At 40.4% G+C, this 141,207-nt stretch overlaps 9 protein-coding genes across 11 annotated transcripts; 7 read left to right on the forward strand and 2 right to left on the reverse strand.

Annotated features, from left to right (window-relative positions):
* Positions 1-3,741: 3,741 nt before the first annotated feature.
* Positions 3,742-7,723, reverse strand: grpr (gastrin-releasing peptide receptor). The gene is made up of 4 exons (XM_080885521.1): positions 7,147-7,723; positions 5,807-6,158; positions 5,380-5,493; positions 3,742-4,670 (listed from the first exon to the last, which is right to left on the reverse strand). Exons 1-4 carry the CDS (start codon positions 7,515-7,517, stop codon positions 4,401-4,403), a joined length of 1,107 nt encoding a protein of 368 aa, XP_080741647.1. The 5' UTR covers positions 7,518-7,723; the 3' UTR covers positions 3,742-4,400.
* A 9,383-nt stretch (positions 7,724-17,106) lies between these two features.
* Positions 17,107-21,598, forward strand: LOC308397976 (cell surface A33 antigen-like). Its single transcript, XM_080884309.1, has 7 exons — positions 17,107-17,295; positions 17,880-18,034; positions 18,146-18,365; positions 18,689-18,853; positions 19,462-19,578; positions 19,695-19,821; positions 20,228-21,598. Exons 1-7 carry the CDS (start codon positions 17,256-17,258, stop codon positions 20,691-20,693), a joined length of 1,290 nt encoding a protein of 429 aa, XP_080740435.1. The 5' UTR covers positions 17,107-17,255; the 3' UTR covers positions 20,694-21,598.
* A 4,525-nt stretch (positions 21,599-26,123) lies between these two features.
* LOC308398765 (cell surface A33 antigen-like) lies at positions 26,124-28,202 on the forward strand (the record flags this gene model as incomplete). The annotated part of the gene is made up of 5 exons (XM_080885546.1): positions 26,124-26,163; positions 26,599-26,771; positions 26,887-27,106; positions 27,305-27,471; positions 28,041-28,202. 5 exons carry the CDS (start codon positions 26,124-26,126, stop codon positions 28,200-28,202), a joined length of 762 nt encoding a protein of 253 aa, XP_080741672.1.
* A 12,090-nt stretch (positions 28,203-40,292) lies between these two features.
* Positions 40,293-56,677, forward strand: LOC308398119 (cell surface A33 antigen-like). The gene is given in 12 exon segments (XM_080884558.1): positions 40,293-40,401; positions 40,596-40,749; positions 42,535-43,455; positions 45,739-45,812; positions 51,767-51,856; positions 52,477-52,649; positions 52,756-52,896; positions 52,898-52,976; positions 54,882-54,900; positions 54,902-55,044; positions 55,300-55,416; positions 55,520-56,677. Coding segments are annotated over 8 exon segments (837 nt in total). The 5' UTR covers positions 40,293-40,401; positions 40,596-40,749; positions 42,535-43,455; positions 45,739-45,812; positions 51,767-51,816; the 3' UTR covers positions 55,645-56,677.
* Positions 56,678-62,235: 5,558 nt separating this feature from the next.
* Positions 62,236-82,801, forward strand: LOC308399008 (uncharacterized protein). Of its 3 annotated transcripts, XM_080885926.1 has the most exons (10): positions 62,236-62,388; positions 65,633-66,019; positions 68,966-69,085; positions 73,555-73,611; positions 75,535-75,681; positions 75,796-75,963; positions 76,192-76,320; positions 76,678-77,023; positions 77,101-77,824; positions 79,197-82,800. In XM_080885926.1, the coding sequence occupies exons 1-10, from the start codon at positions 62,343-62,345 to the stop codon at positions 79,230-79,232; spliced, it is 2,160 nt and encodes a 719-aa protein (XP_080742052.1). In that variant the 5' UTR covers positions 62,236-62,342; the 3' UTR covers positions 79,233-82,800. The 3 variants fall into 3 exon arrangements, with proteins under 3 accessions (XP_080742052.1, XP_080742054.1, XP_080742053.1); XM_080885928.1 differs by lacking the exon at positions 76,192-76,320 and having other exon boundaries at positions 79,197-82,801; XM_080885927.1 differs by lacking the exon at positions 73,555-73,611.
* Positions 82,802-83,108: 307 nt separating this feature from the next.
* On the forward strand, positions 83,109-87,801 carry LOC308398656 (coiled-coil domain-containing protein 42 homolog). Its single transcript, XM_080885401.1, has 7 exons — positions 83,109-83,666; positions 83,773-83,878; positions 85,389-85,481; positions 85,559-85,750; positions 86,119-86,340; positions 86,443-86,601; positions 86,697-87,801. Exons 1-7 carry the CDS (start codon positions 83,629-83,631, stop codon positions 86,814-86,816), a joined length of 930 nt encoding a protein of 309 aa, XP_080741527.1. The 5' UTR covers positions 83,109-83,628; the 3' UTR covers positions 86,817-87,801.
* A 798-nt stretch (positions 87,802-88,599) lies between these two features.
* On the forward strand, positions 88,600-95,036 carry ildr1a (immunoglobulin-like domain containing receptor 1a). The gene is made up of 9 exons (XM_080885854.1): positions 88,600-88,863; positions 89,490-89,660; positions 90,124-90,273; positions 90,639-90,758; positions 90,910-91,056; positions 91,394-91,516; positions 91,630-91,811; positions 92,723-93,349; positions 93,494-95,036. Exons 1-9 carry the CDS (start codon positions 88,818-88,820, stop codon positions 93,530-93,532), a joined length of 1,605 nt encoding a protein of 534 aa, XP_080741980.1. The 5' UTR covers positions 88,600-88,817; the 3' UTR covers positions 93,533-95,036.
* A 1,806-nt stretch (positions 95,037-96,842) lies between these two features.
* tmem39a (transmembrane protein 39A) lies at positions 96,843-114,379 on the forward strand. The gene is made up of 9 exons (XM_080884850.1): positions 96,843-97,303; positions 102,540-102,753; positions 104,515-104,737; positions 104,973-105,056; positions 105,185-105,339; positions 105,997-106,354; positions 106,457-106,644; positions 106,743-106,863; positions 111,390-114,379. Exons 2-9 carry the CDS (start codon positions 102,641-102,643, stop codon positions 111,627-111,629), a joined length of 1,482 nt encoding a protein of 493 aa, XP_080740976.1. The 5' UTR covers positions 96,843-97,303; positions 102,540-102,640; the 3' UTR covers positions 111,630-114,379.
* An 81-nt stretch (positions 114,380-114,460) lies between these two features.
* On the reverse strand, positions 114,461-117,356 carry LOC308398632 (serine protease 23-like). The gene is made up of 2 exons (XM_080885383.1): positions 117,161-117,356; positions 114,461-116,445 (listed from the first exon to the last, which is right to left on the reverse strand). The coding sequence occupies exons 1-2, from the start codon at positions 117,187-117,189 to the stop codon at positions 115,251-115,253; spliced, it is 1,224 nt and encodes a 407-aa protein (XP_080741509.1). The 5' UTR covers positions 117,190-117,356; the 3' UTR covers positions 114,461-115,250.
* Positions 117,357-141,207: the final 23,851 nt, after the last annotated feature.

Consider the following 141,207-nt stretch of genomic DNA (forward strand, 5'->3'; position numbering starts at 1 on the left):
TAGGGATGTCAGTTTATTCAATCTCTTATCTTACCTGAAGCTCAAGGTGTTCAGCCATATATAAGACTCACATCACCGGCCAAAAGAAGGGATTGGTGCTACATCATTGACTCCCTGAGGTGAACAAAGTGAAAATGACTAAATAAAGCGCTGTTGTTTAAAAGATTCAAGATTCAAGATATGGTGCATTAAGTGGAAATAATCTGTAATTTTGTTACAGTGTAGCACATTGTTGAACAGAGAAAGGTTTTTGCTTCTGCATGAATGATCTTTCTTTCAGAGAGTCGGAGCTTCACAGTATTTCTTCATTTCTTTAACCTTTTCATTAATTTACTGGGTCCGATACAGTACAGAGGTGAGCAGTAGACATTGTGATATTTTAAAAGTTAAGTCACATTTTAAAGATTGGTTACTGGATTTGTGTCACTGATCAATCAGTCAACTATCAGGTAAAAATGTACATGGAATTTGAAAATGTGTCACTCTTTTGTTACAGGAGGACTAAAGGAGTGAGTTCATCAGACACAGTTCATGTTAAAGGATACTGACATCAAGTCAGACAAAAAGGAAACATGATGACATTTGACAGTTTTCACATGTCAAATGCTTGTCTTCTAACACTTAACTATAACAAGGTGGCCAGCCACATAGATCGATACAGATTTCAGTAAACGGATGTCACACCTACACAAACGCAGACCTTGAAGCTGAGTGAAAAGTGTGACGAGTTCAGGAGAACTCAAAGTGTTCTTCAGGCTCTGTTCATAAATCGACACTCTTAAAACAAAAGAAGAAGAGGAAGATGGAAAAATGAAAAGAAAAAATATAAGTTAGCTTGAGAATGAGTTGTCACTAGATCACAGTAGTAGTGCGCAAACACTACATCAGACCTGTTACCACTGATACTGTGATGAGACTTCAGTAAAGAGTAGATGAATAAGCAGATGCATCTCTCCTTTGTCTTTTCCTATTTCTTAAGGACATGACTTTCAGATACTGTTCATCTGCTGCAGATAGTTTTTCAGGCCTTACCATTCTTCTTTTCCCCTCCATTTGCCTATTTCCTTAAAGTTTTTATGAACATGCTGCAAGCTATGATGGGATATGCCAAGTCTTCAGATAATAGCACTTTGATGCCTTTTTATGCTTGAATAATTCATAGGTCGGTGTTAAGTGGCTTAAGAAACAAACAACAAAACCTTCGGTCATATACAAGGACGAGAATTAAAATGAGTGAAAAATCAGCCAAAACTTCGAAAGACTTTCCGAAAGCCTAGAGAACGATTGCTCGAGATCATTTTTTAAAAAGCTGCAAGAAAGTGTGACTCTTTGAAAGCAAAATATAAGGCAATGAGACATACTTTTTGCACAGGCATGTATGAGGAGGACAGACGTGACCGTGCAGATGACGAAAAGAGCATTCAGAGGTGGTTAATTTGCCAAAATAAACTTTTCACTAAACTATTATAAACTGTTTATTAAAGCATGTCTCGATGTGGTCAGCATCTTGGGAGAGCCATGCACACTAAAACACCAAGATTCATATTTTCAGGCTTGAAAAAACCATGTGAAAATTTAACTGCAGTTAGATTTTTTTTAAGCTTGTAAACCCAGTTTTTCTACATTCAGTGAGAACAGGAGTGAGAGCCAGTGGTTGAATTACAGTTAAAATTTGTACCAAGTTAATTGAATTGCATTACTTAAACTTAACCAGAGTGCAGCGGTAACTAAAAAATGAACAGAAATCATTTGATGGTGAAGAAAACCCCTTGTAAGACTGCACAGCTCATTAAGATGCAGGCTGTTCTGCAGGATTTAGATGTACATTTCCAGATGAACAATCAACAGAAACAAAGCTAACAGAGTAAAAACCGCAGGGAAAAAAACAGGAACAGGAACAGCTCATGGCCCAGACCATGCCTCCTTATCTGCCAAACATGGTGGTCTATTTACACTTTGGACACATTGTATACAGCTGCAAATGGAACAGACACGCTGGAATTTATTGATAATTTCACTGCTTACAGAAGCAGCAAGTCAAACAGCAACAGAGGAACAGGAGGAGATGCTGGGAAGACATCTCACCATTTGGCAGAACATTTAACATACAACAAATAACCCGAGAGCTTTTTAGGGGAGCCTCCAGATCGTAAATGAAAGTGTGTGTGCGGATTTGGTCTGTATCTGACTTTATTTAACTGTTAAAGTTAATAACCTATTTACATTTGAGACTCTTCATCGAATGAGCCTGTCTGTACAGATGACATGTTAAGTAGGGGGTTAAGACCATGCAGGACAGAAATTTGGCAAAGTGCTCAAACCACAACTAAACAAACACTACCCAAACTGAATTATGCACACAAGTATTACAACTACAGGCAACATCTTCTCCCACTGTGAAACACCAAATTAGGACATTGGGATGTGACATGCTGATGGTAAATCTAGTTATGTGACAGTACAGAATAATCATGGCCAGTGAGCATGCTGGCGTAGAAAATATGTAGCATATACAGGGTCAACAGGACTAAGGGCTCTGGTTTTGAATGAGTTTTATCCTGTTGTAAGAGAAAAGTGATCAATACATGATAGTCTGACAAATTATATGACGTTTTCGAAATTTAACTTGCCCAAGAAATGCATTTAAATGCAAAATTACATAACAAAAATATCGCTGTGGCTTGTGCTGCCAAATACCACAGGTGTGGATTTACATTCACTGTTTACTACTCACGATGCCAACTGAGGCAGTTAATATTTAAAATACATTTCTGAGGGTGAGCATCACAGCTGTATTTGGTTTTGGTCAAAGTTTTACATATAAATCAGTGGGGCTGCATACGGATTACATAGGATAAGCTTATTTTTAAAAACAAAATAATAGCAAATGCATACAATACTGTTGAATGTGTCAACGTTTCAATAGCTGTTTTCCCGTTTGTGGTACAGTGGTTAAAACATGTACGGTAGCTAACACACAAAAGATCCCTGGTTCAAACCAGGAGGAGACGCAAACAACCTCGGGGAGTCACAAGCTAGTATACTTCTACTACCAGACTCAAGCCTGGATAAATGGTCTGCTTCATTCCCTTTGGGAATTAAAGCTTGAGATATTTCTCAAGAAGCAGAACATTTATCCAGGCTTGAGGTTTTTCTCACCTTCTTGTTTCCTTTGGGAAATAAGGCAGAAGACAAAAGTACCAGATATATCCAATTACACAGTGCTGGTGTTGTTTCTAATTCATCATATTAATTAAAATGATTGGCCAACTAATCAGTCATGTTGCTGATGACACAGCAACATGAAACAAGGGAAATAAGAGAGAGAGGAAAAAACTCTTTTGTTCCTCTCCTCTATATAAAAAAGCAAGTCCACTAAGTCTGTAGGAAATGAAAAGGTCACATTTTCACTAGGGACCGTTTCTTTGTCATTAAAAGAACAGGACACTGTTGAATTATTAGTTCAAGATTTGCTTTTGTTGAATTCTGGTGTCTTTAAGCTAAATTTGCCCACGTATTCTCCTTTTCAGTTTTTCATTTCCACTGTCACCAAGTGTTTGCTCACAGGAGCTAAACTGATTGTTGGGGTTTTCCTTCTAGTATTGCAGGGTCGTTACCCAGCAATGCAAACCGCTTTGAGATGTTGTACTGTTGTGAATTGGCCCTGTAAAATTAAAAATGAGTTGCACTGAATAACTGTTCGCTTCCTATAACAGTTATAGAAAACATTAATATATTGTGTAAATTTCTTATTTAAGGAAAATGATTATCCTACGGTGGCCCTGAGAGGCCAAACGGACTGCAACTTACGAAAACACCAGCAATAAGAAAAACGCTGCAAAAGCACACAAAACACAACGGAAATAGGAAAAAACAGATTTCCAAAAGCACAAGGGAAGTGTTTCTGGGGAGACAATAACCCAACAGACCAGTTGCAGGAACCAAAATATGCTAAGAATTGCACTGGGAGACACTTAAAAGAAGTGAAGGATTTATCAGTTTTGTGAGGAAAGAAAATATGAGAGGTAAGGGTGTTAGCCTAACTATTAGCCTAAAAATCCGTCATCAGTATTATATGAATCATGATAAAACACACCTACCATGTTTTGGGTTCCTGCAACTGGTCCGTCGGTTTATTGTCTCCCCAGAAACACTTTCCTTGTGTTTTTTTCTATTTCTGTTGTGTTTTTTGTGACAGTTAACAGTTAACAAAGACAAATATTACACACCGCAAAAGATTCAAGGACATCAACAAAAGATTGATTGAATTGACTGTGTAGATGTGTAATGTTTTTCGAGAAGACATCACTCTTTGGGCTTATTGTATCATGTGGAGAACTGAAACCACAAGAAAACCACACAAACATATGCTACATGCATGATGCAGTTCACTTTCACGCTCACACACAGTCCTCCTGTCCGAGCTGCCTACCATTAATGACAGTCATAGAGTGATTTGAGCTGCGGACAGAAGTCACACGTGTACTGTAATGTATCGGGCTCTGTGAGTGTTTGATGATGATGCGACAGCAACAGCACAGGTGCTGGTTGAACTGCTTCTTGAAGGACTTGCTCAGCAGATAGAGGGCAAAGGGGTTCAGGCAGGAGTTGGTGAAGGCCAGGATACGAGCTACAACGCTGCAGACGAAATGAAGCAACGAGGTGTCCACCTGGCAGGCGAGAAAGAGATTAAAAGATTAGATTTGAGGTATCTAAAAATATTTTTTAAAAAACCTAAATTCATCTGACTTGACTCTTTTTAAAAAGATCTACTTTATGTGAGCCAACAGGAACAGATTTCTCATACACTCCAAAACAACAATTTCTATTTAAATAGCATATTTTAAATCAAAAAGCGCTGACGGCATTTTCAGATCAGGGATGGAACCAAAATTAATAAATCAATGGATATATCAGATAACTTTGTGCAGAATAGATTTTTTTTAAAGTTGAGATATGTTCCACTTACAATACACAAAAAGACAGAAACAAATAAACTGATTTGCACTGTTACAACTCATCCACCTAACACACAGTGTGTTAGATGGATGAGTTGTAACAGTGCAAATACTGCAATAGCTACACTCGTTTTGCACGATAGATAGATAGATAGATAGATAGATAGATAGATAGATAGATAGATAGATAGATAGATAGATAGATAGATAGATAGATAGATAGATAGATAGATAGATAGATAGATAGATAGATAGATAGATAGATAGATAGATAGATAGATAGATAGATATTTCTTACTTCTTGTATTGTCTATTTTTGTTACTGTTTGTACTGGAGCACTGTAACCAACAATATTTCTCCTAGGGATCAATAAAGTATTCTGATTCTGATAAAAAAATAATAATAATAATATTTGCCTACCTGGGAGTAGTGATAGGAGCGGTATAAGTATATAACGTGACTGGGTAGCCAGCATAGTGCAAACAGACCAACAAACACCAGCACTGTCTTGGCCAAGCGTTTTCTTGATTCAATCTGCTGTTCACATACAAAAAACAAAATGTTTAGATTAATTCAGATTTTGAGGACCATAACAAACATTTACAGGGGAAATATATGGTACATTTTAAAAGACTACAAACATGGTGGAAATACATTTTTTTCCAGTATGGAGAATTATTCCCCTAATTTTTTGTTTTGACTGTTTTTGTTTCCTTGGTAGCATAATAAAGACAAGAGACAAGCAACGATCATTTTTAAGTTGACAGTAAATTTCTAGTGGGGATTCATGTCATAAGAATAACCTAAACTGATCTATAGCTTGCCAAGTAACAAATTTAACACTAGCCTGTCGTCTTGCATGCACATTTCCCTCCACTGGCAGGTTGCAGGTGCTCCTCATCAGGCTCTGAGCCATGAAACTGTAGTACACAGATATGACCAGCAGTGGTATTATGTAGAAAATGAGGAAAGAGGCCATGGAGTGAATCTGAGGGTGCAGTTCAACTCCATGGGGATAAGGAGCACAGGTAACAAAACTTTCATTAGTGGAGGTGATGTTGAAGGTGTGGAGGTCAGAGAACACAGCCTCAGGTATTGCCAGGATCAGGGACAAGACCCAGATAAGCAATGCTTGCAGGACAATGCTGGTAGTGGAGGTTGATGTTTGAACATCCAAGGGTCTTACAATGGCCCTGTACCTAAAAGACACAGACAGAGGTAAATTAAACACACACACATGCATGCGCAGTTAGACAAGGAGACAAAGAGACCTTGTGTGTTCTGTAGAGGCATGCAAGGCAGTCAGTGCTTTCTAAGTGAAATCTAAAAGTAGACATTAATTAAACCTACCACATCCTTGCATCTAAAACAGGGTTTTGTCCCATAAAGGATCTCCCATTGCCTGTTTCCATCAAAGTACGTTTCACGTTATTTCCATCTTATTGACCAGTGTTCCTTAATAGTGACTGACTCAGACCAGTTTGGAATCTACAGCTTCTGTTGTTTTCAAAGGTGTGTTCCTGTCCCATTAACAGTCTGGAGCTGGGAAAACTCAGAGGTCAGCAGCTTTTTGTGAACAAACTTTCTATGTAAAATCCTTTAACATTGTTTATTTAGAGAGGAGTGGAGAAAAGAGGTCTAGGAAATGTGCAGCAAAATGAATTGATTGTCCTCGCATACTTACATTCAAACATGTAAACAATCGTGTTTCTTGTCAAAGATATGTTTAAGGTATTTTTTTCCTCTATCAGGTTTAGGATTGCATTATAGGCTATTCAGATAACAAACTCTTGAAGCACAGGATGCACAGGAACATTATAGGTGCAGCATTTATGTTTTTCACCAAAAGCCAAAACTTAGAACATCTTTTAATTGCTTTACGAAGCTGTACCAGTGACTGTTATATATAATAGCAATAGTTTCCTAATTCTAACTAATACATTTATAACAAATAATTATGATTGTGTAGCTATTGATTGCATTTATAGCCTTACACGTGGCAACAGACCAGAGCAGAAGCTCTGTCATGCGTAATTTTCCGAGGATCGATACACAGGTAAATATCTACTTAGACATTAAGTTTTTACGTCCTGTGGTTTCAATAGAAGACATACAGTCGTTTAACTTCTTTATGGATGCTGCTTTAAGTTATCCTAGTTATGATGAGTTACACTGGTAAAAACCTACCTGTCAGCGGACAGGGCTGTGAGAGTGAACACAGAAACCCCAACCGAGGTGAGCTGGATGAAGGGGATGACTTTACAGCCCAGTCTGCCGAACAGCCACTCCTCTGACAGGTAGCGGCTGGCATCCACCGGAGCGCAGGTCACCAGCAGTAAAACATCCCCGAGCGCAAGACTCGACATGAAGAGATTCGGCACATTTCGGACGGATTTGGCAGAGTAAAACGTCTTGATGAGTGTGATGTTGCCGATTAGCCCCAACACAATGATTACACCGTAAACAGAAGCGATGGCTACACCGGTGTACAACATCGTCTGCGCCGGGGTTGGAGGAGAAATGAGGCTGCGCGACGCGTTTGTATGCTGATGCTCCATCTCCCCCACCGTCAAGCCAACGGACTGTTCCAGAGATAATTTGGGATAAATGTTTAAACTCTGAGATATGACAACACGTCCTTTCAGGGTTTCCAAAAAATAAAACAACTGGAGAAGTTATAGTGATATTTTGATGACGTGTGCAGGTCTCAAGCGGCCACCCGGTGCGCTTAGCGGAACTCAAAGTGCACCAATAAAGAGCAATCAATAAGTGTGTCAGTGGTATTTGATTTTAGAGAGAAAGCCTGAAAATGAAACACACAAAAGAAGCAAAAAAAAAAAAAAAAATCTATTATTTCACAGTTACATTTTTCTCTAAAGGTGGATCAAACTAGAAAGACGTTTTATAATTGTATAACTTTAAGTATCACTAAAATAGTCTTGTCTATGTATTTACTTTATGAAGCACGGAGGGTATGTACTGTAGAAAACATGTAAACAAAGGTCATATTAAGTCTGTTTTTACACTATAGATAGATAGATAGATAGATAGATAGATAGATAGATAGATAGATAGATAGATAGATAGATAGATAGATAGATAGAAAATGTTTTTGTATGTTTGTCACACTAAAATGATCTTCAATTACATTTTGATATTAACAAAGAAAACACAAGTAGACACAAAATTGGTGTTGTTCCCAGACCATCATGAAAATGTTGTTCCAGGTTCAACGTTGCAAGTGACCAATCACATTGTTGTGACGTTATTCCTTTGCCATTCGTGCATTTATGAAATTCCAATGTTGCAAGGACAATATCAATTCTGCTTACTGTTTATTAAAGGGTTACGGTTAGGGTTAGGGTCAGGGTCCGTTGATCGGCGGACAGAGGCGGTTTCACGCAGTTTAAGTACAGTTTTTTGTTTTACGCCGGTTTTCCCCGAAGTCGCAAAAGTATGACGTCACAACATTCTGATTGGTCACTTGCAATGTTGATCCTGGAACAACATTTAGTATGATGATCTGGGAACAACACCAACAGGAGGATATCAGATCAACCAAAATGCTATCCCACCCACACCCCACCTCCTCCCTTATTACGACATGAATTAACTTTTGTGTATCACATCTTTGGAAAGCTGAGTTTAATTTCTTTAGCCACACCCAGGCCTGATAACTGCCACACCTGTTCAAACAAGAAAACATTAAATAGGACCTGCCTGGAAAGTAGAGTTGACCAAAAGATCCTCAAAAGCCAGACACTTGTCAGGAACAAGTGAGAAACAAAGTAACTCAGATCTTTCCCTCTTGAAAAGGTTATAAAGCCATTTCTAAAGCTGGGACTCCAGCGAACCACAGTGAGGGCCATTATCCACACATGGAGAAAACCTGGAACAGCGGTGGACCTTCCCATGACTGGATGGCCAACCAAAATTGCTCCATCAACTACTCATCCAAGAGGTTTTTGACCTCAAGCTGAAGCGCACTTGGGTTCTGCAGAGGGACAATGATCCCAAACACACCAGCAAGGCCACCTCTGAATAGCTTAAGAAAAACAAAATGAAGATGTTGGAGTGGCCTAGCTAAAGTCCTGCACTGAATCAGATTAAGATGCTTTAGCACCGCCTTAAAAAGGTGGCTCATGCTTGAAAACCCTCCAATGTGGCTGAATTACAACAATTCTATAAAGATGAGTGGGCCAAAATTCCTCCACAGCACTATAAAACACTGCCAGAACACTGCCAGATATTGCAAACACTTGATTGCAGGTCTTGCTGCCAAAGGTGGCTCAACCATTTATTAGGTTTATGGGGAAATCATTTTTTCACACAGGGATATTTAGGTTTGGATTTTTTTTCTCCCTAAACATTTTCATTTAGAAACTGCATATTGTGTTTACTTGTGTTATCTTTGTCTAATATTTACATGTTTCTTGATAATCAGAAACATTTAAGTGTGACAAATATAGAAAAAAGGAAATCAGGAAGTGGGCAAACACATTTTCCCACCACTGTGTGCATATAGATCGGGAGAGAGGGAGAAATGTCATACAGCCAAACTGTTTGACAGGCATAAAAATGTATTTTGGTACCAACAAAAGATCGGCTGAAAAATCTGACAACTTGACATGGTGTGCAGTCTGTGCTTAAAAAGAATGAAGAAACTGGACAAGTGGAGGAGAAAGGTGGCAGGTCTAAAAAAAGAAAATCCAGCATCGAGCTGCATCAGGCTGTTCAGTTGATTCATCCACTGTTCACGGAAGCCTCATCAGAAATCTCTCAGTCATCCAGGTCATGGTAATCTAAGGAGCTTGGAAATCAGAACCTTAAGGGAGGGACTGAAAATCAGTTGAATCATATGCATACATACATAGAAATAAGGCAAAAATAGAGTTTGTACAGTTCTAACAAGCTTGAAAGTCAATGTATGGTATGACCACCTCTATCCTTCAGTGTAGCCTGAACTCTATTAGGCAGGCTTTCTTCTACTTCTGATGCCGTGTGCTCACAGATTAGCTGCTTGGGTGATTTTTCCTGATCTCCTGGAGGCCTTAAATCTGACAATTACCCAGCAGGTTTCTGTAGAAAGTGATGTCTCAATGGACTCTCAGCTGCCACAACATAATGGAACTTCACGGGCATCAGAGAGAAAAACCAAAGCACACACTCAAGTAGAAAAAATGGTCTGTGAGAGACTGATTACTGCTGATCCACTGAAACATTTATTCAACACCGATTTCACAGAACAATAACAAAGAACCCAGCCAGCATCCGATGTGTCACTGATAAAGAACATATCTAATCTATTCCCTGTGTGTGTGTGTGTGTGTGTGTGTGTGTGTGTGTGTGTGTGTGTGTGTGTGTGTGTGTGTGTGTGTGTGTGTGTGTGTGTGTGTGTGTGTGTGTGTGTGTGTGTGGAGAAGTCTAAGTTAATATGGTTCAACTGTAATAGCAAATGATGGTAGTGAGGTCTTAAGCCATTATGTGAAGGCGAGATAAAGTCAAGAGAACAAGGACAAAGGGGGATTAGAACCTGGAGAGAAAACCTGGAGCTGAAAGGATGATCTGGTCCAAATTTGAAAGCACAGAAACATTTACACTTCACAACAGAAAACACATTTATGCAACCCAAAACTGTTTGATTACTTTTCACTCTTAATAAAAATGACTCTGACCTTGTAAAATCATTAATCATTTCACGAGGAAAAGGTTACACAAAGCCTTAAATGTCATGTAAATGTCAAGCAAGCAATATTGTGATGCTCTTACAGAGATTCACTGTGTGTAATTTTACAGTGGAGGTAGACAGCTCAATAACCTTTTACCACAGCTCCCTGCCAGTTATGTGATACAGCATGAAACGCTGTGCTGAACTTTATGAAACTGCACATAATTCTGCAGGATTTACAGAAATTCGGTCTACAGGTTTCACAAGAGTCATGGGAAATCTAACTGACGGACAAAAACCTTTAATCCCACAACAGTGTGTATAGTATCTGTAAAGTATTTACTTTTTTCTTTCTTTTTTTTTTCCTTACAATTCTTTATTTACTGGGGAAAGTGTGGGATTCATCAAGTCTGTGACTATATATGTGATGGCACATATAGATACTGATGCTTTATATGGAAGATACTCTTAATTTATGAGATTCATCCATTTCAAGAGGGCACTATATAAAAATTAAACATTTGGTTTACCATGCGTATGCTAATATGTCAAAATTTATCATTTTCTTGTTGTTTTCATATAAGGGCTAACTGAAAACATTGAAAATCAGTCACAATTACAGAAATTAACTTATATCTTCTCTGTTTGATCTCCTACTGAACACATGTAGTCATTTGCTGAGTTTATTTTAAAAAGATTTTTCATTTACTAGTTTTTAAGTGTTGCCAATTTGCGGCTCCACCTTATTATGTATATCTTGATATTATTGTGCCACCTAATGGACGTCTGAATTAATAACAGTCACTAGAAACGCAAAGAGAGGAGGTTCTTCAAATGCTGTGCTTTTAGCCTACATTATATGGGACTATTAATGTAGCAAAACTATTTGCGCTTGTGTTTTTCAAACTGCATGCGTGTATCGTGATCTATGATGGATCACAATACACAGATACAGGGAGTGCAGAATTATTAGGCAAGTTGTATTTCTGAGGAATAATTTTATTATTGAACAATAACCATGTTCTCAATGAACCCAAAAAACTCATTAATATCAAAGCTGAATGTTTTTGGAAGTAGTTTTTAGTTTTAGCTATTTTAGGGGGATATCTGTGTGTGCAGGTGACTATTACTGTGCACAATTATTAGGCAACTTAACAAAAAACAAATATATACCCATTTCAATTATTTATTTTTCCCAGTGAAACCAATATAACATCTCCACATTCACAAATATACATTTCTGACATTCAAAAACAAAACAAAAACAAATCAGCGACCAATATAGCCACCTTTCTTTGCAAGGACACTCAAAAGCCTGCCATCCATGGATTCTGTCAGTGTTTTGATCTGTTCACCATCAACATTGCGTGCAGCAGCAACCACAGCCTCCCAGACACTGTTCAGAGAGGTGTACTGTTTTCCCTCCTTGTAAATCTCACATTTGATGATGGACCACAGGTTCTCAATGGGGTTCAGATCAGGTGAACAAGGAGGCCATGTCATTAGTTTTTCTTCTTTTATACCCTTTCTTGCCAGCCACGCTGTGGAGTACTTGGACGCGTGTGATGGAGCATTGTCCTGCATGAAAATCATGTTTTTCTTGAAGGATGCAGACTTCTTCCTGTACCACTGCTTGAAGAAGGTGTCTTCCAGAAACTGGCAGTAGGACTGGGAGTTGAGTTTGACTCCATCCTCAACCCGAAAAGGCCCCACAAGCTCATCTTTGATGATACCAGCCCAAACCAGTACTCCACCTCCACCTTGCTGGCGTCTGAGTCGGACTGGAGCTCTCTGCCCTTTACCGATCCAGCCACGGGCCCATCCATCTGGCCCATCAAGACTCACTCTCATTTCATCAGTCCATAAAACCTTAGAAAAACCAGTCTTGAGATATTTCTTGGCCCAGTCTTGACGTTTCAGCTTGTGTGTCTTGTTCAGTGGTGGTCGTCTTTCAGCCTTTCTTACCTTGGCCATGTCTCTGAGTATTGCACACCTTGTGCTTTTGGGCACTCCAGTGATGTTGCAGCTCTGAAATATGGCCAAACTGGTGGCAAGTGGCATCTTGGCAGCTGCACGCTTGACTTTTCTCAGTTCATGGGCAGTTATTTTGCGCCTTGGTTTTTCCACACGCTTCTTGCGACCCTGTTGACTATTTTGAATGAAACGATTGATTGTTCGATGATCGCGCTTCAGAAGCTTTGCAATTTTGAGACTGCTGCATCCCTCTGCAAGATATCTCACTATTTTTGACTTTTCTGAGCCTGTCAAGTCCTTCTTTTGACCCATTTTGCCAAAGGAAAGGAAGTTGCCTAATAATTATGCACACCTGATATAGGGTGTTGATGTCATTAGACCACACCCCTTCTCATTACAGAGATGCACATCACCTAATATGCTTAATTGGTAGTAGGCTTTCGAGCCTATACAGCTTGGAGTAAGACAACATGCATGAAGAGGATGATGTGGACAAAATACTCATTTGCCTAATAATTCTGCACTCCCTGTATAATCGGGCCATCTGGAAACTCCAGATGGAGTTTTTTTTTTTCCTTTCAGATTACACTATCTCTGATGTTATTGTTTTTCTGGTGCTACTTGGTCAGCATGGTGGTGTGGTGGTTGTAGCAGATTGGTGACCTCTTGCTGGGATAGGCTCCAGCTCCTCCATGACCCTGATAAGGGTAAGTGGAATAGAATGGAAGGATTTTTATGTTAAAAGTAATCAACATGTTTTCTTTAGCCTTTTTGCAAAAGGCAAATGTATACCATTCAGACAAAAGACCTTTGTTGATTTGAGAAGGAATAACCCTTGTGGGATATTAGTCATCACATTTAATTTCAGTCAGAAGGTGGGTGGCGTGAATGCATATATTGTGCAATGTTACAATGCCACCATTAATAAAGCTATTAAATCTTACAATTAGCATCAGGTATTATACTGCATAGTGGCTGTGTGGGTGATTACCTTTGTCACTTCAGACTGTGGTCTAAAGTCTTTTAAATCTGCAGAACATTTCAGCCAGTTATTTTAAACTATACTGCCCTCTTGCAAAGTCCAAATGGTCAGTTCTGTGGCATTCAAGGAGACGAGGGATTGAAGATGTTTTTTTAAGCCCTTCAGTCTCAGATGCCGTCTGATGGTTACAGGGCTGCAGTCGGCACCAGTAATGGACTTAATTTGGGTCGAGGATCGTGCAGTGTCTTGACAGACAGCCAACTGGATCCTCTCGCTCAGTGCTGGTGAAATATTTTTGGGTCTTCCACCTGACTTTTTTGTTCCATAACTTTTAGCATCATTTAAGAAATTCCAAATTACTGTTTATGTCTTTCAACAACCTGACCATATTCAAAACGGGAATGCTTTTTGCATTTGCCATCAGAACATCATGGCAGTGTGGCTACCTGACAGAAAATGTCAATGAACCCTCATTTTTGCACACGTTTAGCCTTTTAAATGCATGTGGTCCTAAACCTTTGATCAGCTGTAAAATGGCCTGTTTCAGTTTAAGCATTGTTTTTGATGAATTGCATTCTCAAAAAAATGTTTTGTCTCACTCCCATTTCTTGTTGTTGCATGTTGAAGCTCTACTTGGAAACTTGTTAAGATCCCACCATGCAAAATATGATTTTCTGCCATTTTTCAAATGGCCTTAAACTTTTGATCGGGATTGTATATGAGATCTTGTGCACTTATGTACTAACCAGATGATTTTCCCTGTGGCCTCAAATCTGCCAGTTGCCCAGCAGGTTCCTGCAGAACGCGATGAACTCTCAGCTGCCACACCATAATGGAACCTTACATGCATCAGGGAGAAAAAAGAGCCAATAGATGCAAGCAGTCAGGCAGAAAGTTTAACTGTGAGAGACCAATTATGGTTGATCCACAGAAACATTTATACTACACAGATTTCACAGGTACAAACACAGAAAGAAAAATCAACCAAAACCCTAGCAAGGTGTCACGGATAAAGAACATATCTAATCCAATTCATGTTGCTCTGAAGAACTGCCAGGTAATTTAATATGCTGTAGAGAGGTCTGAAGCCATTATGTGGAGGTGAGATAATAAAGTCAAGAAAACAAGAAAAGGGGCATTAGTAGGAAAAGATGGGGGCATGGACTACCACCGGTGAGGCTCGGGGGTGTGAAATTTATGGTTTTCAGGGTTTTTATCGGGTGTTATCGTTATTTTTTTTTTTTTAATAGTTTTTATCGTTAACTCTGTTTTTGTTATATTTATCCGTACAGGGTTAGAGCAGAGGACACAGAGGTCACCAACTTCTTGCAGAGTCAGTTACTACAGCTCTCCAAACTTTATGTGGCCTTCAGCTCAAGAACAGTGCACAGAGCACTCCTAGGAAAAGCTTTCAATGGCCAAGCAGCTCGTCACAGCCTTACATCAATGCCTTGCACCAGTGCACAAAGCAAGGTCCATAAAGCCATGGATAAGTGCACAGAGTCCTGATAGAACCCCCTTTTGAGATGAATTAGAGCAGAAACTGCTAGTCAGGCCTTCCAGTCTGGAAAACTTAACTGAAAGACAACCACATGGGTGACTTAACAAAACCTCTAAACCAAGAACACCGACTGTACCCGGATTCCGTTTTTCATGTTCAGAACCACCCAGTGAGTGACAGCACATAAAGAAGCTGATGCAGGTACACTCATGACATGCGCACAGTCTTTTTGAAAGTTAAAAATATACGTTATTATGCTCAGCAGCGTGAGAAAAATGTTTATCTGTTTTAATGTGCTGGGACATAACTGTTGTTGCTCCCTAACAAAGTCAAAAAAGGCACTCCTCACCGAGAGGAAGTGGCAACAGTGCCCTTGTTGTACCACATGCAGATGATAACCATGAAAGTATTCTCACACGATGTGTTACACATACACATACACTTTTATTTTCTCTACTTCCTTGGTTTTGTTTCAGTTTTACGATTGGGTTTTAGGTAGCCTTCTGTTTGAATCAGTTTAGATTTTATTAGCTGTGCCAACTTTCTTTGCAGTGTTGCTGACTGACGCTTGTTTTTTTTTTTTTTTTTTAATTTACCAACTGGTAATTGCAGTTTTAATTTTTTGGGACAGGATGGTTGGGTAGCAAAAACAACATCAAGGGTAAGTGAAAGGTAGGAAGTCAGCGAGTAGCAGGGAAGGGATAAAAATATGCCATGACCTTTTTTAAATACGACTTAGAAAATATCAGAAGTTATGTTACTGTGAGAAAAATAACATCAAATCAAAATGCTCAAATCTAATTCCCTAATACAGACAGAGCCAGACCAACTATACTGGGAGACTATGACTGGTTATGCACTTAGAAACTCAAACAACCACCTGACAGACCTGAAGGAGAGCGTGGAAAAACACTGTATCCTTACACTGTGATAGAGGAAGTCAGCTGACATGACACAGTCGGTATCAGACTCATGCCTACAAAATATCAGATGACAATGGTGGTGTCATGTCTTTATTTGATTACAGTGCTTACTTACAAGTTTTGGAGACGCACAATTATTTTTATCAGTTTTTATTCAGCTGTAAAGCTACAACTGATGACATTTAGTCAACACAGGAAATCGTCAGCAATATTTTAATTGTGCAGGTTGCACAGTAAAAAGGGATGTGGCTAGGGTTTAGTTCTTGCACGTGTTGCCTTCTGGTAATGGAGTTGGTAACTGAGTTATAGTCATGAAGAACTAAATGCTAAAATCTTAATAATGAAGGCAAACAGGCCACCATTGATGCCCATGCAGCACAGATAACACACTGGCTTCCATCTTTGGGTCAGCCCCATTTTTTCTTTTTGTTCAATTTAGCCATATTTATACATTAAATCATTTGTAAAGGATTATTGGACACAAACACGGAAATTAAGGGTGAGTCCCACACAACCCCAAATATACACAGTCCTATTAATTATTATTTCGAAATCAGCCATTTTAAGAGGACAGCACACTTGGTTTTAGTTTCAGCGTTGCGCCTTTGCGTGTGATGCCTTTGGGCGATAACCCCTGTCAAACCAGTTTGACGGGGAAACAAACAACCGCACCGCCTACTCAGACTGTCGAGTGTTCGTCGTGCTTTTTTTTTTTTTTTTTAACGCCCTTCGTTTTTCTCACTCTTACAAACTAAAACCAAATGTTCCAAAAAAAAAAAAAAAAAGACAAACAACAAGAAATAATAAAATAAAGGAGATACTTAAAAAGTGAAAGAGTGATTATTTTCATATTTTGTTCTCTCAACAAGACAAACTAAAGATTTCGAGGTCCAACTGTAAAAATTGGGCATGTAATATTTTAGAATTAGGCCTGTGGTGGAAATAAACTTGTTGTCAAATCCTGAGAAGCCGAATCTAAATAATGGAGTATCCCTGAAAAGGCAGGTATGCTGGAGCAAACTACAAGCTAAAACACGTCAGGTGGGCGGAACAAAAATGTCACCTGAACCTCCAAAGGTGACGTGATTGGCAGGGAGCGCTATCAGTCAACCGGAGGCAGCGAGCGCAACATTGTTCGCAGACTGTCGGGTTTCGATGCAAATGTTGTTTTCTCATTTTTCTTATAAAGGAAATAAGTAGATACTGAAGAGTCAGTGGGTTTTAGTTTGAAGCAAGTAAGTGTTTGCCATGGAGAAGAAGAACTTTTCCTTGACGCTTCTGTGTCTGAGTGAGTATCTTTTTAAATAAACGCTTCTTTTTCTGCGCCTCATCTAGCTGCCACACCTGTTTGCGCACCGTCAGGATCGCCGTCTAAAAAGGGAGCAGGCCCGAGAAGCCTGATTAGAAGGCATTCTTATTTTTAAATGGCTTTTAAAGTACCATATTCCAGTGTAAGCAAATGAAGTAGTAATAAAAGTCATGAAAACAATTATTTAATGGCAGGCTTTTTGAAAAGTAAGAACCGATTGTTTTTCGCCGTTTATCTTTTGTGCACGGAACTTGTTCCAAAATTGAGCTGACACTCAGTGGATGGCTGTAACAGACGTTTGTTTGTTTGTTTGTTTGTTTGTTTTTTAAATATAATCAAATAATGATCATAAGTTCCTTTTTCAAGCTTGGTTTATTTAGTAGGTGGGTGTGGGGGTGGAGCAGTGTTACTGGTCAACTTTGATTTTCTGCTGCTGAACCATTATTAGCGAAGAATCCATGAAGACAAATGATTCAATATCAGAATGTTGTGTTTTTATACATACAGGATAGCTGAGAGTGCTTTATATTGATCTGTCTGATTTGTTTGTATGTCCATCACAGTGCTGTCAGGTGTCGGTGCCGTTACTGTTACCATCCCCCAAAGTCAGTATGAGTATGCCAGAGGGGACAACATCACACTGCCCTGCTCCTTTATAACGACAGCTTCGATAACCTCCCAGACACAAGTCATCATCACTTGGTCTTCTTTGACTCAGGTTGGCATCTACCTATCTTTATGACTCTCTCTAAATAAATATTAAAATCCTGAGATGCAAACATGTCCTTGTGAGTTTTATTATTCCACTAATCATGTCATTTTCTAACAGGCCGTGATCGCCACCTACTATCACAGCGCTATCCCAACTACTGACATAGACACTGACTATGAAGGTCGGTTGTCCCTGGATGTAGATGTCACTCAGGGAAAGGCTAACCTGAAGCTTTCCTCCATCTCACTAGCTGACAATAAAAATTTTGAGTGTCGTGTGCAGATCCCAGGTGACAAGAAGGGCAAACAAACTGCCATCACAAACTTGGTGGTTCTAGGTAATATGTCAGCTGTCGTTTCTTCCTTTATACATTATACGATGTTACACTCTGATGTTTAACCTTTATATGTTCTGATATGTTGGTTATTCCTAATGCAATGAATTATCGAAAAGAGTGTCTGTGCATGTTTCAACACTTACTGTATCCTGTATATGCATATTTTGAAAGGTCATAATGATTGTGGGCTTGCTCCTGCTGTTCAGAGATATCACTGTTAATGGCTGAATCCATCTGCTATACGTCAGCCCTGTTCGGGATGTGGCTTGCCTTGTATTCCATTACTAAAGTAATCGCACTAAATTTATATTTGTCTTCTTTAGTGGCTCCCTCTACACCTGTTTGTAAGCAACAGGGAACAGCACAGTACGGCCAAGATATCACATTAACCTGTGCATCTGCAGAAGGATCTCCAACGCCCACTTATAGCTGGAAACGTTTTAATGTGCAGAATCAGTCTGTTCCTCAAGACTCTAGAACCACTGACAGTAAGTGATATTCTGATTCTTTCAAATCTGTCCCATATCAGAACATAAAGTTTTACTAATCTTTACTTGCAAGAACAAATGTGGACATGATCAGAGAGACGCTACGCTTGGTGTACAAGTGAGCTTAACTTTTGCTACACAGCCACTGTTTGGTATTTAATATTGACGCATATTAAACATGATGAAAGTGAGCAGGAGGTGTAACATGAATGACATTCTAAAGATGAAAAACCACAGGAGATTCAGAATTGTCTCAACAATGGCTGGTATTTAGTCTCTGCTGCAGTTTGGTCTCACTAATGAGGTGACACTTAAATATTTGTAAAAATATTAAATTCAGCTCTGCTTTAGTTTGCTAAAAATAGTTTTATTAGTGAATCAATGCTGAGTGTCTATTTTATTTTAAAAAAAAAAAATTTAAGGAGAAGTGGCAGAGACACAGAGGCCAAGAATGATATCAGTCAGATGTACGGTTTCATTCTTCTCTATCGCATCCTGTATTTATCTATTTACTCGGCATACTTACTTTACTCAGCATACTGTTCAGAATGGCCAAAGATAGAGGTCATATATTTTTCAGTATATGTGACTAATTCTTTGTGTTTCAGAGGACGGCATCCTGTCTCTGTATAATATCTCCAAAGATACATCAGGATACTACGTCTGCACCTCACAGAACAAGATCCGTTCTGCTACTTGCAACCTCTCCCTCTCGGTCATGCCACGTAAGAGAAACATTTTTTTTTTTTTTCTTTCAATAAATAAATCTTTACTGAAAATTATTTTGATGCAAACCTCTGTATTGTTCCTGCACTTAACCTGTCTGTTCTCAACCCTGCAGCATCCCTGAACATTGCTTCCACTGCAGGAATAATTGCTGCAGTTGCTGCTGCCTTGGTTATACTCATCATCATCATCTGTTGCTGCTGTTGCCGAAAGAAGAACAAAGATGAGGAATACGCTATGGGGTAATGTTCCTCTTTATTATAGATACAAGCAGTTAACACAGAGACGCTCGTACTGAGTGAATGGGATGTTTTCTGCGCAGTATTCTTTTGGAATAAATCTTTTTAAGTGATTTAAAAAATGATAAAATTTGTACATATTGTGTTTGAGGTTCCATATGGTTGTAATCAATGGAAGTGGCCATTCCTGCTGAGTATACAAAAGACAAAAAAGGAATTTTGTTGGTTTAAAAAGCAAAGTCACTTTGTTTTTTAAAATCCACTTCATAATAAATTAATGGTGACAGGAACAGATGCTAACAAAGGAGATGGTGCAAAAGAAATCAATCAAAAGAAATCAGCTGAATAAACCACATCGGTTCTCCCAATAATTTCTCCACTCTTGATGTCTGTTGTTTCTACTTTCTAGAGTTCGTGAGGGGGATGAGTACCACGACAATGAGCCGGATAGAAACGGTGAGGGTCGACGTGTTGAAGGGCAGGGGAAGGACAGTTATGAGGACTCCAGTGTAAAGAGGACTGAACGCAATGAGGAAAAGAGTCAACCAGATCGCAGCGACTATGACGACCGCCGCAGCGACTATGACGACCGCCGCAGCGACTACAATGATCGGCGGCGCGACGATTATGACGACCGCCGCAGCGACTATGACGACCGCCGCAGCGACTACAATGATCGGCGGCGCGACGATTATGACGACCGCCGCAGCGACTATGACGATCGGCGCCGCGACTACAGTGACCGTCGTGAGCGCTATGATGACGATCGCCATTATCAAGATCGTCGCCGTGATGACAACCGCTATGATGATCGTGACCGTGATAGACCACCAGTGCCCAACAGTAAGCCCCCAAGGAGGGACTACGATGACTAAAACCTCCAACCTGTAGCAAAGCACCAGCTTTGTTACATGAGAGGGGGGGACCTAGCTATATCAAAATGGACCCCCCATGAAACAGCAAAATTAGGGCTGAAAGAGTAATCTGTTCGGAAGGAATAGTTTTAGATCCTTTTGAGTAGGGACAGAGATTTGTGGGGTTAATCTTTAAAAAGTTTGAAAACTGCCCAGGAAAAGATTTGTATGCAAACGTCCTATTCTACGAATATAGAGAACTGGACAAACATTTGACAGAGCGCCTGCTAAATGTATGTTTTAGAGGTTCCGATTTTCTGAATTTTTGTCTTAAGTAACTTATAACGTTAGGATAAAGACTAGATAAGCAGCTTATTCTCCTGATTAAGATTCTGAGCAGGCGTGGTGATTTATGCACACATTCGCTCACAGTATACAAGCGTTGACTAAATTTTTGTTGTACAGTAAGAGAACAGTTAAGTGGCTGTGTCTCTTTGTACTGCTAGTTTTATGTAGGCATTTTTTGTAAATAAATAATTTTGTTCTATCACAGTTGTTAAAATCTAACATGTTTTAAGTCATTCTCTCTGATAATGAGTGACATGTGTCATGTTTTCCTGTGAATTGTGTGCGAGTGTGACACTGGTCTGGTCACATTCTGAAGTGAATCATGGCTCGACACACAAACACAGAGGCACAACAGATATGTTTTATTGAAGCTGTTTTTTTTACTTTTGTTTTTGGGCATTTTCTCTCTCTTGGTGTTTTCTTTATTTAACATCCTTCTACGTTACTGGTAGTAGTCACAGCAAAAACTCTTCAGCTTTTGTTGCATATACATACATACATATGTATGTGTGTATATGTAACAAAAACTGGCACTAGAAGATTGATGACTTCTTTTTTTTTTTTTTTTTTTTTTTTTTCTCCATCAAATTCAAATATTGTTTTTGTACACTGAATATATACTTAGATGCTGTTTTGTACATTTTGCATTGATGATGTTATGACTTTTACTGAGAATCATCAAATTCTTATGCAATTTGTTGTATGAAATATGCTGTTTATATACGATAAATAAAGTTGACAAGGCTTGGCTTTCGACATGTGACTCCAGAGCTCAGTTGCTTAATGTTGAGTTCCATATATGCTTTTAACAACTAAACCCCTTAATTATATCTGTGTGGTCATTACATAATTGGCTGATTATGCAACTGCATTACTGAGCAGGTTTTCAAATGATGTGGTCATGCCGCCTATGTCGATTTAAATTTTAGTGTGTTACATTTTACACATGTATTTGATGACTAGTTGAAAAGCATATGGATGTAAATAATGCAACATAGTTTAGACAGCGCCACAGCTGAACTCTAATACTGCGAAAAGGACTAGGAGAAAACACAAGGTGATAACTTAGAAAGCAAAACTCTAGTAACATAAACATTAAAGAAGGTGTATTCATCAACTCAGTGGTGTAAAACAAGTATGGCTGTGTGTTAAGTCTATATGGAAAGCAAGAGATGTAGAAAAACACTAAACCCCGGTGTGATTCATCCAGGTAATCGCATTTAGGTCAGTACCTGCACTGCAACTGAAAAGAAAAACAGAGACATCTAGTGCTCGGATTACTCCGGCAGAGATCACAACAGCGAACGCAGTTTTTCTTTCTATTTACAGTGACAGAGTCACACAGCGAGTCTTCATATTTGAATAGCTGGAGCACAGAATGTGGACAAGTTTGTCTTTGATAAAAGCTTAAGTATAACTAAAAATGACATGAACTCTCACTGCTGTCACAGAGCAAATGAAGTTGGAGTGTGGGCCACAAAAAACCAGAATAACTCAAGTGTAATTTCTCTCCTTGTAATGCAGGAAGGACAAAGTCAAGTGCCTTTGAATTAGGGTAATCATTTTTGGGGATGGACCCACAAAGGTGTGTACCTGGAAATACTACACCCTGGCACCTTTGCTCAGGAGCTGAATCATCTGCTCTATGTGGAACTGAACAAATTCACTAAATGTGTCTCATATCTCCTTGTTCTCAGAATAACTTTAGACTTTAATAAACACATCGAGGACTCACACTTACCACAGCAGATTTATTTTAAATGTATCAATTTTAGTTTAATTAAACCAGCTGAAATGTATTGTTCTATTAAAGCAGCTTATACTGCTTTAATGCTACACACACATACAATGTAAGTGGCACTGATATTGCTTTAATTGTAAAAATCAAGAAGCAAGTTTTTCAGGCAACATTTTGGATCTATTTGACATGTGTCAAAATTCTTTTTTTGAGAGAAGACAAATATGCTCAAATTATATGTTCCCAAAATGTATTATTAGACAATTAGAATTTCTAAATAGTTTTACTCTCTAAAAGCTGTGGGAAGTCCTTAGATCCTATGTCAGTTTCATCTACTGCACCTTTCAGACATCCTCCTGTAATGGGAAATGATTCTTCCCACTTTTGTTGTTGTCAGTGGTACCCTCATCCTATATGTAAGTCTTCATATCTGTAGCTGTGTAACTGGTGTTCGAGACAGTGCATATGTGGTTTGTATTAGAATATGCTTTTAGAAATAGTGACCTTCTGAGCATACTCCAGGCATGCACCTTAGTAGTGAGGTCGGAGGACGCCGGGAGCGTGTACCCAAGTGGAGGCTGAAGTGGGTGGAAGCGGAGAAATCTTCTGTGTGTGGTGTGCGTCATTGCTGCAGGGAAGTTGATGGAAGTTATTGATTTACCTGTTCTTTTCCTGATCATATGCCTCTTTTTGTAATATTTAAGAGTTGTAAGTGTGTTGTTTATAGGGTGATGCAGACTACGTATGACACTTTACCCTGTATCTGAGGTTTAGTTCTCTTTATGTAGACTTTATGTAGTCTTTAACCGTTATACCGATTAGATGATAGAAACTTAGTTTAACTTGTCTGTGGCTTGTATGTAATGTTTGTATCAGGTGGAAACTAGTGGCAAACTAGACAACATATTTGTGGAGGGGGCATGTGAGGGCATGTCTATCTCGCTTATGGCCTGTATAGCCACTAGATGGCACTGTTGATTATATTTAAATATGAATGCCTTAATTCCTATATTGCTAGGAAATTTGGTTTGAAGACAAATCTCTAGATTAATACTTATTTAGGACCTGTTAACAGCTTAAGTAACTTAGGATATTATATTCATATTTATCTGTATATTGTGTTCTGTTAATGTAGTTGCTATTTCATTGTTCATTTACTTTCAGACCATACTCACACTGTCATTCCTACTGGTGCTACTGGTACAAATGCAGTCTAATTCTCAGACTGCATTTGAGGGGACAAAATTACACCATTTAAGAGATCCACTTTACATACAGTCCTACCTGCTAACACTGTTCAATCATTTGTGAGCATGTTTAATTTTATTCAGGGAGATTTTAGAAGCAAAATTTTAAATGTTAAACAGATTTCTGTTAGGAGTCAGTTTATTTTTACATTCATAACACTAAATATCATACATAAAGACTAGGGTAGCAGCACAAAACCAGATGTTTATCAGCTGATAAAAGAGCTACACGACCAGTGTTACTGACGTTTTTAACCACGGGTGGAAGAGGTTGGCTTATTACCAACTGGGACTTTTCTCTTTGTTTTTCCTTGCCATGGTTCAGAGTCATGGGGTAGCTAAACACAGCAGAGCAGGGAGGAAAAGTGTGCCTGAATGAGAGGAGCACTAGTCATACTACACCAAATAAATAAAAAAATTAGATGATAGAAAAGTTTCAGCTTTTTCACTATCTACTACAGAATTTTATCATTTTTATATAGGTAGATAATGTGTAGTTAAAATTCTGTAGACTGAAGGAAAGCTGACTTTATTTGTTCCGGACTACTTAAGATCAAAGTGGGTTGCTAGCGGTTGCCAAACATTAGGAAACAGTTGCGAAATTCACCTTGAGGATTTTGTAATATGTTTTTGCTCCAGAAGTGGTCGCTTGTCTGAAAGGCATGCGTTTCATTACACACAGTTATGTACACAGTGCTGAAACTGTCATGAATCGCTGTGCGGCAGGCAGGAGTTGGACCCAAAATGCAGGACTCACAGACTCGGGGAGGTGAACTCAAAACACAGCTTTATTTGCTGGTAGAACAAACATACAAAACTAGACTAAACTGGGAAACCATAAACTAAGAACTCACAGGGAGACACAGGGAGATCCACACACAGCATGAGGGACGACGCGACACTGACTCAGAGAAACACAGGGTTTAAATACACTGGGAAGTAACGAGGGGAATGAGACACAGGAGGGCACAGCTGGGAGAAATCAGGACTGACGAGACAAGCAAAGCAGGACGCATTCACATGAGACACGGACCATCAAAGTAAAACAGGAAGTATCACACAGAGACGCGAACTTGACACAGTGGAGACAGCAACTAAGAAATACAGAGACATAAACCATAAGGCAGAGGTCTAAGAACCAAAATACACAGGGAAATACTCAGCTGGGAACACAAGAGACTAGACTAGAGAGAGTAACAAAAAACCAACCATGAGAACATAATGCACAATGCAGAGTGACAGAAAACAAGAAACTCAAACATGCAAAGACACACAATTACACAGAACAGAGGGGACACAGAGAGACATGAAGGGCAAGGGATCAAAACTAGAAGCCATAGAATAAATCACACACAAGTACAATAATACAAAAATCACAAAGAACTAAAAACGCTGGGTCAGGAGACCCAGGACCGTGACAGAAACAGGTTGTTAAACTGAGATTGTATTAACAGTTATGTTTGTGGAAGCTGCCCTGCTCACCTTTTTGTGTTAATGACTGGGGAGGATGGAAGGAGAGAATATAGCATGGATTCCAAAATGTCTCTCTTTAACAATGATAAACTCTTAACTTGGGTTTTAATGCTTGTTGGTCCACCGAGCTGCAGTCAACTGTTTTTTGCTTTAGTCATGTGTCAAGTACTAACACTTAGACAGACATAAAACAAATACAGAAGCATACAAGCGATGGCAAAACAAGCGTGAAATGATCTTGAAATGTGTGCACATGTGTGCATTTCTGTGCCTGTGTCCATTTGTGTCTGAGTACAAGGGTGAAATGAAAGAGGACTTGTTATTTTTACAAAATCTTGCAGCAGGGTACAACTACACACATAAAATCTTCTGGTGCCACTTTATTTACTGTTACCATCATCATCAATAATGATTACCACCAAATATTAAACAAAATGTGTGTATCACCATCTGAATATAAATACACATGAAGAGTTACAGACTCCTCCAGGTGAATATGCATTCTCTGGAGTAGAATGCATATCCATTCTCTGCATAGGTGTTTTATATGATGCTGTCTTCATTAGATTTTTATTATTTTATTTTTTATGGATGTGAGTTTGGATGTGTGTGAGGAGCAGCTCAGCTTCCACCTTTGGGTTTGCCATGGAAGAGAGGATTTATGCTTTGATGCTTCTTTGTCTGGGTGAGTTATTCTACTGACAAACATTTGCTTTTTTCCACTACGCCGCACCAAGCTGCCTGAGAAGCCTGTTTAAATGTGAGTCTACCTGAAACTTACAGATTTACTAAATTGATTATTTAAAGTGTGATTTTTCCAAAACAAAATGAGCAAACAAAGACTTGGTTGTGTCAGCCGTTGATAAGAATGTGTTCTGTTTCCCTCAAAGCATAGATGGATTGCTTTACAACATTCATTCAACGCGGGATTGTAACAGATTAATATTTTCGTGTGCAATTTATCTGTGTTACCATATGGCTGTAACTTCTTTTTTTCACAGCCCCTCCATTTCCAGCAAAGAATCTGCACATGAAAAATTTCACAAATTACTGTCTTTATAAATGTAAAACAACCACATACCCAATATGGCATAAGTGAATGTTTTTATGTCCATTACAGTGCTGTCAGGTGTCAGTGCCATTGATGTTACCATCCCCCAAAGGCAGTATGAGTATGCCAGAGGTGACAACATCACATTGTCCTGCTCCTTTACAACTACAAGTCCCATAAACTCCCGAACATTAGTCGTCATCACCTGGTCTGTTTTGAGTCTGCAACCTACCATTGAAGAGGTTGGCATCTACCCATCTACCTACATCAAACTACCAGAATAAACATAAAAATGATGAGATGCAAACATGTCTTTGTGTTTTTTATTATTCCTCTAATCGTGTCATTTTCTAACAGACAGTGATCGCCACCTACTATCATTGGCCTACCCCCAGTACCGACATAGACACTGACTATGAAGGTCGGGTGTCCCTGGATCTAGACCTCACTCAGGGAAAGGCTAACCTGAAGCTTTCCTCCATCTCACTAGCTGACAACAAAGATTTTGAGTGCCGTGTGCATACCCCAGGTGACAAGAAGGGCAAAATATCTGCCACCACACGCTTGGTGGTTCTAGGTAGTATTTCATTTGTTTTCAAAGAAATGTTCTTCTGAAGTTAATTGTTTCTGCTTTTCTATATAGCATACCTACTGTACATCATATATTCATATATAACACTTTAAAGGTATTGTTTACCTGTTATCTGTTCTCTAATATGTAAGCGGGTCATTCTTAACCCAAGAAAGGATAAACAAGAATGGGTTTTTCTTTTAGCGGCTCCCTCTAAGCCCATCTGCAAGATCCAGGGAACAGCAGAGTACCATCAGAATATCAGCTTGATATGTGTGTCCGAGGAAGGTTCTCCACCCCCCACCTATAGCTGGGAGCGTCATGACATAAAGAACAACCCTGTTCCCCATGACCCCAGTACCACTGACAGTGAGAAACACATTGATCCTGTAAATCTATGTCACATAACAGGGATTGGCTTACACAGAGTTTTAAGATTTATTTCAATTTATTCAACTCAGTTGACCAAGTTTTTTTTTACTGCAAATCTCATTCTGGGAATCACACACATGCAGCACTTTTATCTATGCCTGTGTGATTTCTAACATTTTTTCACAATCTCTCACTCTAACGAATGGATCAAGGGAAAACTCTAGGTTCAGCATCTGCCTAAGAATACGTCACCACTCAGACTGGAGGAGTCACAGATTGAGCCCGATGACCTGCTCAGTGCTCATTTTGGTCACTGAAGAATAACTAAATGACAACTTCATTTAAAAGATTCAAGGACAGAAGGTGGCATAGGCAAGGAGGATTTCCTTGCCTCAGAGGCTTCACTCTGCTGCATTGCACCCTGCATATACTGATTACTGATCACGCTGTTCAGAATACCAAGCTCATGTTTTCCCCAAGCAATAGCACTGTAGAATTCGTTCATAACTAAATCATGATAGCTGTTACACTCACTTATTATTTGTGACTAATTTGTTGTCTTTCGGAGGGAGGCATCCTTTCTCTGTATGATATCGCCATCTGGACATCGGGATACTACATCTGCACCTCAGAGAACAAGATCCACGCTGCTACCTGCAACATCACCCTGTCAGTCAGCCCACCTAAAATAAGCCCTTCTTTAGGTTGGCTTTTGAACTTTTTTAATTAGTACATTTTTGCATAAATAAAACATGTAATACTATTTCTGTATTAGGTCTGTATTTCTGTAGCAAAGATAATGTTGTGTATTATTAAAATTGTGTTATTGTGAATCAAATTGTTGAATGAAATATGGCACCGTATAAAGCTGAAGCTGAAGTGACACCAGAGCTATGTTCCTTCATGTTGAGCCTAAGTCTGCTGTGTTCTCAAATATTTGTTCTGTAATCATCTACAGCTGTAGTTTATCTACTTCAGGATTAACACCAGTTTATGCAACCAGGCTCATGTGACCTGAAATGTTCTCTGAGTTATTTATTTGAGTTATAGTAGCTATTGATGCAACTTTTTACACATGAGAAATATCCACATGATTCTCCAAACATCACATTATCAGCCTCCCTCATGACAGGAGTCTTTGTACTCATTTGGCTCTCCTAACTGTCATGGTCCTGAGTCTGAGGACTCGGTGTTTTGTGTTTCTTTATATTATTCTTTGTTCTCGTTTATTCTGTTTTGTCTTTTGTTTAGGTTTGCTATGTGTTAGTGTTTTTGTTTCATGCCTGCCTGTGTTCCCTCTGTCTGTCCATGGTGTTATTGTGTCTGCTCATGAGTCTGCCTGTCAAGTTCAGTGTTCTGTCTGGTTCTCTGTGTCTGTTAGTTTCCTGTTTTATTCTGAAAGTTCATGTCTCATGTCAGTGTGTTCAGTTTTACCTCTCGCCTGCCTCGTTAGCCTAATTTCTCCCTCCTGTGGCCCATTCCCTGATTACTCCCCGTGTATTTAAGCCCTGTGTTTTCCTGTGTTCTCTGTCGCGTCGTCTGTGTTACGCCGTGTCAGTCTTCACTACTCTGTGTGTAAGTGTCACAGAAATGGCTTATGTATAAAGAAGTTTAAGAGATGGTTCCAGCAGTTAAAATGTTCTTGCTTGTACGTTTCTGTGGCCAATATTGTAAGGGTGTGTTTATCTTGTCACAAAGAACAAGTTTTGTTACACCGCTATTATCGCGAGGTTTGGGCGTGATAGTATAGGCTGTGAGCCCACGTTTAATAATCACGCTAAGGAGTTCAGCGAGCTATCTGCAAAGGCCTGGTTAGTCTACCAGCGGTACAAGAATGCACAAGACTGTAAAGCTATTCTTCTAGGACCTCCGAAGTGGCAGGCGGCCACGAGTTTTCACGGCGTTCAATAAATGCAGCCAAGCGCCCGTCTTGAAGAAGCCGTGCCTGTGTTGTCATTTCGGAGTTACACTGTGTAACCCGGGCCCTATTTCAGGAAGCCGGTTTAGTGCAAACTCTGAGTAAGTATACCCTGAGTTAACGAAAACTCTGGGTTTTCGGTTTCACAAAGCGAGTTTAGATTAATTCTGAGTGAGTTACTATGACGACACACTCCGTGAGGCTAACCTGCTCCCTAGCAGGTTTACTTCAACTAACCCTGACGTTCTCCGCCTCTGTGTCGGAAACCTGACTGTAGGAAGTGTCAGACATGGCGTGCCCCTTCCTTGAAGAGCCAGTAGATGTTGAAGCCCAAATTCTCCGCAGAGCTCTCCGCCGGGAGAGAGTGATTAGAGCGCGTTTGGACATTTTATCATTTCCTGATGATTTCCTGTGTGAACGTTACCGTTTTTCAGCACAATCTATAATTTATTTGAATAACATCCTCAGGCCTAATATTGCTCATGTGACACATCGCGGACATCCTCTCAGTTCTATACATATTATTTGTATTGCACTTCGGTTTTTTGCAAACGGGAGCTTTCTGTATAATATTGGTGACGCTGAGCACGTTTCCAAGGCTACCGTCTGTCGGGCAGTCAGGAATGTTACAGTTGCACTGAAACGTCTCCTGCACTCGTTTGTGGTGTTCCCCGGTCATAGACCCACAAGATTAATCAAAGAGGGATTCCACAAAATTGCAGGTAGCAGGATGAACAAAACTTAATTCATGATGTGGTGATACTTGAACTACTACTTAAATTTTACATTTATTTTCACGGTTCCCAGGCGTGATTGGCTGTACAGATGGCACTCACATTCCAATCATTGCTCCTTCAGTAAATGAAGGAGACTATGTGAACAGGAAGTCTTTCCACAGCATTAATGTGCAGGTACATAGTTCCCTGTAGCATTTCAAACTAACAAATTATTTCATTATAGTAATGGATGCTAATTTGCGTTCTCTGCACTGTGAAGATCATATGTGATGCTGCCAACATTATCACAAATGTGGAAGCCAAGTGGCCAGGCTCTGTGAGGGGTGGTGGTGGAGGACCCCCACTTGTTTTTCGGGCCTCCGCTTTTTTTCTGTTGGCTATAACGGGTCACATTTGAGCATACAGAGTAAGCAAATATGTACTTGTAATGTGCTCAGATAATTTCAATAAGTGCTTACAGAAAGAAAATTAATGTAGCCTCTAACTGCAATTGATTTACATCGGACAAACAGACCAAGCACTATGGCTCGTAATACAATTACACCTTACTTGTTTGGACTATATTTTTATATTTCATTTTTACTTGCTGCCAGGAACGTTTGGGGCCTGTTGGGTTGCACCTGCGCTCACATCACATCACGAAATAAAATGTATAAAATATAAAATAAAATAACATATAATAAAATAACGTGTTAAATGGGTGGAAATCCCTAGATCAATGTTTAAATTAACACTCACGCATTGACTCTGTCAGCTATGTTTTGCCATGCATGCTCCCTTTGTTTTGCAGCTGAGGCTGTTACTTTTTTCCGCAAAATTTGCATGTTATCGGCATATGCTGCCATCAGAATTTCGGCCTCAAGCGCTGTAAAATACATTGACCGCGCCTTCTTTCCCTCCGTCTCCATGGTGACTCGCTTAATCTGTGCTCCACTAATCAGGGCTTTATGTATCCTCGTGCGCGCGCTTCACTTGGGGTTAAAGCAACTCCGCGTTGATTGAACTACTTGTTATCAGCCTTTCTGAAACCGAATATTCCGAGTTGGACAGTTCGGGGTTACTCAACCCTGAGTATCGTTTTTCACTCTGAGTTTTCTAAACCGGCTTCCTGAAATAGGGCCCCGGTGTTCATTCTGCGTCTGTCTGCCATCCTTCTCTGTGCATTTTGCCCCTCCTCCCGTGAGTGTTTGGTTTCTGGTTCGTTCTTTAGTTTTCCCCAGTTTAGATTTGTTAACTCCCTGCTCTGCTCGTCCTGTTTTTGTCACTTTGTCACTTCTGTAAATAAACACTCACTCGCACCCTAGCCAGTGCCTGCATTTTGGATCCTTTTCTCAATACACCACACGACTGCTCCTCAGCCGTGACACTAACATTGTGTGGATGCTGTGTCACGCCCTGGGTTAGAGATCTGATTGTTTCTTGCTACAATCACCCTCTTTTACATCTTCTGCTCAATCTCCGCTACACAGATCACGCGAGAGTGAGATCATCTTCACCCCAGTATGTAGGAGACTCACATGCCCACTAGAGGGCATCATGTGTGTCACACTTTACCTAGGCGTGAAGTAATTATGCATGCTTGGGTTGCAGTACCAGCAGTGGGTGCTATCAAACACAAATATATATGGGTGTCTGTTGGACTTGGGGATGATTCTTTGATTTGGATCTGGACTTTGGGATGATTAAGTAATTCACAAAAATGCAATCACAAAACAGTGTACAAGATGCATTGTATGTTGGTGTGCTATCTGATAGTGTTGTATTATAACTAACAAGCTTAAATAAATGCATCAAGTGACAAATAAGTGACTATTTGCAAACTGGAATAACTTAGATCCAACTCTATGAGCTCAGCTTATGTCTCATCATTTTTCCTGCTGCTGCTTCACTCTCCAGTGGTTGTCTCAAATTAAGAACCATGAAGCTCACAGAGCTAAGTTGTGCTGGGTCGTTTTCACAGCTATAGTGTCATCTAACTGTGACTTCACTGCCTTTAACAGCTGCTGGTATTTAAATCATTCTTAACCTGTTAGTTAATACAGGTCACCAGTTTGCTTCCTGTCGCTCGCTTTAGTTATTTTTTCTTGACAGATTACATTTGCGTTCTTGGGGAAAAACACAACTCAGTGTGCATAAGCAGACTGAACAGATAGGTAAGCTAAATTAAAGGCAAAGCCAAACTCGTCAAGTGGGCGAAACAAATGTTACCCAAACAGCAGAAAGCACCACCAATCACCCAGAGGAGGCTGGCATACCCATCGTAACTCACAGGGCTATATTTTTGAGCAGTTTCGTTTTTATTTTATTTTACACAAAACTAGCAAACAAGGAAGAGTCAGTGGTTTAGCTTAAAAAAAATGTTGCTTGCCATAGAGAAGAAGATTTTTCCATGTATACTTCTTTGTCTGTGTGAACATTCTTCTAAAAATCATTTGATTCTTTCCCCAGAGCCTCACCGAGATCACCGTGTAAAAAAGTCAGATGTTAGTTGCCTTTTCCAACTTCATCATATCATTTTTCATTTATCTTTTGCATTTGTTTTTTTTTTTTTATTAGCAAAATCAACATACAAACAAAATGCACCATATATTACACATTCAGAGAATAGACATTCCTTACATATTAGCAACTTTCATACATAGGAAAAAGAAGATATAAAGATGGGGTCATATAATTTAACAGATTATTAACTCACTAAATCAAAATCTTCCAAAAAGGAAACAAAAAAGCAGCCTTTTTCTTTTTAACTAAAGTCAAAGATTTAACCAACAGGTTTAGGTCGTTTCTCCAGTAAGCTACACTCAGAAAAATAAAGGTGCCAACTGGAACCAAAAGTGGTTCTTTAGACTGATGCCATAGAAGAACCTTTTTTGGTGCCACAAAGAACCTTTCAAACAATGGTTCTTTGAAGAACCATTTCTTTCAGTGGTTCATTGAAGAACCTTTAAAGGTGCCCCAAAGAACCATCAAGAAATGGTTCTTTGGGGCACCTTTAATGGTTTTTCAAAGAACCTTTTTTAAAATGGTTCTTTAAAGAACCATTTTTAAAAAGGTCCTTCAAATGGTTCTTTAAAAGAACCATTTTAAAGAACCTTTTTTGAGTGGTTCTTTAAAAAACCATTTTAAATCTTTCAAAATAAAATGCATCATAAATTGAATTTGAGTAGGGTAAAATAAATACGAGCACAGCAAAGACATATTAATGGTTTGTCATTTTGTAGTTACCAAAAGACAAAAAGGCATTTTAACCCTCAGCACAACATCACTACTAATACATGTCACATATTAGTGTTTTAAACAGTAATAATTAAATATATTTGCTATACTATAAATAAATATATATAAATACTATAGCTACAGATAACACAACAAATAATACATGTATTGTTTAATTAATAAAACATCAGAAAGTGATAAAACACATTAGAAATAGCAATAGCTTCATAACAGACCAATAAATCAACACATTTTCATCAGATGTTTGCATGTTCAGTAAAATCATTTCAACAACAAGTTTATGATTAAAATGATCAATGAACTTCAGCCTTACGCTATGTAATGTACGTTTCATGTTGTACTCATGGTCCTTTGTTAGTCCAGTTTAGGATAATGTCTCTGACGTATGTATCATATCAAATATATGTCATATCAAAACAAGCCCACACCTGCAGTTGTTTCAGTTTTTCACTGGTGTTTCCTGTCAGCTGGTCAACCTCACATCCATATCAGCCAACCAAACGACAAGTTCCTCCCTTTGTGCTTCAAATCCCTCCCACTCTGAGACAAGGAGCTGAAAGAGAGAGAAAAGAGTCAATTATAAAGAAGAGAGAAAAGTGAAACCCTCCTCAGAAGGTCTGACTCGCATACCTGCAGTTGACCTGTGATGGACCAGTTTGATGTTCACGTCATCCCTCGTCGATGCCAACAGCCGAGTCTGCAGGGTGCCCTGAAAGAGCTGAGTTAATGTTTGACTCCTCCTGGTCAGGCTCTCCAGCTGGATGAGCCGAGGTCTCCCCTCTCGCCGCTGCCTCTGAACACAGAAACACAAATTGCATCTGAAGCAGAAGGAGCAGATTTTTTTTGCTATTCTTTACTAAATCCAGGCTTGATCACGTGGAGGTATTTGGAAAACTTTTTTGGCCAGCGGACGACTGTTGTCTTGCAGAAAGTCAAATCAAACATATGCGATACACAATCAATTCACAAGAACACATTATAAAAAATAAGTCCAGTTCTTGCCTGATTTCAAGTGAAATCTGCAACAAATCAGGGTGACAGAAGTAAAACGAGTGCACAAAGCCTCACTTTGTACAAGCCTGCTATTACAGTTCTCCTCTATGCAGACGACTTTCCTGTTTTCAAGGCACAACTTGGATCTGCTGTACGAATCTTATGGATACACACTAAATGAAACAATAGTGTGCATGACTCCAGATTCTGATCCCTCATCCTAATATGGTCCCAACATAGCAACAACAATAAAGCAAATGTTGAGGCTTCAAAATACAAAGTCCATAAACCAATGGCTGACGTGGGTTTTATCATAAGGGTGATAAATATACAGATTTCAGTCTGTCTTAGAGATTTGATGTTCATTTACCTGCAGATGCACTATACGTACCTGCTCCATGGTTTTTCACAACATTTTGCACATCACTATTTAATACAGGAAGTAGGTGAACTAAAACAAGTCATCTTTCTTTGTGAGAGGACCATATTAATGAAACAAACCTCAATGACATCATAGGGATCCCTAAAGATGCTCCTGCTGCTTCTCTTCCTCCTCATCCTAAACTTCCTTCTCCTTGTCCTCAACTTCCATCCAATTGTAATTCAATCTAATTGTGTTTCTCCCCCTCCTCTTCCTCATTTTCTTGGAGCTGTGAACACAATGTGAATCTGGATTAATTTGTGCAAACAAGAAAAATCTACAGCCTTTTGGTCAGAGGTGCTCTTGTGATTTAAGCCGGGTAGAGTAGATTTATGTGTTGATGCTACCTGCTTCAGCTCTGGCTGCTGAGTGATATTTACACCCTGGCTGGATTACAAACTTTAACCATGTGCTGAACTTTGGCCCGGCGTTGATACCTCTTGTTAGTATAACGACCTCTTCTTAGCTTGTATGTATGATGGTGGATAAATGAAATATACAAAAAAATTATTAATTAAAAAAATAAATATTACAAAAGAACATCTATCTTGGAAACATCAAATGACCGGAGCATAACTTGTCAACTAGTCCGAAACTAAGTTATGCAGGAACAGTCAAAGACACACCGTCTCATGTCACGTTTCTATTCATTTCTATATAATTCGATTAGACAATAAAGAGTTATCTAATCTAATTATTCATTCAAAACACTTATGCATAGCTGTATTTTATACAGCTCTTACAGAATTAAAAGTACAGGTTCACGTGAGTATTTAATGTACGGCTCAGATCTACAGAATTTCAGAGTTTCTAGAGCAGACACAGAGCTCACGCCACAACAGGCTTCAGGCGCCATGTTAGTGACTTTAACAATATATTAAATTTTAATTTCGGTCTAGCTGACATTAGGTTATGTACGCAGCACGCAATTGAACCACATATTTTAGAAGCCAAAGGTTCAAATTAGCTGGGAGAACCTTCACTTAATTATAACAGTGGTTTTGTTAGGAAAACAGTTGGATACTAAATTGCGCTGACATCAACGGCTAACGTATCTAGCTAATCGCTACTGTTAGCACAACATTAACAGCAAGCTACAATGACGAGTAACAAAAATAAAACAGTAATAAGGTTTTAATGAAAATGTTTTACCTTTTCTAACAGTCCCAGAATCCAGAGCTTCAAAGTCCAGCAGGTACTGAAGACTGTTATCCGTTTCGCTGTCACCGTCCGTGAGTTTTTTTTTCCCGAAAGGTCAAGGCCCGCCGCTCGCACACTCTGTCTGCGCATGCGCATCCCAACGACTGACCCCCTCCGTCCGCTCCCGGGAGGTTATAGTATGACGTGTTCTGACGTCACTCTCTCTCTCCCTGTCATTTATTTGGCTCGAAACACATATTAACAAATTGCTCAGTGATGAACAACTACTCAGATCATTTACCTAAGCAGTGCGCTTTGTCAAAACGAAGTGTGTTCATTACACTGACATTCTGTTCTGCAATTGTTATTTACTTGTATTTTATAATTTGACTTTACATACTGCTGGGTGGTTTGTAAAGTTTACAATAACTAGTATTATCATTATGCTATATTTTCAAAAATATATAATAATCTCAAAAGTAATGCCTTGGAGTAGAAAATAGTAATGCTTTATTAAAATTTAAAACTAAAGTACAGTATTTGAATGTGTGTATTGTGTCTACTGTTTGTTAACTCACCATATTCATAATGTGTTTGTGGGGTTAGGGGTGTGTGTGTGTGTGTGTGTGGGGGGGGGGGGGGGGGTTAAGGTCTTTAGGCTTTGGCCCCCACCCCTGCCACCAGTATATTTTTAAGCAAATATTTCTAACTTTTATTTGAATATTCAGTTTCCTACCATCTTCTCTTAAAGGGTAATTGCCAGGTATCCCACCCTTCCCCTTCGCACACACATGCACACAAAGAAAACACACAGTATAATTCACAGCCTCGTTATAGTGAGTAAATATGTATGCCATTTACACCATCAAACTTAGATTGCTAAGGATGAAGAACCTTTTGTTCTTTAAAGAACCATTTGTCTTCATGGTTCTTTAAAGAACCATGAAGACATCTGAAGAACCATTTAAGAACCATAATTTTTCTGAGTGTAGTGTCATCCGCAGGTTGACTAATTATTAAAAAATTATCCATAATCTCAATACCGGCAACGCTGCTGTTCTTAATTAGAATTGCGAGCATCTCCACAACCATTATGAATAACAACGGAGAGCTTCCACACCCTTGCCTAATTCCTCTTTTGACGCTAAATCTTTTACCAGTGCCATAGCCTAACGACACAGAGCTATTTATATCATTATACAGTATATCTATTATCTTCCTAAATTTATCCCCAAATCCAAATCGAGTTAGTGTTTCTAAAATAAAAGGATGTTCTACTGAATCGAAAGCTTTATAAAAGTCCAAGAAAAGAATAAAACTGTCATCACTAATTAGATCATTGTAGTCCAGTAAGTCTAAAACCAATCTGATATTATTATGAATGTTCCTGTCTTTCAAAAACCCTGATTGTGTCTTACTAATTATACTTGTTTAAGCTTTGTTGCAATTGAGCTAGAGTATATTTTATAATCTGTATTTAATAAAGTTATGGGCCTTAAGTTATCCAATTGTCGTTTATCTTTATTTGGTTTAGGAATTAATGTAATTAATCCTTGTTTCATGCTAGACATCAATTCTCCCTTTTCAATACTTGCCAGTATAGCTTTGAATAAAATTTCCCTTAAGTCTTCCCAAAAAAATTGGAAGAAATTAACTGTAAGCCCATCTGGACCAGGGGATTTATTAAGCGCCATTTTCTTAACAGATGCATCTAACTCTTCAATTCTAAAGTCAGATTCACAAAATTCCTTAAATGATTCATCAATTTTAGGGATCAGATTATCTATTTGATCAAAAAAGACATCACAATCTGCTTGGGAGAACTGTGAGGAGTATAAATTGGAATAGAATGTATAAATTTCATTCTCCAAAATTTTAGGGTCGTCACATTCAATGCCATCAATTAACAGGGAAGATATAAAATTTCTTTTCTGTCTGCTCTTTTCTAAATTAAAAAAAATATGAGGAATTTCTTTCCCCCTCCTCAATCCACTTGGCCCGTGAACGCACAAAAGCTCCTTCTGCTTTATTTAGGATCTTTTGCATTTGTAGTGAAGCATATTTTGGGTAGGCTTTTACGTGATGTCCGCAAATGCAGCGCGGACACCTTCCCACTCGACTCTATTAGAGATTGACAGGCCACGTGACTTTCGCGCATTGCATTGTAGGTACGAGTGGCAACAAAATCAAAACACTGCATCAAACGCTAGTGGTAATCATTAATTCTGCGGTTTTAATCCCTACTTGCATTTTATTTGCCCCAAAAACACTTATGTACAAAACGACGGTGAACACGGCAGGTACCTACAAAGACAGACTTGACGAAAAAAAAAAAAAAATTGTACGAGGAAAAAGATCAAAGCAGTGAAAGGGTTAGACCCATGCGAGCATACAGTGTGGAGTTAGGACATTACTGTGCTGCCCGACTTTTATGACGCACATATTTATTATTATATGGTCCTAAGTTTTAGTGCATACACTCACAAAATGTTTAGTAACTTCAGATCCCTTCAACAAGCCCAGGTCCAGTTTACTTTGGTGATTTGGACTATTCCATTTCACAGCGGTTGTTAATTTTTTTCCTCTATCTCCTGTACAGGCCAACACAATCTATTTGTCGTTTCAAGTTGTAGTATTACACAACATTTTCAGATCTAATAGAAATAAAATTAGTGTTTCGTAATTCATTCAATTTATTGTCTTTATTTATAACTGGCATTATTGTTTCATTCTATTATAGAATCTTACAAGAAAGAGGCAAAATTATATTCCATCATGCTTTATTAGCTGCGTCGGTGAAAAACAAATCAACCAAAAAAAAAAAAAAAACACGTTGCAAAACAACATAGTGGAAAACAGTTATTCATCACTTGACTGCTTCAATACAACTCTTGGGCACATATATGCGGGATTTTTCGTAGCTGTTTTGATATCGCTCTCTCTCTGTTAACCCATCAAATCTCGATGTGGTAGCAGCTTTAAACTCGGTATGACCCAGGTTGATAGAGGGTGCCCAGTCTGGATCGCATTCCAGCATTTTGTAGGCTGGTTTTCCTACGAAACACAACAAACATTAGCCCGCAAAGCCACAGTGAACAAAGCAGCATAGCGCAATGAATTCAATTCATATTTGTAACCTACATCAACAATTATGTTATGATAAATTACGTAATAACTACAGCAGAAGACTTACCTTTGTGGAAATGCTTGGAGCAGACTAACATGTGAGCTGGAGTGTTCTGAAACGTTATATTTGGTCTGCAATCCAGGCCATCCGTCGGCTCTTTATTACTTCGGAAACATGGCTTGAACAATTTCTCTTCCACGACGTAATCCGAAAAAGCGATCTCTTTACCTGTCGGCTTCCCGTGGCTGTCATGCGACCGGCTATTGCAGTTAATAATACAACAGCTTCTTGCCATTATTTGTGTTTCTTTTTATCGCTGTGTGACTGTTTTCATGTGAAAGCCTGCGTGTGCTAGTACCGCTTGCCACGAGTTCCCAGAATCCTTTTCGGTTTTACCCCGGAAATGACATCACATTTTCAATCTCTAATAGAGGCCTTATAAGAAACAGCTGCACTTCACTACCACACGGAGGCATTTGGCGTTCCTTTCCCATCCAAGGTGGCCGAGAGCATTAGGTGGCTAAGCACTGCAGAGCAGTCTTATTTCTTCAAGGAAGCTGCACATTTTAGTATTGCCCTTTAGAGAGTGTTAAGTGGGACTATTGCACGTTTTTTATAATGTGGCATGCGGTAGGGTGGACCTTGACGACTGCTTCCCTCTGTTTTGTTACAGGATCGTGCCACACTGCTGCTGCCTTGTTGTACCCTTATTGTTATTTTATGGTCTTGACTGGCTCCTTGTTTTATGGTCTTTTTTCACTCTGATATATTTTAATCATGCTTTGTATAAAGAATTGTATCTTAGTTTGTATTCGTTCTTGTTTTGTTTATATCTATTTTACTGACTTGTTTAATGTTTTTTATGTTTTGTGTTTTTTACTACCGTTGTATATAGTATATTATCTTACTTTTTTTTTCATTGGTTGTACTTATTTGTATTTTTGTATTTCCTTCTGATATCTGTACCTGAGCTAAGGTAACGCAAAAGAATTCCATGTCGTGGGATCAATAAAGTCTTATCTTAGGTACAGCCACTTGTTGTGGGGCTAGGCACGTGAGATGGAGTCCCCCCTGATGCATGAGGTTGTACACACTGGGAAATGGGTAGATTGCACCATTTAGATTGCAGTGAGTGTAAATGACCCAGACTATTTGTTTATTTGATATTTTTCAAACAGTTAAATCCCTGAACGAATTATACCTTATAATATAGATTAGACTCTTATTTTGAAATTCGGAACGGGCAACTTCCGGGAAGGAAGATCATACTGCTACTGCTTGCCGCAGAAAAGGTTAATGAGAAGGTTATCGTTTTCCATCCATCTTTAAATTAGCATCTAGCTGGAAGGCGAACAGGTATGTTTGTGTGTTGTACTTGTTGTTTGCATTTCGGACAATTTGTAAATGTATTACTTGATTGTTAATAAGTTTATGAGTGATCTAGCAGGCTGATGCTAGCACCTCCTGTGCCTTTTCTGTGAATTAATTAGCACAACGGAAACGTGGTTATATCAAGTGAATGTTTATTTTGTTTTATGTCATGATTACAGCTCTTACGATGTGTCTATGGTAACTTGTGAATAAATGGGTTGGAATACCCCACCATGGTCCATCCGTAACGATCATTGAGTGCATCGTCTGAATAAAGTCCGGCTGGAATGCTACAGTGAGAGTGACAGTGAGGTTTGCAATGAAACTACATGGGTGAGTAATTGGTGGCACCTTCGGTCACTGCTCTCTGTAGGTTGCCTCCTCACGTGGCCAGTCTCCACCATTTTGTTTAGTTATTTTACCAAGCTGTTATTTTAACTGGGGTAGCACTGTGGCAGCCAGCCTTGTCTTTTTAATTAATGTTTGTTAATTAATGGTCCTGCATTGTCAGCCCTGCTACCTTAAGAGGTTCTCTGATTTTATAGCTCTATGCTTTTAGTAGTTCTTCCTAATAAATTTTGATTTGGAAAATTGACCTGCCTCACCTCTGCTTGCTAATAACGAGCCTGTGGGGCTTTTGTAACTAGTATAACATTTGCATTGGCTATAGAAATCTCTTCTGGGGTGTTTCAAGTGGCGTTGTCAACATCCTTTAGTCACCTTTACTGGTTATCCTCCTTCGCGCCACCACACATTCAAGACTTTCTTCAAAATGTAGCTGGCACACTCACAAACCTGCGTTTGAAACGTTGGCTAATAGAGCAGTATAGTATTGCAACATGGCATTTGGGTCTTCTAACTAAAAGAGGAACATAAACAGTTTCATCATTGCCAGACCTGGCCCACATCTGGTTGACATACACCCTGCCATGACACCAGTCAGTCAGAAGCGCCAGCTTGATGCCGGATCTACGGAATACCTGTTTTCTATGAGCCTGGGCCACATACACCAAACCACAATCGAGCCAGATATGGCATGCCATCACATAAACGGTGCCATCTACGCCAGGCCTGGCCCATATCTGGATGACACCACTTACCATGTCAGAAGTCAGCCAGCAGTGCCGGCTTGACACCAGATCAGGTCCAGACTTGGCTGCTACAGATTCCACTACAGATTACAGAATACATGCCCCAAAATGTATTTTGTAACGTATTCCGTTACGTTACTCAATGAGAGTAACGTATTCTGAATACTTTGGATTACTTAATATATTATCATGCTTTTTACAACTACATGAATGTACTATTGCTGTGTGATTTATTACTATTACTGAAGGTTATTCGCCATACATACACCAACTAGATTTTATAAATCTTAATATAAAATGAGTAACAGTAGGTTGACATTAGGTAAGGCTGCACTTTTTGCAGCGATCTGGTATAGGAAACTATTCCACGGGTATATAAAACAGGTCCGCGGCTCCGAACCGTAAAGGCGTAAAACCGTAATGTGTAATGCGTCGGGCACATAGCTGAAAACTAGCTTTACTTTACTTTGTTGTCTGGGTCAACTTTGCTAGCGAGAGACAGAGAGAGGCGTTGAAAGATTGCTCCAACGGAACTTATTGTTTTGGAGGAAAACACGAACACAGTTTACAGTCGAGTCTTAATAGCGTACTTACAACTGGGCTGGTCAGGCACTCTTTTTTTTGGCTGCAGTGGTGTTAGTGGAAAATGATTCTATGTTTCTTTACCTTCTTTTAAATGTACAAAGATGCCTTTTGTCTGCCCTTTGCCTATGGTTAGATTAGTTTAGAATTATCCTTTTAGACTTTCCCAGCGAAGACATATTGTTTTGGGACATATTGTTTTAGATTGTTTTATCTCTCTCCCAGCTCTCTGCTGACGAGGCTAGCACCACATATGGAGTTGTTTATTTTATCTGTTTATTATTTTCTTATCCTGTTCTCACTGTCTCTGTGATTTGTGCCTATAAAAATGCCAAGCCTCTGTTCATGGGTGTGAGTTGTTCTTAACAGCTTACCCGTGTACACGTTAAAGCATAAAAAGTAACTTTGTCTCATTGTGTCTTTATTTCTCCTGGGTCTTTTGCAGAGTTTTCCCCCAACAAGTGGTTATAATTATATTTACATGCTTCCAGCTCCCGTTTCTGGTGGGTGACAACACCAACTTTTCCACTCTCCTTTTACTCCCTCCCTCGCTCACAGACACATAACGGGTATGGCAGTCCATTCTCCCTGCAGCATGGCTACACTGCCCATGAGGCTACATGCTTTAGGGCCATGCCTGTAACACTCTGCCTGTTGCCTTCATATTAAATAATTTTTTTTTTAATTTAAAAAAATAATAAATTTTCTTGACATGGGCCGCTAGATTGAGACACAGGCATTAGAGCCTCTTAATACGCGTTTTGTTTGGGTTTCCACCAGCGTGGAATTACCCCCCAAAATAGAGAGAGCATAGCCTAATATATGAAACAGGAAAAGACCGCCTTATAATCCATTTATTTCAACAAAGTAACTGTATTCTGAATACCACCCTTTTAAACGATAACTGTAACGGAATACAGTTACTTATATTTTGTATTTTAAATATGTATCGGCGGTACATGTAATCCGTTACTCCCCAACACTGCTTATAAATACAGTAAGCTAACTTTATTAAAGATCTTTTTTAAAGTTCCCTTGGTGACAGAACAGTGACCTATGCCTGGTGCACTCTTAGCGCAATCTGCTGTTGATTCTGTGTTTGACATCCCACTGTGATCACATAGTAAAGTAATAAACACTAGATGGCAACAGAATACAACCAAAATGAGCTGCACTTCCATTATTATCAATACAGTGATTACTGAGCTTTTAACTGAGTGTGAGAGACCGTGCTTTATTTTCAACTGCAATTTTAATTTAATTTTATTCTTCCTCACCGTGGTTTTGACTTCACTGCTGAGATCCATTGTTGCAGACGCTACAAGGTGCGCCTGGGAGCCTGCTGTGTAAAGCTGCACAACTGATAGTGAGCATGGCAACATTTGAACTTTACTGACTTCACTAACATTTGAAAATCACTGACTGATTACTGGAAGAGGCAATAATTGGTTTTAACTCTGTGTTTTTTCTTTGCTGTCCCTATGCCTTGTTTGCTAATGTTTGCTTTGCTACTGCAGTTTACAGTTGTGCTGTATATGTCTGTACCCCCCCCCCCCCCCCCCCCCCCCCCAACCCCGTTTTAAATCAATAAAATGTTGATCACAAAAAAAAAGAGCTAGTGCCAGCCAAGGCTCAGTTTTTTTGCCGTGGATGAGGCTTGTAAATATTGGCCATACCTGGAGAAAGCTGCCAGTGTGCTTCCTGGGCCCTATTTCAGGAAGCCGGTTTAGAAAACTCAGAGTGAAAAACGATACTCAGGGTTGAGTAACCCCGAACTGTCCAACTCGGAATATTCGGTTTCAGAAAGGCTGATAACAAGTAGTTCAATCAACGCGGAGTTGCTTTAACCCCAAGTTAAGCGCGCGCACGAGGATACATAAAGCCCTGATTAGTGGAGCACAGATTAAGCGAGTCACCATGGAGACGGAGGGAAAGAAGGCGCGGTCAATGTATTTTACAGCGCTTGAGGCCGAAATTCTGATGGCAGCATATGCCGATAACATGCAAATTTTGCAGGAAAAAAGTAACACAACCTCAGCTGCAAAAAAAAGGGAGCATGCATGGCAAAACATAGCCGACAGAGTCAATGCGTGAGTGTTAATTTAAACATTGATCTAGGGATTTCCACCCATTTAACACGTTATTTTATTATATGTTATTTTTTATTTTATACATTTTATTTTGTGACGTGATGTGAGCGCAGGTGCAACCCAACAGGCCCCAAACGTTCCTGTCAGCAAGTAAAAATGAAATATAAAAATATAGTCCAAACAGGTAAGGTGTAATTGTATTACGAGCCATAGTGCTTGGTCTGTTTGTCCCATGTAAATCAATTGCAGTTAGAGGCTACATTAATTTTCTTTCTGTAAGCACTTATTGAAATTATCTGAGCACATTACAAGTACATATTTGCTTACTCTGTATGCTCAAATGTGACCCGTTATAGCCAACAGAAAAAAAGTGGAGGCCCGAAAAACAGGTGGGGGTCCTCCACCACCACCCCTCACAGAGCCTGGCCACTTGGCTTCCACATTTGTGATAATGTTGGCAGCATCACATATGATCTTCACAGTGCAGAGAACACAAATTAGCATCCATTACTATAATGAAATAATTTGTTAGTTTGAAATGCTACAGGGAACTATGTACCTGTGCATTAATGCTGTGGAAAGACTTCCTGTTCACATAGTCGCCTTCATTTACTGAAGGAGCAATGATTGGAATGTGAGTGCCATCTGTACAGCCAATCACGCCTGGGAACCGTGAAAATAAATGTAACATTTAAGTAGTAGTTCAAGTATCACCACATCATGAATTAAGTTTTGTTCATCCTGCTACCTGCAATTTTGTGGAATCCCTCTTTGATGAATCTTGTGGGTCTATGACCGGGGAACACCACAAACGAGTGCAGGAGACGTTTCAGTGCAACTGTAACATTCCTGACTGCCCGACAAACGGTAGCCTTGGAAACGTGCTCAGCGTCATCAATATTATACAGAAAGCTCCCGTTTGCAAAAAACCGAAGTGCAATACAAATAATATGTACAGAACTGAGAGCATGTCCGCGATGTGTCACATGAGCAATATTAGGCCTGAGGATGTTATTCAAATAAATTATAGATTGTGCTGAAAAACGGTAACGTTCACACAGAAAATCATCAGGAAATGATAAAATGTCCAAACGCGCTCTAATCACTCTCCGGAGAGCTCTGCGGAGAATTTGGGCTTCAACATCTACTGGCTCTTCAAGGAAGGGGCACGCCATGTCTGACACTTCCTACAGTCAGGTTTCCGACACAGAGGCGGAGAACGTCAGGGTTAGTTGAAGTAAACCTGCTAGGGAGCAGGTTAGCTTCACGGAGTGTATCGTCATAGTGACTCACTCAGAATTAATCTAAACTCGCTTTGTGAAACTGAAAACCCAGAGTTTTCGTTAACTCAGGGTATACTTACTCAGAGTTTGCACTAAACCGGCTTCCTGAAATAGGGCCCTGCTCTTCAAGAGATGATAACAATGAAACCATTCCTGTGTGTATAAGTACACTGTCAATATCAAAGTGAAGTTAATGTGTAAATTGACTATTCAGCATTTACCATCCCTACCGCTTTTGAGTTATCATGTTGACTTTTTTCTCTTCCCTCTCTACAGAAAGGAAAGGTGTGCCTGGGGAGAAAGGTGATGCAGGCTCCAATGTCCAGGGTCCCCCAGGGGTCAAGGGATTAGTAAGTACCTTTGCAGAAGTAACACAATAAAGTACAAACACATTCTATTGTTACCAACCCTGAAATGATGTGTGCTAATAATGAATAATTATAAACTCTGGTCTTAAAAAGAGATTAACTAAACCAGCTAAATGACTGAATCACTGGGATTGTGTTCAACTGAGTCATGCACAACTGCAAGCTTCTCATTTTAAGGAATTGGGTAACTTCAACATAATTGTGTGATCTTGTGATCATTACCAGCCTTGAGTGAAGAAAACATGAAGGCAGCAGTAATAAGGTGACTGACATCTGTAGGAAATGACTGCTTCATTTGGAAGTCAGCAAAAGACTGACAGTAGAGCTCAGAAGAGATAAGATAACTCTTTATTGTCATTGCACAGTCATACATAGTACAGTAGTACAATGAAATTGGAAAACTGTCCTACGTCGGCACTACATATAACACAACACGACCCGAAACGACACATCACAACACAACACAAACAACACAGTATAATAACTTAGTAATAAAAAAAGAAGTGTATTTGTGTTGAACACTGTTATTATTGCACATTAATTGTTATTGCACCTTGTTATAAATATAAATATTATTATTGTTACTGTTTTTACCGTTGTTACCTCCCCCCCCCCAAAAAAGTCCAGGTAGGTAGCCAGTCAGGTCAGCTATTTGCATTGATTAGGGCTATTGCCCTGTTGTAAAAGCTGTCCTTGAGTCTATTTGTTCGGGACCTCAGCAGCCTGAACCTCCTGCCAGACGGCAGCAGCTTAAACACCCGGTGTCCTGGGTGTGTGCAGTCCCGTAGGATGCTGCGTGCCCTCTTGAGACAGCGAGTGCTGTACAGGTCCTTCAGGGAGGGAAGAGGATGTCCAATGATTTTTTGGGCCATGTTGATGACCCTCTGGAGTGCCTTTCTGTGTGCTGTGGTGCAGCTGGAGAACCATACACCGATGCAATATGTCAGCACACTTTCAATAGAGCAGCGGTAGAAGACAGTCAGCAGCTCCTTCTTCAGGTCCATTTTTCTGAGGATTCTCAGAAAGTGGAGACGCTGTTGGGCCTTCTTTAAAACCGCAGAGATATTAGAGCTCCATTGGAGGTCTGTGTCTATGTGCACACCCAGAAACTTGAAACCGGAGACCCTTTCCACACACTCGCCATTGATGCTGACAGGCTGCAGCTCAGACTTCCTCCTTCTGAAGTCAACTACCAGTTCTTTTGTCTTGGTGGTATTGAGGTCCAGGTTGTTATCTACACACCAATCTGACAGCCTCTGAACTTCAGCTCTGTATGCTGTCTCATCTCCCCCAGAGATGAGCCCCACCACGGTGGTATCATCTGCAAAGAGCTTTGAACAGGTTTGCTGCATCAAAAAGGAAAATAATAAGGTGAGATTGGCTCTCTCTTCTCTTATTCAAATCTTCACTCATGTTTTAAATCAGCTAAGAAATTATTCACTTAAGAACAATTAGGGAGCTTTCTCACACAAAACTACTACCAGTTGATGGCGCTTAATAAGAGATGTTTTCCCAGTGGGATCAGTAAAGTCTTGCCTTAAACAATGTATTCGCACTGCAACCTTAATTGCCATGTTTCTGTATTCAGTGCCAAATAGTTTAGAAGTATATATTATTTTCTGTCTAGTTCATTTGGCATTGTAACCTTAACTTCCTCAAAGATAATGAAATTGCATAATCAATGGTGGAGAAGCTTCTTTTTCTTCCATGGTATAACATGATGCTGTGAGAATGTTTGTTTCCACATGTATGATAATTCTTATATTGTTTATTGTGCTTACTGTATCTGGATATCCAAGTTTATTTTAAACTGTACAGATATTCATGTTTACATTAAAGATTTTCCAAAGCTTTGACAAGAATTTGTTGCTGTGTAAAAAGAAAATGACAGTGTTGGATATTATTTCTTTTGGTGTATGGTTTCTTTGTTTGTGTTTTTTGTTTTTTTCTTGCTAAAAGCAAAAGCAGTGTAACTGAATCTGATACACTTACTTACATTACCTGCATTAAGGCTTTGGAAAACCTCTCCAGATGTGCAGCAGACTTGAGCGCCACAGAGACAAGCTGTCCTAAGATTTTTAAGTAGCCCAAAAACACATTGAGAACAAAGAGCTTCTGGTCATCAGAGGTCCTCATCAGTCTGGGTAGGGAGGTGGCCAAAGAGTGGAGATTCTCAGATAAGTGATCAGTGAAGGTCTGAGTGCCACTGCTGCCACTGTGTCTCTGATTCCTCTGGGATACCTCTCTGAGAGTGACTTCACACCTAGAGGAGAAAACAGCACTATCAGTAATCTTGTATCCATTAATTATGATTCATTTGTTTCTTTTCTTTATAAAAATATCAATCAAATCAAACCTCTCTGACTCCAGATACCACATCATTAATTGCCCCCACCAGTGCTTCTAGTAGAGATCCTACACACTCAGTCAGTGACCGACCACATCTGGCCAGCAGCTGATCGGCCAACTCCACCATTGCCGGCCTAACCCTACAGTGCTGGTGCACTGAAGTGCGCGACATTATCATCTTGAACAGCACAGACAGCTTCTCTGCCGTGTTCTTCACCCACTCTGGTGTCCGAAGGACTATCAGCTGTCCGATCCTCCCCAGGTCTGCAGAGGGAGTCTGATACGACTCATTGGACTGAAGCTGGACATCCTCCATGATAATCCTCCATGCTGTCAGGTGGACAAAACCTGACAGCAGGTGATCACATAAACCGATCACTGCAGTGCATTTGTCCTATCATATTGACACATTTTCCTTCAGTTCTAGAAAGAGTGGTAACTCGTAATATAGCAGAACACACAGTCGGGGCTCTTATTACAGTGAAATCGCAACTTTTAGATTTGTTTCTGTTGTGTTCCTCAGATTTACCAACATTCGCAAAGCTATGCTTCCTCTTTGTCCTTCCGTTGTCACTCAAATATCTGGAAATTGTTTCTCTTGCTTGAAATAGGTGGCATATAAAGTGTGACTTTCAAAATGATCTTTTTTCCATATCTTATGCATCTTGCATGTGTTTTTTTTGTTTGGTTTTGTTATTGTTGTTGTTTTTTTGTTTTTTTCTCTCCCCCGCAGGGGGTGAAGCTGCCCGTTCCTGCCCTGGCTCATACCTAGGGTCAGCATGGATGAAGAATCCCTTGAGGCAGCCATCACTGCCTATGGTGCACAGTTGCAACAGGCGGAGACAGCCCTGTCTCTTGACCTGGACCCCACCCAGCACTCAGACTTGCTCAAACTGAAAGAAGATCTCTGTCAGCTTATAGACCTCAGGCCAGACCCTGAGGCCAGCCTGGTGTTTGAAAAAGAGGTGACCACTGATGCAAACGGCGGTCTTGATGCTGAGTGTGCTGCTTTCTACTCTGAACTCGGGGAGTCTTATGTAATAGCTCAGATTTCAAAGAGAGGACTAAGGGCGGGGGGGGGGATTCCTTCGATTATGAATAAGGACAAGAAGAGGTCGAGGAAGGAGAAGATGCACTTAGTGGTACCAAAATAAGAGCGCTCTATCAGATGACATGGGGAACATTGGAGTATCATAGTGTCATTGTAGTGGGGGCAGAACCACCAGATGCGCACCCCTTAGGATGAAGAGGACAACGCTACTTTCATTTCATTGTTCACTCAGAAAACTAAACTGTTACTCTACGATTGCATAAAACTGCTTGATACACCATGCCAAAGTTTTCAGCCACAGCTTATGATCCAACATCTGTGTTCTCAAATGTATTTCCTCACATTGAAGCTAATTGAAGCGTGAGAAATACCAACAGCTCAGAAGAGGTCGAGAACATGTGGAGGGTGAAGGTAACAGTGGTCGCAGCTTGGGAGTCAATGCACTAGGTGCAGTGGCTGAATGTTGAGAAGTCAAGAATATTAAAAGGCACAATTATGTAAATGCAAGTATTTTCCATGCTGTTGGAAAAAAATGGGCTAAAAATAAATTGTTTTTTTGTATGACACAGTATTTGTAATTAAATTACCTGTTACAGTTTCAAGAATAATGTCATGGTCCTGGGTCAGTTTGACCCAGCGTTTTGTGTTTCCTTGAAGTTCATTTTTGTGCCTTGTGTTTATTCTGATTTTGTATTAGTTTAGGGTTGAACCTGAAGTTTAGTGTTTTATCAGCCCTACCCGTGTCTGTCCTTGGTTCTCTGTTCGTGTCCCCGTGTTGTGTTGTTATTCAGTCTGTGTGTTTCCTGCTCTACTTTGAAGGCTTGTGTTCTGGATTTCCTGTTCTATTCTGAAGGTCTGTGTCTGTTGTCATTGTGTTCAGCTTGTGTCCTCCAGTCATCATGTGTATTCAGATCAGCTGTTCTTCCCTCCTGTGTGCGATTACCTTGTGTGTGTGTGTGTATATATAGTGGGTGTCGGTCTGTGTCGGCTCGTCTGCGTTCTATGGTGTGTCGTTCCTGTCTCTGCCCCACACCCCTTTTGTATGCTCTCAGGTTTGTCATTTAGTTCTCCCAGTTTAGGTTTCTTCAGTTGTTTTGTCATGCCTCACTGCCTGTTTTTGCCACTCCACCACTTGTAAATAAATGTCACTCGAATCATCAGTCTCTGCCGCATTTTGGGTCCTCCTTTTCCTCCAACACCGCACGGCTCACCCCGCCAGCCGTGACAAATAAAACATTATATTAACAAAAGGGACATACTCCTGTCTAAGAAAAAGTCACTATTGATCAATATTTACATGTTTAACTATTTCTGGTCTATATGTAAATGTCCCTAACAGGGTGGAACACATTCAGAGGCAATGGTTAAGAAAACTACCTGTATACTATTTTATCGAGCCCTATGCTTGACCATAATGGATTTCATATAGTTAAACGTGTCAGTATTGAAAAGAAATTATACAAAATATAAAACATAAATCTTTTTTTTTTTTCTTCAAAAGTTATGAAGCTAAAATGTTGCCGCAAAAAGGGACTCACACAGCTACAGTGTCATCTGACTGTGGCTTCACTGCCTTTAATAGCTGCTGGTAGTTAAATCATCCTTACAACCTGTTAGTTGTGTTCACCAGTTTTCTTCCTGTTGCTCGCCTTTCTTTCGTTTTCTTCCTTGATACGTCAAGGAAAAAAGACACGACTTAGCGTGCATTAGCAGTCGCCTTGATGTAATAAAGCAGAGGGTGCAGGAAGTGAAATCAGACAGCCTCCACTAAATCTGATGGAATCAAAGTTCAGGCACTCAACTGATTTATTTAGTCGATTTCATGATGACACTGTAAATTTAAAAAAAATGAAAAACAAACACAAATGTTTCATTCCAGTCTTGAAAGGACCCATCCTCCCTCTGGCCCCTGGGCAGTCTTGTTGGACCTATGCCTATGATGGTAGAGTTGTGATATTGGCAGGTCTGTTGACTTTCACAATCAGCATTTTTTTCCCTTTTCTTTCCTGGCTTCAAAGAAGCCAGTCTTTATTAGTGTCATGTGATTGTTCTTCTGAGAAAAAAAAATCATCCCTACAAGTGTTGCCTTCTTCAAACAGAGACATTATCAAATGATGGAGGTTAAATAATCGATTAATCAATTAAAGCTTTAAAAAATAAATTAAAAACAAACATTTTAATTCAAGTGAACTATTTGATGGCTGTGCGCACTCTGAGAGCTCTCAAACCCTAATTCTGATCCAATTAAACATTAAGGCTTACAGCAGATTGCAATCAGATATAAAAAAAAAACATCGTACTGGTAGAACTCTGGGTTAACTAATAAAGCAAAACGATAGGCTTCGTATAATTATCTCACTTCATTGTTAAGGACACATGTTTCAATCAAAGAATAGCCCTGAACAGATAGGTATATTACATTAAAGGAAAAGTCACACTCAAGTGGGACAAACAAATGTTACCCGAACAGCAGAGGGCATACCCAGCAGGTACAACATCACTCACAGGGCAGTTTCGCTTCCCTTTTATTTTACAGAAAACAAAGAAGAGTCAGTGGGGTTCTGCTTAAAAAAAAATTTGCTTGCCATGGAGGAGAGGATTTTTCCATGTACGCTTCTGTGTCTATGTAAGTATTCATCTAATAATATTTCAACTCTTTCCTCAGAACCTCACCGACATCACTGTAAAAAAGGAAACTGGCCTAAAAACCCTGCTTAGAAGTGATCCGTCTTACTGGTGGGCTTTAAAGTACTTGTTCAATAGTCAAAAACCAACAAAGTAGAAATAAGACGCCTTTAAACCAATTTTGCCAGACTTCTTGTTATCATTTTTCGTTTATCTTTTGGATTCAAGCCTTGCTTTAAAATTTAGCTAGCACACAGAAGAGGGTTTCAACAGACTGTTATGAGCATCATGATTCAGCAGAGGAGATTTTAATGGGGGTTTTTTTTCCCCAAAATCAAAAATAAATAAAGTTTATTCTGAAACTAAAAAACAATAGTTATTTTAGAGCATCGCAACTTTTCAAGCTTGGTTTATAAACTGCAGATGATTATTGTATTTAGTAGGTGGGTGTGAGGGTGGAGTAGTAGGTTTTCAACTTTGATTTTCTGCTGCTGAACGATTATTAGTAAAGAATCCATGAAGACAAATGATTCAATATCAGAATGTTGTGTTTTTATACATACAGGATAGCTGAGAGTGCTTTATATTGATCTGTCTGATTTGTTTGTATGTCCATCACAGTGCTGTCAGGTGTCGGTGCTGTTACTGTTACCATCCCCCAAAGTCAGTATGAGTATGCCAGAGGGGACAACATCACACTGCCCTGCTCCTTTATAACGACAGCTTCGATAACCTCCCAGACACAAGTCGTCATCACTTGGTCTTCTTTGACTCAGCAAACTACCACTGAAGAGGTTGGCATCTACCTATCTTTATGACTCTCTCTAAATAAATATTAAAGTCCTGAGATGCAAACATGTCCTTGTGTTTTTTACTCTTCTTCCTGTCATTTTCTAACAGACAGTGATCGCCACCTACTATCACAGCGCTATCCCAGCTACTGATATAGACACTGACTATGAAGGTCGGTTGTCCCTGGATGTAGATGTCACTCAGGGAAAGGCTAACCTGAAGCTTTCCTCCATCTCACTAGCTGACAATAAAAAATTTTGAGTGTCGTGTGCAGATCCCAGGTGACAAGAAGGGCAAACAAACTGCCATCACAAACTTGGTGGTTCTAGGTACAGAGGGGCAAAAAAGTATTTAGTCAGCCACCGATTGTGCAAGTTCCCCCACTTAAAATGATGACAGAGGTCAGTAATTTGCACCAGAGGTACACTTCAACTGTGAGAGACAGAATGTGAAAAAAAAAATCCATGAATTCACATGGTAGGATTTGTAAAGAATTTATTCGTAAATCAGGGTGGAAAATAAGTATTTGGTCACCTCAAACATGGAAAATCTCTGGCTCTCACAGACCTGTAACGTCTTCTGTAAGACGCTTTTCTGTCCCCCACTCGTTACCTGTATGAATGGCACCTGTTTGAACTCATCATCTGTATAAAAGACACCTGTCCACAGCCTCAAACAGTCAGACTCCAAACTCCGCCATGGCCAAGACCAAAGAGCTTTCGAAGGACACCAGGAAAAGTATTGTAGACCTGCACCAGACTGGGAAGAGTGAATCTACAATAGGCAAGCAGCTTGGTGTGAAAAAATCAACTGTGGGAGCAATCATCAGAAAATGGAAGACATACAAGACCACTGATAATCTCCCACGATCTGGGGCTCCACGCAAGATCTCATCCCGTGGGGTCAAAATGATCATGAGAACGGTGAGCAAAGATCCCAGAACCACACGGGGGGACCTGGTGAATGACCTGCAGAGAGCTGGGACCAAAGTAACAAAGGTCACCATCAGTAACACACTTCAACGGCAGGGAATCAAATCCCGCAGTGCCAGACGTGTTCCGCTGCTGAAGCCAGTGCATGTCCAGGCCCGTCTGAAGTTTGCCAGAGAGCACATGGATGATACAGCAGAGGATTGGGAGAATGTCATGTGGTCAGATGAAACCAAAGTAGAACTTTTTGGTATAAACTCAACTCGTTGTGTTTGGAGGACGAAGAATACGGAGTTGCATCCCAAGAACACCATACCTACTGTGAAGCATGGGGGTGGAAACATCATGCTATGGGGCTGTTTTTCTGCCAAGGGGACAGGACGACTGATCCGTGTTAAGGACAGAATGAATGGGGCCATGTATCGTGAGATTTTGAGCCAAAACCTCCTTCCATCAGTGAGAACTTTGAAGATGAAACGAGGCTGGGTCTTCCAACATGACAATGATCCAAAACACACCGCCCGGGCAACAAAGGAGTGGCTCCGTAAGAAGCATTTGAAAGTCCTGGAGTGGCCTAGCCAGTCTCCAGACCTCAACCCCATAGAAAATCTGTGGCGGGAGTTGAAAGTCCGTGTTGCTCGGCGACAGCCCCAAAACATCACTGCTCTCGAGAAGATCTGCATGGAGGAATGGGCCAAAATACCAGCTACTGTGTGTGCAAACCTGGTAAAGACCTATAGTAAACGTTTGACCTCTGTTATTGCCAACAAAGGTTATGTTACAAAGTATTGAGTTGTATTTTTGTTATTGACCAAATACTTATTTTCCACCCTGATTTACGAATAAATTCTTTACAAATCCTACCATGTGAATTCATGGATTTTTTTTTTTTCACATTCTGTCTCTCACAGTTGAAGTGTACCTCTGGTGCAAATTACTGACCTCTGTCATCATTTTAGGTGGGGGAACTTGCACAATCGGTGGCTGACTAAATACTTTTTTGCCCCACTGTAATATGTCAGCTGTCGTTTCTTCCTTTATACATTATACGATGTTACACTCTGATGTTTAACCTTTATATGTTCTGATATGTTGGTTATTCCTAATGCAATGAATTATCGAAAAGAGTGTCTGTGCATGTTTCAACACTTACTGTATCCTGTATATGTATGTTTTTAATGGTCATAATGATTGTGGGCTTGCTCCTGCTGTTCAGAGATAAAACTGTTGCTGAGTCCATCTCGTGTACGCCTTGCATTCCATTACTAAAGTAATCACACTACATTTATATTTGTCTTCTTTTAGTGGCTCCCTCTACACCCGTCTAAGATCCAGGGAACAGCACAGTATGGCCAGAATATCACCTTAACCTGTGCGTCTGCAGGAGGATCTCCAATGCCCACTTATAGCTGGAAACGTTATTGTGAGCATATTCAGCCTGTTCCTCAAGACCCCCAAACCACTAACAGTAAGTGACACTTTGATCCTTTAAAATCTTTGCTAACAAGAACAAATGTGGACATGATCAGAGAGACGCTACGCTTGGTGTACAAGTGAGGTTATCTTTTGTTTCACAGCCAGTGTTTGGTATTTATTATTGAAGGATATTAAACATCATGAAAGTGAGCAGTCAGATATACAATGTCACTCTTCTCTATCAAAGCCTCTATTCATTTATTGTATAAAATTTGTTATATATCAAACCACATTTTTTGTGTTTCAGAGGATGGCATCCTGTCAATGTACAATATCTCCAAAGATACATCAGGATTCTACATCTGCACCTCACAGAACAAGCTCCGTGCTGCTACCTGCAACCTCACCCTCTCGCTCATGCCACGTAAGAGAAACATGTTTTTTCATAGAGAAAATTCTACAGAAAATTATTATGATACATACCCCTGTTGTTCCCCCTGTTAACTTGTCTGTCTTCAACCCTGCAGCATCCATGAATGCTATTACCACTGGAGGAATAATAGGCAGAGTTCTTGCTTACCTGATCTTTCTCATTATCATCATCATCATCATCATCATCATCATCTTCTTCTTGTTTTGCCAAAATAAATAGCAATGAGAAGAATTACACCGCAGGGTTATGTTCCTCGTTCTGGAAGATTTAAGCATCTTTTTAAATCATTTTTTATGAGATGACTGGGAGAAAGAAGACACTTCAGGATCCTTTTCAGAGGTGCAGGGACATTCGGTGCATTTCTCCCCCCCCCCCCCCCCTGTTCTTTCTTACCCCCACCCAAAAAATATATATATATATATTTTAAAAAGTCACGTATTTGTCTTATGATGCCTTTACTGCAACCAGACCAGAGTCTGAGACCAGAGTCACACATATTTGATGAATGTTTCTTTTCCAAGCTGTACAGAAAGAGGACAATGCGACCAACACTGTGTCATTTCTCTATATATGAGGTTTGTTCTTTTCTTGTAATTAAGGAATTTATTACTATCACACAATTTTACCACTAGCCTGTTTAATTCTTTCTGTGTGATCTTTCTGTACATGCATTAGGTTTATCTGTGAACTGTGTACAAGTGTGACTTCGCTGCCATTCACTCTGGGTTGGTCACATTCTGATGTGAGTCATTGCTCGATTGCGTAAAGGCAGAAACGTTGACTACCTTCAGTTTTCTATCAAGTGCTTTCTGTTTCTGTATTTTTTTAAAAAACCACAGTATTAGGGAAACAAAAATTAGAACTTCTACTTTTCTTTGACTGTATGAATTTCAGGACTCAGTCGCGTTTAGCTGCTGCTAACTGCATGGATTTCGTTTTCCGATTACTTAATCCCAAGAGCATCAGGAGAGTGACCAGATACACGAAATGGTTATTACTGTCAGCCAAAGTACTCTCACTAACAATTTATCCCCTGAATTATATTTGCATGTGTTTATGCACAAGTTGGGGAAGCAGTGTATAGTAGTAAAACAACTGTCTGACTGTGCAATTGCATTAGGCTTTCCAATGAAGTGTTTGCAACATCTATGTGGTTTTCGTTTTTTATGAAATAAATTTAAAGAAGTGGAAAGTGTGAGGGTGGCTGTTCAAAAGGAAGATGGATCGATTGACAGATGGACCTCACCTAGACTTACAGTGGGGCAAAAAAGTATTTAGTCAGCCACCGATTGTGCAAGTTCCCCCACCTAAAATGATGACAGAGGTCAGTAATTTGCACCAGAGGTACACTTCAACTGTGAGAGACAGAATGTGAAAAAAAAATCCATGAATTCACATGGTAGGATTTGTAAAGAATTTATTTGTAAATTAGGGTGGAAAATAAGTATTTCGTCACCTCAAACATGGAAAATCTCTGGCTCTCACAGACCTGTAACGTCTTCTGTAAGACGCTTTTCTGTCCCCCACTTGTTACCTGTATGAATGGCACCTGTTTGAACTCATCATCTGTATAAAAGACACCTGTCCACAGCCTCAAACAGTCAGACTCCAAACTCCGCCATGGCCAAGACCAAAGAGCTTTCGAAGGACACCAGGAAAAGTATTGTAGACCTGCACCAGACTGGGAAGAGTGAATCTACAATAGGCAAGCAGCTTGGTGTGAAAAAATCAACTGTGGGAGCAATCATCAGAAAATGGAAGACATACAAGACCACTGATAATCTCCCTCGATCTGGGGCTCCACGCAAGATCTCATCCCGTGGGGTCAAAATGATCATGAGAACGGTGAGCAAAGATCCCAGAACCACACGGGGGGACCTGGTGAATGACCTGCAGAGAGCTGGGACCAAAGTAACAAAGGTCACCATCAGTAACACACTTCAACGGCAGGGAATCAAATCCCGCAGTGCCAGACGTGTTCCGCTGCTGAAGCCAGTGCATGTCCAGGCCCGTCTGAAGTTTGCCAGAGAGCACATGGATGATACAGCAGAGGATTGGGAGAATGTCATGTGGTCAGATGAAACCAAAGTAGAACTTTTTGGTATAAACTCAACTCGTCGTGTTTGGAGGACGAAGAATACGGAGTTGCATCCCAAGAACACCATACCTACTGTGAAGCATGGGGGTGGAAACATCATGCTATGGGGCTGTTTTTCTGCCAAGGGGACAGGACGACTGATCCGTGTTAAGGACAGAATGAATGGGGCCATGTATCGTGAGATTTTGAGCCAAAACCTCCTTCCATCAGTGAGAACTTTGAAGATGAAACGAGGCTGGGTCTTCCAACATGACAATGATCCAAAACACACCGCCCGGGCAACAAAGGAGTGGCTCCGTAAGAAGCATTTGAAAGTCCTGGAGTGGCCTAGCCAGTCTCCAGACCTCAACCCCATAGAAAATCTGTGGCGGGAGTTGAAAGTCCGTGTTGCTCGGCGACAGCCCCAAAACATCACTGCTCTCGAGAAGATCTGCATGGAGGAATGGGCCAAAATACCAGCTACTGTGTGTGCAAACCTGGTAAAGACCTATAGTAAACGTTTGACCTCTGTTATTGCCAACAAAGGTTATGTTACAAAGTATTGAGTTGTATTTTTGTTATTGACCAAATACTTATTTTCCACCCTGATTTACGAATAAATTCTTTACAAATCCTACCATGTGAATTCATGGATTTTTTTTTTTTCACATTCTGTCTCTCACAGTTGAAGTGTACCTCTGGTGCAAATTACTGACCTCTGTCATCATTTTAGGTGGGGGAACTTGCACAATCGGTGGCTGACTAAATACTTTTTTGCCCCACTGTATGCATTTCAAATCGGTGTGTTTGCATGCTGATGAGAAGCTGGTCTACTTGCTGATGCTGAGCTAGCTTTTTTTTTTTTTACATTTATTCTTTTACTTACTTGTTTACTGCTTTAATACCACAGTGTGGGACTAATATGGCTTTAAAATGTAAAATCAAGTGATTGAGATCTCCTGTGTGACATTTTTACTCCGGAGTGTGATTTTTCTTGTTATAGTACTTTGCACTGTAAGAAGTGACAGTCTTATGTAGTCTGTGGTGTGTTGGCTGTGTGTATTTTAGCACATATCTAACCACTTGTTTTCCTGTTAGCGGCACCCACCTTCTATATGCAGGTCTTCACATCTGCAGCTGTGTAACTGCTGGATAGACATGTTGCAGCAGCCAATGGCTATTGAAGTCCCTGATAGTGTCTCCTCTTTTTCCTCCTGTCTGTCCAGAGCTCCTGGGTTTCTAATTATGCTTTTCTAACATACATTTGCACATTATCTGTAAGTCCATGTAAATTTGTGCAATCGCATTGATTTAAGAATCTCATTATGGTCAGCACTAAGGCATCAAAATCCTGCTTTGCAGTTATGCTTAATCTGTATGTTACTGTTACTGTATGTTTTTTAGTTTTGTTTTCGTTTTTTTGTTGTTTTTTTGGGGTGGGGGGGGGTTGTACTATATTTTATAAATATTTTGCTCTTTTACATTTTTTTTAATGCACTATACTGCTGAGTGACTGTCTTCATTGCAGTGTTGACCCTAACTTGCATATGACAAATAAAAGTGAAACTGAAACTGAACTGAAATACATTTCTAATCACACATGAATACAAACACATGGCTGTATCTTATATAAAACTATATACAGACTCATAAAAGATAAGCATGCACTTCAGCATCTACTGATCACTTATAAATACAGTAAGCTAACTTTCCCTTGGTGACAGAGCAGTGACCTATGCCTGGTGCACTCGTAGCACAATCTGCTGGTGATCCTGTGTTTGACATGAAGACATCCCACTGTGAGCACATGGAGTGATGTGCTTAACAAATAAAATGCACAACAATGTTGCAGTAAAATATAAAAAAAAAAAAAAAAATACAACAAGTCAAGAAACAAGTATTAAAACAGCAACAAAAACTAAGGTTGTTAAAACCAAAATATTTAGTTTGATGTGTGCTAAAAGGCACACCATAAAAATGTGTCTTTAGTAACAATTTAAAATGTTCGAGCATTTGTGCAGATCTAATATTAAGAGGCAGGCTATTCCAGAATCTGGGACTTGCCACAGAGAAGGTTCTGTCGCCATGAGATTTAAGTTTAGTCTGTGGAATAGATAAGGTTAGTTTTAACCAGAACCTCGTGGTTCTATCTGGAGCGTAAATAAAAAGGAGCTCAGACTGTTTAGTGATTTAAAAACAAAATGAAATTTTTTAAATTGGATCCTGTAAGAAACAGGCAGCCAGTGTAGACAGGCCAAAACTGGGATAATATGCTCCTTCTGTTTTGTACCAGCTAGCAGATGAACAGTTGCATTTTGGACCAACTGGAGACGATAGATAGAAGCCTGGTTCAAACCAAAAATATAGAGAATTGCAGTAGTCCAGTCTGCAAGTAATAAAAAGATGAATAACATGTTCAAAGACATTAGCTGGAAGGTATGGCTTAACCTTGGCTAGCTGTCTCACATGAAAAAAGCTGGATTGGATTACTACATTCAGCTGCCTACACAGTTTAAGGAACCTTCGAGGTACGCACTGAGGTTTTTTTACATTTGACTTACAGTAGGAAGATAAGGGGCCCAGAGCACTGTCACTGTGTTTATTAACATTGTTGCCAAAAATGACAACTTCTGTTTTGTTTTTAATTCATTTAAAAAATTGTAAAGCCATCCAATGTTTAAAGTCATCAAGGCAACGTAATAACAGCTGAAGTGGGTCTGTCCCTGCTTTTAAAGTCAGATAGATCTGCAAGTCATCTGCAAAACAGTGAAATGAAAGGTTGTACCATGAAAAAACAGAGCCCAGAGGCAACATATACAGCGCAAACAGGGCAGGACCATGATTAAGAGGGGCTATTTTGGAGCTGTGGAAGTCCATGTTGTCATAAAAAGTCCTTCCAGATAAGTAGGGCCGAAACCCCTGGAGAGCAGACCCTTTTAGCCTAGCATACTCCAGCCATGATAGCAGCATATCATGGTCGACCATGTCAGAGGCTGCTGTCAGGTCCAACAACAAGAGGGCAGCAGAGCTGCCAGAATCCAGAGTTAAGAGAAAATAATTAAAAACCCTTAAAAGTGCTGTCTCAGTGCTGTGTAGTGATTTAAAACCGGACTGAAGCTTTTCAGAGATCAAGGTGTGTGGTATCGCAAGAAATTAGTTGGTTATATAAATATATGAGTATGCATAATAGTTATTATTCATAGATACCTACATCCTAAGTTCCCGTTATTCATCTGAAAGAAACAGATAGAATGAGTGTGTCGCTACAATGGTAATGCCAGGAGAGGCAGTATAAGTTCTGTGTTACATTTATGTTGTAAGAAAGTGGGAGAAGAGCGTGTCCTGTAGGAGGCAGTAAAAATGGACACTGATGTTCTGAACATGTACTGACAAGACGGTTCAGTAAACAAGTTGCAACCATACTCCATTGTAAGGCTCAGTTATTTTATTTTTATTTTTTGAAGATGCAAGAAGGTGATTAATCAATCTTGATTAAGATCAAGGTGCCTGCAACTGTAAATAGATCACTTTCTCCAGAACTTTTGAGAGAAAGGGGGGTTTCGAAACTGGCCTGTAATTAGCCAGAACAGTTGGGTCCAGGCTGTGTTTTTAAGAAGAGAAATATAGCCTACTTAAAACATGACAGGACACACCTGTACCAAGGGAGGCGTTAATGAATTTCTTGTTTTTAATTCATTTTAATTAATCTGTTAATTAATTAAAGGATTTAAAAGTACAATATAAACCAGCTGAGTAGTTTATCTCCCTATGTAGTGCTAACAATAATTAAAATATATCAGCGATAACAAAGTTGGGGAGTTTGAAGGGTGAAAGGGGGTTGATTAAGGAATCATGGGCGAGAGAAACACACATGGAGCGCTGTAGTAGGATGAATACATTAATGAATAAAACAATACCTTTGATTTCTAAACACTAGATGGCAACGTAGAACCTCCCAAAAAGCTGTGTTCATCAGCTGATAACCAAAATAACCTGCACTTCCGTTGTTATCATTAAAGTGATTACTGAGCTTTTAACTAAGGGTGGGAAAGGGTGACATATTTTCAACAGCAACTTTAATTTTATTTTACTCACCGTGGTTAAGACTTCACTGCCGCCATCCATTGTTGCAGACGCTGGAAGGTACAACTGGGAGCCCGTGTAAAGCTGCACAGCTGATAGTGAATATGGCAACATTTGAACTTCAGAATAAAATTACAATCGGTCAGTGGTGAAAATCTTCCCTCAGTAACATCTGAGAAGCCATGGAGGTGATCTGCTTTTTTATCTCAACACGTTTTACTTCAAAATCTCACAATATAAAACTGTTACAGGATATTAGATATTAAAAATATTGAGTGATTACAATACAACACCAGAATAATATATTTTGGAAAAAGGTGGTTACTACTGAATATTTTGAATATTTATTATTATTTTTACATAACCTAAATACTGAGTGGAGTTTGGAACTTCGTCTGCAGTCGGTGAATAAATGTATAATGAACTGAAAATCTTGTCTAAAGTTATCATTTATTTAATGTAATGTAAATTTGTATTTATATAGTCATATAGAATGCTCTCCATGACACCCTGAGTAAACTAAAATAAATACACTACCGAAAAATGTTGTCTTATCTGGGTTTTTATTTTTCGAAAGCAGTTTCCGGAAGTCGTCTTATTTTGATAAACTTGCCGGAGGTCTCGCTTTTGTGGAGACGCCGTCCCGTTAAGTGCCAGTTAACTGGAGCCTGGATACGGATCAGGGGCAAGAAGGAGGCGAAGAGAAGGCGGCACTGGTCAGAAAACAGTTACGAAATTCAACTCCAAGAATTGGAATATGTTGTCCTCCCATGAGTGCTGGATTGTTACTGTTTTTCTGGCAGGTAAGAAAGAGGAGCATTAAAAAATTCCAATGTGATTCCCGTGCGTGTACAGCGCTGCAACAGGCTGTTTAACTGAGATTGGAGTAACGGTAACGTAGTCTTTGTGGATAAGTAAGGTGCCCTGCCTACTTTGTGGTATAATGACTCTATGTAGTGGGGGAGAATTAAGCACTTAGATGCAAACATTTCCCCTCACGTTAATAGTCACATCAGTTAACCTTTAACGTGGGTTTTAATGCTTGTAGGTCCGCTGAGCTAGCTGAGCTGCAGTCGACTGTTTGTGGGCTTCAGTCATGTGTGAATGATCCGACCAGAAGCTTTAAAGGAGGCTGTGGATTAGGAGGTCTAACATCAGACACGTTTACTGGGTCTAAATTAGAGAGAGAGAAATCCCTACAATATTTAAAAAAAAAACAAACAACAAGTAAAAATGTTTACAAATGACAAGTAAAACTAGAAAACTGCAGTTCATCATTTTTATTTATGTCCTGATCCATGCAAAGTGACTGTAATCAGGAGTATGTGGAATATTCCATAAAACACCTACATTCTTTGTTACAGTTTATGTAACATGTTTATGAAATTTATAGTGCTATATAGACACACTGGAGCTGCCAGCTATAAGTACATGTTATGTGCTTTAAAGTTGTTTTTTAAAGTGCTATCTTTAATCAAACCGACATATATATTAATTATATTAATTAGGGGTACCAACATTATTGACTATGACTGAAAAACAGCTCTGAAAGAGTAATGGCAAATCATTTAAGAAGCAGATTTACAGATTTTTAAGTGCCACATGTTTTCATCCGATTCTTTTCACATGAAGGCAACACGTTTGACCGACAGCAGGACAAAACATTTGCTAGCCACTCCCATCTCCTCAGTACTAATATCCAAAACACAGAGCCCCTCCTCTGACTTTTATTTTCTCATCTGGAACAAGAACGGCTCTGAAAACTTAATAAAGCCAGGATGACCCCACAGTCTGTGATCCCGGAAAGAGCTGACTTGTGGGTTTGTTTGTTTTTTTGGGCTCCAGTTCTTAGAAATCAGAGTGAGGTTCCCACCTGAGGAATTTATGTTTCAGCAGACTTTAGTTTGAGTCAATTTATTGCTTCATTTATTTTGAAAACCTAAGACTTTTACCTGAAAATATGAGCTGATGATACTAATAATAAAAATAAATTAGAGGACAACTTCAAATATTCAGCATACAGGTATTTAAAACAAAGAAAATAATCATTTTAAATCTGATAAACCAGAATATCTTTCGCATAATTGAATTAATGGTAAATACATGTAAATAATGTGTCATTTGATTTTTGGTTGATCAGCTAACCAAGTGGTCCCCAAGCATTTTGCAGCATGCTGAACTTCCGAATCCAAAAAAGTCCATACCCCCAAAACCACCAGTTTTATCAATCAATAACAAAGTCTAATTGTATTAAATAAAAGTCAGTGCTATATCGTCAGTCTTTTCTTATGTTAGACAAAGAAATTTACAAATATCCTGCTGCTTGCCCCACTATTTGACACTACTGAGCTTATCAGTCAGCTGACTAATTGTTCCTGTTGTACTAAATAATGTAAAGTAATGAAAATAATGTAAATAAATTGTACTAAGCCATTGTTTAACATTAGAAATCTAAAAGTTCTCCAAAACCACAGTAGATAAATCAAATCAATATTTGGTGTGACCTCCCTTTGCCTTTAAAACAGCATCAGTTCTATGTACACTTGCACACAGTTTTTGAAGGAACTTGGCTGGTAGGTTGTTCCAAACATTTTGGAGAACTAACCACAGATCTTCTGTGGATGCAGATACATGAAGAGACATCCTTCTGTCTCTTCATGTAATCCCAGACACACTCAATGATGTTGAGATCAGGGCTCTGAAGGGGCCATACCATCATTTCCAGCACTTCTTGTTCTTCTTGATGCTGAAGATAGTTCTTAATGACTTTGGCTGAATGTTTGAGGTCGTTGTCCTGCTGCAGAATACATTTGGGGCCAATGAACAAAAATGTATATTTCTGAAAGCATTCTTTGTTTACAGCATTTTTTCACACCTGCCTAAAACTTTGCGCAGTCCTAATAGATTATTCTGTTGTATTCTCATCCAAACTGAGCGATCTTTACACACAACAGCTTTCACAAGGGTGGTATGCTTTAATTGAGCTTCAAAAGATATATGTGGGTATGTTGGAACTCTGGTATAATATGAACATTTGTGTAGTGTTTCTGTTGCAGTTGTTACACTGCTAGTAAACACAACACCGTGCTTGCCCTTGCTGTAGCTTGTTGCATTTTGGATAAATTCACTCAGCTCTCTCCCTCAGGAGCGGGCGTGCTTCATTCTCAGTAACAGAATGAAAATAAAAGGGCCTGGTCTTGATTAAGCCAAGTCCCCTCCCTCTTCATTCCTACCTCTGCCCTTCGCTGTTCCAGTCCTCCCACAGCTTGGCTTGACACGTATACACAAATGCGCACATATGTTCCTGGGCGTGTGTGTGTGTGTGTGTTTTATTTCACATGACTACCTCTCCTGTGTAATGTTGTTAGTGAACTGTCGATCCCAGGCCCACCTTCATCATGTGACCCTGAGTAGCACAGCTTCAGATGCCCCACAGCAACATCAGGTCAGCTCAGAGTCAGATTTCACTGAGCTGAAGCAACTCAAACCAACACACACGCTGCTTCATTTCATTACAGCTAAAGGAGGAAAGAATTCTTGGGAATTCTTTTAAGTCTGCTGGTATATCTAGATGACGTCATTCACCATCCTCTGGTAGCATGTTTTTCAGATATTTTTAAACTCTGCAAACAGGAGCAGGTGTCTCTTCAGGGCTCTATTCAGTATCTGAATCATTGTGTTGCTGTCTGCAGTGGTGTTCCTAAAATAGTGAGGAGGAAAAACTATCTTTTAACAGAAGAATCCTCTAGCAGACCCAGGCTCAGGGTTCCATTTGCCATGGCTGACAGAGTAAATTGGACAAAATGTAACAACATTGTAGTAGCACACTGGTGGAGTGAAACGAGGTGAGTGGAGAAGAAGTGCTTAGTGGTCTCACGTGAATTTCCACATTACAGCCTAACTGTAAGCTTAACCACAAAGGAAAGGTTTCAGTCTAATCTTAAAAGCAGAGGGAGTGTCTTCCTTCTGAATCCAGAGAGCTGTCAATGGATTGTTTTGAAGAACATCTCTCACACTTTACTAAGCCTTCATCATCTTCTCCCACAGGTGTCTTCCCTCCATCCAGCTCCGGCGTCCAAGTGTTTGTGAGAGACGAGAAGAAGTATGCTGTGCTGTTCCAGTCAGTGGTTCTCCCATGTCAGTACACCACCGTGTCCTACCAAACCGCCGTGGTGCAGTGGGTCTACAAGTCATACTGTCGTGACCGCACCAGGGATTCATTTAGCTTTCCCGACAACTTGGGTGGAGGTCTGGGAGGAGGAGGGCTGACAAGCGGAACGGGAGGAATCAGCAGAGGGTACGAGAAGGGGATGACAGCCAGCTACCTCGACTGCTCTGACAACAGTCGGACCGTCCGAACTGTGGCTTCCATCTCTGGTTCCTCAGTCACATTGTCAGAGTACTACAAGAACAGAGACATCTCCATCATTAACAGTAAGCGTCTGTGGCACTACCTATGGTTGTGTTTTATTTTCTAAGATAAATTCAGGTCATACAGCAGCACTTTTTTGTGGCATAACAGGCTGAAATTGAGCTCACCAGCATTGTAAAAGGAATTACAGCACGCTTGCTTGCAATTGGCAAGGGCTGCAAAGGTAAAATAATGTCTGAACAATATTTTCAGCATCACAGATTTCCCTCAGTGCATTGATTCAGTCTTATGTTCTTCTTTCTTGTTTTGCCAAGCCTGGCAAGGTTCATAAAACCCACAGCTTGGGCACAAGCTCACCTTTCTCCCAGATTCCTTAATACTTAAATATCCAAAAGGAACAAGTCAGATGCTGCAACATGTGGAGTCTATTAACCTGTTGCTAAAATCTGCATACTTTTTAACACTTTCAGTTGTTCTGAGTGTGAATACTTTTTCAAAACCATCTTTTCAGAGATCAGCAGAGACGTAAAATACATATATAAATATCTGAACGCCGTGTATACAGGATTGTGTGTAGTTGTGTGTGTTCTTGTTGAATACAGAGAGGTAGTCTTGTGTGCCAGCCACAGATTTATGAAGCTTCTTGAAGAACTGGCCTTCTCTTCACTAGCCAGGGCTACAGACAAAAGAAATGGTTTTCACGCTGTTCACTTATTCACTCTGACCTCTGACTCCTCCCTCTGATGTACCTCAATGTCCCGCTTTTAGTTTCACTCTCTTGATCACTGGACATCCCACCCTACCAACAGTCACTTCTCTCAGTGTAAGGCTCTTTGAGTTCCTATTTTCTCCTTCTCTTCTTGCCTCTTTCTGTCCCCACTCCACCTCCTATCACGAAACAGGTCAGTGTTGTAAATGGACAAAAAAAGTGAAAAATTTCAACCTTATTGCCTTTGGAGACGCCCAGTCATCCATTCCCATGTAATCCTATTCAGGGTCCCAGGGAGGTTGGAGTCTGTGCCAGCATGCACTGGGTAGGGGGTGTTCTGCTAACTAAATGGCGTACATGGTACGCACACAGTTTAAGGGAAATTATAACATACTCTGAAGACAGCAAGAATCAAAAGAAAAGAAAAGGAGATGTAGTTTTAAATGAAAAAAGTAGTATTAAGTAGTAAAAGTAGATTGTATTCCAGACTGGTGACAGCTTGTCTCTCCTCCCCTTCCTCAGTTAGCAGGAAAAGGAAGTGAATTATACAATCCATTTCCTGTCTGTATTTATATGTCAACCTCCTCACAATAGAATCATTGGACCAACATTGTCTTTTATTTTGACTCCTGAGCCAAATGAAGCAAAGTCTGCAAGCTAGTCATGTTTATGCACATGGCTCTCCCTCTTTACATCATATCACCATCATATTACATCTTACACCAAACCCACCCTCTTATTTGGTGTTCTAGCTAAGCTTCGTGATTTTCCTCAACTGTGACAATGGACAATGACATGTTCCTTTTATCACTAGATTTCTATATGTAACATACAATCACTGTTTTTTTTATTAGGTACACCTTGCTGTGCTGGGTTGGACCCACTTTGCCTTAATTCTTTGTGGCATAGATTCAGCAGGTTTCTAGAAACATCTCCCATTCCACTGAATTGAGATCTGGTGACTGTGGAGGCCATTGTCATGTTTAAGAAACCACTTATTATATATTTGAGCTTGTTGACATGGTACATCATCCTGCGGGAAACAGCCATCAGAAGATGGGTACATTGTAGTCATAAATGGTCAGCAGCAATACTCATGTTGGCTGTGGGGTTTAAATAATGCTTGGGTGGTACTGAGGGGCCCAAAGTGTGCCAAGAAAACATCCCCATATCATTATACCATTACCACCAACCTGTACTGTAATATATCTATATATACAGTATTATAGATATCTGTATACCTATATTATTGCTAATATATATTTGTGATATATCTATAGTATGGCTAAAGCTTCTGGATGGATGCAAACTGCATTTCGTTGCCTTGCACCTGTGACATGTACAATGACAATAAAGTTGAATTCTATTCTATTCTATTCTACTGTTGATGCAATGCAGGATGCAGCCATGCAGCAGTGTTGTTTATGCCAAATTGTGATTGCTACCATCTGAATGTGGTAGAGAAATTGACAATAAGCAATCTTTTTCCAATCTTACTGTTCAACTGAAAACGCTACGTCCAAATGAACAGAATCAACTTTTTGGGATTTCCTTACCTGGATGATTGAACATGCATCGAGACATTAAATCACCTTTCTTTCCCACTGAGTTGTCTTCATACCTAAATGCACTGAGCTGCTGCCGTGTTATTGGCTGATTTCTTAGTTTTGTAACAAGAAGTTTAACAGTTCTACAAAATAACGTGGCTAGTGAGTGTAGACGATTAGCTTGGACCTTTAAATCCTAACTGTATTTTGCTCTTTTAATGTGTCAGGGATTTTCAAATATGCTAAATGACATTTTTCTGAATCCTTTCACAGTCATGGAAACATAAAAACAAATAACTTCATACATTATCCTGAGCTCACAGACAATATACTGAAAAACCTAACTAGCCTACACATATCCCTGAACTACTTTGCTACGCAGACTGTGAGACCGGCCTTATTGCCCAACATCAGTGGCCACTTCACTAAGGGACCATTAAGTGACTGAAAGGAAACAAACCTGCTGCCAGGCTCTGAGATCTTATTGAAAGCTTTTCCACAATGGCAGTTAGCCTAATTAATGCTTGTGGTATTCAATGAGATGTTTGGCAGTGTAATGTGTGTAGTACTTTGTATCTGAGTCTTTGAACTTTGTAGAAATGCAAACAAACAGGGAAGATTTATTCAGGGTAATAATTCCAACCATGCATCATTCACGTGTTTTTGAAAGTCATGCTTTTTTATTATTATTTTGATTCCAGAGTGCCAAAAATTGTAAGACACTTGTTTTTCTTTCAACTCCCCCAATTCAGAGGCTGACCTGAGGATAGGAGAAGTCCAGTGGGGAGACAGTGGAGTATACATCTGCAAAGTGGTCATATCTGATGATCTGGAGGGACAGAACGAAGCGTCTGTGGAGCTTTTGGTTCTTGGTGAGTTGCTTATAATTTACATGGAATTTTTAAATGAAAGATAAGAACTTGCAGTCAAAACTAAGAAGTGTCATAATTATTGATGTAACCTGCAAATATATGTAGCTTGTAAATCAACTGAAACACTGTGTTAAAAGTCATTGATTTCACAGAAATTTGTACAATGTTAGACTTGAAAACTAAGTCCTTCAGCGTCACTGTGTGTCTGCACACGTGTGTATTTTGAATGTATCAGTAAGGTGTTGTGTTACAGTAACAGTGTACTTGTCTTTGTTCACTTACATGTTACCAGAGAAACTGTTGAGAAGCTATGTAGCTCTTGGTGCCTTAAAACACTCAGGCTGAACTTTTGTTAGGCTGGCACTCAAAGACTTATGTGTATGCACAAAAGAACACAGTCTCTCTCACACACACTCACACATACACAGAGGTAATCAGCAGTAAGCTTTTACAGTTTCCTCTTGATAGAGTGAATTCCACTCCATAGTTGTGTTACAGGTTCCATAACTGTGAGTTTTCACCCTGATGTGATAGACCCTAAATCCACCATGGTGCTTAAATGCTATATTTTCTGGTTTTAGTGTAGCTAATATGGCATGTGAAGCGCTTCTTGTGTCTCCATAACAACAGTTGAGGCCACAGTGAATGGCTGAAGGCATCTTTTGTCTTTTGAGCAAATGGGTTCACAGCAAAGAAGACAGGGAAGATTTAATGATGTGGAGGAGGGTCGGCAGAGCACAGTGATAGACAATAGATGAGGGTGATGCTAATGTGGGCCTTTGAGAGCTCAATCCTGTAGCCGATCAGTATGGTTTTAAATTTACAGTCAGAAACGATATGGTTCTGATACAAAATGCACAGAGAGAAAATAATTCAACAATTTTCTGCTGCTTTTCTGGGTCAGCTAGACTTCCCTCTTTTGGTCAAGCTCTGCTAGTCCACGTTTCTCATGTGGTCTCTTTTGGGACTTTGATATTGGTTTCATTTTTCAGTTCCAGGTGTTATCACTGGGCAAGGACGTGTTAGCTAACATTAGCTAACATCTGAATTAAAATATTGTGTTGATATTTGTAGTTTTCCCCCTTCAGATAAATTTTGACCAGACAGGTTTCATTAGATAATACAGGCTTTTCTGACTAGTGTTGGCTTACCCGCTAACACAGATAAATTCTCTGATACCCGCAGCCGGCTTGCTCACTAACGTTGTTGCTGGCAATCCACTATCTAAAGCCATGCCAGTACTACTTTTGTCATTTTTTCTAAAGAATTTGTGTTGTACTTTGAATCAACCACTTCACTGATTAGTGAACTCTATTTTAAAACTGCTATCAGCTTAAGAGCAGCAGAGAAGGAACGAGGTGAGACACTCGGTATAAAGTATAAGTGTCACATGGTTGGATTTTTGCACAAAGTCCGACCTCCATCCTTAAAAAAGAAATCAGTCCATAGACTATAAAAGGCAACTGAGAGGGTTAGGAAAGGTAGATATACAGTCTATTTGGATATTTACAAAAATAGCATCTAAGAAATTCACAGTGCACATTTACGATGGAGTATTAGGTCACATTAGAAAGAAAAAAAAGGAAAATCTACTTTGAGAAAAAAGTCGAGATGTGAAGATTACAGTTGTTGTTTCAAGACAAACTGCTGCGGTTGCTATACCCGCTGAGTTAGTGAAATCGTACTTCAGAATTGGTTTCAGTAAAAGGAAGGAAAGAATTTCTCTTTTACCTCATAAACACAGTGTGATGATCAGTATGAGGACATTGAAAAGATGATCAGTAATATATTTATTTTTCTTAATCTGGTCCTAATACTTATTGATACATATTTAATGGCCTAAAATGCAAAGATTTGAATTATTTTTATTGTATCTAGTTTATACATATTAATGGAAAATTCTAGATACATGGTTAGTGTGATAGACTGATCTCTTGAAACTGTTCAGACAAGGTTGATTTAACCCTGACTATAAGCCTACAGGAAGGAAGGGCTCAATATTGTCTGGTTTTAGTGTGTGAAAACAGCCCCAACATATAGTCTCATTTTCCCCATACATTTAATCTCTGAAGGAGATGTATATATGGCTTTGTTAAACGGCACCTATCAGGATCGCATGTAGGGTCAAGTATGCAATCCCTGCATATCTGAAAGAAAACCTTGGTTTATCACCAGTCTTCAGGCAAATTCAGGATTTAGTAGAAGCTGGACAAGTGCTATGCTTCAACAGCATGAGAATCACAGAAGACAGCAGCAGATAAAAACAAAAATTGCAGCGGTCTGAAGTAAAGCGATATAAATGTCGACATCGTTTTTAAATGCAATAACCTTAATAGGTTTTTTCTGTTTTCAAATCCAGCAAAGAACATGTATAGCCTACTAGAAAGATATTAAATAAGGTATGTGCACTGTCAGCTAGAATCAGGCCAAAGTAGTCCAGCTTGCACCCTTTCCAAACTGTTTTTTATACTTACCACTCCTTTCCTCTCTTTGCCAGAATGACACACTCAGCAGCAAAATACCAGTGCTTGTTTGTATCACACACTCATATGCTGGCTTTTTCACTTGCGCACCCAAACCAAACACATTCACACACATTTCTGCACCAGCTCGTGACACAGTTCCTCTCATGTAACATGTTGTATTCAGACATTTGTTTGACTTCTTCTTTAAAAATGTGTTAAGGAACATTTGAGAAATTTAAAAAACAACTAGTAAACTAGTATTTATTTTTTATCTTGATATGACTTTGAGTGACTGAATGTAGTGTAAAGCGCTTTGGGGTCCTTAGGGACTGACTAAAGCGCTATACAAATGCAGGCCATTTACCATTTACTTTAATCTGTCTAACCCTAAACTTAGGGTTAGACAGATTAAAATGATCTAAAATCGATTCAGTGCAATTCAATTTTATTTGTATAGCACCAAATCACAGCAATAGACATGTCAAGGTGCTTTACATTGTAAGATCCCTACAATAAATTGAAGAGAAACCCACCTCAAATGACCCCTTATGAGCAAGTACTTGGCGACAGTGGGAAGAAAAAAAACCCTTTTAACAGGAAGAAAACGCCAGTGGGACCAGGCTCAGGGTAGGCAGCCATCTGCTGTGACTGGTTGGGGGTGAGGGGAGGAAGACAAAAGGCACAAACTCTATATGTAATATTATCGACAACACATCAGCCTTAACATGCATCACCAAGCACACTGCCATTTTAGTGGAAAACATTAAATTAAATAAAGAGTAAAATTGTGCAGTTAGGCATCTAACGTATGTCTTTATTTCACCCCAATAAACAGTGCTAATAAAGCTGGCCTGGGATTAATGTAATTATTAAGTTCTTGGAAGAAAACTTTTGCTTAATAGGTAAATTGTTTCCAAAATGTTACAAACACAGCATAAGAAAAGTAACTGTATAAATAGGAATCAGTAAAAGAAGAGCCATCTGGAGTTCAGATTTTAGATGACATTTTTAGTGTTTTTTGCTGTAGCAGCGACCTCAACAGCCAATCTTCACCATTTGGTTGACCTGAATAGTTGGAGTAGTTTGGCATTTCAGGAAATACTTCAATATTTCAGGTGCATCTTTCAGCACTATGAATGAAGATATTTATAGTTCTTGAAGCTAAAAGCTACGTGATACACTTGACCTTTCTCTAGTAACTTTTGTCGGCTTCTATAAAAACAAAGTCTCATTGACTTGGCAGCTATAGTGATGAGACTCGTTCAAACTCCAGTCTGTTTTCGTTTTTTTTCAGCAGTCAGACAATCAATCTTCTAATCAGTTGATTTGAAATGTTTCTAGAGCAGGGACCATAAACTGTACGCCGAGGGCCACATACAGCCCACTTTGATCTTAAGTGTGTCAGATCAGTAAAACTTCCATTTCTGTCAGTGTAAAGATGTTTAACTACATATTTAATCCCTGAGATCTAAGAAAAAGACATGTCATTTTAATAGTAAATCTCAGCTTTTCACCGTAACAATAAATGCTGGTGATGTGTAACAAAGTTAAAGCTCTGGTAGCTCTTTTCTGTCATTTAATTGTTTATCTTTGCTACTTTGGTGTGATATGAAAAGCCGTGGGGAAAGTTTATATCACTAATAGAGGCTGTAAAACATTAAAAATACAGTTTAAAGTAAAAGATTTGGATCTTCCTTCCTATTTTCGAAAGTTGTCTTGTGGACTGGATTGTTGTCTCTGCCAGACCAATTCAGACCCCTAGGCCTTATGTTTGACACCCCTGTTCCAGTGAAAAACCACAATGTCCTCTCATGCATGCTGTTTATCTGTCTATTTTCATTCCTTCTTCGTATTTTGCTCTGTCTTTCTCTTAAATCACTTTTAATGCATGCATGCCGCTACTGCAATAACTTTCTTTGAATCAGTCATTTCAGTTTATATCAACTCCATTGCTTCTCCTCTCTCTTTCCCAATCTCCTCTCGTCCACTGTGCTCTCTCTCCAGGTTTCTCAGGTGTTCCTGAAGACCTCCTGCCAGACTTTGATTTGAAGATAATGCCAGGTAGGGGCTTAGTGCATTCCCCCCCTGCACCTGCTTTCTTTCATTCATACTAACACTGCTGACTGCTCAGACTATGAATATAGGAACTATGTAGATGAGTTTAAGAATAAAAAAAGATCACTTTTTACACCATGTTCAGTGGTTCCTGTGCTAATACTGCCTGTAACACTGTCTAACCCAGTGACTGTTTTCTACAGTCAATGGTCTAACCTGTTCTTCACCCACAACATCTAATAATGCAGCAAGTGCTGGTGATTCACCTTCTTTTAACTCAGAGACTCATCCACACCCATCAAGTAATGAGCTGGTCGTTGCTCCCGCTAAGATGAGCTGCTCTGGAAAACAGCTATTATGGTCATTAAAGTTATTTGTGGTTGTGGTCAGCAAGTATTCCCACACCATTCGGATAATATCCAGTCAAAAACACAGTAATCTAAAGGAGAGGAGGGCTTTATGATGCATCGGATTCTTTTGTATAAATGTATAAATGTGCAGATTGTATGGAAGCAACTCCCAGCATGACTTGCTGTCCACGATGACTCCCACAGTGTGCGTGTGTGTATCTGTGCGTGTGTTAAGGAGTCATTACGGTTCCAAACGATATCACATAACAAGCAATTTGGTGGTAGCAGCCAAGCGTTCAGTAAACTGTCCTTTTCCTTCCTGTAGCAAAAACAGGTTTCCTGCACATGAGTGTGTGTTTTCTTCTGGTGTCCTTTAGTTTGTTTGTATGAGAGAAAACATCTTTAGTTTTATATTGTTAAAGACTTCCTTATCTGCGCTCGCCTTCCCTTTCCTTTGCCTTCCCCCCAGACAGATACATGTAGGTTATCTCTTGTACTCACTTTATCCTTCTCTCCAAAGCTGTGGTATTTAATAACAGTTTGTACAATCATTCCTTTTTCCTGTAACTCATATTCCAACTAAGATGTCATTTGTTCCCATTTTCCTATCCAAAAACAACCCGACAAGGTTAATAAGTGCAAGAAAATCTACGAAATCTACGAGGGGACATAAACTTGCAGCTTTCCAGCCTTTTGTTCCTTTGTGATGTCCCAGTGCGCTCCAGTTCACTTTTCCTTTTTCCTGCTTTGACAGGAAATACATCACATTAAAAAATGGTAGAATTAAATCAGGCTACACACAAAGTCATAGATGTCAGTGTTTTACCTTATAGAGAAATGCTGCTTTAGTGATTAAAATAAATCTGTTAGCATGACTCCTTGGCCTGCAGTTGTGATGAATAAAAGTGTTAAATAAAATAAAAGTTCTGAATCTTCTGGTAGCTCACTGGTCAGACTGTCCTGTAATTATAAAACAGAGTTCTGTTAATTCACAACAAATGTTTTTGTCTTACCGAACAAACCTCCCCTGCCATTTCTAGATACAAAGTAAGTAGATACTAAAAAAACAAAACCCTTTCTGTCATTTAATTGTTTTTCTGTTACTTAGTTACTTTGGTGAAGTATGAATGTAGCCAAAGCTGAGCTAAGAAAACAGTTGAAAGTCCAATATGTATGCTCTCTTTCACATTTACCAAAGCCATGCACTGGGGCTGGATTGGAGCCTGTGCTGAGCCAATTTTAGTCCCTACCTTTTTTGACACCCCTGCTTTAGAGATTATATAAACACGGATGAAGAATAAAGGTTGCTGCTGATAATAACATTTTTAGCCTTCAGTTTCTCTCAGCGTTACATTTTACGGCCATTGTGTTTATGAGCAGGCTGCTTGAACTGTTTTACACTACTTTTTCATTTTTAAAGGTTTTTTGTGTTTTGTTTTTACTCATTATTTTTCACGTGGCATTCTCAGAATACAGTATGGCTCCAGAATGATCAAATGAACCTGATCCTGTATCAGTGTGCTGAGTAGGACATACGTATTTATTTATGTGCAGGATTTTGTGCTGTGTGTGCTTGCAGAGTGGGTGTTTGTGGTGGCAGTGGCACTTGGCAGTGTGTTATTCCTGCTCTTGATTGGAGTTTGTTGGTGTCAGTGTTGCCCTCACTCCTGCTGCTGCTACGTCAGCTGCTGGTGCTGCCCCGACACGTGCTGCTGCCCCAGACACTGTGAGTATGAACACACACTCAGAAATGCACAGGTTTGTGCTCGGAGAACTGACGCATGTCTGAACAAGATTATATTTTGCTTTTTTTTCCCTTCTTCTTCTTTTTTTCTTTAAGTGTATGAGGCAGGAAAAGGTATAAAGACAACCACCTCCTCACCTCAGACACCTCCCTACCCACCGTATTTCGTCTCTGGTGTCCCAACCATGGTCCCAATTGCTCCTCCCTCTCTGGTGGACAAGATATCTTCAGTCCCCGGCTCAGATGGGACCCTACTCACAGCAGGTGGGGACTTACTCGTGATTACCTGATTGCCATGTGTTAACTATATTTTTTGTCATTTGAGCTAGAAAAAAAAGGTTAAAAGAAATGTAGTCAGCCCGAATGTCCCTGTGATAAACTATTTGTTATTTGTTCAGTTTATGGTAAAGTAGAAAAACACCAGTATGGTCCTCAAACTAATAAAACACACATCCAAGTTCCCTTTCTGATGACTCGAGTGTGTATCTGCAGTGCCCGTGCACGCTGTAGGGGTTCCCTACCGCGTGCCTTCACCTCAGGATCAGGATTCTCTCAGGGTGCTGCAGTATGTAGAGAAGCAGCTGGCTCACTTCAACCCTGCCAGGTCCACCAGCCACCAGTGTAAGCCTCATAAACCTGCTCTGTGGCTTTACTGTACTACTAAAGTGTTCTGATGCTGTCTGCAGCTTTGGTAGTGTCTTTTATTTGTTTTTGTCTTCTCTTGGCATGACTCCCTGCACTCAGCAAATCTGCCTTCTGAATTTCCTCTAGTCTGGATGTTATCTAGTTGCCGTTTTGCATGCCTACTTCCCTGAAAGTGTATTTTTTTTAATGACTCTCACTTCACACTTAAGGCAGCTTCTTTAAAACCTTGATGTTCTTCATCTGCAGGGTCTTGTTCTGGGAGAAGGGCGCTTTTAATTCATTTTTTGGCAGGTGTTACTTATTTGATTAATTCATTAATTTTGTTCTATCTAGCCTGTGCCCTGTCTGAACTGAGCTCCCTCCATGAGGGAGAAAGTGGCTTCCGCCAAACATATCGCAACATCCAGAAGAACGCTCTGCCAGCCATCCCCGATCACGACACTCAGCCTGAACCTCAGCGCTACCGTGAAAACCGCAGTCCGGAGCCACAGAGTTACCGCGATAATCCCCCATCTCCCCACCATTATCATGATGACCCTGACCCAGAGCCTCGCCACGTACGGGACGAGCCTCTTCCTCCGCGCCGATACAGCGATGACCCTCCATCTTCGTCTCAGTCGCGCAGGCCCGGACGGAATCAGCGGCAACAAAACCACAACAATGAGGAAAACCACAACAGGTGGAGGACTGTCTGAATACACAGAATGCCTTATGCAGAGATACAGGCGTACACTTAACTCATGTCGTATTTTACAGGTGGAACCCTCGCTCTGAACATCTTCAAAGAAAAACATACCGAACTGCAGGGCGAACCGGCTCACTGGACGAGCTGGAGGAGTTTGCTGCTTGTTACAAGCAGAGAGGAGGCAGAGGGGCAGAGAGGAGGGACGAAGAACAGGGAGAGTATGAGATGGAGCATCTGGAGTACAGCCGATACCCTTCTCACCGAGTTGCCCCACCTCAGCATTATCACAGTAATGAAAATGAGGTTGAGGACATCAGCGACCGCGAAGAGCAACCCAGGCGGATCAAGAAAAACAGACATGACATCAGCCCACTACCTTCACCCAAAAAGAGGAGGGACACGTCAGATAGGGAGCGCACTGTCCCACCTCCTCCCACAGCAGGTCCACCTTCAACTTCTTCTCAAGAGAAGGACTATGATGCTACCTTCCTCAACAGCCTGCTGGAGCGTAAAGCTAAGTTACGAGGGGTTACCCAGGGGAGGACTGGGGCCCGGGGTGATGAAGATTCAGACACACCCTCGAAGAGCAGCCTGAAAAAGAGCAGCGGGGAATCCAGTCGGCACTGCAGTCGCTCACCTAGTAACAGGCCCGACGCAGATTTGCTGCCTCCTCACACGGAGACAGAGCGAGTAAGAACTGACAGGTCGTCACCAGGAAACACTCACTCCCCTCAGCCGCCCGTTCATTCCTTAGCGAGTCACAGAGAAGATCCCAGAAACAAGTCCAGGAAAGTGGTGAGTAACATCGTGAATTACTGGGATTGTATGCAAATTTAAGGATTTAAAGTATAGAGTATATATTCAATATATTTTCTTGGTACTGGTGTGTAATTAATGAATACAGACTAGAAAAATGATAACACTAGGCTAGCTTCAAATCACTAAACACCCAGTGCTGTATTTCCCCATTGTTTGAGGGTGTTTCCAATAACGTGCACTTGGCTAGGAGCCCACAAAACTGTTGAGGAACTCATGAGCTTAGAGATCCTGTACAATAGTTTGAGGACAAAGTGTCACGTTAACAAGGGCAGTCGAACACAGCAGCCACTTCATTCTATAAATAAAGAAATAATTGATCATTCTGGTTTTACGGATTAGGTTAAAGTTCTTTTCAGTTTCTAGAAAAAGTGGGCAGAGCTAAGCAGAGCTTCATTCTATAGCTATAGCTTTAGCTGCTTATCTTTGGTTAGCATCTTTAACATTTTCAGCTTGGTAAAAGTGAGGGTGTCTCATTCGGTTTGTTGTTACAAACGTTTTCGTGGTGGTTGTCCCCACGGTTTACTTTGGGAAACTTTGTGTCTTCGCTCACAATGAAGAACTCGCTAATAGCCACAACCCCATGCTAGCAAAGTTTGGCTGCTCATAGCATATGGCTGGGAGTATGCTACCAACTATTTGTTCACCCTGCTGTGCGCCTGTTGCATTTGCAGAAAGTCTTGAAATGAGACACACTGTCTGACTCCGGTCCCTGGCTGGTCGATTTCTGCACCTCAAATAAAGCCAACAGTATCTAAAATATGCAGAAATTGCTAATGTGGACTTGCAACTTTTTAGGCCTCAAAGTTTCCGTGCGACCTGAACTTGAAGAAAGCTCTAGTTGAATTATACACAAAAGCTAATGTATTTTATAATTGAAAATACCTCATATTAAAATGTCTTCTTCAGGGAACTGGCTGGGAAAGAGTTGAAAAAAGGTTTGTAGGCCTGTAGTAAGTGTTGTTGTTGTACCTTTGGCAGGTCAGGTTCAGATGCTACCAGAATGAAAACTAGGTAGAAGATTCTGTTCTATCTCCAACTCCACTATAACAATAATAACTGGTTGTCTCCTTACTCACAAACCTGGGTCAAAATGTTATATTGTGTCAAAGACGTCTTCTACAAAACACATCGATTAAGAAGAGTCAGTGTTTTGACCTCAAGTAAGGTCTTGAAACGAATCTTCAAGTGATCTCACAAAAGAGTTGAAGGCACTTTGTCCCAGGTTCCACTTCACCATAATAACCACGTTTGGCTAATGTCCACTCTCTCTTTACTGCCTCACACTGTTCAATAAGATATGCTATGTTGTTGCTTTGATCATTTACACTTTTTTTTTTGTCCTCATCAGAGCACTCTCCTCAGCCGAGACTCCCTTATCGTCTGATGGACTTCAGTCTTCAGTACAGACTGAAAGCGTTGTGCAGCCTTGATGCACTACAGGAACTGCTTGTCAGCTGATAAAAGATGACAAACTTGGATTCATAAAGATAACGTCAAGGACAGCAGACTGTGGGAGAGCTGAATCAGTACTGATGAGTGAAGACAAGGACAGCAGAGGCACCCGAGATTGTTACTCAGCTGCTTGTGATGTCATGGTGAAGTCACTGGCTGTGTGTTATGTGGACTAAGACTGAGCTAATGCGCGCAGGGAGTATGACCTGGACCGTTCCTGCGAGCAGTGTGCTGTTGGTCTCCCCTTGTTCCTGTCAGAAAAGGCTCTGAAGCAGAGAGATTTACGTTACACTTTCAGCACAATGCATGCATTCATTTCCATCTGATGAGTTACGTGAATGAAAAAGAACTGCTGTAGCATGACAACGGTATGACAGCACGGTTGTTGTAAAGGACCGCTGTGTCATTCTGTAGTATATTCAGGGACTAAGGCACCTTAGTCAGAAAGCTTCTGCAGCAGTAATCAGTATTACCAAATGTTTACGCTTATTTATTTTATGGGACAGTGGACATTAATGAAACGACAGTGTTTATGTGTCAGAGCTCAACAGCTATTGTGGATCCATCATCTGAATACAACTAAAATGACCAAAGGAGGTAAAGCTTTTTCTACTTAAAATAAGGATGAAAATAGGAGAAATAAGACAGTGCTGACAATGTGCAGCAGCAATCTGAAACAACACAAACAATTAAAGACTGTCAACAAGTTGCCCCGTAGTAGATCGAATGCAGAAGTGATACTGACTAACAAATTCTTTAAACGCTTTAGCTTCCCTCTCATCAGAGCTGAGATAAACACACTGTTCAGCACCAAATCACTTAGAGGCACAGTTAGTGATTAGATGGTGGACATAGTGGAGGTTCTCAGAAGTTAGAGAGGAACAAAGCAGAGCTACACGAGAAGAATATCTGACATAAATTCCAAATGAATGGTAACTTGTGGTAACTTCGACTGATATAGTCACTTATACAAATGAGGTTTGTAATATAAGGTTTAATTCCACGTAGCAACATGTATCAGCTAGAAACGTCTGAATTGATTTAGTTTCGTATGTCTATTATTAAAAGTTTATAGCAACAGGATACCTCAGAATGGGCCTCTTGTAGATGGTTACAAATGTGAGCATTAAGCTGTCTGCATATAATCTGTAAATGACCTAATATGACAGAAATCTATGCATTTTAAACATTTTAAAATACCTGTTAAGTCTGGATAAAAAAACTGTATTAAAAAGACAATGATTTTTCATCACTGTGTGAACGAAACACCCTGAAAAGAAGTAGAAGCACCAGAAGAGGCCTAATAATCTGTTCCCAAACAGCAAAAGTATATTTTGACGGTGAGAAATAAGAAATGGTTTTGAAAATCAGTCATAACTGATAAAGCTGCACTGACGCAGCACTAAAGTGATGAAGGTGTGGACTAACCTATACTGACCTCTGACCCAAATATGACCCACATTTGCTGTAGCATTAGCAGCGGTGATGCAGTTAACCCCAGTGCAGTTTTGTAACATTATCACTAATGACGGGTATATATTTACATGATACATGCTAAAACATGATTCCCATCAAAATATTTTAATATACAACAGTACATGACAAACTGAAACTGTATGAAATTAGTGAAAAATTAGGGAATCGTTAATGACCCCCTCCCCTCGCAAAGAAAAACGACAACAACAACTTTTTTTTCCACTATATGAATCCCATTGGAAATTCCCCCCATATTAGTTTTAGAGATTTAATCATAGGTCAAGATTATTATGCGACAGTAACATTACTTTGTGGAGCTTTCCCTCCTCTAATAAAAACATGTTACAATTTATAACTAAAAGTTACATTTTGTATTGTCTGTAAACATTTAAAGGTATTGAACTGCAATTTGCCTTTGAACGATTTTTGTACTACACTTTTGTACGGAACTCTTTGTGCACGTGGTGTGTTTGTGTTTAAAATTTGTAAATGATCTTGTGTGTGTAAGCACTCAAGTGCGTACATAAGATGAAGTCTGTATTTCACCATAATTCAGCCATTGCTTATCAATGTTGAGTGAGCACTTAAACCAACTCAGTGTTATCAGCAGCCACACACTAAGCGTGCTTTATGGAACGGTCATATCAAATATTTTGTTCTAATATTACACTGTCCAGTAATTCATGGCTCCCATGTTGGTGACATCTGTGTAATTATTTTTTTAATGGTTGGTGGAAAAATTCTCCCTTTGTTTTCTCTTGTGTTTGGTACAGACAACTCTGTGTGCGGGAGTTAGCAGGAGCGAGAGAGATGACTCTTTATTTTTCTGTTAAGGAGACAATGTGTGATTGCGTATGACTCATATCTTTGTTCATTGTTTTAATCACAGACTTGTAGTCTTGACTACACAGCTGGCTCGACACTCACATATCGGGTCTTCCAGCTAAGCCGCAGATATTGTCCCTGTTTGTCGCCGACATACCACATTTGTTATAATTGCAGACAATAGGTTGCTAAAGTGCCTAGTTGCAGGGTGGCAAACATTAAGGCCAGCAGTGTTTGACTACGCAGCAAAATAAAGTCCGCAGAAATAAAACTCCAGGGTTTATTGAAAGTTCAGATTATTTGTTTTAAACTGCAGAGACATCAGTGGAATGAGGGTGTTTCTCTATCATGCTGCTTAGTATTTCTGTTGCGTCGGTATGCAGACCTTACTGCCTTTACTGTGTAATTGTAGTTTCTACTTACTTTTGTGGATAAATATTTTAAACCTTAACCAGAACGTTGAGATTATAAAATGTTGTCCATCTAAAAACATGTCTGTGTAAACAAACCAATAATAGCCATTTATTTGTTTCCATACTAATCAACACATCATCAAATCTATAATCCTGCATAAGAAATACTTTAATTGGAAGCTTTTTCTTTCTTTTTTTGGGTTTATTTTTGTTTGCGTGCCAAGCCGACGTCAGTGTGTTGCGATTTCTGTTATCTGGCCACACCTCCAAAGGGAAGGTTTAGCAGGTGAGGAGCAGCCAGTCAAAACAAAGGTGGCTTTTAAGGAGGGGCAGCCTTGGAGATCCAAGACAGGTAGAATTATGCTTAGTTTGCACTATTACACTTGTGTCCGTTTTCATTAGTATTTGCCTACAGAGAGGGGCTTTCAACCACTGCAGATATGTTCCCGTTGAGTCCTCCAAAATCCCAGCTGCACATCGCTCAATCTAGATGAAGCACAAAAAGACCATCAAAGACCAAAAAAATAGAACATGAAGGGTACAAGCAGTGGCTGCTGTAGACACTTTTCACTTGTTGTATAACTTCATTCTTCACCATGGGTGGCTGATGGACCAACAACAGCACAAGCAAGATTAGCCCACTGACTGGTTGTACCACATATTTTTGATGCAGTTTGACTTTCTGCCCACAGACTGCCACCACTGAACCATAATGTTCCCATAACACTGTGATTGCTGCATAAAGGTTCAGTACAAATAAATAAATAAGAACTGAACAGTAGAACTACTCTGGGCCAAAGAATGAAATGTTCCCCTTCATGTCTAATTCTTTCTGATAAAGACTTAAAAAGAAAAAGACTTACTTAAAAGTGGCCGTGTAGCACGTTTACATTACTGTTGCACTTTTACCCAAGTGAAAGATTTGGATACAATTTGTAATTACTTAAGATATTAATAGGAAGGAAATAATTCACTTTTTGAGCTATTATTCTGTGAGTTTATGTGAGCTCCTTCACTGCATGCTTGTGATGGGAGGGTTCAGTGACCACTCACAGCCTGTGAAATGTCAGGAATGCTGTTGAGCAACTCTCATCTGTAATGAAGCATGGCTGCAAAGGAATATGACATCAACATACGCCATAGATGGATCTTAAAGGTTTGGTGTGGATGGAAGTAATTAGCTACCAACTGTTTCTGGTCAAAAATCTTATGGCAATCAGTGGACTGTTTGGTTACTGTCAGTTAATTCTGATTAAACTGCAGATGTAGGTTAAACAAGTGGTAAACACCTAGAAATCTACCTGTTTAATCAATAGCATTTCTGTTATTTAGTCAACAATTTAATTACAAATGTTTAAGTATTCAATGTAAATGATTGCAGGTTTCCATTTGTATGATATAAAATGAAATGCACAAAAATGGTGCAGTTTTCTACGGGTCTCGGCTGCAGCACCAACTTTAGCCGCTGCCGCGGAGACCTGCGCCTTTACAGGTTCCCAGAACTGTTACCATAGAAACGCTACAGAGTCGTGAGTCTTCTGCAGGAAGGAGAGTAAAACTTGGAGACCGTACGGTTTACTCTGGCTGAAATTTGAAAAGACAACACATAAAGTCATGTTCTCGCAGCTAACGCCTGAGGAGTCGGCTTCACGGTGAGTTTGTGTGCTGCTTCTTCCCGTCCGAGCGAGTGAAGCCCAGCCAACATCAATCTGAGCGGTCAGTGCTGCTAACTTTCTGCCGCTGCTTGTGTGTGAACAGGATGTGGACAGCAGCGGGACGCGACAGTAGCTATGTCCTCGTAGAGCTACAAGTATTACAGCGAGAGCAGGAAGAGCTCAAAGCTAAGTACGAGGAAAGCAAACAGGTGCGGAATTATTTCTCGAGACGCGAGGCAGTCACTTCTCGCGATAGCTGAACGATCAGTCTGAAGGGTAGCGTGAACTTTACCAACGCACTGTAACTACTGAATGTTTAAGTATTTCTTATCTTAAAAACGAACAAATGTATTTAAGTTTCATCAAAGAATTAAGAGCACTTTATTGGGAGCATCTATTAATTCCTAAACAATTATCTAAACAGCCAGTTATCTGCCACTTAAAGGCAGTGGCAGGGCTGTCCCATCATTCAGTGTTGTTAACAATAAAATCTAAATAATAAATAAAATCTATTTGCTGTAAAAGTGTATGACTATATTATATGATATATCAGGAACTATTCATATAAATGCCATAATCTTTAAAAGAATTAAGGGATCATTCATTGCAGTACAACACTAATGAATTTAAACGTCTATGCAGCTTGCAGGTGGTGGTCACAGGCCATTGCTCTCTCTTTATTCCTGAGAGATTTTTCTGTACATTTAGTTTTTGCTAGTGTCCTTGTCAGTAGTGGTTGCATGAGATGGTTCCTTCTTCAGCCCACTGGAGGAGCTGTATGTGCCCCCCCCCAAAGAAAAAAAGAAGCCTATTGCCTCCCAGCACAGTCTTAGTAGTAGAGATAATAGGAGATTGGCTATGCCAGAGGGCTGTAGAAGGGCATCAACCCAGCTGGGCACCAGCATCTGCACTTTTAAGTAGGAACAGGAGGAGCACTGCTAAAGCCCTTCAAAATGACCTCCAGTATGCTACTTGTGCATGTTTCTGAACAAACTATCAGAATCAGACTCCATGAGGGAGGCATGAGGGACCCACCTCGTTTAGGGGGACCAACTGGATTGAAATTCACAAATAGTATGAATGCATCTTCACACTATCATGCACCCACTGCCAAACCAGTCATGCTGGTTGATGTTGCAGGCAGCATAACATTTGCCATAGTGTCTCCAGACTCTTTAACGTGTGTAAAATATGCTCAGTGTGAATCAGTGCCAGTTTTGGTGTTTCCTGACAAGAACAGAGGTCTGTGGTCACCACCTGCAAAACCATTCCCTTTTTGGAGACATGTCTTATTTGTGCCTCTCCAGTGTACCTGTTGTCACTTTCATTTGGGCTAAAGCAGGTGAAATTGATTCACATTGGTTTATGCTTCCTAACTGGACAGATGGAGATCGTTAAGTTTGTGTTTTACTCTAATGATCAAATGTTTGTCTTAATTGTTTTAAACAGTGCAACTTAATGTACAGTAACTAATTTTATAAGCACTTGATATGTTTTGTATACAAATATCTTAATTTTGCTACCCATGCTCATAATTTCAGAGGGAAGAAGAAGAGTAGGACAGCATAAGAATTCAGATTTGCAAGTAAAATATAAGTATCTCTAAACTGTACTTTCATTACAGCCCAGAACTGCGACATGCTTGTCTTCTTGTAGCAAAAGTCTCATACAAATTTTGGCATAATTTTTTTTTTAACCCTATTATGTGGGTTTATGTAGGTGTTGGAGAGTTTGCAACAGCGTGAAGAGGAGTTGCACAAGAAGATAAAGGAAATGCAAGACCTGCATTTAAGCTTTGACATGTATCACAAGGTATGACAGGAGATCACGTTACATGCTATAAATGTTATGGGAGGAACAAAAAAGTAAGGCCCTCAATCTGCTTCTAGGATGAAGAAGCTAATCGAGCAATCGAGAAAGCAGAGCAGGAGAGACAAAGGGTGCTTCAAAAAGAGGCGGAGATAGAGAGGCTGAAGGAGCAGTTGGCCAAACTGACTGAGGAGAAACAGGAGCTCGAGCATCAGGTGAAGAGACACTCTGTGTACAGAGATCTCTTGGAGCAGCTGCTCAAAATAACTAAGGTACTGTAGCTTTTGAATACAAGTATTACAATAAATGTGACAAATATTATTCTCAATTCAGTACATCATCTGATGCTTTAATGCCTGTTTTTAACATATATGGATAAAGTGAGATATTTGACTGTCTCATAAAAAATATCAGCTCAATTTGAATGTGATGGATATGGATTTATGGGATTTGCAAATCACGGCATTCAGTTTGTATTTGCATTTTACAGTCCGTCCCATCTTTTTTGGGATTTGGGGTAACGATTGCTGATGATAGCAGTGGATTTGTTTCAGATCGCAGGCAAACTCTGGCATGTTTGAAATAGATGGTAATTTGCTTTTCGGGCTACATCCTTAATGAGAGTGTAATTGTGTTGCAGTTTAAAGATGTGGCAGCGCTCACGGATCATTTAGAGAGTCTCCTCCACTTCAGATGCCAGCTCTCTGAGAGGGAGAGTAAGGCACAGGAGCAGGCTGACGAGCAGAGAAAAGCACTGCTGACACTGGAGCAACAGCACAACCTGCTGTTGCTGCAGAGGAACAACCAGCTGTCTCAGCTCCAGACCAAGCTGGAGAAAACTCACTCTGAAGGTCTAATATGGGTATGACACATAATCCTGGATCAAAATCCCAGCTTCAGTGCTAAGACGGCCTTAGATGTTGGCGTCTTCTGAATGAACTCTGGTTGTCCTGTGTTCATGCAGGAGAAGAAATGGAATAACATACAGGAAACGGCTGCCAGGAAAACACTGAAGCTGGGACAGATTAAGATGGCAATTTTAAATCTGTATGAAATGACTGGTGGCCAGGTAGGAGGAGAGGAAGGTGTGGATGTGAATGACACTGAGAAACAGCTGGAGCAGGTGTGTACCTTCACAGAGCAGAGACGGTGAGCAGCTGACAGTGAAACATTAAAATGAAGATTGTAACACACACCCCCCCACTGTCTTTTCCTTAGGTCAAGCAGTTCTTCGAGGACCAGACGGACATAGTGCAACAATATCAGCCTCACTCACAAAGGCGTAACAATGATCAGGGAAAACAGAAAAGCAAAAAACCCACAAATAAAGAAATATGAACAGACTGTCTTATGAAATTATTTGTACACTGGATCTGTTTAAATATTGTTATTACTATTTTTTATCTAAAGTCTATTTGTGTGTTTATGATTTGAATGAATTAACTGAAGTTGAAATAAGTACTGTAATGTGTAAGTGCTTACGGCTTTAAAATGTAATTCGCTGACTCAACTTCAGAAATGAATTCAGCAAACACTGACGAACATGAACTGCAATCAGCAGCTGCTTTGCGTTTACTGTATATTTATGTACTGTCAGGATTAAAGTAATAAGGGGGCACATAAAACTAGCAGGCCTGTGCCAGAACTGAGCAACTTTCCATCTAACTACAAACGCACAACAAACACTTGTAGTAGGCTACACACATAATGAGTTAATTGGTCAGTACGACAGTCATTTAGCTTCTTATGTGATCTTAATCCAATAAATTAATAACAACAACTTTATTTATATAGCACACTTAAAGACCAAGGGTACACCAAAGTGCTTCACAATAGTACAGCAGATTAAAACATGAATAATTAAAGACCATTAGCAATGTACCGAGTATGCTAGCGGGTCAATGGCACTAATTGGGCAAGAATAAAAGTTAAATAAAGAGTAAATATCACATCATAATCAATAGACACACATGGATATCAAGTGAAGAGATATATATAATGGTAAGCACATAAATGAAGATGGTATAGGAGTATTAACTAACTGGAAAAGCAAGGTTAAATAAGTGAGTTTTTAGTCATGATTTAAATGTTTGGATGGAGTCGGACGCACAAATAGCAATGGGAAGGTTGTTCCACAAATTAGAAGCAACCAGGGCAAATGCACGGTCACCTCTGGTCTTAAGCCGAGATCTAGGCTGTACCAAGAGTAATTGGGTTGATGATCTTAGGGCTCTCCCAGGGGTGTATGGTCTACGGAGTTCAATGAGATAGCTAGGCGCTATATTGTTTATGATTGTAAAGGTAAGCAGCAATATTTTAAATTCAACATGGTATTTGACAGGGAGCCAGTGCAAATCATTAGTTAACTTGTAACTTGGAAATAATGACACTTGTTTAATCCCTGACACCTACTAATAAACATGTCAGTGCACAACTCATGAACCCAGTGAATTGTTCCAGTTTCACTTACTTGGTTAATTAGACCTGTTTCCACTTGGAAGTTGGAATAGAAGAAATTATGATACTGATCATTCAGAACAGTTAAGCTACAATAGTTTTACACAAGCGCAGTTGGTAAGTATACTTGAATATGAACATACCAAAGAGGTTGGATCTGTGTGTGGTTATATGAGTGTAATTTGTTTTCACTAAAACACAGATTATTATTGTTGAGGTTTTTATGAAAGACTAGAAGACTTTGATTAGTCTAGGAAACAAAGGCATGAAGAGCAAAGCCCAGCTTCAGTTTTTCCCTCCCCTGTATTATTCATTCATGAGTCACACAGCTGTTTTGAAGGGATTTCGAAAAACATTTCCTAACACCTGGAAGAGCAAATATTTGCTTAACAGGAATAAGCTGAACATATTTTTTCCTAATCCAGGGATGGTTTCTCTCCAGCCCAGTCAAAAGATTGAATCTAGAGTTCAGAACACATTTGTCACAGTGTCATACAAACAAAATACTCCTACAGCCAGAGAAAATCAGATAAGATCAGTGAGATGTTACAGGTAGTATCTGTTTATGCGCTTGCAAATGATCGTGGCATTTTCCTGCTTTATACCTGCCTACGCCACAGGAAAGCTCACCTGTTTCGGGGTGGAGCCATAGATGAGCTCAGTCTCAGGGATCAGCTACAAACATTGGCTAATCTTCAGTGGCACTCGTAGGCGGAAACAATGAGCAGTTTTGGTTAGGCCAAAGTGAAGCTAGAAACTCGTGTTTTGTGGAGTTTTTTGTGGTAATTTTTTTATTTTTTTTTAATCTTGGGAGTGTTGCCTCTCTGTTTGTATTTGGAGCCGAAGGTTTTGGGGTGAGGGGGTTTGTACCCTTTGGTAATCATGGAGAGACTTCCTGTCGCTGTCATACTGCTGTCGCTTCTGAAAGGTAATTTTTTTTTTACATGTTAGCTTCATGTTTGTGTAAAAACAAGTGTACTAAACCAGTTTATCAAGAAAATGTTTAAAAAAAAACACTTACAAAAATGAACATCAGTTTAAGTATCGGTCACATGACACAGGTGTTTACATGAAGCAATCAAAAATGACCGTCTTGTTTCATAGTTGGTTAAGCAAATTATGTGTTACTCGTCTTTATAACCGATTTAAACATTTGTCTGTCGGAGATTATTAATATTTGGGTCACTTTAGAGATACTTGGGACCCTGACCATTGAGTCACTCTTTAAAGTTAAGCCAACGATTTTCTTTATTTCCACTCTGGAAAGAGTCACTGCGCTATGCGCACACTTAGATGAACTCATCGGGTTTCATTCCACCTTTTCAGTGTTTGTTTGGTAGTTTCACAGTAGGCCACTTCCTGTGTCTTTGTCTGTGCCACCTGTTTTTCTGGTCCTGCTACTTTGACATTAACTCCTTGGCTCATAGTAGCTCTCACTCATTGTCTCCTTTCCTCTATTCTTCTTCCTGGACTTTTGCTGATAAATAATGTAACCTAATGGATCATTGTATAATACTATATGTGGTTAACTCTCTGTCTGTTGTCTTTCTGCAGTGTCAGTATGCGTTCAGGTGATCGTTCCCTACACGCAGTACAGCACGCTTATGTTTGCCAAAGTGGTCCTCCGCTGCGACTACTCCACCTCTGCAAACCCCCAAAACGTTATTCTCACATGGACTTTCAAGTCTTTCTGCATGGACCCTGTACTGCAGTATTACTCCACAGGTACAAAAGCAACTGTCACCTGAGGGGTGGGGGGTGCCGCCACAGAGTGGGATTAAAGTGCCAAAAAACTTTCGGCAACGGTGACAAAGATGGAAATCTATGTAGATGTAGATTTAAATGCATATACATTTCTGTGCATTTCTGCCCTCTGCATTAATTTGATCTAATTCTTGGGGGTTTTTTTTGTTTGTTTGTTTTTTTTTCAATCAGTTCTTTATTTTATTTTTTTTACTCTCACCTCACTTGGTGTGGTGCTTCCTACTGCACACATTTCGTTTTTGCTATTCCCAAGGCTGCAATGAACAATTTCAATAAGAATAATAATTTCATCTATGATCATTTGTGGGTTGTACCTGATGATCTTGTCTTTTGTGAACCACCAGTTTTATCCCAAACAGCCAGTAACATGTTTTGGCCAGTTGTCAGTCTTTGCACTATCAAGCTTTTACATCTGGTTTTGCAGCATACCAGGCTCAACTACAGTTAGGACAAGATCCATCAAATGACTGTCCAGACCGTGACCGGACAATACGCACTGTGGTCCAGAAAACAGGAAGCAACCAGCCTATACTGGGAACAGAGTACCAGGAACGGAAGATTTCCGTCCAAAACCGTGAGTTCACCCCAAGATGAGCCTAAATGTGATTTGTTTTGTTTTTTTTGTTTTTTTGGGGGTTTTGTTTTTTGTTTTTTAAGCTGAAGCACCTGTATAAATCTTTTAAATAGATGCTTGGTACAATATGAATTGGTAGTTTTGTTCAAATAACTGAACTTTTTTTTTTGGTTGTTCTTCCTTCATTTTCATTATGTGATCATTTTTGCAGAAATAAAGGATTAATAGTATGTTATCCTGATGGCCTTTTAATTTGTAGAGATGGAAGTGAATTGACGAATGCTGTCCAGTTCTTTGAGCTTCTGAAATTAGGGCACAACAGAGGAAGTTGAATTTAATCATGTATGTTTGCATTGTCTGGACAGAGGCAGATCTGGTGATCAATGAGGTGATGTGGTGGGACAACGGGGTGTATATCTGCAATGTTAATGCTCCTGGAGACACCAGTGGGATCACTTCCAAAGAAGTCAAACTCATTGTCTACAGTAAGAAAGAAAATATGAATGCATAAGATTAAACACAGCAGAAGCTGCAGCTTCTGTTAATGTTATTAATGCTGTAACATACGCAAAAACCTAGTCTGCTTCTTAAGACACAGAACACAGAGCGTCTCCCTTTTTCTTCGTCTTCCTACAGACTGGTTGACTGTGTTGCTCATCATCATCGGTGCCCTCCTTCTCATCCTGCTCTTATGCATCTGCTGCTGCCAGTGCTGCCCTCAGATATGCTGCTGCTATGTCCGCTGTCCCTGCTGCCCACAAAGGTGCTGCTGTCCTGAGAAAGGTAAAAGCTTTCATTTAAGGGCGCTTCAACAACAGAAGTCAAGGAATAAGGCAGTTTGGGAGTTGAGGAGGAAAAAAACCAAGCATGAAGGAAGGAAGAATATTTCATTGCCTGTATATCTAGTGAATGTTTGATTGCTGTTTCCATTGCTCCACTCAGTTTGGTCATTAACAGATCCTTTCTGCAGGCCTTCATTTGTGTTTGAAAGTACCTATTGCTAATAGCCTTAGTGAAATCAAACATGTGACCTTATCATGCTGCAAATAAAAAGCCCATATACTTTGAGATAGCCTCACTGAATCTGTACATACTAGAAATTGTTGTTCTCACGTTTTAGCTGTGATGCAGCATCGTATGGTGAAGCAGGCTCAGAAGGCCATGAATCCTTGGTTAGGAGGACAACCAATATATGCACCACTGAGCTCCGCCCCCAGCCAGATGAACCCAATGCTCTACGCTGGTACATGCACACATTAATCTGCACATATTAAAGTGTCAGACTTAAATAGGTTATAATTTGCTGTTTCCTTAAATTTTCTAAATGCTTTTTTTTCTTTTCTTTTTTGTCTTCAGGGTCTGTTGCAGGAAGCAGCATCCCTTTAAAGACTATGCCTCTCCCTCCTCCTCAGTCTTCAGCTTACAGCATGCCCCCTCCCAGTGTCCAAGGTAACCGCACGCCAGCCAATAACAATCACATGCTCGACTACCTGGAGAACCAAGTGAGGGGGTTGGAAATGACCAGTCCTCTTCTACAGGTATGTTCCCACGACTTTTAATGTAAACAAAAACACATTTGTTGGTTTACAGCAGGGGTGGACAACTCCAGGCCTCGAGGGCCTGGAGTTGTCCTTGAACCAACACAGCTGATTTAAATGGCTAAACTAGCTCCTGCAGTTCTCCAGAGGCCTGGTAACAAACTAATCATGTGATTCAGGTGTGTTGACCCAAGGTGAGATCTAAAACCTGCAGGACACCGGCCCTCGGGGCCTGGAATTGCCCACCCCTGGTTTACAGGCAACAATCTGTGAATTGTAATGGCTCCTATGCTTCATGGCCTACTACGTCATGGGCGTTGCACTTGTTTGAATACTTTTGCTTTCTGTATCGTTTTTTTTTTTTTTAGCTAACACAAGTCAGTTGCGACGACTTTTTATGACTTATGTCTGACTGATGTCATCAGAGAATTAAAGTGTGACCGTTTCAGACGGGCTCATCAAACCCACAGTGAAGAGAGAGCTTTTTGCTTAGTTTTAAACACGTCTTTCACTTTTTATGTCAAGAATGCATATAGTTAGAGACATCCAGACTTGACACAACACGTTAATCACAGCATTGTGTTAGAAAATTAAATATTACACTTTAGAAGGTCACAACTGACTTGGTGTCTTCAGCCTCGCAATTTTAGTTTCCTCAGGAAACAAAAATTCTTAAAATGGTGGAACATTTTCTGCTTTTCTAAACCTGAAGTTCCCTGTAGTGGTTCACTTCATTTCTGAGGCTTATCATATTGACAATAAGTGTCTGATATATATTTTTTAATTTATTTTAATGATGCAATTACCATAACATTATATACTCTATTTGTAGCATTGAACCTGGGCACAGTTTTCGTTTTGTTTTTAAGTTTTAGTTATATTTATTTCTTCTTATCTCTCTCTTCTTTCAGTCTCAGCCACCCCCCCCACCTCACACCCAGCACTATGCACCTCCTGCCCAGCACTATGCGCCTCCTTCCCGCCACATGCCCGTCAATGTCCCATTTTCACCAGGCCCCCCCAGCATGATCTCTGCCCTCAACGATGGCCCAGCAGAGCGTCGTGTCATTACGCTTCCGCCAATAAGGGAGTCGCAGTTAGGTAGAGTTCCACCTCCTGCGCCCAAGACCCGGCCACCGAGTTCCAGCGAGAGCAGCCGCAGTGGCTACACTCGTCGTGACGAGCAAGGGGGAGCGGGCAGACGTTACCCGTCACCTACCAGATCTAGAGTTATTCCCCGGAGCTACAGCGAGGAGTCACTGGATGGGCGGGGTCGCAGCCGGGCACGAGAAGGCATGGACCGCCCTCGATCCCGTTCCAGGGATGACTTGTTTGACAGCAGGTCCAGAGGGAATTACTCTCCCCCAGCAGCACGACACTCGAGGAGAGGGTCCTGGAGCTCAGATGAGGGAAGCAGCAGAAGAGGGGCGGTGGGAGGTGCAAGGAGAGGAGGTGGAGGCTGGTCCGATAAACCTCCCAGTTACACAGAGTACGAGCCGGGACAGAAACCAGGAGCACGAAGAAATGATTATTACTCTGTAAGGAATACTTTGCTTTAGTTTGCAAACTTGCAAGTACACCAATGCACTTGTATCACACATTTCTCAAACATGCAGTCACTATTATAAATAAAACCTCTGTTTGCTAGTGCAGTGAATCTAAAGTTAGTATGTCTCTCTCAGGACAAGGCGTCTCGCAGTGGCAACAGCATCGTCATCTGAGTCCTCCATCTGCGAAACACACTGACCTCTGTTTCAGAGAGCAAGCCAACTCATTAGCCTGTTGTCTGGCTCTGGGTAAACCCTTTATATGCCCATATATATTTTTTTTTTAATCTGTGAAACGACTAACTCTTTGTACATCTGATGAAGGACATAAACTCTGAGATTGAAAAATCCAGATATTCGTCATGCTTTCCCCTCATACAGGTGGATAGAGGTCAAATGGCTCATGAGAGAAGGGAAACCTTTTAAATTAAATTAAACCAAATGATGATTGTAACTCTGAAGAAATTGTGGTAATACTCCCCTCGGCTGGTTTGTTAGTCTAAAGAAATTATTCAGAAGGAAATTTGGACTAAAAGCTTGTTGCGTTTTTTGTTTTTTTGTGCTGAATCTCTATTTATTTGGTAGTTAATTCTTATAAGGGATAAAGTCATGAAACAAACGCTACAAGGTGCAAAAGAAAAGTCTCTCAGGGTGAGTAAGCATTTTTGTTTTTGTTACATTATAATTTATAGTTTAAACCACATCAATATGATTACATTTTATGCTTTTGTTAAATCACAAAATATTGCTTTCACATCTCCATAATGTCTTTAGTGTCTTTTGTATTTGCTATATTTTAAAAGAAAATGCATACATTACTTGGCTATGGTTAGAAAATGCATGTGTACATAACTTGTATCTCGTTGATACTAGGAGTAAATTAGTCATACAGTCAGTGGAGTGACGGACCTTTTTGATTCATTCACTGTTATTACAAGCTATTTTTTCTCTTTTTAAAAAACTGTACAGTTACTTTGTCATAGTACTTCAATAAGTCTTTGACATCTGGGGTACAACGTACCTGTGAGTTGCTCTTCTTCCTGTTTGACCTTTGAGCAACTTGATAGTCGCACATGTTGTGTCGATAATCTTTGCGATATTCCACATGTAGAGAGAAATCATCAAAGTAGGTTGCCATATCTTATCACACTGCCACTGTTTTCTTGACAGCCATAGTTTTTAATATTCTGAACTATTTGCATATCTAAATATAGCCTAAAATGCAAAAGCAATATCAAAGTATGTATCCAAAAACTATAAATTATCAGACATCGACTATACACCCCAAACCCCAAAACGATTCACAGTAGAACTGTAAAATAAAGCCTAAATATGATGCAAATTAAAGCTGATGGCAGGACAGTTTATGTAAAGGTCAAGGTGTTGCAGGAGAATTATAGTTTTGGGGTGGTTTTTTTTTTGTTTGTTTGTTTTGTTTTTGTTTGGTGGCTTTTCACATACTGGCAAAGCAAGTCAGTTGTTTTTGCGCTTTAATGTAGATTTTTTTTTTTTTTTTTTGTCTTAATGTCATTTTCAGCTGGGTTTTTTTTCTTTTTCTGTTATGGTGCTTTTATTTTTTTTAATTTTTTTTAAATGAAACTGTTTTCTGTAAAGTCATTGTACAAACCTACTTCCCAAAAATTGGGAACCTGTGTAAAATGTAAATAAAAATGAGAATGTAAGAATTTGGAAATCTCAAAAGTTTTTATTTTATTCAAAACAGAACACAGAAAATGTGAAATGTTTAAACTAGGACACTTCACCATTTCATGGAAAACATGAGCTCATTGTCAATTTGATGGCAGCAGTTCATCTCAGAAGTGCTGGGACAGGGGCAACAAAAAACTGAAAGTAACTCGCACTAAAAAGAAACAACTGGAAGAACAGCTAATTAGGTTATTTGGCAAAAAGGACAGTAGCAAAGTTAAATGTAAAATAATATGTATTTTTCTCAGATTTAAAAGTGCATGAGGTTTTGTTTTTTTTTTTTTTTTCTTCTTCCGGTTTACACTGTCTTTGTTGAAAGTGCACATGATGGAGCTGAACTGAGAAACCAGACGCTAATTATACCTGCTTCTGTTAATGAGGCAAACACAAACAGCACTTCTGAATGCACTATCATTATCACTGTTTCAGCAGCATGCCCTAATGCAGCCACACAGTGGTTTCTCAAATACTGTTTATCACTTGATGCTCTTGTTGTACACTTACCAGCCAATTTACCAGTTACGTCTGGCTAGTAATGGGTTGAATCCCCTTGTGACTTCAGAGCTGACTTAAATCTTCATAGCATATATTCAGAAAGGAGCTAGAAACATTCCTCTGAGAGTTTGCTCCATACTGACATGACAGGATCACACAGTTGCTGCAGCTTTGTTAGCTGCTCATCTAAGATGAGACTCTTTTGTTCTACCCCCTCCAACAGGTGCTCTACTGGATTGAGATCTTTTGACTGTGAAGGAGTACAGATAACTCATTTTCATGTTCAGTAAACTAATTTCAGATGATTTGAACTTTGTGACATGACACGTTGTCCTGCTGCAAACAGCCATTAGAAGATTGGCATTGTGGGGTCATAAAAGAACGAACATGGTCACAAACAATACTCAGGCAAGCTGTAGTATTTAAACAATGCTGAGTCCAAGAGGTCCAAAGTGTGCCAAGAAAATATCCTACACCACTAGACCATTATTAGCCTGAAGCACTGATGCAAAGCAGAATGGATTTATGTTTCATGTTGTTTATGCTAAATTCTCCTAACATTTAGTTGTCTCTGCAGAAATTCAAAACAAAACAAAAACTTCAGACCAGGCAACAATTTTACAATCTTCTCTTGTCCAGTTTTGGTGAGCCTTAGTGAACTGTAGCCTCAATTACCTGTTCTTAGCTGACAGGGGTGGTACCAGGTGTGATCTTCTACTGCTGTGTACAGGCAGAAGACCACACCTGGTGATGCAGAGATGCTCTTCTGTATACCTTGGTTGGAACAACTGGCTCTTTCAACCATTGTTGTCTCCTCAAAGCAGTCTGGCCATTCTCCTCTGACATCAACAAGGCATTTTCACCCAGAGAACTGCTGGTCACTGGATATTTTCTCTTTTTTGAAACCACTCTCTGTAAACCCTTGAGATGTTTGTGTGGGCAAATCCCAGTAGATAAACAGTTTCTGAAATACTGCGCTAAAGAAATTGCACACACATAATTATGCAAAAAACATTAAAAAGTAATGTGGTGCCAGCAAAAAGACGTATTGTTCAAAGTCACTTAAATTACTTTTATTATGGTGAATATGAATTACATTCTTAGAAAGATATATTTAATCTCGATTTTTTTTTCTTTCTTTTTCTCTTTTGAAATTTTATCTTCAATCGCAATTCCATAATTTATTATGATTGTTATTTATGTATTTTACCATTGTAGGGCAGTAGGAGAGACAGCTGAATAGTTTGTCACTACAAACAACAGTATGGGCAGTAAAATCGTGTGCATGCAAAATGTTCTGATAGTACAGTACATGAGTGAAGTGCAGCATTGAGATGATCACTAAGAATAAAAGATGAAAAAACGATGCACTGACTCCAGATCAGCTTTTTTGGTAAGTTTTTTTTTTTTAATCAAACTGCGACTGTGCAGCTTGCTTTAGTCGCGCGCTGATGACGACACGCGCAGAGGCGGTGCGGGTTTGCCACGTCGGTCTCTGTGCAACGCATTTACACTGTTGCTCTTCCAGCCCAGGGCTAACTTTTTGTGGCGTTTAGTGCTCTCACCCTGAGAAAAGGCGACCCCCCCGGTGTCGCCCTCGCCGCTGTAGCCCGTCGCCACAGCAGCTCAGTCCAGGGAATTGAAGCTGAAAGGCGGAGAAATGCTCGGTACTGCCCGGACTCGCCGCACAACTGACTGATGCATCCTCGTCCAGCTCAGCCGCCCGCATGTTGTCGATGTTTTGTGAGTAACGACGGCTTTTACACAGCTTTTAAACTGTCCACGTTTGCCACCGAGCTAAAAGCTATTGCCTGTGTCCGTTTTAGCGCTCTTTTTAAAGTGCGCTCCCAAGTTTCCGCAGTCTTAAAAAATGACAACGCCGCCTGATGTCATGATCCAGACGAGCAGCTTTCAGTGCACGTCTTAGCAAGTCTAACACCCCCCCCCAAGAAGAACAAAAAAATAAAAACCCAAAACACCGTCTCACAAAATGTTGTGCAGAGTGCAACAAAAGCATTTCACAATTATAAGGAGTCGCGCTTAAAGTAAGAAACACGTTGCACTTCCACAAAATTGCTAAACACCATCCTGCAATCCCTTCATTGTAGTTCATTTCTGTACGCCTCAGTTCCCGTTTTCACTTTTGGCTTCTTTTTTTTCGAGTTGTCATCTTGCGTCCCTGCGCTCTGTTTGAGTCGCGTGTGCGTGAGTTAACGTCGGTTTCCTGTTTGTACAGTCAGCTCCAGTGCTCGATATTGATGCCGCACAGTGGCCTGTGAGCAAGCTGTTTTATCTTTTCCATCATGTTTCACAAGCTCCATCAGCATAAAGGAAATGTTGGTATGCATAGAGGCTGCTGCTTATCTGGCTCTGGTTTAATTTTCGTTTAGAAGTCTGTCACTGGTTGATGAGAAACTACGTTCTTGGTGTGTGTGTGTGTGTGTGTGTGTGTGTGTGTGTTTTAAGTCACTGGGTAATCATAAGAATCTATATAATGAGAGTGACAAGGATTTGAGTTGTAGCTACACTTCCTGGAGGTTTGTATGTTCTGTTGTTTGCAGCCCTGCAACAAGCAAACAAGAAAATAATGGGGGGAAAGTCTCAAGTGTCTCTTTTTATTGTAGGTTATCATTATTTTAGTTTTTAGTATGCGTTTCATGTTTTACGGTATATCTATAATGATGAGTGAACAGGCTCACACATATACCCAGCCTGTTTTCTACTCATAAATGCCACCATACCTTTGACAGAAGAAGGAAAAACAAAACGCTGAAACCCTCAGAATCATATGAATGCTCTCACTGGCCGCTTCATTAGGAACACCTGTTCAACTCCTTGTCGACAGAAATATCTAATCGCTCAGATATTTAATCAAAAAATCTAAGCAGTCCATCACAGGGTGGTAACTCTGCATTTAGTTGTGTAGATATGATCGAGACGACCTGCTGAAGTTCAAACCATCAGAATGAGGAACAAAGATGATGATGAAAGTAGCATGGTTGTGCCAGACAGTTTGGTCTGAGCAATGGAGAAACTGCTAATCTACTGGGATTTTCCCTCATAACCATCTCTATGGTTTACAGAAAATGGTCAGAAGAATAGAAACTTTCTAGTGAGTGGCAGTTTTCTTGTGAAAGATGCCAAGAGTGGAGAATGGCCAAACTGCTCTGAGCTGATAGGAAGGCAACAGTAACTTAAAAAAAATAGCTTGCTCCAACCAAGATGTGCAGAAGAGCATCTCTGAACACCTCCAACCTTGAAGCAGATGGGCTATGGTGGCAGAATACCACACTAGGTGCTGTTTCTGTCAACTGAAAACAGGAAACTGATGTGTAATGGTGTGTAGGGTATTTGCTTGCTGTACTTCGGGCCTTTTAGAACCAGCTGAGTATTGTTGCTGAACTTGTGTATGCCTTTATGATCACAGTTTGGCCATCTTCTGATCACATTGAGTTCACTGTGCACAAATGATCTCCACAGTCTCCAAATCTCAGTCCAGTTGAGCATCTTTGGAACGTAGTAGAAAGGAAGATTTGCGTTATGGATGTTCAGCAGACAAATCTGCAGCAGCTATGTGATGCTGGCATGTCAGTATGGATCAAAATCTGAATCTCTCATGCACCTTGTTCAATCTGTGCCATGAAGAATTATGTCAGTTGTGAAGGCAAAGGAGTGTCCAACCCAGTGCTAGTAAGGTGTACCTAATAAAGTGACTAGTAATCACGAGATAAAACGGCAGCAAATTCTTAAAAATCTGGAACTGACTACAAATTATTTAAATTATTAAGCTGTTAAAAGTGTCTTACATTGAATTCCCCTTTTCTTTTATAGAATATACGTGATGTTATTGCACTTATTGCACTTTACTACATATAAATTGCTACTGTTGGTTAGTGTGAACGTCTCCATTAAGAATAGGTGAGTCTGAAAAGTATGATATGCGATATGACCGAAATCTCATATCCCGATATAAGACATCTATCGTCCCGATAACAATAAAAATCACAAAAATGTAACATTTTCTGTAAATTCTGTGAATCTCGGGCAGCTCGACTTGCGTGAAGTGTTTCCAGCTGCGCGTCCTTTACCCGGAGTCGAGTGTTTTAACCGATGCATGAAACGATACATTTTTAGACATAAGTTGTAACGGCCACCGTTTTCTTTGTATTTATTACACGGCGTGCTGCGGGGAAAAGCCTGTTCTAACGTTTGAGTCTAAGGTTTATTTTTTAGCACCTGGCGGCTCTTTTTTAATTCTCATCTGTAAATAATCTGCTCTTTCACGTGATTCAGTTTATTTTGAAAAGTCTCAACAGGATCTTGAGCTTTATTGTGAAAGGTTTATGTGGAACATAATTCAAATATTTATTTAATATTTATAAAAATGAACCAGTTACAACTTTTTGTATGTGACCTGTTTACTGTTTTAAATGTGCCATAAACTGAATATCTGTAAGGCTACAACTCTTTGGTTGACATGACTTCAGAGATCTTGGAGATTTGTGGAAAACGGTTGCGAAATTGTTTTTAAAACACACACACTCGCGCACACATGCACTTTAAAAAAAACCAAAACAGACAAACAAAACAAAAAGTGACTCTTGCGTGCTCCCACTTCAGATTTTAATCCTTTAAATATGGAACCGTTTAAACTTTAAATTTAAAATAAGCTGTGTATCTGTGGACTTCTGTTTTATAAATGTGTGCTGCAGAGCATCAGCTAGCTGACCTATTACCACAGCTCATTGGGCACCTTGATAGAAAAAGCTCAGGTGTAATCAGTAACAGTCTGTGAATTAGGCCAGATATGAGTAAGCACGGGGACATTTGTTTGTGTTCTCTAAAGGAGCAGAGAGCAGGTTTTGTCTGACAGGTTGTCATTTTCTGTGTATATCAGTCTCACTAAACACATTTGCACACACCCTCAGAGGTGTGTTAGCATTTGAATTCTTTGGCATGAAGACACTTAAAAATCCCTCTGTAAACGCCTCTGGGCATTTGTTTCCCAAAATCAGCGTAAGCATGCCCAACTGCTTACGTTCAGGTTTTCTTGTCTGTGCAGTCAGAGAGCAATGACGGGTCTTTTTGCCTTGCTTAACAGGGAGTTTGACAGGAGAGTGTAGCCTCTGAAAAGATAAAGGGGATCTCTGTGTCTATTTCTATAGCCGCTTTTACATAGACTGGAGATGAAATGGGCAGCATCTCAAAATTCGAATCGAGAAACTGCCCATGAACTGAGAAAAGTCAAGCGTGCAGCTGCCAAGATGCCACTTGCCACCAGTTTGGCCATATTTCAGAGCTGCAACATCACTGGAGTGCCCAAAAGCACAAGGTGTGCAATACTCAGAGACATGGCCAAGGTAAGAAAGGCTGAAAGACGACCACCACTGAACAAGACACACAAGCTGAAATGTCAAGACTGGGCCAAGAAATATCTCAAGACTGGTTTTTCTAAGGTTTGATGGACTGATGAAATGAGAGTGAGTCTTGATGGGCCAGATGGATGGGCCCGTGGCTGGATTGGTAAAGGGCAGAGAGCTCCAGTCCGACTCAGACGCCAGCAAGGTGGAGGTGGAGTACTGGTTTGGGCTGGTATCATCAAAGATGAGCTTGTGGGGCCTTTTCGGGTTGAGGATGGAGTCAAGCTCAACTCCCAGTCCTACTGCCAGTTTCTGGAAGACACCTTCTTCAAGCAGTGGTACAGGAAGAAGTCTGCATCCTTCAAGAAAAACATGATTTCCATGCAGGACAATGCTCCATCACACGCGTCCAAGTACTCCACAGCGTGGCTGGCAAGAAAGGGTATAAAAGAAGAAAAACTAATGACATGGCCTCCTTGTTCACCTGATCTGAACCCCATTGAGAACCTGTGGTCCATCATCAAATGTGAGATTTACAAGGAGGGAAAACAGTACACCTCTCTGAACAGTGTCTGGGAGGCTGTGGTTGCTGCTGCACGCAATGTTGATAGTGAACAGATCAAAACACTGACAGAATCCATGGATGGCAGGCTTTTGAGTGTCCTTGCAAAGAAAGGTGGCTATATTGGTCGCTGATTTGTTTTTGTTTTGTTTCTGAATGTCAGAAATGTATATTTGTGAATGTGGAGATGTTATATTGGTTTCACTGGTAAAAATAAATAATTGAAATGTTTTTTGTTAAGTTGCCTAATAATTATGCACAGTAATAGTCACCTGCACACACAGATATCCCCCTAAAATAGCTAAAACTAAAAACAAACTAAAAACTACTTCCAAAAACATTCAGCTTTGATATTAATGAGTTTTTTGGGTTCATTGAGAACATGGTTGTTGTTCAATAATAACATTATTCCTCAAAAATACAACTTGCCTAATAATTCTGCACTCCCTGTAAGTCTTAACCTCTGTTTTACTGTTTGGGTTTTTTTGGGGTTTTTTTATCATTCAATAAAAAAATTGTGAGCTCATTTGAGTGGCTATAGTTTGTGGTGGAACTTTCACTGTGTTGTAATCGAAAGTGTGTCAGATAATTTGTCTGTTCCATTTCTGTCATTGAAATAAGGTTGTGAGTTAAAAGAGCAGCTAGAAACTGTCCTCACAACATTCCAACGAAATTCTGCTTATTGTAGATAAGATGGCTCAGAGGACCTGTAAGTGTTTTATATGTGAATGAAGACAACCTTGTTTATTATCCCTCTTAGGTTTTAACAGATTATTTCAAGTATAGTTCAAATGTGATTGACATTACATAGTAGTGTGCTAGTTGTATCAAACACAGCAGCTTTGACAAGCTTGTAAACTCTTGTTGAAGTTGCCTTTCATTCTGAAAACAGTTACATACAATTAAAATGATTTAACAAAAAAAATGACAAAGCTCCGTTCTCGCTGAGTAGAGGGCTTTGGGTTTTTGTCAGTTCAGTTTGAATGGTGTGCTGCGGGTTTTTCATAATCTGTCTTGTCTTATGAAACGTTGTCTTCTTTTCTGGTTTGGTTCACAGTGGCCTGGCAGTACATGGTGGCTCACTGAGGAGGAAGGGGGAAGTCCCAGTGGCTTTTGGTTGGTGGGCTCTGCCCTTGGTTGCCACAGTAATAGGCGACCATGCCAGGGGGTCGCAGGGGTCCCAGCAGACAGCAGCTAAGTCGCTCCGCTCTGCCGTCCCTGCAGACTCTGGTCGGAGGAAACGTCGGGAATGGTACAGGCCTCAGGAACAGGTATGTACACAGAGAGCCTCTCAGTGCTGTCAAGATGCAGTAATAAAGAGGTTTTGATTCATTAATGCATTTAAAGCAGGAATGGACTGATTGAGAAATTCTGAGCCAGTTCACAATATAGAACTTCTTTTTTCTTGTATTATGTCAACTTTCTGTGTGAGGTGAAAGTCAGAAATCTTGATGATACATGATTCATGTGTCATCAAGATTTCTGAATCATTTTCATCTAAATGAGACATTTACTATGAATCATCACACTCTTTTAACCTGTGATGCACATGAACATTGGCCACTGACAGCTTCTTTACAAGACCACTAAAGAATAATTTTGAAGGTCAAATTTCGATTCAGAAATTCACTGCAACTGTTATTTTTGTATGTTTGCTATTATTGTGCTTTGAGCAAAACATTTGTTGTAATGTAGACAAACCAACGATCAACTTATAGGATCTTGGATTGTTGCCCCCCGACTAGGGATGGGTATTGATAAGATTTTCACGATTCCGATTCCATTTATGATTCTGTTTAACGATTCGATTCTTTATCGATTCTTTTTAAAAAGGAGAACACTAAGGTCGATTAGCTTAGCGCTTTGTTTTATATCTTCTCTTTGAACAAGATAGAAATTTAGGAGTAACATGGCCTTACAAACCCAACAGTGAGATCTTAAGAGATCCACAGCCTACTGCTCTTCAATGGGGTGTCACAGGGTCCCCAGGAAAAAAAATTGTAAATGTAAAATAATAAAATAAATATTCTTCTGTAGCAATAAAAAAGTATAACATAAATTATTTGTAGCAATTATACAAGAATATCCAGTAATGTCCCTGCCTACGATTAAACACATTCACTTACCAAAAATCGGGGCATCTGCTGTGGCAAATGGGTGCAAGCGTTTTATCACAAACTTAGTCACTGCTCGGTGACATTCATCTATCCTGGCCTGAAAGGAGACGCTACCGGTAGACTGCAGCGACAACTGCCAGCATCTGAGCCAGCCAGACTCTGTCTGTCTCATCATGGTCACCTAAATGCACAGTAATGGCAGGTTTTGTAATAAGGCAGATCGCGCTAACATAATATGCACTGTTAGTTGATTATTTACCTGCCGCATTAACGGGAGAGGACGTGCAAACGTTACCGCTGCTGCTGGGTTGAGATTCACGAGTCCGGAGCGGAATTAAAAACACGACATTCATTTAAAGTTATCGTGTGTTTTGTGAGCAAATGCTTTTGCATATTCGTCGTGTTTCCTCCCTTAAATGAAATCTCTACTTTTGAAGTATTGCAAGTTGTCCTGTTGTCACCCGTTCTCGTAAAGTATAACCAAACTTTTGAGCGTTTGAGCCGCTTAGGCGCCGTGGTTCCTGCCAGGTAAATGACGCTCCGCAACGGGTGACGTCATTCGGGGCGACTGGAATCGATAAGGGAATCGTTTGCAAAAATGGCAAACAATTCCAAGGAATTGAAACAGTGGGAACCGGTTCTCAACAAGAACCGGTTTTCGATACCCATCCCTACCCCCGACTAGTTGGTGATCACAAGGAGGTTACAAGGAATGAGTTCACCTGGCTGCAGCCAAAAGAAACAACCACTTGTTGCCAGGGTGTTGTAGACTAGTCTCCACATCCCACTTTGTTTGCATACACACCTTGCAGTAGGTGTCACATTTTTAATCACACACCCAGATGTGTTTGAGTATTTATATTTCTCTCTCTCTCCTTGTGTTGCGTGCTTTCTTTTTTCTCTTTTTCCCTCCAGGAGCAGTAACACGCTGGGTCTATCTGCTCCACCCATCTCAGCCCTCATTACTCCGGAGCCAGTGCGTCACTCGAGGATCCCCGAGCTGCCATTGGACAGCAGTCTGCTGTTTGAGTTCCTGCTTTTTCTCTATTTGCTGGTGGCCTTGTTTGTCCAGTACATAAACATCTACAGGACAGTGTGGTGGTACCCATACAGCCACCCTGCTGCCTCTACCTCACTCGTAAGAACACATAACACACTCTTTTCCCACCAGTTCCCTCAGTAGTCCTAAAAAATAGGTCATCATTTCAGTTTTCTGTTATCACAGTTTTAAAACTGTAAGTAAAACTGCATCAATATGTTGCTGTCTTTCCCCAACTCATAACATGCGACTTTCTTATTAAGAGGTTTAATTTAATAAGCAACAATTTCTCTGTGGAGAAACAAACCCCTATCTTTTTATCTTCCCACAACAGAACTTTCATTTAATGGACTACCACCTGGCTATCTTCATCACAGTAATGCTGGCCAGGAGGCTCGTTTGGACAATTGTTTCTGAGGTAAACACAGATTCGATCTCTGTAAGCAGTCAGCAAGCACACTGTAGGGACCTGATCCCTCATGATGTCAGTGTGGCTGCCGTGCTCTCTCTCATAACGGCGTGTTGTTCTGCTTCTGTCTCGCCCAGGTGTCTCAGTGCAGCGGGGGGTCTCTGCTGCGCTACGTGCTTCTAATCGCAGCTCGACTCAGCCTGCTGACCCTGTGCGGCTGGGTGCTGTGCTGGACGCTGGTCAACCTCTACAAGGAAAACTCTGTTCTTAACCTCCTCTTCCTGGGATATCCGTGAGTGTTTGGTCCACTTCACTCTCTAAAGGCCAGTCTACCACTGAATAATTTGTCTCAAAGCAAAGTATTTCTAAGTGTTTTGAATTATCTGGAGTGAAGCAGTCAAAGTCTGCTATCAGAGGCGCAATGCATGCAAATTGTAAAAAATGGGGATAATTTTTATATTTGGAATAAGAGTCAGTAGCTTTATAAGAAATAACAGAAACTGGGCTGTGCAGCTCCTGAATGAAGTATTGTAAAAAATGTGCACAGGTTGTGTGGTGATCTGATAAGCGCTTTATCTGAAGTGCTTCCCACAAATGGTCGCCACAACTGTCAAATGAACCTCTGTCAGCAGGACTTAAATTGTCTTTTTTTCCTGCTTGCTTTGGCATCAAATTCTAAAAGACATTTTTCTGATTGGACTGTGTAAAAGTAAAAACCTTGCTCGCATACACGGTTTATGGCTGCAGCAGTGGGAAAAAATCCTAAACTTAAAAGCATTGGAAAAGGAATAATTTGGCTACTATACATTTTCTAGCCATTAACCAGATATTTTTTAAAGGAAATGGTTCAGATAGCTGTAAGTTTATGTAGACATTGTATTTACCATCTCATCCTCATCTGAAGGTAAAAAAAATGCTTTTGTGTCATTTATTTATTTTTCATCCCCAGATTCGGTGTTTATGTCCCACTCTGCTGTTTCCATCAAGAGGGAGGGAAAAGCCAGGTGGCACCAGCCGATTGTGATTACACAGCTGACCACCAGCAGACCGACCTAACAGAAACCCCCTTCTTCCGACCACGCGACTTCCTCTTCCTATTACGAGAGAACCTCAGAGAGCAGTTTTCCAGCCCCCCACACACGCCCACACACACCTGCCCGCCACCCACACACTCTCACACACCAGAGCTGATTCGAGCAGAGGTGGAGGAGCTGAAGAGCGACTTCAACCGGCGAATCAAGGAAGTGCTTTTCAACTCGCTCTTCAGCGCTTACTACGTAGCCTTTCTGCCCCTCTGCTTCGTTGAGGTGGGTGTTTCACTTGCGTCTCTTTCTCTGTCATAAATTCCCGACCTTTCGCGTTGCATAGGGTTGCTTCTGGTTTCTTACTCGTTCTTCTTACTCCTACAGAGCACCCAGTACTATGACATGCGGTGGTCATGTGAGCATCTCATCATGGTGTGGATCAATGCATTCGTGATGCTGATGAGCCAGCTGCTGCCCCCCAGTTACTGCGACCTGCTTCATCGCTCGGCGGCTCACCTCGGCCGCTGGCAGAAGCTGGAGCACGGCTCATACAGTAACGCACCTCAACACATGTGAGTGGCCCAGTGTGCGCACACTCTGGTGTACTTAGACAAGTTTAGAAATGTCTATTTAATAGGTTATGTATAACTGTGGTGTTAATGTTTTGCAGGTGGTCAGAAAGCACCATTTGGCCTCAGGGGGTGTTAGTACGACATAGTCGAAGTCTGTATAAGGCGGTCGGTCCCTATAATGTGGCTCTCCCCTCTGATGTTTCCCATGCAAGATTTTATGTGAGTACCTGTGAATTTCCCATATTAACTACACTGATGTTCACCATTTTTCAGTTTATAGTTTTGGTCCTTATTCCCTTCTGATCTCTAATAAAATGTTTTTCAAATGTGTTCAGAAATGAGGAAAAAACAAACAAAAAACATCAGCTGTGGTGGAACTGCCTTCCTTATTATGTAGTCACTGCTCTGTGCTGTTCAGCAGTGTCCCTTTTGCAGCAGTATTTGATTACCGTATTTCCCGGACTACAAAGCGCACCTGAATATTAGCCGCACAAGCTAAAATCAGGGGAAAATCCTGTTTTGTACATACATTAGCCGCACTGACTAAAAGCCGCAGGTGTTTCAATGTTGACTCATCATATGTAAGAGAATATGCACAAAGGGAATTGTCAGGAAAGAGATGGCTGTTTGGAGACATCACTTTTATTAATATTTTGAAAAACAAGTTATGGGTACATATTTGCACATGTAGTACATAACAATAACCTACAGCACACCAGAACAATAGATTCGGCCTACCTTTTAGGCTCAGGTGCAGTGACACAGCTTTAACAAGAAGAAAAGTCAGTCATTCACCACCATCTTTCTCTTCTTCCTACGCACTAAAACCACCAAAGTCCTCTTCTTCAGTGTGGATACAAACAGGCTCATGATGGCTTCGTCATCCACTCTTCTTCTCTCCTTCGTTGTCACTTTCAAAACCAAAGAAATCCTCATTGTCAGTGTCAGAGTCGAACACCCTCAGAAGGGCCGTGGCGGTGTCCTCCTCTCCATCATGCAGCAGTCCAGCCCTTCAAAATCCGTTGGTGATCGTGGATGTTTTCACACTTTTCCACGCTGTCAGAATCCACCGGTGGAGTTGGGCATAACTTGCTTTTTGGGCATAACTTGCAAGTTTATCGCCGCTCATCATCCACGACTCCCGCTGAACGCGTAGCGCTACTTTGAAGTTTGTTTTTCGCGCTACTTCGTACGGCACTACGTTGCCTGGCGGACGGACATGTGACTAACATACCACTCTTGAACCCCGATCCTTCCGCCAGGCAACGTAGTGCCGTACAACAGCGGAACACACAAAACAAATCGTCTTACGATATGACAAAAATCACGGACAATCCATAGAAAAGCCGCACCTGACTAAAAGCCGCAGGGTTCAAAGCTTGTGCAAAAAGTAGCGGCTTATAGCCCGACATTTACGGTACTTGCAAGCATTAGAAGAGTACTAGCTTATCGCCACTGAAGGCAGGTTTAGGTACAGACACACCCAAGCCTATTCATGATTCCTGGGAAACCTCCTCCCTCCAACTCAGGCGTGTTTACGTTTGATTATGAAAATTCAGTTGCAGAGTGTCACCAAGAGGTGGCGCTTTCCTCACAAAAACTTTGACTTGTGTTGATTTCTTGTACAAAACTTCATGTTATAGATCAAAGAGAAGATCTGAAATTGGTTCAACTCTAATTTTTCAGTTATTGTTTGCTTGGTGATTATTTTTTGCAGTCTTCTGTTTGATCTGTGATTATGATCAACATTCAGCAGGTTAGTCTAGTGTTAACTCGGTCAATGTCTTTTAGGAGAAACTGGTATGTATAACGTTTTCAGCTCCAGTGAATTCAAGCACTTTATTTACATGTTGCCAAGGTAAATTACCGTGTTGGAGCTATTTTCTGTGTATTTGTGTGAGCGTGAACGGACCTTAATTCTGATCAGCTGATTGGGCTTTGTGTTTTTGTGTGGGCAGTGATGATGTGTTTGGAAATAAGAGTACTCATAAACTAAGCACAACCTCATGCTGCCTTTATTGAAACGGGACATTAGAGCTTTACCAATTAAAATGAGATTTTTACTACTTGTTTCTGCCGAGTGGACGAAATTAGAATTGTGTTTGTTTTTGCTGTTGAAACCAACAATTTCTCCTGAGGAGATGCCGTGTTCTCACAATTGTCCTGAATTTAAGAGCGATATTCTAAAAACTGTTTGTTTAATACAGTAGACCTGAATAAATTATAATGACAAACTCTTTTAGTCAATCCATCAGGTAGAAATGACTTGTGCCACATTTTAAGTTGCATAAAACAAACAATAGAGACGGTATTACATGTATTTTTATTTTTGGGGGTTTTAACAGACTTTTGCACTTAGTTGAAAAAAAAAAAAAAAAAAAAGATCATTAACACAAAATACTGGATTCAAGGACAAAACAGGACGGGAAAACCGGAAAGCAGCAATCTCTCCTCTTTGAAGTCGTCCCACTGTTCCAGAAAATACAAATCACTGCTTTGGAGAAAATCATAAGATGTTATATAAGAGGCCCATATAGCGTGTTGGGATCATGGTATGAATCAGGGGTCAGCAACCTTTAACACCCAAAGAGCCATTTGGACCCGGTTTCCACGCAAAAGAAAACACTGGGAGCCGCAAATACTTTTTGACATCTAAAATGAAGATAACACCGTATATATTGTTTTTTTACCTTTATGCTTTGTGTGAACAACTAAAGTGTGTTGCTTATGAAATCCATGAAGTGCTTCAGAGAAAATTACATCCTATTTATGTAATTAACACATTTTGAACTTTTACAGAAATATAACAAAAGGAAAACTGAACTAAAATGATCCAGCAAAGACGATATATCTGTTGTGAGCCACCACCCTTATATATAAGGGTGGTGGCTCACAACAGATATATCGTCTTTGGGCTTTTCGAGGCTTGACCTGACTTTTAAAAAATAATTGGCAAAAAATGCACCATGCTGCTAAAAAAATGAAAAATAGATATTTGCAAAATTCTGATTAAATATGTATTTTACCTGGTTAATGTGTGTAGCAGGGCGTGGTCTGCAGCGCCGCTGCAGGGGAGGCGGAAGCACCGGAGTGGCACCCGCAATCACGCCTCGCCGTCTTTACATCTGTGCTGTTGTGTTGGTGTGTGTCGGGCTGTGAGCTGAAAAGCTACAGCCGGCTGTAAGCGTCAGCAACCGTGTGTGAAAAGTGGTCAATAAAGAGATGCTGAAAAGCATGTTCATGCAAACATCGTCGGGTGTGCCCTGACTTCTGGTCCCGAACCTCTGTGCACAGTGTCTGCAAATCGGGGCTTTCATCTTTACGCAGGACTGTAAGCTGTCATCTGTGAGGCACGAGCGGTGTTTGTTTTTAACATAGTCCACGGTGGAGAACAGCTGCTGACATAATGTGGATCCGAAGATCCATAATTGGCCTACCTGGGGTTGAAAGTCTCGAAAAATGCATGCCGTTTTGGCGGGTACACCGGCTTCCGCGAGTGTGACGCTTATTTTGAGCGATGAAAAAATAATAGAATGTAATTTTATTATTTTATTTCAATATCACAATAATCTTCGAATTTAGAACTTAAGTTAAAAAAGAACTAACATAAATAAAATACACTTCAGCTAAATACTTCTAATTTATTTTCCCAAACCACGCGGAGCCGCAGTATAAGGACTAAAGAGCCGCAGGTTACCGAGCCCTGGTATGAATGTTTGGGCTGGGGTTTGAAAATCAAGCTGTTTGAATGGTTCAGACAGAAGGGTCCACAGTAACACTAATGATGGTTTGGGCTCTTACCTGTCAGCAAAAACAAGATTTGACATCACTGCTGCGTCCATCATGTAGCTCTTCACTGAGTCTGCACCCCAGATGTTTAGAACAGAGCTCCACGTGGCCCATGTCTAAACACAAACTACTGCAACAAGTGAATAAAGTGAGTAAAGTACGAGTTTCCTCAGAGGCTAATGCACTGTGTTCAGACTGCCGGTACAGAAGCGCTGATGTCTGGCACTTCTCACTCAGTGATAGAGTTGAGCTAGCATCTTTACTTCTCGCTGACTCTGAAGCCGAGCTTCAAAAAATCATCAGCCTGTGGTCAAGCACAGCGGCAAAATTTGTGTGGCTGCTCAACCACAGATATTGTCTTTAAACAGATATTGGAGAAGAAAAACATGCAGTAAGATGTGATCTTTAATGGGATTCCCTGAAACAGCTGGATTCACACATCGGTGAAGTGATTAGGAAGCTGCTCGGCGGCTGGTTGTGCCCAACATTTCTGAGTATTTATTTACCGCCGCCCCCTCTGAGTGTCCTGGCTGTCTCCCACAGTCCACAGCAGGTCAAGTTGTCTGCCACACTAACCTGCTAAGTGTCCATACATGTGTACTCTATTCAGTCTTTTTTGTTTTGTTTTGTTTTTGCTTTCCCACCCCACAAAGCTATAGCCAATCCTGGGCACTTTGACAGAAACCCACACTCTCTCACATTCACATAAGCAGCCAGTTTAAATTTAACAGTTAACCTTCCTGTCTTTGGAGTGTGGGAGGAAACCTGTGCAGGCACGGTGTTAACAGGGGAACTCCAACCAGAAAGGCTCCAGTCCATCAGCAGGTTTCCAGAACTTTCTTGCTGTGAGGCAGCAGCGCTAACCACTGCACATATTGAATTTTTTATTTTATTTTTTTAATCTATGACACTCTGTCATTTTTTCCCCCCGTTCTTTGTGTCTGTTTGGCTTCCAGTTCCTGTTCCACAAGCCGCTGCGGATCTTGAACCTGCTGATCTGGATCGAGTCCAGCGTGGTTTTGTACCAGTTATACTCTCTGCTGCGCTCTGAGCGCTGGAACCACACATTGTCTCTGGGCCTTATTCTCTTCTGCAACTACTATGTCCTCTTCAAACTACTCCGAGACCGCATCGTGCTGGGCAAAGCCTATTCCTACCCTCTGTCCTCCAACAGTTTGGGGCTCAAGTCACAGTAAAGACTACACGGCGAGACCTCTCCTACAAACTCTGGACGCGGAGGCGAGACAGATGGAGGCCTGATGGATGTGGAAGGCGCTTGGAGATTAAGGGACTCATAATTGTGTTTTGATACGGTTCAATTTTTAATGCAGTGTTTATATATAGACCTATTTAAAAGAATATTTTTATTTTGTATACTATTTCGAGTTACACCGGGCATTACCACGCTCATGTCATTAGCATGTTGTGTTATGTTGTTGCTAGGTGACAGGGAAGTCAGGGAATGCCAGGAAGTGACTTTTCACCAAAGATATTTTAAGTGCAGGCGGCCAATGACGGCGCAGACTTTGCCTTTGACAGTCTGTTAAAACAGGCGTTCGATTCAGAGCAGAGGGAGGTTTCATGCTTGGGTCCTGATTGTCCTTTATTCTGCTTCAGTCTTAAATCTGGAACCAGTCGTTTCTGGGGGCATCAGCACGATTCCTTCATTTCAGTATTGGTGCAGCTCTTCGTCTCTAAAAGGAATAATTTGGGATTTTTGGGAAATGTGCTTATTGTCTTTTGATCAAAGTTAGACACTCAATCTGTTAACATTAGCAAATGCAAGAAAAATGGCTAGTCTGACAAATGTTTACCGTACCTTTTCATACCTGGGAGTCAAATCCTGCTGTTCTGCTACAAGTCTCTGCCGTCACAAAGATGCACATTAGTAGACTGCTTGTGTTTTGTCCTCCCCCTTTTGTTTTTATTTACTTGGGGATTGGCCATTTTTCATGATTTGGGTTAAATGTCCCTTTGCAAAGTTAGCTCTCTAAAGAAAAGCAACACTTAAAGGTACCTAGTGTGTTTAAATTTAAACACCAAGGGCTCCTGTACAGGCGTCCGTGTTAGATATATCACTGTTTCCACTGCTGCAACCTCTGTAGTGACCCTAAAGGACTCTTTTTGTTTATATCTCTGAGATGGCTTTAACATAATGGCAGAATCTGATTCCCTGTGTGTGAAACCTTTTTTTTTAATTTTTTTTATATTTATTTATTTAATTGAAACAAAAGTCAAAGGGTAAAAATAAATCTGTCCAGTCGGTACATGTGAAACATGTTCATATTAATGAGCTTTAGGGGGTCATTGTAGGTAATTTTAGTGATTTTTGGTTTGTGCAGGATTGGCTGTTCCACTGTATAAATACTTAAACCTACGCTAAAAAGTCAGCTGAAGCTACTATCGAGGCAAGAGTGTGATATGAATCTTATTATCTAAATGTAAAAGGATGAGAACATTTCCTAAGAGTAAGTATTCCTTTAAGCAAAGTCTCAGTCTGTTATTTTTTTACTCAAAGTCCAATAAACTGTTCATGCAAACTGACTCGAGAGCAGTCTGGAAGAAAAACACAGTTGGTACTCCAATCCGCGGCCTCCACAGACAATGCCGTGTTCTTCTCATTCAGCTTCTAACCACGTTTTCACAGTTAGTATCTGCTTGCTTCGTATCACTGGCTAACTGGAGGGTGGAGTAACAGCACCAGTCTCGCAACAACCTCACAAGCGTCAGACAAAATCTTTTGTCTGGCATCGTTAAACTCACTGCGCACTCATGAAAGTCCAAGTACAGTACTTAAAGTGAGAAAGGCTGCTGCTGTGAGAGGGTGATGCCTGAGCACACTTTCACACACTGAAATCTGGCTACAATACACCATGTTACTTAATGTTCATCCAGTCACTTGAATGTTTCAAGTATGATGGGATATAGGACTGTATCACATCAGGTCTGTGTCTGTTGTGGACTGGAACATCCTTCATCCTCACCCTTGACCCACTGCAAATAAGTCACTGTCACCATGCTCTCATTTAGGTTTGAACGCAGAGGGTGTTTAATAGTGACACTTCAGTGGGGACTGAATGCGTAATCGCAGGGTGTGGAAAGACAGCCACTTCATGTATTCTCAGTTACCGGAATGGTGTTACAAACAGGTTGCCTTGTTGCATTGTTGTTGCCTTTCTGTGTAGCTACACTTTGCGATCATCACCTTACCCGTCAGTAGTTTTGCCTTTATGTTCCTCCACCTCTCCATCACCAGCGTCCGTCTGCAGCCAGTGCGTAACTTCAGGCAGTATTAAACTTTAGTTTGACAAAGTGGATTTTTTTTTCCCACATTGCTACCTTTGAGATGAACCAGTGTACATGTGGAGCACACAGGTTTGACAGATCCTCTAATTCACATGTCATACATGTTCTAGTTTGTCTGCAAACGTCTCTCCTTTCTTTGGTGCTTATACTTTGTGGTCACTTTACACTTGAATGTAGCAAAGTCTTGCAGCTGAATTGTGCTGTTGATGTGAATCGGTATTTTTTTATTTTTTTTTCTTTCTTTCTCCGTGCTGTTGCCTTCAGTTGAGCGCCATTGCTGAAATGAGTTTTGAATGGCTCTCATCTTTTAATTTGCCCAGGGCAATTCTGAAATGACACAATTTAACTCTAACTCCCGCTTCTGTGGAGAGTCTGCTTTGAATAAAAGCTGAAGAATTGAGATATGAATAGATTCTAAATTTATTACTGCTCTACCCTCTCGATTTTAGTCAACTTGTTGCTCATTTACTTCAAATGGTTTTAAAAAAACATGACATATCCACGTTTCCACATTCAGAGTCAGTGATGAACCCGTTGAGTATGTCAGTGCTGGAGAAGTCAAAGGAGCTGGTCCTCATATTTCGGCTTTTTACAGTGTTCAGGTTCCCCACAGCATTTCTGATTTTTTTTTTTTTTTTTTTTTTTTTTTTTTTCTTGAAATTGGAAATAAAACTTGTCGAACCAACGTTGTGTTTGTTTTAATTTGTCTTGTGAGCAGACTGGGAAAAAAATAGAAGACACTTGCCTTATTTCAAAGCATATATTTCATTAAATCTGACAGATTTCTGGTTTCTTCAGAAACGTCACAAATAAGTAAAAAGTGCTTATGTAGGCCTAAACTAACTTGGGATGCCATCATGTTCATGTGGACACCTGCAGTGTTCTTATGTGGCCAGCAGATGGCGCTTGGCAATAAACAACACTCCACAAACTGCTTCATTTACCAAGTAATCTGCAGACTTGCAAAAGTCCTGAAATATCAACACCTGCAAAACGCTTCCACCCCGCCTCCCACTGTAAATAAAGCATGCTATGCTTGTAGATAACTACTGTTTCCACTGAGAGGTTTGGAAGGAAACAGTTGGCAACTTTGGTAGCTGACTTGTACATTCATTCACAAATATAAATTTCAGTAGAGAAAACAGTGCAATCTTTAGTATTAGCTCAGTTAAAATGCTGCAGTGTCTAGATAAACAGTTTCTCTGGTCCCACCCCATCAGTCCATGTTTCAGATTAAATGAGTCCAAATAAAACTTGGTTATCCTGATAAATGTTCTAAAAGGGAGAAAAATACTTTCTTGATATCAAAAACTAAGCAAAGGCACAAATTAAAGTGGCCCATTTGTCATGTCATTACTGGATCTGAGTCTCGTCTGCGTGTAGATATTGGCATATTTATGTTAACATATCAGTGCTGTGGGCAGTGGGGTTGAAAAGTGTGGCTCCTGTTATGCCAAAGGGATTTGTGGCTGTGGTTTTACACCCCTTGTGTGGTCCTCATGTTTTTGTTTTCACCCCTCCCTACAGTCCATGAAGTTTCCTTTTATCCAGTAGCAGATCTGAGCATATTTCAGAGGCGTGATTCTCACTGCTACATTAAATTCCTGGGACGCACCTTGTCGCTCCACCCACTGATGCCCGGAAAAGACACCTATCACCTTCCGCTCCCAGCGTCGACCAGCCCACATCCGCGCGTAGACTCCCGAGCCGCTAGCCCCGGGTTGAGCGTCGCAGTGCTGGTACAACAGGTCTGAAGTCTCCTCGCCGGCACGACAGAACCGATACACCAGCTGTCCTGGCCGGTCGTTATCGAATCCTGAGAAGTGGACTCGGCGACCAGGCAGTCCCTGAGCGGGGGGGCTGACTCCCAGCTTCATGTGGCGCCGTTTGTGGGGTTTCTTGAGTTCAAGCAAAGCATAGTCATAGTCCATTCCTATGTCATTAGCATTCCCTTTTATCCAGCCTTTGGGAACATGGGTGCGCTTGGCTCTGATCCACTGGAACTTCATTATGTCACTGGTAGGTGGTGCGTAGGGACTCGGACCTCCTTCAACATGGTTGGTGAAGTTGGAGAGAAGGTGGAAGGAAGACTGTTGTGTGTCTCGTTGCTTAGGTTTTAAAAAGCCAACCCGGAGCCTCTGAGCTCCTTTCACATAGTTTTTACCATCGTGAACACAATGAGCAGCTGTGAGAACATGACGGTCTCCCACCAGTGTACCAGAACACCCAGTGGACAGTTTGACAGCCACTGAGAATGGATATTTAAGCAAGAAGTCCTGCCCAGCAATGCTAAATCGCCCATCGTGGCCAAAGATCTGGCGCTTTCTTCTGACATGTGACCTCTCAGCCTTGCCTGAGGACCCAGTTAAGTAGGCTGGGGTCGTGTTAGAGTTGGGGTTGTAGCCATAGATCCTAATGGCAGTCTCAGTGAGCCGACCATTAGAGTGGAGAGTCTCATATGCCAGGAGACTCCGCAGGTCCCAGTAGCTTGGATGAGGGGCCTTCTTGTGGCATTCGGGGTCACAGGTTGAGGTGACGTCCAAGCGGGCCTGAGACAGAAAATGAGGGGCCGGCCGAGCCTCCGTGTGCTGGGGGATGACCACAGGGATACGCTGGAGGACCCACTGAGGGTGAGAGGAGGAGGAGGAGGATGAGGAAAACGGGAAAACAGGTAGAAGAAAAAGGAGAACGAGGAGGCCGGTCAACCTGCGGAGAAGAGGCAGGAGAGGTGAGTGAACAGCAGCACTGAAAAGATCAAATTTATCATACCGTGACCGGACGTTCGGACCCCTCAGCAAACATAACTAAAAAACAACATCTAGAATGCATTTCACTACAGCCGGGAGAGTTTCTTTTTTTTCAACTTGAAGAATTTTTAACTTCACTGAAATCTGGCAGCCACAATCTTCCACTTTAAAAAATGCAGCCGATACCACGAACAAGGGCAAAGATCAGGCGTACTATGCTCGGATGGAAAATTCCCAAAGTGGCCTGAGGGATTGGCTTAAGCCTGCCAGAGTGGTGGAATAACAATAACAGTGTTACTGCACTAAATACAAGCTCTGTTACTTGTAAATAGGTTAGGGTGACAAAAGCCTTAATTTTGTATTTTAAACACGCTCAGACTTTTCTCTGCCCCCCGTCAGATCAACTACTTGATACACTGCTGTCAGGAACGGTAATAGAAAAAAAATTCCATATCTGACTCTTGGATTAAAAAAAATCTTATTTTTTTAACTCATAAAATCAGAAGGCTAAATATCTATTTTCAGCACTGGTTTTCTAATTGCCGGCGGTAATTCTTCTTTACAGGTTTATTTCGTTATTTTACAACCTCGCCCTACGGAGATTTTTCACGGTTCACACCCAGCCCCCCTACCCTCCTATAAACTGGGTGAAACCTGCCATAGAGGTTGCTTACCGGGGGAGCTCCGCCCGGGAGCGAGGCATTGTCAGGAGTCTCTGCAGGTGAGCTGTTGGCTGAACACCGACAGAGGGGCAAAACGCCTCAAACTAGAGCAGACTGCGCCCTCGATGGAAGCTGTGAAGCGGTGAAGAACTCCTGCTGCGAAAGCAAACCAGCTCTTCTCTCAGCTCTTCACTCAGGGACTGCAGACCTCAGCTGCTGAGCCGTGAATCCAAAAAGGAGTCGACAGCGGACGCGTTGAATCATCGCTGCTGCTGATGCTATAGGAGGAGGGGCAGGTCTCCTGCCTGCCTGTCTGGAGTCAAGCAGTCACATCCGATGCGGATGGAGTGTAACCACCCGGTCACGTGACTTTTTCTATCACAGGTGCTGGTTACCGTTACGAACTTTCTGCTGCGCGTATAATCAAATCCAAAAAAGCGTGTGTGCTGTATTTTTGTATCACACGCCGTTTCTGCATCTGGATTCAATATAATCAATAGTTCGATTTTATTCTGTAGAATTTCTGGCAGCGATGATCAAACAGAGAAAAAGACAGACAGTCTGTGACACAATGACATTTTCAGAAAGAAACCCACCAACATGAAACACGCACGTGCTCCGAAAGAGAAAATCGTGGACCCTTTAAAACAAGATGCAAAGAATTAGCAATTAAAATGTTTCTGATCAATAACTGCTTATGAGGAAAACTATCTGGCAAATAAGTGCAATGCTGTTGAAATGATAAAGATCTCAAAATGCAAACTGCTGCTGAAGATGGTCTGCTAAAGAGACTGTAGAGTTTTGCCTACTTCAGCAGGTGTGCAGTTGAGATCACCTCAAGAGTTTGAACTTTAATCACACTAAAGATTTTTTTATTACACTTTATTACACATTTTATTAAAAATGAATCTATCTATTCCCCTCATTCACTTATATTTTTTTGCTTTTGGTGTTGAGACCATCTGTCGTGCAACATCTATCGTGGTGCCTACAGAGTAATGTCTGATATCTAAATGTAAAGTCATGTGCATGGTTGCAATTCTATCACGTCGGTAAAATCTGGCCACAGGCAAACTCACTACACTTAGGTTTATAATTTGCTGAACAAAGACACCGTTTCTTTTTTTAGTTTTGATGCAGACGTTGATTCAAAGTACTGAATTTAGAGCTTTTCGCTGTCATTTTAAATTTGAGCTCCAAAGTGATGAGTGAGGCCAAAATAAATCTGTAAGATAGCAGAAACTTTAGGAGTGGCTGGATCAACAATCTGGTGCATTGTTAAAAAGAAGGAATGCACTGACCAGCTCAGCAACACCAAAAATGCCTGAAAAGACACAGAAGACATCTGAAGTGCATCATGATAGAATTACTTCCTTGGCTAAGAAAAGCAACTTCAAAACATCTAACAAAGCCAAGAGCACTCTGTGGGAGGAAGGTGTGATTGTGAAGGTGAAGAGATGCCTTTATGAGTGGAAATGTGCAAAACCATTTAGAGTTTACCAGAAAGCGTCTAAAAGAGCCAGTGCAGTTCTGGAAAAGAAAAATAAACTTCCCCACAGATGAAACCAAGATGAAACTATCACATTACCTGTCAAACATGTGGAGGTAATTTCACAGCTGCCAGTGGACGTGAGTCAGTGGTTAATGATGATGTGGCTGCTGCTTCAACCAGCAGATTGAATTGTGTGATGCAGTTGTTTAATCTCTGCTCTGATTCAGCCACATGATGAAAACCTGATCACAGTGAAAATGGATAATGAACCAAATATATACCACAAAAGCAACCCAAGAGTTTCTTAAGGGGAAGAAATGATATTCTTCTCTTATTGACTGAAAATTACTTTCATCCAACTATCAAAAAATCCCACATTTTAAATGATGTTACATTAGCTCATTAATTGAACCTCTAAAAAAGTATAAATGTATAAAAATGGCTTTAATTTTTAAACACTTAATGCAAAAGATTTGTGAAATCTCTTAAAATCAAAACTGAAAGCCTGCACTTTCAATAAAAACACATTGATTGTTTGGTTTAAAAGCAATCTGGGTGATGTACAGGGGCAAAACTACCCCCCCCCCAATTAAGCAATTATGCAAACTTATCCACTTTGTAGAAGAAGTAGAACTTATATTTGTGCTAATACTCATCAAATACTACTAATGAAAACATTAAACTTGGCCCACCTGAACCAAGTCGCATGTCATAAAGAGACAGAGAGATGGAAAACTTGCAGAGAGGACTATGACAGAGGAAACTGAAGAGTGTATGTTTGTTGGTGTTTGAGAGAAAAAACTGAGATACTGCGCATACCTCAACAGACTCACACAAACACTGACCCACATCCATTGTTTAGCTAGGACAACACGACCAGATTCCTCCCCCCTCTTCTTTCCTGTATCAAACTCAAGTACATCCACAAACACTTGTCAAAAGCCTCATTAGATAACTATGTAACACGCATACATCAGTGTTTTGCCTAAACAAACTCTCCGACATGTTGAACTGCGGCGATCAATCTCGTGACTTTTGGCAACAGCCAGCTTCGGGGAAAGGTGTTTATTTCACAATAAAAGTCACGTTTCACATCTTGCAGCTGTGATTTTTTTATTCTTTTTTTTTCTCCGTGAAAAGCTTACATTTACTGTATGTTTATAAGCCTCCTTCCATTGTCACTGATGACTCAGAGGAATGAATCTAGTGGGAAGAAACTGCTCCTGATGCAAATGTTGGAAGCCTGCTTGACATTTAAACCACCCATGCTGAATGTGCAAGCTGTTAGTACATGTTATGACTTCATTTGGAGTGAGAGCCACCAGAAAAACTTGGAGAAAGAAAGAACATAACTAGAGGGTAAATGGTGGGATTAGTGCTTCTCTAACCAACCTCCACCCATCCCTGTCTGTTGTGCAGAGCCTTCACAGATAAACTTTGTAATTAAAATCAGTCAGAACTCATTTGTGTTAGTCATGAGAGTGAGGTTAGTTTCTGTTTCTGGAGCCACAGGGGCAAAAAAAAAAATGTGAACAACAAAAAAAGACCTCAGAACCTCACCTTTTATTTTCCATATAAACTCATCCTCTTTTTCTTCTTCCTCTTGGTCTGAATTAGGAGGTTTATAATGAAAAGTAAAGAAGGCAGATTGTATTGAAGCCTGTGGTAAAAAAAAAAAAAAAGCTGCTCACTTGATCTATGACCTCAATAAATACTTTTCCCTTGAGTTTATGTTTCAACTCGACAGTTTCAGGGCTTATTGAATACAGAATGTCTTTGATTTGCAAACTGTGTCTGAATGAGTTTTTAAAAAGTGAGAATAAAGCAGGTTATACTTTGAGGGTTTACCTTATACCACGTGCTACCATATGTTCAGCTGTTGACTGTAGTTGTGTTTGCTTTGCAGTTTGTGTTCACTTCTTACCCAATGCAAGAAAGGAAAGAAAATGCTGAGCCATTGTTGAAGATATCCTGCAGCTGATTAAAGCGCATCACCTTTGCCAAGAAACAGGGCGTACTGGCTGGCTCATCATAAAACTTCTCTGAGTAACAATAACCGCGCCCATCCAACAACACAAATATGCAAAGAAAAGGCACACACATACAAACGAGGCAACAAGTTCAAGGGGGGAAAAAAATCCAAAAGGGGGTCTTAGAAAGGCTGTTGGGCAACTATGTGGTATTAGACCAGCTTCAGAGAGTGTTGGCATCGATCTTCCAACTCTCTGAAACTCTAAAAACAGCATTCCTCCTTTGGTGATGAAAGCACGGTCTAACACACCAGTGCAAACCTCCCCTGTAGGAGTTTCAGTGGTCTGAGATCTGGTGACTGTGGCATAGAATCACATTATCATACTTGACCCATAGTGCACTATGGATGCGGATTCTTCTCATTAAGACAGAAAAGGCTATCACTCCAGACCAGATCCAGGCCAAGTCAGGGAAATGCATTACGGACACACAGAATCCCCTCACTGTATGGATCAAGGGTTCAGGTTTTTCATTTTGGTTTCTCACCCTGCTGTAGGTCTCCCTCCCTCTCTCCGTCTCTCTGTGGAACACTGTCTGGAACAGCGGGGTCGGTCTCATCCTCCTCCCACTTACCTCTAATCAGCTCCATAGCCTTTCTAGGCTCGGCTTGTTTCTCACACTTTCAAGACTACATTTTCAAAACTGTGCAAATCCACATTAAATGACTTGAAATGAGGAGCACGGGAGCTGAATTCAATTTGGCAAAATGTATGAATTCCGTCTCCAGGATGACAGAAAGGGACGCCTCTTTTTAAAAAAAAAAAAAACTAATGCAAGGTTGCTAATAAAGTTTCTGTTTGTTTTGAATGGTTATGAAAGGGCCCGTTTGTTTGGCTGTGCCTGCTGTTGTCAAGGAAACGAACATTCCCCAGAGTACTGTTCATATTAATTGTTTTATTCCTCCCACTGTCCTCTCGCTTCTGACAGACACAATCAAGCAAGTGTGGACAGACTCGCAAGTCTGAATTCTGTCCCTTCATGTCCTCGTGTCTCTTTCTGTTTGCTCTGTACGCTCTTTGTATTTTCCCACTCCGAGCCTCTCGAGTTTGAATAATCTCTCCCTTCCTGGACCTCTTCTCTCACTCATCCCTCGTGGCCATGGAACAGCTGTTTGGCAAAATGAGATAACCACAGAGGTTCTTTGAGAAATTATTCGCTGTGAAATCTTGGGGGTGAGTTTAAGACACATATAAAACTCAAGGCAAAGCCAAAAAGGAGATAATGTGACTGTTGGCATGAAACATAATTTATAATTCCTTCTTATAAAAGATGATAAAAACTGGCTTGCTCAGCTGCAGCTAATAGACATCTCCACTGTTCACACCAAGTGCATTCCAGTTATTTTCTGATGAAGACTTCTGATTTCCTGTTTGGAGTCTTTGCTTTCAGAAAAACCACAATTATTGTGTTTGAAAAGCAGTGCCAATAGAGCAACTTTATTCCTAAAGTGGTCGCAGCCTGCTGGCCCTGAAATCATGGTGAACATTCCACATACTGAAAGCAAACTATATAAACTAGTGAACTCGCTCTCATGCACTTTAATGTCGACACTGGGAAATCAACTGTGTAGAAACAGCTGGGTTGATGGGATCCTGCCTGTAAGTAATTTAAAGGGGCCCTATATCCCCTTTTCTTGGACATTGCAATAATAGTTTTATATGTTTCCCAGTCACAGTCTTACTTGCTGTATACTGAGCTTTAGTGCAGCTCCCCAGTTCATCCATTCCAGTTCCTGTCCCACTCTCTTTAAGCCAGCTTTCTTCTGATTGGTTACCCCTCACAAACAAAAGCTTTCCACAGTACAGAGTGTGGAGCTGCTGTGTTCCTAAGGTGACAAAATTAAGGATATCTGCTCTCAGTGACATCACATAGAGCCAATAATAGGAAAAAAAGCAGTTTGAAAGTATTGCTCATCGTGATCACTGGTTCATACAGGGAGTGCAGAATTATTAGGCAAGTTGTATTTTTGAGGAATAATTTTATTACAACAACCATGTTCTCAATGAACCCAAAAAACTCATTAATATCAAAGCTGAATGTTTTTGGACGTAGTTTTTAGTTTGTTTTTAGTTTTAGCTATTTTAGGGGGATATCTGTGTCTGCAGGTGACTATTACTGTGCATAATTATTAGGCAACTTAACAAAAAACAAATATATACCCATTTCAATTATTTATTTTTACCAGTGAAACCAATATAACATCTCCACATTCACAAATATACATTTCTGACATTCAAAAACAAAACAAAAACAAATCAGAGACCAATATAGCCACCTTTCTTTGCAAGGACACTCAAAAGCCTGCCATCCATGGATTCTGTCAGTGTTTTGATCTGTTCACCATCAACATTGCGTGCAGCAGCAACCACAGCCTCCCAGACACTGTTCAGAGAGGTGTACTGTTTTCCCTCCTTGTAAATCTCACATTTGATGATGGACCACAGGTTCTCAATGGGGTTCAGATCAGGTGAACAAGGAGGCCATGTCATTAGTTTTTCTTCTTTTATACCCTTTCTTGCCAGCCACGCTGTGGAGTACTTGGACGCGTGTGATGGAGCATTGTCCTGCATGAAAATCATGTTTTTCTTGAAGGATGCAGACTTCTTCCTGTACCACTGCTTGAAGAAGGTGTCTTCCAGAAACTGGCAGTAGGACTGGGAGTTGAGCTTGACTCCATCCTCAACCCGAAAAGGCCCCACAAGCTCATCTTTGATGATACCAGCCCAAACCAGTACTCCACCTCCACCTTGCTGGCGTCTGAGTGGGACTGGAGCTCTCTGCCCTTTACCAATCCAGCCACAGGCCCATCCATCTGGCCCATCAAGACTCACTCTCATTTCATCAGTCCATAAAACCTTAGAAAAACCAGTCTTGAGATATTTCTTGGCCCAGTCTTGACGTTTCAGCTTGTGTGTCTTGTTCAGTGGTGGTCGTCTTTCAGCCTTTCTTACCTTGGCCATGTCTCTGAGTATTGCACACCTTGTGCTTTTGGGCACTCCAGTGATGTTGCAGCTCTGAAATATGGCCAAACTGGTGGCAAGTGACATCTTGGCAGCTGCACGCTTGACTTTTCTCAGTTCATGGGCAGTTATTTTGCGCCTTGGTTTTTCCACACGCTTCTTGCGACCCTGTTGACTATTTTGAATGAAACGCTTGATTGTTCGATGATCACGCTTCAGAAGCTTTGCAATTTTGAGACTGCTGCATCCCTCTGCAAGATATCTCACTATTTTTGACTTTTCTGAGCCTGTCAAGTCCTTCTTTTGACCCATTTTGCCAAAGGAAAGGAAGTTGCCTAATAATTATGCACACCTGATATAGGGTGTTGATGTCATTAGACCACACCCCTTCTCATTACAGAGATGCACATCACCTAATATGCTTAATTGGTAGTAGGCTTTCGAGCCTATACAGCTTGGAGTAAGACAACATGCATGGAGAGGATGATGTGGACAAAATACTCATTTGCCTAATAATTCCGCACTCCCTGTATATAATCATGATGCATCCACCACTGTAACAGGACATATATGAGAAAAAGTAAGGATGAACATAATAGGTTAAGTTAAAAATTAAATTTGTTCATAAAACACGGTGATGAAGTGATACTATAGTGGAAAAGTGCTGGTGCTATTATTTCTCACTTCAAAACATATATAGTAAATATAACTAGTGACCATGTGGGTGTATTGTTTGGTCTATTTTTGCTTCGGCAAAAAGATTTAATCACACTGAAAACAATAAAAAGATGTTTTTTAGTGCAAAAAATGGGAATTTGAATCTACTGCTAGGTGCTTGCTAGACAACACAATCATGCTGTAATAGTACATTATGCATAATTCAGATTTTGTGAAGATAGATGAGATGTTATTATTGTGAAATCAAGAAAAGGATACATTTATAAAGTGCTATAGGTGCATACATTTAAAAAAAGAGTGAGTTGGTGCATAACTTCCACCAACAACATAACAAATAATTGTGCAGAATGCAGAGCACAAACTACAAATAATCTGGAGAGATGTGCTACAAAGTGAAATTAATGGCTCCCTTTTTACCTGGCTGAATCACTGTGACTTATACTGAATACATAGCCTGAGGGGTAAAATAAGAAACGAAGTTCAACACACTCAGGCTTTCTTTGGACAAGCTGGCTCAAGAAAACCTAAAACCTCAAGTGTGGCTAACGGGTATCTTTCTCTGTTAAACTAGGTTCTCAGGATCTCTGTGTGCTCACCAGAATATGGGTATTTTATGGATCATGTGACTCTTCTTCCACATAAAATGATTCCTATGAGTGCCACCAACTCCAGCCAGAGATGTTATCAGACAATAAAAAATATAGCTGCAAAATCTATCATTTTTACAGATAAGACAAGTGATCGGTGCAGCAGAAATGAACATTAACATGGCACAGAGTAGTTTCAGTTAATTCAAATTAATTTGATTGCTGAGGACACTCTCTGTGCTCATGTTTATTTCGAAGATGCAGCTGCACATCAGAGCTCTGAAACTTTAAACTGGCTACATTTTAAACATGAAACATTTTTGCTCCATGTGGCAAAAAACAGGAGACATGAAATTGTTTTGGGTTTTTCTTTGGATCAGATTAAAGTGGAATGGATTATAAATGATTGACTGAACAGGTATGCCAGTGACAATGCAGTGGTTTATTCAGCTATGCCTTAACAAATTGTCCATGAAGCCTAGAACGTATTCCACCACTATAGAATCTATATTGCATTTTAAGCATGCTGTGAATTAAATAATCAGTGAAAATGTGGTGCTTCCACATGATTTTAAACTAAAACTAGGAAAATATTTTGATCGTGACCAGAAACAGGTTCTTATATCAGTAACTTATACTGAACACAGGTTATCATTACCACAATGATTTAACCAGGTAAGAAAAAGCCATTTGCATGACACAGAAAACTCTGACTTTAAGCTTGCAAACTCATCAGTCTGACTTCACAGCGCACCCCTCTGGTCAGGAGCCAGTTATAATCACAGTTTTCATTTATAATCATCTGGAAATGGAAAGATTTCACTTTTTTTTAATTGAAGCATGTTTTAAGTGTAATCCACATAGCGTGTCTGTTGGGGGATACATTTTCTATGTGAATGTTGTTTTCTTTTACACTGCTGGAACTGCAGCTACTAGAACACAGAGCATACACGAATAGCTGTTTAATCAGTCAAATTCATTATTACAAGCTGAAGTGATTTCTCCATCTCTTTTATCAGGCTGTGGCACATAGTAGCATTTTATATTTAAATGTCTTCTGTTCACCTTAGAAATGAACAGCAGCACAGCAATAAAACGATTAACTAATTTTTATAAAGATTTATTTTAGTGCTCTGTACATTAAATTCCAAGAGCTATGATTCTCTGCAGCATTAATCATCTCATTTGCAGCCATGTTGCATTTTACTTCTTTTTACTTATAGATTTTTGTCAACTTTTTATCATCATCATCAGATAAGTCTCCGATTGGAGAAGAGGCACTCATAATGGCATCACTTTGTGCAAAAGTCATGAATCAGAGCTGGACTTTTTTAATTTTAGTGAAGTTCCCCGTCTCATCCATGAGGCTTCTTTAGTTTAGAACTGAAGAAGCCTCATGGATGAGTCTTTATGAAACTTAGAGCAGTCCAGTGGCTTTCTTTCTTAGACTACTATAACCTGGATGACTGATGATCTGCATAGACAACTTTTTATGTGAGCACACATAGAACCTAAAGCAGAGCCGGTGTGACACCGATGTCATACCTGTTAAAACTGACTGTTTTTTTTCAGTTTCATAGAGGCAACTAACACACAGAAAGCCTGGCTTCCTTTGTGTCATCTCTCTCAGGTATCCTCCCATCAAAGCTGTGCTTCCAAACAGCTGTTAGCAGTCAAAATGTAAACCTTTATTTTCACACTAAACTTTTTAAAGAGTTTCTTAACACCGGGCTGAAAATCAGTGCTTACTACCTCTCCTACAGATATTTGTACCTGTAACCACACCTTAACACTGCGCAGTTCTGAAGTACAGCTGTGTATTACTGCAACATGGGCGTGTCTTCATTTTCTCATGTTCTCTCAAGGGTCTGTCTACAGATAGCATGCTTACTTCAGCCGACTTCTCTACAGCACAGTACGCAGTACTCCTTTAGTACTCCACAGTACTCCTTTAAATAATGTGAAAACTGTAATTTATATCTTTTTTTGATAAGCTTTTAAAAATTTCTCTTTGAGTTACTTTGTTGTAAATAATACATATAATAAAAATTGCAAGTCAGAATTTAAGAATGCAGAATTTGAGATTTTATGGGAGTGGGTCATGCCCTGTTTCCACATTCAATGCAACAGAGGACATTTCTGAACACAGCAAACTCGTTCTTTCTTGAGATTTGACCATAGAGGGCAGTGATCATCCTCCACAGGATTTTGAGTGTGGCTCACCTCACCGTGCTTTCAGCCTATAAGCTAAACAGAATACTAACTGGGAAATGTGACGTGCCAGAAATGTGATGCAAGGGATTCTTTTTTTTTTCCCCCAATAACAGCTTTTAAAGGGACACATTCAGTTTTGCACCGTCACTATGGATGAGCACAGTTATCTGGCAAGGCATGTGATATTCTAGCTTTAGGAAAATGACTCATATCCTTGTGATAGGTATTTCAAACCATGTATGACATCCTTCAGGAGTTGTGGTTTTGTTTCTGGTTCTTCAGTTTTGTGTTTGATGTCCTTGCAAACTTAATTTGGTTCATGTGGTAGGTAAAGTCTATGTTGAACTCTCCTTTCCTCTGAAGTCATTTTCGCTCACAAGGCCAATGCTTGTAATCAGATCACAGGGTAACTTGATCAAAACATCCATTATATCCACATAATGCAAAAGATCGGTGGTATTTACCCTTCGGAAACAGGAACGCTGGTCATGGGTGCAGTTTAATCACTCGTCATCTGACAGCACAGATGCCGAAGGAATCACGAGAAGGAGCCGCTCAATGTTTTATTTTTCTAAATATATTGCCCTCTCCTGAGATTGCTTTGATCTCCCTTCTTTGCTGAGGTTTCATGCTCTTTCTCCTTTCCAGCCTTGTCATCTTGCTATCTGTAAAATCTCTGTAAGCTTTCTAGGAAATACAAATGTGAGGGCAAAAGTTGGATTTTGTTGCGATAGTTTCCCGCTTTGGACTAGTTCATTTCCAAGTTAATTATTTCATACCGTCATGTTTTATGCAATATACTTGATTCCAACTAAATCATGAAGGATGCAGTTTTAGGAGGACACCTAAGGAGCTGCGGTGCGAGGTTACAGATGTGTTTAGAAAAACTCATATGAAAAGATTTTTCATCGTGACTCAGTCATATACCTGTCAGTATTAATCAAGGTTCAGTCAAATACAACCTGGATTAACTGAGTGAAAAAGGTGAGTAAACAAGAAACACTTCATTGTGGAAAGCATAAAGTAGCCTAGGCTTATTGCAGCACAACTAAAGGAGGATTCAGGGTCTCCTGATTCAGCCCTAACTATAAGTTTTATCATAAAGGAAAGTTTTAAGCCTAATATTAAAACCAGAGAGCATCTCTGTCTCCCAAACCACAAGCAAGCCAGCAGCTTAAGAGCAAAGTGCTCCACTTGGTTGATATGGTACTTTGAGATCTTTAAGATAAAATGGAGCCTAATGCAAATCCTCTGTTCCACCACATCCCACAGCTGCTGTATTGGAATAAGATCTGGTGACTGTGGAGGTCATTTGAGTACAATGAACACATTGCCATGTTTGAGATTATCCGAGTTTTGCGAAATGGTGTGTTATCCTGCTGGAAGCAGCCATCAGAAGACGTGTAGGCTGTGGTCATAACTGATTTTATATTGTTTACACCAAATTCTGACCAAATTCTCAAATATTGAGATTCATCAGAGCAGGCAACATTTTTCTGATCTTCTGTTGTCCAAATCTGATCTCATCTGTAAATTGTAGCCTTGGTTTCCTGTTCTTAGCTGACAGGAATAGCAGACGGTGAAGTCTTCATTTTGTCACTGTGCATGCATTTAAATCGAACACACCGTCTCTCTATTGTTCTGTGTACCTGACCTATCCTGCTGTCTTTGGTTGTTCTGCCCCCTCCTTCTTTCACTCGGATCCATGGTATGGATCCGAGTCTGACTAGGATCTCATGCTAACTCTGTAGTGACGTCACTTCCGAGTTCAGAGGTATCTGGAATGCAGCAGAACGTTTCTGCAGGGCTGAGCAAGAGTGGCTGAAGATTCGACTCTCCCCAAGAGGAGTCTGCTCTTGGGGAGCGACACATCATCAACACTGACACAAAACTGAAGAAGTAACTAGAAAAACACTAGAAGCAAGAGAAAATATAAAAATACCACCACAGCAGAAACAGAAAACATGTAATATCAATAATAATGTATACTTTATTGATTCCCGTGGGGAAATTCCTCTCTCCATTTAACCCATTCTCTCAGTGAAGCAGTGGGCAGCCTTTGGGCGCCTGGGGAGCAGTGTGTAGGGATGGTACCTTGCTCAGGGGTACCTCAGAGTAGGATGATTAAAACCCCTGGTGGGGCCCCTTCCCCATTATAGGGAACTAAAACTAATAACCAGAGTAAGCAAGAAGCCAATACAGGAACCAAAACTCTGGCAGTTAGACTCCGATGGCCCAGCACAGGAAAAGAGAACCCAGCGGTGACAGCGATTTGAGCAGGACCAAACCGGAGTCTAGATGCTGGTGGTGGAAATGATGATTTATCAGATAGATGACTGGACTAGACCAGTGATGTCACAATCGGCTTGACAGCGTGGGAAAGTGGAAATGATGTAAAGCTTAGATTTGCCACAAACACATTGGAAGCAAACAGATGTGCGACTACAGATCTTCCTCACTGAATTTATGCATCATGCTTCATTTTGAAAAGCAGTTAAAAAATGGTTGGATGGATGAGTGCAGTGGTGCACCACATATAATACCCCATTCTGTGGTGGAGTAGAGGTCCAGATGGAAGTGAGTACACTGCTGAGATGCTGGAGCGTCAGGCTATTGACACCCCTTCCACTTCCACTTCCTAATAGCAAGTGGACAACTGGCCAACCTTAATGTGACTGTTCATCGCTTTAAAATGTATTTATGTTTTTTGTTGGCTCTCTGGCACAAAATATTATTTAGTGGTGATCAGATCTTCTGAGTCACACTGAGTATCCACCCATCCCTGAGAGAGAAATCCCATACTGAGGAAAAGTGGCAGCATGTAAACCATATGGACCCCCGCATATCAGGAATGCCTGTGAATCAAATCCTTCTTGGAACTCAAAATACTTTCCAAGGCTTTTAACCAGAAAGTGTCTCATTCTCAGAGCACCTAAATCTGCACATGTGTGAGCACGTGGACCTTTTTAAAGAGCAACAAGTGGTAGAGAATGAGGTACAATGCAAAATGAGGATCTGCTGTGCAGGAGGTGCTGTTAATCCCTGCAGAGCTGCAGGAACCGTTCATGTAAGTCACATAAACCTTTTACAGTGTGACTCAGATAACCCAAATACCATCAGAACAATAACATTTTCAGCATTAGCTTTCCTGTTATTCTAAAACCTTGTTTCCCTCAGGTCACTACTCTTTATTTCTGATTAAATGAGTGCTGAAGGTCAGAGGGTAAACTCCTCCAGCCATGAGACATAATGTGAGCACATAACACAAGTTATTATTTCAGTCAGCCTCCCAGTAAAGTCACTGCTGACCATAGAAAACATTCAGGAGACTGCGATCGGCTCCTTTTGCACTTTTGATGATGAAATAATCTCTATTTCTCTGCTCCAGACCCAGTTGTCCTCTCTGTGCTTCCATGTGGGAGGCCTTAGGAATGCTGATGATGGGGTTAGTGACTTCTCAGTCAGTTCCAGATCCTTGACCTGTAAACTCTTCTGCTCTTTTGGTAAACTGACTGTGTACAAGGATGTGTTCATGTTTAAGTGGGCTTTTAGACTTGACGCAAAGCGTACAGTTAGAGCTGAGCAGGTGACCCTGAATGCTTGCTTTACCTTGATGTGACTATTATTGTCATTTGTCGCTATATAAATAAAACTGAATTGAATTATTGCTGCTTTCTCTTGACCTTTGTTTTCCCGAAAAAACTGAAGTTAGAAGAAAGGCAGTCAGCTGTCATATTACCAGCTCTAAAAGGCCTTACAGCTAGTAAGCTTTAAGGTTAGTACCTCAACCAAGGTGGTGTAATTCAACTGCTGCTTTTCAGTAGGTGGCAGTTCTCTGGGTGCAAGTCTTTTGTTGAAAATCTCACAGGTGATTTTTTATAAGCAAATGATGGAGTTGTTAAACTCTGGTCCAAATTATTAGTTGAATTTTCTTCTCCCTGCAGCCTCACAAAGCTCATTCTTTATGAAATCAATCAAATCTGAGAAGAGCTCCCATCTGACCTCCTCAGAATGAGCAGATTATTATTACTTTTTACAACAGCTTTAGTATATTTGAAGGAGTGCAATATTTTGGCTTTATGCTATGAAAGCTAGTTAACCAAGGACATGGGCCAAAATCAACAAACAGATCCCTTAAAAGTTTACATTTTTGCCAAAAGAAAATTGTCACAAGCTGAACAAGCAATGAAGCAACAAATTCAGGCCCCTTCTGCATGCTTAGATGGCAGATTTAAAAAAAACATATTTAGTGCCTAAAGTTGTTAATTGATGTGATGTGTCCAAACTATTATATGAAGCACGTAAACACTAATCTCAAGCAACTTAAAGAAGTCCAGACGCTTTTCTTTCCAGGCTCCTTAGACTAAACACTAATCTAGTTTCTCCACTTGCAAGGTTATGATCCTCGTATAAAAATATAGGTAAGCTTTGGCATTAAAACCTAGCACACCTGACAACACTGATGCTCAAACACTGTTACAGAAAAAAATGTGGTTTTAATGACACTTGAGTGTGAGTTAAATGTATTAACTGTACTTTTAGGGCCTTTAACTTGGACCCATGATGGTCAAGTAATAAATACGTTAAGCTAATGTATAAAAAATAACTGATTCTGAGGGTCTGAGGTCATCATTGAGTCACTGTTTCCCTGGAGTGACCCAAAAGCAGGCGTGCAAGTTTAGTGCGAGAGGCCCCAGAACAATATTGGGCCTGAGGGCTAGAAAACTACCACCACTCCCACAAACACTCTACAGCCTCTTACAAGAGTGTGGAAAGAAAGCCTTCTCTTACAGGGTTTGTTGAGTTGTAATAAGCATCATTTGACTGTTTTGTTTTATTGTAAATAAACCACTTAAAGAGCAAATAAAAAATAAAAAAATAAAAACAACAACAACAAAACAGGAAAAAGAAATACTGGATGCATGCTACATGAAGTGTCTGGTCCTTAAGAGTAGAAACGGTTATATAAGTGTAGTCCATGATGAGCTTAAATTCTTATATTTCATGCTTTGTACTTGGTAAACAGCAGAAGTGCGATGCGTTTTTAACGACAGCTGTTTTCTACTGTGTTGCAGAAACCTGCTATACCCATCAGTACACTCATTTTTGTCCAGCAGAAAGCTTCCTGTTATGTTCCTGCGCATTACAAGTAGGCACATTATGTCTGTTTTTACAGATTTTCTTTTTTTTACTGCAGCTTTTTTTAGAATTTGTTAGAGGAACAGGTCAGTTACCTCACTGCACTTCAGTCTTTGTTTCTGCAGCCATCATTAAACCTCGCTCATTTGTCTCCGCAAAAATAAGAAGAGTTTCCATAGTGAGCTGTTACCCAGGTCACAATTGCTAACCAGCAGGAAGAGCGGTGCATTTTGGGTTAATGAGAGCTTCCGTGCACTCACAGCAGGAGGGAGTCCTCTGCGTCATTCCGCCAACAAAGGGGTTTTCCTTGTTTTTATGACAATGGGAATATTGTTCCAGTGTTACTCTGTTAGTTCCTACAGCCGGTTCACTCCATCCGGCCCATTTTATTCCGTCCATTGTGTGCGATAGCTGTGAAATATTTCCGCATATCAAAATGAGTCAGAACGAACTAAGTGTAATTTTCCCAGAGTTATTAGGAAATGGGTGACTGCAGCCCTATTTTATGGTCCTAACTTTACTTATTCACGCGATCGTTACCTGTCATGTCATCTGTATTTTGACATCTTCATTCTGTTAAAAAAGAACTTCGTAAAAATAACTAGCTTGTAAAACTAATCCAGTTTTAAACAGAGGATCTGAACAAGACGTTTTTGATTAAGATGGATGGACGTGTTTCAGTTTGTCTCAGTAGAATTTACGTGACCTCCAGCAGCTCCTCCTGGGATCCCTTCCTGTAATGTTTATGAAACTGATTGCAGTTCTCTTGTTTTTCACTGTAATCTATCAAGCTGTAGTTCAAGTGTTGTAACACTGGACACACGCACACACAGAGTGAAATTTCACAGTAAAGTCAATATTACTCAGTCTGTTTCATTTCTGAGCTGGCAGTGAAACAATGTCTCTGATATGATAGGAGGCCAATGAGTCCACAGTGGAGGAAGCTGTTGCAGCTTATTACAATAAGTGTCTTACTTCATCCACTGTCATTATTGTAAACTGCTAGTGTATGCTTACTCCTTCATCACACAAAACCATGTATTTGAAAGATCCGATTGTCATGGTCCTGGGTCTAACGACATGACGTTTTGTGTTTAATGTTCTGTTATTCCTACCTATATCCTCCTCCAGTGCTCTGTTCGTGTCTCTGTGCTGGTAAAACAGTCTGTGAATTTCCTATTTTACATTGAATGTCTGTGTCTCGTCTTGCTCATTAGTTTCAGCTGTGTTTTCCTCCTGCGTGTTATTTCCTGATTGCCTTGTGTGTGTGTGTGTGTATTTATAGTGTGCGTCTACCCCTGCTCCTTGTCGGTTCGTCTGCGTTTCATGATGTTCTCTTCATTCATCCTGCATCTCTCTGCTCTACATTCCGCTTTTTTATTATTTCAGGTCTCCTCATTACTGTTCCCAGTTTAGGTTTTTAGTGGTTTCTTGTGCCTCATTTCCTCTTTTCCACTTTGTAAATAAACGCTCACCTTGGAGAGGCAACTATGACTATTTCTTCTATTTTATTTTATTTTTGTTAGTTGTTCAAATTCTGTAGTTTTTGTTTTAATTTTCTGTGAGTCCACTTTTACTGTATATACTGCAAATATATAAACATAGTACATTGTTACACGTTTGTACATAGTCTCTAGGCTTTTGCCAGGCTAACTGCATTATGGTGAGAGGCCTGGCCTCTTTACAATACAAAACAACCAATACTCCTTACAGTTGCATAAATGACATAGAACATAAACATAAAGATACTGTGATTCTCAGTCTTAATTGACAGTAACTACAGACAGGTACGTGTATAAATACAGCCTCATGAGGTCTGCAAGCAGCCTAGTCAATTAGCTCTAGCTGCTAATTGCTAGCTTCAAGGCTAATCTACACCGCTAACCGCTAAATACACAATAAACATACACAACGAGGATTAACAGCCAACTTTCCCACATTGTCTGCAAACCTGTGGACTATCCTTAGGGCAAAGTCAACTTATTTACTATTTTTTATCTGCTTACCTGCAAATATATAGACATAGTAACCATTACACACTTGTACACAGTCACTAGGCTTTTGCTAGGCACACTGCTAGAGTGAGTGGCCTGGCAGGTTTACTCCCACTACAGCTGCTCATTTTAGGAGATGCTCCCTCTTGCGGTGTAATGGAGGAAGGATAAGTACTCTTCCAGTACTATATCTCTGTATCTTAGATAATGAGGCACACATTATTTTAAAACAACCACACATAGAGAATTACACTGAATTCTCTGAAGGCTTCTTTTCTGCTGAAGTGATGCATTAAGGATTATTGTGTCAGACACTGCCTGTAACTGCAGCTCACTGGGAGCGTTTACATCTAAATGTCAGGAGACGCCTGGTTATTGAAGAATACAGAGCAAGTGCAGAGAGACATGAGGACACGAACTGCAGCAGATTAACAGGTGATGACATGCAGTACCCGCATGCAGTACCATGAAGTGTTTGTGTATGCAAGAAGGAGGGGTTAGGACATTATTTATCAGATCTAATATTACAGAGTCCCTTTTTTCAGGAAACATGTGAGGAATAGCTACTGGAAAATTCTGTCACATTGCAACCAGTCATCCCAGTAGAAAAGAATCACATTTTTTAGTGGACTACCCAATTTCTTCACTTATAGGGTTTTTTTTTTATGATGGGTTGATATTCATTTTGTCTTCATGTGCTCAGCGATGTGCCAGGTCACTTAACACAAGGTGTGAATGTGCTTACATTTATCAAAGTAATGTATCTGTCATGGTTATGGGTTATTTTTACGCAGCCGTCTGAGTTTCTGGTATTTTGATGTCATTTTGTATTATGGTTTATTATTTAAGGTTCATATACTAGTCCTGAGTTTATTCTATGTTGGTTTCTTGTAAATTTAGGCTCCCCTTGTGTCTTTGCCCTCTGTGTTCCTCTCTGTGTGTCTCTGTTTATTTACGTGGGGTTTTCCCCATTTAGGAATGTTCCTCTCCTCGCATTTATTCCATGCCTCCCCTGTCTGTCATGTTTGCCCATGTTCCCCCAGCCTGTTATGCTTCTCTCTCCTGCTCTTTCATGTTCTCTCTCGCCCTCGCCTTCGTGTTCCCCTCTCGCTCGCCGTGTGCGCCGCTTTCTCCGGGAAGAGGCAGCAGGCGGGGTACACAGCCGAGCCTCTGGCACGGGAGCCTCCATTGAGCCGAGGTGGTAGGCGGAGCCGCTGTGCCATGGCGAGGTTGAAGGTCCGGTGAGTAAAACGGCTGGCGGGCGAGCGAGGAGCGGAGCGGCGGGAGAGCCAAGGCTGGACTGGGACAAAAAATCGGCCCGGGCATTTTGACTAGAGACCGGCCCACCAGGATAAAGATTGAAAATGTGACGTCATTCAGGGATAAAACCTCAAAGGATTCTGGGAACTTGTGGCAAGAGGTACTAGCGCACGCAGGCTTTCAATTGAACTCAGTTACACAGCGATAAAAAGAAACCCAAAAAATGGCAAGAAGCTGTTGTATTATTAACTGCAATAACCGGTCGCATGACAGCCACGGGAAGCCGACGGGTAAAGAGATCGTTTTTTTTTTATCGGATTACGTCGTTGAAGTGAAATTCTTTAAGCCATGTTTCCGAAGTAAGAGCCGACGGATGGTCTGGATATACCAAATATAACATCTCAGAACAGTCCAGCTCACATGTTAGTCTGCTCCAAGCATTCCCACAAAGGTCAGAGTTTTGTAGTAGTTAATACGTCATTTTTCTTAACATAATTGGTGATATAGGTTACAAGCAAGTCTGGCGCTGAACAGAAATTGTCGCGCTATGCTCCTTTGTTTATTGTGCATAAATAGTGAATTGTCCTGACACAATATTGCGTTTCGCTTCTGTTATAACCATGGTACATTGACAAAAACATACACTTTTATTCACAGGATAAAACAGTTGTTTTGTATCACTAATTGTCCATTGCGATTACCAGTGTTGGGGAGTAACGGAATACATGTACCGCCGTTACGTATTTAGAATACAAAATATGAGTAACTGTATTCCGTTACAGTTACCGTTTAAAAAGGTGGTATTCAGAATACAGTTACTTTGTTGAAATAAATGGATTACACTGCGGTACTTTCCTGTTTCATTTTGTCGCGGGTCAGGACTGTTTGGGTTTTGTTTGACAGCTACGTGCTGTTGTTCCAGGCGGCAGCGTTATGGTTGCCATGGTTACAGGGCGACGCTCTCTCTCTCTCTCTGCGACTGTGTGTTTCCTGGGTGAGAGAGCGCCTTTTCGTTGTTGTTGTTGTGCTAAGCTAACAGGCAGAATGCTACAAGCATAGCTCTAAAGAATGTAGCATCATGGGCAGTATAGTCCGTGTTGCAGGGAGAATGGACTGCCATACACGTTATGTGTCTGTGAGCGCGAGGAGGGAGAAAAAGGCGAGTGGAAAGGTACGAGTTGTCGTCGAGGAAAAACGGGAGCTGGAAACATGTAAATATAATAATAACCACTGCAGCCAAGAAGAGTGCCTGACGAGCCCAGTTGTAAGTAAGCTATTAAGACTCGACTGTACACCGTGTTCGTGTTTTCCTCCGAAAACAATAAGTTCCGTTGGAGCAGTCTTTCAACGCCTCTCTCTGTCTCTCGCAAGAAAAATTGACCCACACAACAAAGTAAAGCTATTTTTCGGCTATGAGCCGACAGGGACCCCGCCGTATTAGTCAGAGGTCCCTTTACTAGAGTTCGGAGTCGCGGACCTTCAGTAATAGTAATAAATCACACAGCAATAGTACATTCACGTTGTTGTAAAAAGCACGATAATATATTAAGTAATCCAAAGTATTCAGAATACGTTACTCTCATTGAGTAACGTAACGGAATACGTTACAGAATACATTTTGGGGCATGTATTCTGTATTCTGTAACGGAATACATTTTAAAAGTAACCTTCCCAACACTGGCGATTACAACATACAATATTATTGTCACTGCTACATTTCTGTAATGCTACTGTAACCGGTTTCTGCTTCATCCCGCTGCAACAGTTCGGCCCAAACAGACTCCTCGACTCTGCGTTGTGTAGTGTTTTTAAAAAGACAAGGAGTCTCTGATCGATCGTTGCCACTTTATTTCCTGAATGGAAACAACAGTGTATTATCAGTGCACAGGCTCGCCACACACCACTCCGCACAGCACACTACGGCAGAACATCTCATTAGCATTCCGCTTTAGCATACAGTTTCACACATTAATAAACAAATGAAAAGTACATAAAACTGGTGTTGGACATGTGTCCACTAAGCACTTATTACACTCGGTGCTCGTCAGATAATCAAACATGTTTTATGTGTCTGTACTACTTAGCTATATTGTGTGCGGAACAATACAACTCACCTCTCGTATGGCTACGGCAGACTGGCAGCGATTACTGCAGCCAGCCACACCGAGAGGGGGGGGCGCTGTTTCCCCATTACACTGATATTTGTGGCAAGTGGAATAATACCACATAAACACTGTTACACTACCAGAAATTATTTCCACTACTAATTAATTACCGTTGAGCTCAAAGGTTATATTAATAAACTGTTAATGAATGTGTATTTATGAAGACGATTTGTGAGACTGGTAAACTTATGATATGTACAATAGTCTTTCGTTCTACACGGTGCATTTCAAGGTCCTGTACCCATCCGTCGGTAAACTGTACCTGGGCTTGTTGCAGTGACCTGAAGTTACTAAACTTCATGAGTGTGTGCACTCACTCCAAGAAGCGTATAATTATAAATCTGAGCGTGGTGAAAGTTGGGCAGCACGCTGACGTCTTTTGTCCACTCTTTCACTCCTTTGATTTTTTCCTCGTATCTTTTCTTTGTCTTTTCGTCGAGTCTGTCTTTGTACGGACCGGCATTGTTCTCCTTTTGTTTTGTACATTCCTTTTTTGTGCGGCAAAGAAAAAAAAAGAAGGTATTGGAACCGGAGAATTAACGTTTTGCGGTGCTGCAAATGTTTGCATTTGATGCGGTACTTGGATTGTTTTGCCACGAGTTCCCGGCATGCAATGCGCGAAAATCACGTGATTGTTAAACAAGGGGGAGGGTGCATCCAGCCTCCTCGGCTGTAATTGGTCCAGCCCAGAGTCGATCATGACCAATTGGCCAATCCAACACCTTTCATTATATATACCCTTCCTAAAAAAAAAATAAAATAAAAATCCATCGGCCCATAAAAACAAAAAATCGCCAGCGGCCCACCGGGCAAATGCCCGGTATGCCCGATGGCCAGTCCAGCTATGGGGAGAGCGAGCGGCCGAAGCTTGGCCTGTGTTCTGAACTTATGTCAGAACACAAAATTACTGTCAAATTTGTTAGTAAGGGGGTGGGGGGGCTTCTTATTTAATTTTATACATATGTAAATCAAGTATCCTCTGTTCCTCCCTCTTTCTGTGTCTGCACACTCAGTTACTCTCTCTACTTGTTCCCATGCCCTCTGGCTGTGTTTTGAGCGACCCTCTTAGCATAGCTTGACCATAAACAGGCATGAGGAACAGCTGAATTCTGAGCAACAAGCAGATTTAACATGGATGTGTGAGAATGCAAGGTCACACTTAATAGAGTTTGAAGTGCGTCTTTCAGTGAGTAAAAACGCAGCACAACATGCTGTCTGCAAAGCCTCTGCAAAGCCTTGCAGCTAATTCATCCTCTGATGACAAATTATTAGTCTAAGTGGAGCTTTCTGCCCAAGCTTTTGAACGCTGTAAAACAACTGTTAGCTTGAGAAATTAGTTCTCAGGGCACTTTGTACCACAAACCACAACATGCACACATGCTTTGGCACATCCATGCTGATCCTGGTTTGTTGCCAAGATGGGCTCCTCGTTTGTCCCCTCCTCTCTTTGCTCCTCACTGTCTTTGTGCTTAAAACATAAAACGTGTGTTGTATTATGGTGTGTTAGGGTTGGGGTTAGGGAACCTCAGGTAATACACAGGCCAACATGAGGACATTCATGAAGGGAAGGTGAAGTGCTGGTTGGCGAATTGAAGTCTCAGAAGAGATCATTAATCAAAGTTTAAAAGCAAAGGAAGAAAAGGAGAAAAAAGGAAACAAGAGGAGGAGAAAAACCTCAAGGCGCCTGCACTCTTAGCTGGTCAGAGAAGCAGCGAAATGCAGATAAATTTGGGGAACTCTGAGGTTGGAAGCAAAGGAAGTGAGGAAGGGAATGAAAACTGAAAGCCCAAAATTTGAGGTTGTTTTTGTCCCAAGTTTTGCCACAGCAGCTCTTAGGCAACAAGACTGAGGTTAAGTGTGAAACATTAGGGTGTGTGTTACAGTTACGAGGGGAACAGGAAAGGAGGAGGCTTCATCAGAACAGCACATTCTATTTTTCTCAGGAAACACCATTTCTTGCGGTGCAGAGCGTGTGACATGTGATGCCCTCACTGTGTGTGTGTGTGACTTTGTGAGTTCATTGTTTGCGTGAGATATGAAGATGGAGACTGCGTGCGCCTTTGAGTGTGAGCATTCTCACATGTTAACATGTAGGACGTGCTGTTCAGAGGCTGAGGGAGCAGGTGTGGTTTTTCTGGACTCCAGTTTTTGGTTCTCAGATGTCCTGCAAACGACTCTAATTAATAACAGAGCTCACTTTTGATGCTGATTACAGTTTTCTTCTCCCATCATCTTATATTACCCACTCGAGTGGGCCAGATGAATCTTAGATGAGTTATACTTTATATCTGGGTCAGCCTCATCAATAACAACACTAATTGTGCACATTCTGGACTATACAGATAAAAGCTCTACTGTCAGATTAACATGACAAATTGCTTGATAACATTTGAAATGAATGTTAGATCTTTTGAGTATTTATCCACATAGCAAGCACAGAGCATCAGTCTTTACTGAGGTAAATGCTAAACTCAATTTGTGAACACCGGACATCAACAATGCTGACAAAAATCTCATCACAAATGATCTTGAGACAATTTGTAGTGTTTAATAACAATGTTTCACACGGTTTCCCCCTGCAAACACTGATTCTATCCATTATTGCTCGGGCTGTCACTCAGTGACACAGCAGTTCCCTCCACTCACGATTTGCTTGCTTTGTGGAAATTGTACTTGTGATAAATGTGGTTTGCAGGCAGGGTGGGAACTTCTGGATATGAAGTGGAGCTGGACACTTGCTGTCAGAAACCCAACTACTACATGCATGCCAGTAAAACTATAATGACTGTCCATTAGCCATTTGATCTACTATCCCTTGGAATCTGGAAATGGCAAAATACACAAACACATGCGCACGCATGCACAGAAACACAGCTGGGAGAACAGAGAGTAGAGGGTCTTCATATGTTTTGTGTTTCTATAATTTCAGACATTTCACAGATTTGTTCCACAGGCACTGTGATCACATTTGAACCAGTTATGTTGCTTACATATTTGTGCTTGTGCAGAACAAAACTGCTCAGCCTCACATAACCCCTTCCACCCGCCATCAATTGTGACGATGGTGGGAGGAAAAGTGCATTAAGTATGTCGTCACTTGCTCTCCTGCTGTGTTCTGACAAAGGGGAGGAAAAATGTCCCATGAGGCAGTGCCCTCCACAAAAGACGGCAATGAAAGATTTCCATATGGAAAAGTCCAGCGCACAAGTCCAGCACACAAGTCTGGGTTGAAATCGGGATCATGGAAAGAACTGTTGTGGAATCACAGGCTTTCTTTTTCTCTTTGAGAATGACCGTTTATCAGATGAGGGGAAGGTTGCTACGCTGTCACCCAGGTCAGCAGTGCAGATGAGTAAATAATTCCACTGGTTTCAAAAGAAAGATTTCCTGTTCCTGCTTGCTGTTTTGGGGAATCTGAGAAGACATTTTATTTTCCTCTGTGTGGTGGATCAGTATCTCATATTTCACACAAATAAAAAAACAAACAAACAAACACATTTTAAATGTTTTACAAAGATACAGCCATGATTTGAACATTA

This window comes from Rhamphochromis sp. 'chilingali' (genome assembly GCF_963969265.1).
Source record: "Rhamphochromis sp. 'chilingali' genome assembly, chromosome: 6".
NCBI classification, from domain to species: domain Eukaryota; kingdom Metazoa; phylum Chordata; class Actinopteri; order Cichliformes; family Cichlidae; genus Rhamphochromis; species Rhamphochromis sp. 'chilingali'.

What these genes read in the sequence shown, in the direction of transcription:
- LOC308397976 (XM_080884309.1), top strand. Translation starts at nt 17,256, where the DNA reads ATGGAGAAGAAGAACTTTTCCTTGACGCTTCTGTGTCTGA. An exon ending in CTTGGTCTTCTTTGACTCAG is followed by an intron (nt 18,035 to 18,145) that starts GTTGGCATCTAC and finishes ATTTTCTAACAG; the next exon opens with GCCGTGATCGCCACCTACTA. An exon ending in GATGAGGAATACGCTATGGG is followed by an intron (nt 19,822 to 20,227) that starts GTAATGTTCCTC and finishes TCTACTTTCTAG; the next exon opens with AGTTCGTGAGGGGGATGAGT.
- tmem39a (XM_080884850.1), top strand. Translation starts at nt 102,641, where the DNA reads ATGCCAGGGGGTCGCAGGGGTCCCAGCAGACAGCAGCTAAGTCGCTCC. An exon ending in TGCCCCTCTGCTTCGTTGAG is followed by an intron (nt 106,355 to 106,456) that starts GTGGGTGTTTCA and finishes TTACTCCTACAG; the next exon opens with AGCACCCAGTACTATGACAT. An exon ending in AGTAACGCACCTCAACACAT is followed by an intron (nt 106,645 to 106,742) that starts GTGAGTGGCCCA and finishes AATGTTTTGCAG; the next exon opens with GTGGTCAGAAAGCACCATTT.
- grpr (XM_080885521.1), bottom strand. Translation starts at nt 7,517, where the DNA reads ATGGAGCATCAGCATACAAACGCGTCGCGCAGCCTCATTTCTCCTCCA. An exon ending in ATGTGCATGCAAGACGACAG is followed by an intron (nt 5,494 to 5,806) that starts GCTAGTGTTAAA and finishes TGTGAACAGCAG; the next exon opens with ATTGAATCAAGAAAACGCTT. An exon ending in GCTCCTATCACTACTCCCAG is followed by an intron (nt 4,671 to 5,379) that starts GTAGGCAAATAT and finishes CTCGCCTGCCAG; the next exon opens with GTGGACACCTCGTTGCTTCA.
- LOC308398632 (XM_080885383.1), bottom strand. Translation starts at nt 117,189, where the DNA reads ATGCCTCGCTCCCGGGCGGAGCTCCCCCG. An exon ending in TCCCGGGCGGAGCTCCCCCG is followed by an intron (nt 116,446 to 117,160) that starts GTAAGCAACCTC and finishes TCTTCTCCGCAG; the next exon opens with GTTGACCGGCCTCCTCGTTC.
- ildr1a (XM_080885854.1), top strand. Translation starts at nt 88,818, where the DNA reads ATGGAGAGACTTCCTGTCGCTGTCATACTGCTGTCGCTTCTGAAAG. An exon ending in GTGCTGCTGTCCTGAGAAAG is followed by an intron (nt 91,057 to 91,393) that starts GTAAAAGCTTTC and finishes CTCACGTTTTAG; the next exon opens with CTGTGATGCAGCATCGTATG. An exon ending in GAAGAAATGATTATTACTCT is followed by an intron (nt 93,350 to 93,493) that starts GTAAGGAATACT and finishes TGTCTCTCTCAG; the next exon opens with GACAAGGCGTCTCGCAGTGG.
- LOC308398656 (XM_080885401.1), top strand. Translation starts at nt 83,629, where the DNA reads ATGTTCTCGCAGCTAACGCCTGAGGAGTCGGCTTCACG. An exon ending in ACTCTGAAGGTCTAATATGG is followed by an intron (nt 86,341 to 86,442) that starts GTATGACACATA and finishes GTGTTCATGCAG; the next exon opens with GAGAAGAAATGGAATAACAT. An exon ending in CTGAGAAACAGCTGGAGCAG is followed by an intron (nt 86,602 to 86,696) that starts GTGTGTACCTTC and finishes TCTTTTCCTTAG; the next exon opens with GTCAAGCAGTTCTTCGAGGA.
- LOC308399008 (XM_080885926.1), top strand. Translation starts at nt 62,343, where the DNA reads ATGTTGTCCTCCCATGAGTGCTGGATTGTTACTGTTTTTCTGGCAG. An exon ending in TGTGGAGCTTTTGGTTCTTG is followed by an intron (nt 69,086 to 73,554) that starts GTGAGTTGCTTA and finishes CTCTCTCTCCAG; the next exon opens with GTTTCTCAGGTGTTCCTGAA. An exon ending in TGATTTGAAGATAATGCCAG is followed by an intron (nt 73,612 to 75,534) that starts GTAGGGGCTTAG and finishes GTGTGCTTGCAG; the next exon opens with AGTGGGTGTTTGTGGTGGCA.